This window comes from Cyprinodon tularosa, unplaced genomic scaffold (genome assembly GCF_016077235.1).
Source record: "Cyprinodon tularosa strain WSP-4 unplaced genomic scaffold, ASM1607723v1 ctg86, whole genome shotgun sequence".
In the NCBI taxonomy this organism is placed as follows: Eukaryota; Metazoa; Chordata; class Actinopteri; order Cyprinodontiformes; family Cyprinodontidae; genus Cyprinodon; species Cyprinodon tularosa.
The window spans coordinates 947,984-1,092,162 of NW_024039629.1; the positions used below are offsets into that span (position 1 = coordinate 947,984).

Here is a 144,179-nt window from a genome sequence, read left to right on the forward strand (position 1 = left end):
ACTGCACCCAGTCCATCCTCCTATCCGCTCAAGACTAGGAGGTCGAGAAGACAGCCTGAGCCAGAATGCGTCCAGCCCAGCCAACTAATCCTCTACACCCATTCACAGTCAGTGCTAATCTCCTTCACCACCTCCCTACCGCTATTACCACCAACACTATCGCCTCAACCTCTGCTTCTCACTCAAGAGGTGCACAAAGACCCTGAGCTCTCCTGTCCCACCAACCCACCCCTACTCATATGCCTAACCTGCCCCACCCATTGCCCCCTTACAGCAGGAGGCACCCAGCTTTCTAAACCCATCCCATGGGGCTACGAGTTTGGAGTGAACCCAAATAGTCATTCAGTGCCGGATAACTCTCTCCTGGACACAGACTCCCCGTCCCATTGTTGCTGCTGCTTGAGAAGAGGATAGACACAAATGGAGTTTGAATTTCAATATGCCTCAAAGACTCTGAAAGAGAGAGGGACAGCAGAATATGGACTGGAGGGCATCCAGGCATTAAAAACGATTTAAAGAAGGCTAAGCAGAAGCACATGCAAATATGCTAGCTGGTGCAGGCCACCTCATCCTCACCCTAACGCACTGAAGATACAGCTACATTTGATGCTTCTGGTTCTTTTTGCTTTTTTTTTTTTTTTTTTTTTTAATGAAATAAAAAAAGAATGGTAATTGTGTCAATCCCTGGAGCTACTATATTTCTAGAGCATAATCAAATTAAAGTATTTATGGGAATTATAAGTTTAAATGTAGCATAATTTTCTTTATTAGCTTTTTTTTCCCCTCTTCTCTGTACTTAGTTTATGTTCCGGGATCACATCTATAATCAATTTAGCATTATAGACTTTTTCATGAAATATGTCTTTCATCAAAGCTTGGTTGTGCCCCAACAGCTTTTTTCCATACCTAGCAAAACTTTAAATTAAAATCAAGTCCAGTGAATTTGATGGTTAGCCTGGAATTTTAAATAACTTATTTTTAAATCACACTTTCTGGACTTTGAGAAATGGGGTTGATTGTCCTGTTTGAAATATATAAAGCTGTAGTTTCCTCACAGACAGCATTAAAATCTTGCCCTCAACACCCTGCAGCTTTACTCTGTCCTATTGTGTGACCTAGGAAAATCCACAGACATCAACTGTGATGAAACTGCATATTCTTTGCTCTTTCTCATTTGAGTCACTAGTTTGTCCTATGTATCCAAGGGAAAGAGTTTTAACCCAACTTTAAAAACTGTTTTCCTAATAGACTAATTAACTGTGAAAGGTAATGCAAAAGTTACAATAATAGGGGTGCAAATAACTGTGGCACTTATTTTGTTATCAATCAAATTTTTTTTTTCGTAAAGAGACATTTTGAACATTTTTTTTTTTAAATATCTTTACATTAAACTTTTTATTTTACCATTTACGAATAAAGCATTGTTTAATGAGCAGACTGACACCTACATAAGGTGGAAAAAGTTAAACGAAACTTTGTCAAGTAGGCAGAGCTCGGAGAATGAGCAGAAGGGTGCTGCAGTTGTGTGTTTTGGTCACAGGTGGCAGTATCATTAGAAAAATCCATCATGCCTCTTTAATGTTTGATTGTTTTTACAAATAAGTAGACGTCTTAAATTCAGGAAAGGATAAATAATAAATGTTTATTTTATTGTAAGGATTTTAACACATCACTGCAGAGAGAGCTAATATTGTTGGACAGTATCCTACAAATATTAAATACTTAAAATAGCAGTGCCCTATGATCTGCTATCTCTCTCCATGTTTAATTTTTGTTGGTATGTAAGATCTCTGGCCTAAAGCTTACAATTTTTAAGCCTACAGTGCTTGATTTATAACAGTTCTGTAGATCCTTTTTTTAAAAAAAATTATGATATTAAGGAACATTGTACCTTAACACCTCTGTAAAAATGTAATTGCATCATTAGGTGCAGTAATTTAACTTTTTAAAAATATATTGCAAGTATAATTTCAGGATATCTTTGGACTTTCTTTTAAACTGAAAAAATTATCATAGGCATTTTTTGTACTAATTGCCACAGATCTTTAACCCTGCTCCTTTAGATCCAGTGCCCTGCATGCTTTAGGTGTCCACAAACCTAATTAATTGAAAGGTTGACTGAAAGGCCTCTTCAGCCCTTCATGGTCTCTAAGGAGATAATGTTCATATTTGATTCAGATATGCTGAAGCAAAAGCAAAACATCTAGATGCAAGGCAGTGGCTACTGAGGACCAGGATTGAAGACCCCAGCATTAAACTGTTTACCCACTGGTGAGATTCTAATTCTATTTAGTGATGTATAGTATCACTTAACAAGCTTTGTAAAATAAAAAAATACACCCCTGTCGAAACACATTGTTATGTTTTAAAAAAGCCCCAAAGCACACATACACTTACTTTCATAACCACAATGCATACAGTCTGTGCTCAGCATTTTATTTCTGCCTACGACAGTGTAGGAGAGCTTGACAGACCCCTTACAGCTGCCTCTCCATCCCTTATTTACAGAAGCTATCTTTCCCATAAGTCACCATTCCAGTATTCATAAAGCATCTTGGATGCCATAACTCACTCGTCCCCTTTATGAATAAAGCTCCTAAATCTATGGTGATGGCTCTGAGGACCGGTGGCCTCCATGGTGACAAACTTCCCTCCGTCTGTCATCACTGGCTCGGGCCGCTCAGGGCACTACATCAAAGGCTCCAGGTGGGCGCTCCACTTTATCGCTCCCAGGCTGGTGACATCACCTAGCTGCGCCACACAGAATTGATGATGAAAGCAAACATATCTGTCTTGACTCACATTTACCAAATCAATTTTGTTTTTACGGACCCTTCACGAGGTTATTGGCATATTGACGTGTTGCAGGCGGGACAGGGGCTGAGCAAGTGCCTACGGACGGTGACGGAGTGGGCATGGGAAAAGGGGGCGGCGGGGGGTGTGTGGAGGGGCGGTTTGCTGGGCCTTAATGGCATTTACCATATTTAATGCAGAGGGATGTCATCACTGAATATCCATTCTGAATAATGTGGCATTTCATCATAAATTCTTTACAACTTATTTACTTAATGGAAAGAGTTATTGCTTGCTGTCAGGGTGGTAATTAAACTCTGTGATACAGTGCTGCCTCGCCAGGATCGCATCTTTCCCCTCAACCCCCCACTACACACACCCACTCACGCACACACCAACCTACAGACACACATGCCCCACATCAAATCCTTTTAAACACATATTATTATTCAGGATCCACATAAATTACAATAGGATTAAAATTCATGGGACCCCATTTTCCAATGTTTTTTTTTTTTTCCAGGGGAGAAAAAAAATAACTCAGAGGACTTGTTCAAAAAGAAATAAGTCTATTTGGTAAGAAAGGACGATGTTCTATTTTATTCAGCTGGATAAAATACAACATCAGTGTATACTTTTAATAAGAAATATATATATTGTACTGTAACTATCAGCTGAGAATGATAAAGTAGAAAAAGGTTAGGAAGTACGTGGAAATTAGCAAATTAATTTTCATTTCTACTCGGCCAACTCTTGCATAAACTACCCAGGCACTAAAAACAGCATTAAATAGGACTTAAATTGAGTCATCTCCTAATAGAAATGTTTTACTTCTTAGGTTTTCTCAACATAGTCAGCTATTCTTTACGAGTTTTCAAAAGTGCAAAGCACTGAATGTGAACCAACTCCAAAATTAGGACATATGTATTTAGGGAGACTAAGGCTGATACTCAGCCAGCCACCCTCAAACAACTTAATAAAACCAAGTAAGCTTGACACTGAAAGGGCAAGCTTCTAACCTCTGACCCTGTCGGATGACCCTGCCTTCGATTTCTTTTTTCAGTGCCTGCTGACCAATACATGATTTGGCAATGGTCGCAGTGCGTCCCTAACTGGCTTTATGGCTTTTTATTTTAATTGAGCTAAGAGCACAACCTCAAGTCGCTTTCTTTTAGAGCTAGCATTACCTCACAGGGCAAGAAACGACCACAACAGCCTTGTGGTCACTGGAGTAAATGTGAACATGACGACATGGGAGGAAGTCAAAAGAGAACTTATGTGAATGCTACAACTGTATGCTGTCCAAGGGAAACCCCCTTTGTCAGAAGTACTGTAAGCTACTGCCAATGCAGAAAAAGCTTGTGGCTGCAGTGTCCGTGTTTATATTAGCAGTAAATCCTAAACACTGTATTAAAAATAAGCATTTATTTAAACTTTTATATTTGTTTTTCTGCAGAGCTTCTTCAGAGCTCTGGCTTTTTGCTTGCAATATTTAAACAGGAAATGTATTGTGTTCAAAGAAACGGTCTGGGGTAGGATTCAAATCCGATACCTGGATCACTGGCATGCAGATACCTTTCACTGCATTTAATTCATATCATATATATATATATATATATATATATATATATATATATATATATATATGTAATTAAAAATGCTTTAATACACTTGGTCTGCCAAGTGATAATATCTGGTGATAATAGGCTTTACATAAACATCATTCAAACTAAAAAAACAATCATCTGCTTTGTTAGAGCAACCCCAGCCTTATAATTCTCACAAATACAATTTGTTGTGGCTGTTTTCAAATCTTTAAACAAAGAAAGAAAAAGTGGGCAAAAATTAGGAAAGAAGCTTCTCATTAAACTTCATTATCATCATTTGTCACAAAACAGCCCAGAGGAAAACTTTTTGGCTCAGGATAGTCTTTTCTTGATCTCTCAAGACAGTACGGAGATCTCAATTGAATATCTTTATGAGATTTCTTCAATCTGAATTGTGTATCTTTTTGAGATCACCTCAATCTGAATTATTGCTCCTAAACCCCCCCTTAGGAGCAAAATTGAGATATTGTGAGAATGACTTTTTGAGACTTTTAGGAGAAATGATAGTCATAGATAAGATCTCATCATTGCATCTTTTTTATTTCATTCATGTCTTGCTTATTGCTCCTAAAAAGCCGGTTGGAGCACTAAAGAGTTAAAATACAGATCTCAATTGCCTGTCTTCTTGAGATCACCTCAATCTGAATTATTGCTCCTAAATCACACTTTGGAGAAAATCTGAGATCATAGGAGATCTCAGGATTCCATCTTTATGATCTCATTCATGTCTTACTTATTGCTCCTAAAAAGCCAGGAGGAGCACTAAAGAGTTGTAAGACGGAGCTCAATTGCTTCTCTTCTTAAGATCACCTCAACCTGAATTATTGCTCCTAAACCCCTCCCCTTAGGAGAAAAACTGAGATAATGTCAGAATGACTTTGAGACTAAGGTAAGAGAAAATTGAGATTAAAATGGAAGAAATAAGAAACAACTGTGAATGAACTTTAGCCTCATTTATTTTGCATTAATTCAACATGCATACCAGTGTGCATACCATTTTACAAGAGTGAACCAGGCCATACATTGTAAAAGTGACAGCAATCACATTATCCCAATTGAGAACCACTGGTGTAACAACATTTCAATAAACGGTGAAAAAATTCACAACTGCTGAACAAGAGGGCACACTGGTGAACAAGGGGCTGTTGTAAACATTATGCCTGTAAAGCCAGTCACTGTACTGACCTGTGACGGCATTTATTTATGAGGGCCTTTTTAAGCTTGGCCTCCTCTACTGGTTTCCAGTTCTCCATCGTTGCGCACCGCCTCACATAGGCTGCAAAAAAAAAAAAAAAAAACGGAGAAAAGAGACTTAAATTAGTTTGATATTTTCCTAGCATATTTTAATACATTATTATGTTCATTCAACTATCTGTAAAATGACATTTCTATATAGCAATGGTTCCATCTAAGTGTATAATGTTTTTGATGAAATAAATTGATTTTAAAAGATATGGCAAAGAAACACTCAGCTATGCATGACACAAGTACAGGTAATTTTTGATCCATCTTGTGCATTAGAATGGGTTTGCAGTGCCAGTGTATCAAAGGGTTAAAATAAAGGACTGTTTATATCCATCTTAGCCTTCCTGTGCATCTCTCAACACACCAGGAGCTACATTCAGTATCATTCAATTTCTTATTTGACTTTTACGGTGGCCGACAAGTGTCAAACGGACAGCAACGGCCCAATACGTCTCAGTTTGAGAAAACAGCTTCAAGTACAGAAACGATGCAAAATCACAAACTCAAACACAAGTCTAAACGAGGTACAAAACGAGGAACGTGTTGCAAATGAAAAAACGCATCATCATCAAACGTACTGCAAATGGAGAAATGATCTGTAAACCGAGAAACGATCTGCAAGCGAAAAACGCTGCATGCTCCAAACCTGCAGGGGGATCCCTCAGCGTAACAGCTCAATAGAGAGACACACGGGATGGAGAGAGACAGAACAGCTGACTAAATCACAACGGTGTATGAAAATACAGCAGGAACGGTAATGTGACTTTTACTTGATTTTATATATATATATATATATATATATATATATATATATATATATATATAGATTAGCCTGCTTGATATAAAACACCTGTTTTAATAATACATTAAAAAGCCCTCTTATCACAGTCTCCCATAGCTATATCAAGCAGGCTAATCTACATGCAAACATATATAAACATATACCGTAAATTCTCTAATATAGGCCCGGGCCTTTATTTCACTCAAGTGCATCGCGGTCCAGGCCTTTATTGGATAGAGGCCAGTATTAGAGACAGGCCTCTATTGCTATTTGAGCAAAACAGACTACCAGTGGAATGAATAAAAATGAGATTTTGTGTCTATTTGAACCTATAAAACACTAGGTTCATTTATTGAAAGTACAGTTACCATGTCTCGCTTGGTTTGAAGTAAAAAAAAAAATAAAAATCCTCCAATTCTGTTTAATCCTCCTCCTCAGTTTCCTCCTCCTCTTCATCTCTCCCTTTAATCTCCTCATCACTCGCGCTCCTCCTGTTCTGCTGCGTGTCTGTTCTCTTCCTCGCGCAGACGGGCAGCAGTCGGCCTGTCGTCCAGCTGCGCAGGGCTGTGGTACTTGTATGTTACTTACTACCACAAGTATAATGTTGAGGTATGCCCAGAAAAAACGTTTATAGCCCCGGCCTGTATTAGAGACCGGCCATTATTTACCTCCTCTGACAGCGAGACCGGCCATTATTAGAGACCCGGCCGCTATTGGAATACAGGCCAATATTAGAGAATTTACGGTATATAAAATCAAGTAAAAGTCATATTACCGTTCCTGCTGTACAGTGGAAACTGCTTATAGTGATCACGTTGGTCTGGAGTCAATATGATCACAATAAGCAGTTGATTACTATAACTGAATTTTTATTGTTTCACTTCATTTTTTTATGCAGAACATCATCTAAATGCCATTTGTATCGTTTTTCAATGAGAAAAAATGGAAACAGAAAGCTTCAGCATTGACTGAATTTTATTCTGATTTTAAACTCAGTCGTTTCAAATGCTTCTTTTGAGAAGCATCATGCAAGTTTAATTACTTTTGCCTAACACCAAGTAGGGTTGTCACGATACTAAACTTTTAGAACTCGATACCGATACTAAGGAAAATATTCGATACTCGATACCATTTTCGACACCACAAGGATAAAAACAAAGACTCCAAAAGTCTACAGAAATATTTTCATTAATAAATAAAATACAATAAATAAACACAATAAAGGTTGTATGCTGTGCAAAATATTAAGCAAGCTTGATAAAAAACTTATAAAATTAAAATTAAGTGTTCCTTCCTTGGCTATGCTTTGCAAACGTAACAATGACACTAGCCAAACCGGTTAAGAAACAAAAATAATTCTCAGCAGCCCCAACTGTTACAAAAAAAAAGGTCTGAAACTGAAAAGTGCACAGAATTATTCAATCACACAGTGTTCTGAAAGTGCATTGTCCACTATTCTGCACTTTAGATGAATGACTGTTTAGGTGCCACTGGTGGTAGCACTGTATCGATACTTTTAAAAACGAGTATTGTATCCGGATACAACATTTCAGTATCAATACTTTTTTGAGTTTCGATACTTTTGACAACTCTAACACCAAGTTCACTTCTTTTTCAAAACCATGTAAAAGGTCAAAGTTTTTAAAACCAACATGCAGGAGACCAGTCTTTAAAATGTGAACTGCATTCCTCAGCCCTGGATGGGACAGCTGCGCTGTGTCCTGCTGCGAGTAAAAAATAAAATACACGTAGTTTTAAAATAGTTTTTGCATGTTTTCATTCATAAAATTCCCAAAAATGAAACTATAAGTGGATTTCTTGATCACTATAACCAAATTATTTAAACAGCATTTGTATAGAAATGATTCTGTCCTCTGGATCCTAAAGCAGCTGATTACTATATCTGTGATCACTATAAGCGGTTCCTGCTGTATTTTCATACACCGTTGTGATTTAGTCAGCTGTTCTGTCTCTCTCCATCCCGTGTGTCTCTCTATTGAGCTGTTACGCTGAGGGATCCCCCTGCAGGTTTGGAGCATGCAGCGTTTTTCGTTTGCAGATCGCTTCTCCATTTGCAGTGCGTTTGATGATGATGCATTTTTGATTATGCGTGTTTTCATTTGCAACACGTTCCTCGTTTTGTACCTCGTTTAGACTTGTGTTTGAGTTTGTGATTTTGCATCGTTTCTGTACTTGAAGCTGTTTTCTCAAACTGAGACGTATTGGGCCGTTGCTGTCCGTTTGACCCTTGTCGGCCACTGTAGACCTTCATAATCTAATCATATTAAAAATATATTTACTCAAAAAAACCAACAACAATCAAGTAACTAGTGTACAACAAATCAAGCATGCAAAATACTAGAAAGTAGCTAGAACATTGCAGTCATTACACCAGAAAAACTACTCACTCAGAATTCCATCAACTTTGCTTTGGTCAAGCAGCTGCTTCCCCTCTGGTATCTTGCCATGTCGTCCGAAAGCCACTGCATTGGTGCACTCCTCTGCGGTGAAGAAGTGTTCAAAAAGGAGATGGAAAAGTCGAAGGCTGTCATGGTCACATTGGTGCATTATGGAGGCAAGCTTGAAGGATGACAGGAACAGGCCACTATTGGGAAAGAGCTCCTGAAGAGCCTTCTGTGACGGGTGGATCAAGGCTGCAGGGCTCTCCTGGTACAGAGCAACATTTTTAAGAAATCCTCGAGCCACTCTGATGTCTTCTGGCTCTGAAAAACAAAAAGGATAAAAGAAGTGTTGATGTACAGGTCTTAATGACAGTATACACCCTTGGTTATCAAAAGGTATTATTAACCACAATAGAGTTAACATTATAGACTTACTTATGCTGCAGAGAATGTCCTCCATCCTCTTCTTCTCTTTTTCAAGTTTTCTGAACTCTGGACCACACCTCTGACATGGCTGCCAGGACCTTCTGTCACTCTGTGCTACATCCTCAATGGGTTCTCCATATTCACTTTGAGGGCTTCTGTCAATTATCAGGGTGCTTGCACAAGAAGATGAACTTGTGTTCAGATGTTCATCTGTCACAGGGCAAGATGAACTTGTACTCAGATTTTCATCTGTCTCAGGGCGAGCAGTCTGAACTAGCATCATCTTGGTTGTGGAAGGAATCAGAATATTGGTTGAACTGTGTGCCTGCGACTCACATTGCACTGGCGAATCCACATTGAGGTGGAGTGGCTTAGGCCGTTTCAGAGGGTACAGGGTAGTGTACTGTTTGAGGGTGTGAGGAGATGGCAGAGCGTGGCCTTGGGAAGGAGGCGATGGCAGAGCGTGGCCTTGGGAAGGAGGCGATGGCAGAGCGTGGCCTTGGGAAGGAGGCAATGGCAGAGCGTGGCCTTGGGAAGGAGGCCCCTGGACAGGAGGCAATGGCAGGGCGTGGCCTTGGGAAGGAGGCCCCTGGACAGGAGGCGATGGCAGAGCGTGGCCTTGGGAAGGAGGCCCCTGGACAGGAGGCGATGGCAAAAAGTGGGCGCTGACGTTTGTTGAAGAGTGGACATCAGTCAGCTTGGGGGAGGAGTGCTGGCGATAATATACATCTGCAGGGATATTCTTTCTTATGTCCTTTTTGGGTTTTTTTTGCATGCCTGTATTTGGCCCAATATAATTCACAGTGGCACTGTAAAATCTCCCATCACTCCATCTGGCTAGGACCCTTTCTCCTGGCCTCAAGACATCCAACTGTCCAATGGGGCTGTCATTCGCATCCAGAATGTCACATGTTTTGAAGATTTTGGCAGTGTAGCCATCCTCAAAAGTGACAAATGCAAAGTGACCTAAAATAAACGAAAAACCATGTCACAGTTAACATGTCATATTTCACAAAAATACATTTCAAAAGAACACAAGATATGTCCTATAATATCGATATAAATCCAGCTTTTATATTGAGTTTTCATTTACATAACTTTTTGAAACTTAAAGATTTCAGATTTATTTATGGTTAGCCCTCTGAGATGAGCAGCCAGCTTGTTTCCAATGCACATACTGTACACTGAGAGAAGAAGAGAGGGGAAGAGGAGAGGAAGAGAGGTGTGGAGTGAAGGAGAGGAGAACAGAAGGAGAGAGAAAAAAGATTTAGTGAGTTAAGAGACAGTGGTAAGAGTATACTGTATTACACTATACACGAGTATACTTTAACTATACACTGTGCTACAATTCTCACAGTTACACTCTAGTGAATCCACAAATGTTCTCTGTGGTGGCTATGATTTGTATTGTTTTTTGAGCTTGTTTGGCATTTGTTGATTCATTAAATACAAGTAGTTAAATGTGCTTGTATTTGTTATATGATAAACATTTAGTAATGTGCATTTCACAATATGTAGTGTATTAGCCCGGGAACAGTAAATCTATATCTATTATAGTATTATTTATTTGTTGGTATTTGTTGTGGCCATTGTCCCCCCCCAATAATAATTTTCTGGTGCCGCCGCTGCTTGACAGTGAATTAAGACACATCTTGAGTCTAGCAGCTAAATTTATATTATTATATATTAAATATATATGCTAATTGATTGTGCAATTTTTAAAGTGTGAAAAGGTGTTGATACAATTTTAAGGATTTCTAACAAAACAATTTAATGTTTCTGTGGAAAGAACATAGTGGACTCAAATTATTATTCAAGTAGTTTATACTGTATACAGTTTAGCATGTAGGGGATCTTTAAAAATCAGCTATTCTACTTATACTTTCCTTTAATTACCAATTGATAAGTTAAAAGTAAAAAATAACAGTAAGTAAATTAACAATAACTCACCAGCTGCCTCCTCTTCCTCTTCAGTTCCCAGCTGTACATGATCTTTCATTTTGGTTGAAGGTAACCTCTGTCTTTTTGAGTTGGATCCAGATGTCATTCTGTAAATGGCAGTTTAAAACGCATGATGTTAGCAATCTAATACTTTCATATATCACATACAAGATAAGAAATCCAAGACAAACCAAACCCTCTAGGCTTCATGGCCAAATGATCGCATCTGGATATTGAACCCAAATATCTCAATATCGATATGACTATGATTTCATGCAAAGTGCAGCAACAGTGAAAATTACACACACTCAAACACTACATATACATACATTTACGTATATATAGTCAGTCCATATTGGGCTTATTAAACTAAACATGTCTTCTTCAGATCATGTTTCTTCAAATAACTAAACTGTCTTTACTCATCAATAAAAGACTCTACTTCTAGATGTCTTGTGCTGTTGAACGTAACCGCTGTGAACCAATCATAAACTGACGTCTTATTGATCTGATTCACTGGCTTTCTTACCGTCACCGCTGTTAATGACCATGGTGAAGTTAGTTTCAGGTTGGTTGGTCAGACATAGTCGCGTAGATTCAGCAGTGTCGAATATCAACCTGAAACTAACTTCACCATGGTCACAAGCTTTTATACAGAACAGAGAAATGTATTATATTTCTTTCAGCGTGAAAAATCAAATACATGGCGTGGCGGGAGTGCGTGACAAAAAGATAGAAAACTGGTGACGCAGCAGAGTCTCTACTTTCATATGACACCTTGTTTGTGTGGTTAGCATCATTTTGGTATGCTACGTGTTAGCTTACTAGCTTCTTAATGATCGTCTATACAGCAAGCATCTCACGCAGCCCTTTGTACAGTGGGCGCTCTTACTTAAAAGGTTAATTTATATGGACATTTTCACAAACACAACATTGATACCAACTTCCAAGTGTGCTAAAAATCAAAGGAAGCCATGCTACTTGTAATGTTGGTAGCTAGCTTGATTCGAGACTGCATGGTCGTTCAAAATTCACCGCCCAAAATTAAAATAAATTGACTACTGATATCCGTGCATTTTTATCAAGCATATCAATGTATAATGCTGTCGACGGTTACAAAACTAACTTATATGTAAGAAGTTCAAAACTTACCTTCACTCCAGACAACTTCCACTGCACAATTTCAACAGGTGCCACTTCAGAGACTGCAGACCTAATTGGTCCCGACTGGACTGTCCCGCTCAAAGTGTCAGTTTGAAATTCAAACCTCCAATCAGCTGCTCTGGACGTCCGACCCAGCCCGCTCTCGTCTTTGGCCCAGTGAATATTTTATTTCCATTATTACTACCTTAGTTGCTATTTGGTCTCGTTTTGTTGCGTTATTCTCCAGTTGTCTTCTGAAGAAAAGTGGGGATCTCAACTCTAAACATGTAAGTACAACACATTAATAATAAATAAATAAATAAATAAATTAATTAATTATATATATATATATATATATATATATATATATATATATATATATATATATATATATATACATACATATACACATTTATATATGTATATATATATGTATATATATATATATATATATATATATATATATATATATATATACATATACACATTTATATATGTATATATATACATATACACATTTATATATGTATATATATATATATATATATATATATATATATATATATATATATATATATATATATATATATATATATATATATATATATATACATATACCCATTTATATATGTATATATATATATATATATATATATATACATATACCCATTTATATATGTATATATATATATATATACACATTTATATACGTATGTATATATATATATATATATATATATATACACACACATTTATATATGTATATATATATATATATATACATATATAAATTGTACTATATACATATACATATATATATATACATACACACATTTATATATGTATACATATATATATATATATATACATATATACACATAGACGCAGTCTCAACTTCCAGTGAACAGCTTTGTTTTCTTGTGTATACTGAGGATTACACTATCACAGGAAGTCAAGTGAAGTCAAAAAGAAAGCATTTATAGTGCATTTTCAGATTGAGACGTGTTTATGATTGTTTGACACTTTCTTCAGGATATTCTGGGTGGATGCCCAATTGAACAGGAGCAAAAGTCCGAACCTGAACAGGAAACTGCATCAGATCCTTGTCAGCCATATGTCGCACCCTTTCACTCTAGTTAAGGTACCCCCCCTAACCCTCTGCTGTCAGTCACCTGGTCATCAGAACGTTTTTTTGAATCATCAGAAAGTTTTAAATGCCCAATATGATTTCTCACAGCTCAAGGGGTTGTCTTCACATGTCTTGTGTAGTCCAATCAACAGTCGAAAACACAAAAAAACTCACTTTACTGTCATACATGACTCAGAAGGCAGCAAATCTTTACATTTAAAAAGCTAGAACCAATGATTGTTTGGCAGTTGTGCTTGAAAATTACTGAAAGGATTATTTAAAAATAGAAATGATGGAAATGTTATGTTGCTAAATGTTAGGAATATTTATGGTATATAACATACATTACTGTATCATTCCTCCCCCAGTGAAACATGATCTGTTGAATAGTGCTCTCAAAATGGCTACACGTTGGAGGAAAAAGATCAATGGCCCGCCGCAGAAAAGACACCGGTGGACTAAGTCTGCTGGCAATGTGAGTTAGCCATTGTGAGTTTGATTGATTGCCACTGTTTGTAGCTAAATTATCTGCAAGTGCGAGTCACACAATACAATAGGATATGGGCTTAAATTTGAAAATGTCATCTCAGTTTGTCTCTTTGTGTTACTTACAGATGGAGAAGATTGGTGAGCAAAGCTCAGGTGTGTTGTTGATCTGAGATGTAGGTTGTTCTTGTGTAATTGTTTCTGCCAAAAAATTAACAAGATACTTTACATGTGATGAAAGTTCTCAACAATCTTAAGCCCTTATTTGTTCTCTCCTAGAAGCTGTGCAATTGGAGTTAAACATGTATAACTGCAATCATTACTGTCCAGAAGTAGAATTAAATCCGGACCATTTTGAAGATGCAGTCAATCAAGATCCCATTCATGATAATGAAGACAGGTTAATATTACATTAGAATGGCCAAAATTATGTAATAAATATATGTTTTAAAAAGAATATTCTGAATATTTACACAACATACATTATTGTGTCCCCACATCCCATTTCTTTCTGTATAGTGGGTGGCCAGACTCTCTGGCAGTGGAATTAAATCCTGACCACTTTGAAGATGCTGTTGATAATGATCAAGATCACATTCATGATAATGAAGATGGGTAAATATCACAGCCTAAATAGTATAATAAATAGATGTTTAAAAAGAAAATCCAGAATATTTACATAACATACATTACTGTGCCCCATCCCATTTCTTTCTGTATAGTGGGTGGCCTGACTGTCCAGAGGTGGAATCAAATTCTGACCACTTTGAAGATGCAGTAAATCAAGATGACATTAATGATCATGAAGACAGGTAAATGTCACATTCACATTTAGAGTAGCCCCAAAAGTGTTATAAGTAGATGTTGAAAAAGCAAATACGAAATATTTACATAACTTACAATGTGCTCCCCTATTCATTTCCGCGTAGGGGGTGGCCTGATTTAATGGAGGACTGGACCTTTGATGATGGATTGCAGTTTGATGAGCCTCAGACTGATTCAAGAGAAGTACCCATGCCGAAGGACTACTCATTTGACATGCCCTTGTATGAGAATGCCCCAACATCTGTTGCAGAATGTCTGCTTTTAATTATGACATATATTAATTGTCATAAGGTGACTGGAAAAGCCCTTGGTGATTTGCTGAAATTGATCACATTGCTTTGTCCTAAAAACCTAAACACAGATTGCTTGGGCAGCATCCACAAGTTTAAAGACTTCTTCTCTCACTCAGTTCCATCACCTGTAGTCATGCATAAGTACTGTAGCAATTGTTTGTCAACAGTACACAATGATGATACAATTTGTCAGTTATGTGAGGTCAGTTTGTTAGAAGAGGGTGCAACATCCCATTTCATTGAGGTCTCTATTGAGGCACAACTGCAGACACTATTTGCCAAAAAAGGGTTCCAAGAAAAACTAAAATTCAGGTTCATGAGGCAGAAGAAAGGGAAAGACAATGTTGAAGACATATATGATGGACAGGTGTACAAACAGTATGCAAGTGGTGATGGGCTATTGTGCAATCCACACAACATATCATTCACATGGAACACAGATGGAGTTCCCATTTTCAAATCCTCAAAATTTTCAGTATGGCCTTTTTACTGTGTGATCAATGAACTGAGCTTTGTTGAGCGCACAAAGAGGGAGAACATGATCTTTGCAGGACTTTGGTTTGGAGATTCAAAACCCTCAATGTTGACTTTTCTGAAACCACTGTGTGAAAAGCTTCATGAACTTGAGGAGCATGGTGTTCTGGTCAAACATCCTGAGACACCAGAGTATTTTTTGTGCAAGGTTCTGACTATTGCTGGTACATGTGACCTGCCTGCCAAAGCAATGGTGTTAAATACTGTGCAGTTCAATGGGAAGTATGGATGCATGAAATGTGAACAGCCAGGGACAACTGAGAAGACAGGGGCAAGAGGACATATGCATGCATTTCCATTTCAGCATTCAGATCCGAAAGGGCCACCTCGCACACATGACAAGTTGGTCAATGATGCCAAATCTGCACTTGCAACAAAAGGTCATGTGCACGGTGTTAAAGGCCCAACTTGGCTAACCAAAGTTAATAGCTTTGATGTTATTCTTGGGACCGGAGTTGACTATATGCATTCAGTACTTCTAGGAGTCATGCGTACTCTTATGTTTCTGTGGTTCTCTATGGAGTTCTCTCGTGAGCCTTTCAGCATGGCCAAAGAATCAAAGGAAATTGACAAACGCTTGAGTGAAATCCATCCCCCATCTACTGTGACACGCCATCCTCGTTCAGTGTCTTCACATAGGATGTATTTCAAAGCGTCCGAATACCGTTCTCTCTTACTATTTTTTGGACCAGTTGTTTTCTATGGCATTCTTGGAGCAATATATTACAACCACTTTCTTCTCCTTAGTGAGGCCATTTACATACTCCTGATGGAATCAATAACCAAGGAACAGATTGACCATGCAGAAAAGCTACTCTGGAACTTCTGTTCCCAGATGGGTCCTCTTTATGGTAAGAGGTATGAAACTGCAAACGTGCATCTACTAGTACATTTGGCAGACAGTGTCAGAGCCCTTGGACCATTATGGACTCATTCCTGTTTTCATTTTGAAGACAAAAATGGTTATTTGTTGCGGCTCATTCATGGCACACAAAACATACCAATGCAGATGATCAATGCTGTAAAGCTAGTACAATCTCTGCCTTCAGTTGCACAAACTGTAAAACCAAAACTGGCCATAGCAGATTTTTATGCAAGAATGTCAAATGATTACACTTTCTGTTCAGAAAGCAACAAAATCTCAAAGGAAATGTTAATTGGAGCATGGACTCATCATCAACTTGAAGGAAATCATCTGTCTGCATTGCAGAAATATGCTGGACATCCCATTCAGAATAACTTAGTCAGGGCATTTAACAGAGCTCAAGTTGGAAAAGTCCAACTTACTTCCAGGAACTACAACAAAGGCATAAGACGAAACAACTTCACTGTCATGTTTTGGAATGGGGAGGAAAAAAAGTATGGTCAAGTAGAGTTCTTTTTGACCAGTGAGGAACTTGGTCACAACTCTAAACTGGCCATTGTCACTGAATTTGAAAGTGCAGGTTTCCATTTGTTGCGGGACCATGTGACAAATGGTACATGCTTTCACATTGCAGTTCTTCTGGAAGTCCCTGTCAATGTGACTGTTGTTCCAGTTGATCATATTCTAGGCAAAGTTGTTTACCTAGATTTGTCATCTATGCCAGGCATTGTCTTTGCAGCAAATTTCCCCAATACTCTGGAGAAAGATTAGGAATGGAATCCGATCACAATTGTAAACACTGAACAAATTATTTGAAATATAGTTCATTCTCACTGTATGTGCACTGAGGATTCATGTTTCTTAACCACATTTTTTTTTCTTTTTTCTTTATGATTTCTGTACAGTACTTACATGCATCCTTAATGAATTTGCATTAATCTCTAAAGATAATACTGAAGCGGTTGGTTGTCTAGTTATGTTGACTTTTATTATTTTATTAATAAATTGGAAAACTTGGAATTTAAAAGTGCATTATTTTCTGTCTTGTTTTCTTGTAAGTTACAAGGTAAGGAACTTACAGTAATATAATACAATAATTACAATGCAGAATTTGAAATGTAGTATGTCCAGTAAAATCAAAATACTCCTGCAAGTAACTCTATTTATGAGATTTCATGGAGCTTCTCTTATCCATGTTCGGGAGACTTTAATGAGACTTATTTAATATCATTTAGAGATCTCTTCTTTTGATCAGAGTAAGACACACTCTGGTTGTTTATTCTGAGGTCACTATGAGAAAACTGAGACATATTTGAGAAGAATAATGAGATCTTGGGAGTCATAGCTGAGTTTTCTTTGAGCTCTTTCTTTGATCTCATGGTCTCATGTTTAGGAGGCTGAAATTAGACATATTTCAGATCATATAGAGATCTCTTGTTTTGATCAAACATGAGATTATATGTGATTGTTTCTCCTGAGTTGAATTTGAGAAGCAGGAGAAAAAACCTTTGGTCTCACCTTAGTATCAAAAATAGCTCATTTGTGTCTAGGAGAAATGAAAGAAACAACAATGAGATCTCTTCTTGGATTTTGCTTTCCTATGGGAGAGCTTTCAAAAATATTCACCATGAGAACTATCCTTAAACATCTAATTTGTTTTCCGAAAATAGACAGTGTTCAATACATTGCCACAAAGTTAAAGTGAAATATCCCTCTAAGTTTGGAGTCAGCTTGAGTTGGGATACAGTTTGCTTTCTTAAATAATTAATTTTCTTACTCTTGATTCAAGCTGTGGAGTAACAGCAAAAGAGATGCGTGTTCTTACCTCCCAACCCTGCGTGGGATCTTGGAGACAGGGCGTGTGCTTTCCCTCATATGGTCCAAAGCTTTCCCCTACATTCACCTTCCTGCGGCTCCAGATGCCCAGACTCGCACCTGGAACCGTTGACTCTCTCAATTCAAAGTCCAGAGGAACGCTTAAGTTGCTTTGAGGGAAAAGAATGCCTGCTTGTTGGAGTGATGGAGGTGAAGAGTCATCGTCGGACAGCGGGTCATCTGCCTGGGCTGTAGAATGTGAAGGATCGCCATTTGAGTCACAAACGTCGTCTAAGACGCTGCTTGAATAGACTGCAAAGTCATCATCGCCATCACCTGTGAATGACATAATAGCTATATTACACAGTGATGCTTGATTATATGTTGTTAAATGACTGAAAGATACTGGAAACATATGTTCTCTTCATGATCTCTAATGAAAGCTTCCACAGAAATGTTAAATACTTTGAGTCTCTGCTTAAATATATCTGACAATGCTCAAATTATGAAGTCATTACTAATGCATGATAACATTCTTTTATACGTCTGTGTAAAATCTCAGTCATCCAGGTCATGGCAACAACAGGAAAGGGTTAAATTGGAAGGCAAAATTTGCTCAGTTTTTCTGAAGACGTTTTGATACCTATCCAGGAGCTCTGGACCGAGCTGACAGAATTGACAAAGACTCCTTGATAGGAGTTGAAACGTCTTTAGAAAAGCTGAGGGTAAGTCAGGTTCTCTTTCAATTTAAGTCTTTTAATATACAGTAGTAGCCATTCAAAATTGAGTCCTTGGCTGGTCCCCTACCATTCCTCTTTAAACGTCAATCTTTGTATTAAAATATTCTTTCTTTCATGATTTGTGGACATTAAGACCTAAAGAGAAGCGTCATCTCCTGGTCAGACCCTGTAATTCAGAGAAAGGGTAAGGTCAGAGTAAAACAAAATGCATGCCTAAGACAAGGCCAATTGCTGGAAGTTAGAGGGGATTTTGCAGGGAGCTGCAGGGAAGTGGGCTTCCATTCGGCTGACATTTGACTGGGAAAGGCCATTTTAAATGGCTGCTACTGTAGTAATTCAACTGGTTTATTCAGGCATGATGGACAATGTAAACATCTCACCGAGTCCAACCTGCCAGGTAAGAATGTTTCAGGACACTGACCACATTTGAGACCCCTGATCTGAACTATTTCATTGCATTGCTGACTGTACTTTCGATATCTGTGTTTTGATGGAGGGGGAAGCTTCGTCCCAGTATCACATCATTTAGTTCCATTTATTATACTATCAACTCTGAAAAGCTTCCCAAAGAAAAACAAATCTTATTGCATAAAGTTGTTGACAACTTTCAGGTGGTTTGCTCAAGTTAGGTTAGATTTTGACCAAACTGATCACTTTGCACGTAACCCATAAGGTCTAAATTTGATTTCACCTGAGCATCTTCTCCCAAAATTTGCTTGTATGTCTTGCATGGCGTATAGAATTCTTTCTACATTTACTTACTCGTACAAATATCCCATAAAGGTTAGATATGTACTTTACATTCATTTTCTCCTTTCCATGTATGTTGCATTCTGGAAGGTTTGCAGTTGTATTTCAATTTTCAAATAATGGTTTAAGCTTAGCTTATTTTTCCAATTACAGTTTGTTAATTTTTTTTTTTTTTCCTACACATTCACACATTGCCTGGATCTATACTAAGACTATATTACACACATGTACCCTCTGTTTACAAATACAATTACTTCTGAAAATAGGTGCTTGTACTTAATGTTATTATGTATCAAATACAAATGCATGCCACACTTTATGCATTTTTATTAGTTAAACATTTTCCCTTTACTTCACAATTGTCTATACTTTAATGTTGGTCTATCATGTGGAACGAGCAGAAAGTCAATTGAAGTTTAGGGTTTTAACTTGACCAAATTTTTTTAGTAAAAGCTCTATATTTATATTTTATTTATTATATTATATTTATGATTTTAACTCGTATATTCTATATTCCATAACAGTTTCTTCCCCACTGCCATTCGACTGCTGAATGTTTTGAAAAATTTTATATTTTATTGTATTGTATTTTATTATATTTATTATAATTTTTCATCTTATATATAAAAAACAGAAAAAACCCTGAAATGTTAAAACTGTACATTTACAGCCATATGTTTATATTACTGTTTATATATATATATTTTTTGACACTTGTGTAAGCAAAATGACAAATAAATTTGTCTAAGTCTAAGTCTATATAAATTTATTTTTTAGATCTTACACCAAAAAACCAAAACAAGTTTGCTATTTGTTTGCATTGATGCCATGGTTGAGAAACATGATCTGCTCTACATTGTACTGTGCTGACTGTTTTATATTTCCTTTTCCTGAACTCTTTCTCCAGCATGCAGTGAAAACAGACAGAATCACATGAAGGTTAATTGTGAATAGAATCAAACAGGATGTGGAAGTATGACCCCTCAATCCACTCTGGGCTTCTTCAGAGTGCTTTAGCATGCAGGTGGATATTGGCGGTGGCAAAGAGACTGAATTAATCCCTGCTTTAAAATAAGAAAAAAACAAAACATTATGGAACATGAACTCTGGGTAGAAATGTTTTCTGTAGCAGTTTAAAAAACAGACAAAGATTTGGAATGTGAAGGTAAAAGAACAGGCGGAAACATTAATCCCACATGTAACCGGAGAGATGGCACCAGATCAGCTCAAAGCCATACACACTTGCGGACAAATAGGTGATGAAAGGTGATGAACAAGGGAGTTAACAAGACATACTGCTGGCCAGGTGTCACACAGTGAGCGAGACAGACACTAAAGCCGGAAATGATCTGCAGGAATCTGCTGCTTTGTCTTGAGCTGTGCCTAACGTGGGCTGACAGGTCACGGGGAGAAGGGGCTCTGCTAATGAGGTTCAAAAACCCATCCCTGCTCAAAGGAACATTCCTGAAGGGCTTCCTGTGTGACACTGTACCTCTACGGTGTCAGCCATGGATTCCTTAATCCAAAAAGATAGACACACACACACATACTCAAAATCTGTGCTCACTAGACATTAATTAACAATTACTCTGATTGACTCAATGGGTTAATTTGGCAACAGGTTGTACAGTGAGGCACCAACCCAAGAAATAACCTCAAGATTTTAACCATATACTTTTTTTATTTATGAATACAGGGAGAGAAAACAAAGCCTATAGCAGTTTGTCCTTACACAGTATCAATAAACCGACGGGGTAGTCTCAGTGCACAATGTATGTGACAAGGAATGCAAAGGTGTAAAATGCAGAATAAGTACAACATAAGCTGTTTTCCTCTACCGGAATAATAAGTGCTGTCAAAATATGTTTGCTGTAATGAAAGAAATCTCTACAACAGTGCAAAGTGCTGACTCAGCTTAGTGTAACAAATATATGTCAGAGTTTTTTTATGTTTGTAGAAAGTATTTATGGAAACATACAAGGTTTACTAGTTGAATTTGTCTTAAAGTTATTCCTTCGAGCAACATCTGATTACAGGGTCTGTGCAGCTATTATATTTGGCACAAGCAATGTGTGAGTCCAGCTTTCTTGAAAGGGAAAGTGTTTAAACTAGTTGACTGAGCTGGGCCAGGCATGAATTCAATGTGCTGCAGCCCTGGGAGCCTGTGCAGTGATTTCCAGTGTGCAGACTGTGTAACATGGTTACAAGCCTAGATGAGAAGTTTGCCATATGGTGGAGGGACAAGGGCTTTTAAAGGTAACCGTATCCCTTCATTGCTGTTTCTCCTCTGGACATGTCCCCTTGTGTGCGGGGCTAGAAGTTTATATTTGATTCAGGCCAGATATTCTCCCGCTCCACTGGTTTCAATGAGAGCATTTCATCTCATAAACATATACGTTTCTGTAAGGTAAACGTTCGACGAAAACAAATAGGCTGTGTTCAGGGGTTTAAAAATTTGTGGTTTCACATGCAGATGATTGATAAGTCAAAGACCGTGGCGCTGCTCAGCCTTACGGGGCAACTGGGACAGTTCACACAGATCATCTGATAGCTGTGTGCGTGCATGCTTTTCTGTGTCCTGACCTCTGTAAGGCAAATAGACCTATTTGTTTGCTCAATGATGGACATTACTTGATTAGTACAAGCTGACGCCCCTCATTAGAGAAGGAATCCAGGCTAAAGACGGGGAACTCCAGCAGAGACCAGCATCACATTTGAGAAACATTAAGGACTTCAATGGAACCTGATCATAAAAATAATAATAAAAAAAAGGTTAAAGAAGAAGTATTCACTCTTTCAAATTTCGCCATATTACCAAAAACCTTATTGGGATACACCAGGGACAAAGTAAATACTTAGTCTAATAACTAAGAAAGAGCTATTAAAGCGATATCTAGCTAAAGTGAAAGACAAAGTTAAGAAGAACATGAATCAGAAAAAACAGATATTCAGCACATGGTAACTGTGGACTAGCTACAAATATTAACAGCTTCAGAGAGCAAAATTTTCTGCCTGGAGAAACAAGTGCACGTGCATGTCAGCTTTGTAAATTCACCCTCAGAAGAGGGGTTAGAAGTGAGTCATTGGTGAGGAAATTTTAAGTTTTATTTAAAGGTAACCAAAACCAGATAAACTGGGGAGACAACAGGGATGAAGTAAAGTATGTTCTTGTCAGAGGCCATAAAAATAAAGTTATGAGTCACACATGTAAAGCCATTGCAAGTCACCATGAGAATCTCACTAACATGATAGGACATGGCAGAGACTATGTCATGCTGTGGGGATAGTCCCATTTTGCAGGTACAGAAGCTAGTTAGCAAAATACAGGTCAGATGCTGCAAAGACTTGAGATTGGGGCAAAGATTTACCTTCCAGGAAAAATATAATCACTTTTAAAATTTTATTTATGATTTTATCATTATCAAAATATTAAAAAGCTACTTTCACATTCACACCTTTAAAAGGCACTTTAGAAAATCTGATGTAGATTTTAAAATGATTGAATGTAGAGCAAAAATGTCATGTGAAATAGGGAAACAATTTAGTTTCCCTCACTGAATTAGTCAACAACAGAGAAAGATACATCATGACAGTTTATTTAAACACAGACACTCACTCACATACTTATATATCATGTATTCAAATACTCACACTTGATATCAAATGCATACATTTTTATTAAGGTTACAAAACATTTGTTCCCAGGCTTGCTATCTGCATGGGTGGAATGATTTTCACCTCTGCCACAAGGTGCTGGGCGGACTCATACATCACATGATTACCCCGAGCAGCGAGCAGCGCCGCCATCATCAGGGAGTGAATTAAAGATGATAGAAGGAGCTATTAATCACTGTGACAAAGCCCCTAATGGAGGTGTGACCCAGCCACCGCTGACGGGACGCCAGGGGAATGCACCCACGGGACAAATGGATACATATGTTTACAGAGAATAACCTACCTGTGAACATAGAAAACCCTTCTTTCTCCGTTTGCCGTCTTAACCTCCCTCCCTTGCTTTGTCTTCCTTTATGCTTTAATAATGATAATTACGTTTTCAGTGATTCACTCTAATCTTTAAACAAGTGAAATATTTAGTTGAAATGTTTCAAGAAATCATTAAAATAAGGCTAGTCATTTTTATTGAGGAACAAAGATGCATTGAGGTCGATAATATAAGCTGTTTATTCATTTATATTGATAAAATTGGTATGAAAAGACTTTAGAGGAACTGAGTTAATTTTTGGCAAGCATGGTATTAATATTTAAGACATAAAATCACCACATTCACTGAAGATTTAAAAAAGGCTCACAGCAAAGGAACAATACCATACTATCAGTACCACCATACAGCTTAGCCCAAAATTCCTACGCTTGGCCTTTAAGATCCTCTGATTGAGATCAAGCATAAGACGTTTTATAATATATTGATTTTCAATGCCAGGAGGAAAAATCTGAAGTTTTGGATTAATGTCTCACCACCATCGCTAAGATAAAAAAATATACAGGAGTATATACTCAATTAATATATTACATGTTTGCTTAACTTTTCAATCATCACTAACGACCCATGATTTAAGTGCTGTCTTATTTCTTAAAGGTAAACAGATCCAAACAAGGATCTAAACCACAATTGATTGAAATGAGGTGTAAAACAAGACCAACACTCAATCTAACATGAAGTACACTATGTATGAGTTGATACATTAATAAAAAAAAAAATACAGTTATATGCTATGAAGAAGTGCACGAGTATGAAATTATTTATATACAGCTACAACATGAAAGTAAGAATAATATGAATTGCAATTCAAGGATACAAAATATTGGTGAAAAGGGCTAAAGTGACCAGATGCTAGAATATTTCTACATTCTTCTGTCTAAGTCTTTGGAGAGATTTTTGCTGGGCTATTGGTTTTAATTAAAATAAGAAAAGTAATTCAAGAAGCTTAAAGCCACATAGGCCATAGGCAGTGTTGTGCCTGAACGCGTTCATTGAACGAAAGTTCATGAACTTGTTCATATTTTGCGCGAACGTGAACTGAACGTACTGCATTACTGCCTGATGAACGTTATTGTGAACTCGTTCATTCTGGCGTCTGTGAACGGCACGCTCTCTCAGTTCAACTTCGTTCAATAGGTTGCCAGATTTCTATAGAGCCCTCCAGGCGAAACCCCGGCTAAATCACACCGTAAACCGGCCTTAATATGTAGCGGGGAAAACACCCAATCTGGCAACACCAGCTACCAGTGTCGTAGCCTACAGCCGCGTGCGTCATCAAAACAAAATGCAGCGTGGAAGATACAGCAGCATGGAGGCGACCGTGGAGGCGACAAAGCAGCAGTTTTATGACCAGGTGGTCAGTGAGGATGAAGGCAACAATCTTACATTTCTCTGCAAACTTTGCCCACCGGCTTTCAGTAAAAAAATCCGCACTTAAACCTGCCTGGTATAATTTTCCAGGATTCCTTTTTAGTATGTACTGAAATGAAATTTCAAATGGAAAAAATAATAAAAAAAAAAAAAAAAAACATTTGCACCTTAAAGACTACTTTCCTGTTTTTCTTTTAATAAAATTCTCATAAAAAAGAGCATTTAAGCAGCACATTTTTCCTGATGTTTTTGAGAATATACTGTAGGGGTGAAAGCTGCAGCTGCTACTAGAATGGACAGCAACAAAGCATTAAAGCAACAATGGGGAAATGCTGTCCCCTCAATGCTAATGTAAACCCTGGTTGGATAAGGATTCAAAACTGGATATGAAGATGAAATCTGACGCACAGTTTCAGAGTTACAACTGATAAAATAATTGCTGTCTGTGGTTCTACAGTAGGCTATGGTGTAATTGAGCAATATATGAAAAAAAAAAGAACTATGAACTAGTTCATTTTTTGGAACTGTGAACTTAGTTCAAAATTTTGAATTATGAACTATGAACTGAACTAGTTAATTTTAAAATGTGTGAACTGAACTTTGAACTAGTTCACGTAGAAAGAGAACTTTCCCAACACTGGCCATAGGAGTCAAATACTTGTACTATACACTCAATGTTCTGCAACCGGTTGAACATACCGTGATAAAATGGCTACATTTCCTTTTCTTTGGTGAATGAAATTTCTACTGGGTTCTGCAAACAACCTAAATATTTGATTAAGAAGAGTTTTGAACATAATTTGTATGACATTGTTGTCTGAAGACCAGAATTGAACAGTATATAACAGAATTACTAGACTTTAGAGATGTTTGCCATCGCCTATAGATTTGGCATTTGTTAGTAGGGTTGTCAAAAGTATCGAAACTCAAAAAAGTATCGATACTGAAATGTTGTATCCGGATACAATACTCGTTTTTAAAAGTATTGATACAGTGCCGTCACCAGTGGCATCTAAGCAGTCATTCATCTAAAGTGCAGAATAGAGGACAATGCACTTTCAGAACACTGTGTGATTGAACAATTCTGTGCTCTTTTCAGTTTCAGACTTTTTTTTGTAAAAGGTGCAGCTGCTGAGAATTATTTTTGTTTCTTAACTGGTTTGGCTAGTGTCATTGTTATGTGTGCAAAGCATAGCCAAGGAAGGAACACTTAATTTTAATTTTATAAGTTTTTTTATCAAGCTTGCTTAATATTATGCACAGCATACAACCTTTATTGTGTTTATTTATTGTATTTTATCTATTAATGAAAATATTTCTGTTGAATTTTGGAGTCTTTGTTTTTATCCTTGTGGTATCGAAAATGGTATCGAGTATCGAATATTTTCCTTAGTATCGGTATCGAGTTGAAAAGTTTAGTATCGTGACAACCCTATTTGTTAGTCATCTAATGTGGGTCCAGGAAAATCTGAAAGAATTATATAATTCTCTTAACCCTATAATGCCAAATGTATCGTATTTGATACATACGGTTTCTGAAATGTTTTGCATCAGACACCTTTTGCATAATTTAATGGTAAAAACTTTGCTCAAAATCCTATTGTACACAATCAGATATACCTGATAACAGCCAGTAGAAGACTACAGACAAAATAATCTTGACTTATCGCATAGTAATAAATTATTAATATCAAAAATGTATTTCTGTTTTTTCTTTTTTACATATTTTGTTAAAAGGTCAAATAAGGAATTCAAAAAAAAAAAAGTTATTTTCTGTTTTTTTATTCTTGGATCAGGCTTTAAAGGGTTAAAAATATTTGAGATTTACTGTTATTTTCTCTAAAAGAAAAAAATCACATTTATCTAGAGAACATGTGAATCAATTTTAAAAGCTGTCTGTTTGGTAAATGATCGGAAGTGAGGCTAATGGGGGAATGTGAAATAATGTAGATTTAGTTTAGCCTAAAACAAGACGGCAATATAACGGTAAAACCAGAATACCAAGAGCTCCAAGAATGCTTGAGGACAAAAGTGGTCCTCATTCAGTTTCTCTGATTCTAGTCTTAGTATTTTTGCTTGAAAACCCCTTTGAGACTGGGAATGAAATAAAACAAAATGAAAATGATTATCTTTAACTGACTGCTGTTGATTTGTTAAGTGCTGTTAATTACAGTGTGTCAATGCTCGCCTACATTCCCCCAGCAGGGCGTATAGGAGCCCCGAGGCCTTGGGAGAGGGAATAAGCTTCCTAATTAACTCTGTCTTTGTGCTTAATGGACGCCTTAACACTACTTTTGGGAAGTCTTTTGGTCCATGGGTCCATTGGGGTGACTCTGGAAATGACTGATACAAACCACAAACACCCAAACATGCAGGTAGTTCTTCAAACTAACAGTTTCCAAAGTGGTTTATCCCATCATATTTTTATTTAATTTTAATAAAAATGTTTAATCCTTAAAGATTTCAAAATGGGACTTACTTTATGTTGGAATTTGCAATTATTATTATTAAGAACCACTGTAAGAAATAGCTAAAGAAAAAGCGAAAAGTGCATTTTTATTCAGTTATCTGGTTGTTCACTGCACAGCTGAAAATTAGATTGCTTTTGATAATGTAATTGAAAACAATAGTGTCCAAGTCTGTAATAGACACAGATAATAGAGCCATATGTCCTTGAATTCATACTATTTCAAACAGCTATCCCCAATCACCATAGCATCTAAGCACACATAAACACACACGTATACATGCCAGAGTGCGGTTGTAACTCTAAACACCACCTTAATTAATGAGAGCATTGTCTGTTTTGTCACCCTCCTGTTTGTTGACTACTCTAAACGAAAAACACTTCATTAAGGCCCCTGCACTGAGTTACTAATTAACATCTTGCAACAACTGTAAAGTTTGGGCTGGTCCTTTTGCTTGCACACACACTCAGACACCTACTGTAATTAATTAACATTAGTTGTGATTAATAATGAGCATTCTTTATTGGTATATCTGCAGCTCCAACTGCAGGCTGACACAACAAAGGGGCCTGTGTGCACACAATTTATCTGGGGAGTTGCTCAGGGATTTTAACATGTTTCTCACAGGCCTGACAAATGGCCTATTAATTATCTAATGTTGTCTGACAACAGGCGCTTGATAAAGATGTATGTTTAGACTGGGTGGGGAGAGGGGAACGATACGGCAAAGGCAAAGAGAGGGGTCTGCGGGGGTAATAGAGAGAAATCAGGGGAATATTTGTTTGGCTAACAGAAGAGAAGCAGTTTGTCAGAGTCTGGCTGAGTTACTGAATGAAGAAGCACGTGATTGTGGATCAATTCTTCTTTACTTGATATAATTTGTTGAAAGATTAATTACGACAGGAGAATAATCTATATGACGGATTAATAGACCACATCTATTCTTAATGAAATGCTAATGAATAAAGTCTTGATGAACAAAGAGATGGATGTCCAATACACACACAGATTAAGTCCTAAAACCACAATCAATATCTTCAACAAGGAAGTCTTCACATAAACCAAACCACTTCATACCATTAAGTCTCCAGCAACAACAAGCAGATGGGCATCGCTCCTCCTTTAGCACTGCTCCCTCGTTCAATCAAGGTCCCGACTCTAATTTCCTAAGTTTATCTTCAGTCGGCATGTTGACAGGTGTTCCTAAGTGGGGTTGCCAGTTGCCAAATGATTTTTATGACTGTTTTAGCCCCGCATTTGGCCTAATGAGATAGGATCCCAGTCGGACGCTTACTCAGGCCTGTCAGATCCAAAGAAAACAGAATAATAAGTTGACACTAGCATTGTTTCCGAAAGCCATAGATCAGCTGCAGAAGGAGAGCACTCGCTTATATGCTTAGCCCCCAGATGTTGAAGATGAGAAGAGAGACCGTGCAGACATAGAAAGGAGGGTGGATTGGAAATAGGGAGTATAGAAGAAATGTTGAAATAAAGGTGCAAATCAAAAATACTTTTATTACTATTACTAATATTACTATGATTTTATGTGAATGACAAAGCAAACATAATTTGGATTGATGGATGGATGGATGGATGGATGGATGGATGGATGGATGGATGGATGGATGGATGGATGGATGGATGTTATAAGATTCAAACATCTGCCTATATAATCGATCAATTAAAGAAACAAAAATACAATTAAGTCTTTATTAACTTTGGAGGTGGAGAACGTCAAGAGTCAAGTCTTAAAAAAATATTTTTTTATTGATTGTTTATAGTTGTGTCTTATGCAGAAGTCAAAGAGAAAAAATGGGCTCTGTTTAAATGACACAACAAATGAAATTACTTGCTTTCATGAAAAAAAGGTGTATCAGATGAGTACATCATCCCATATGTAGAATAGTGGCACTGTCATGCTGTGGGAGTATTTTTTATGGGAAGATAAATAAAACTATAAGTGGGAACTCCTAAAGATAAACAAAAAAGAGTCACTCAGACATGAGACATGTTTACCTTCCATTAGTTAAGCTCCCTTGACTCTTTGGCAATACTTAAATCTGAATTGAATATTTACTGAATGAGTCCAGTCTGAATGAGCTTTAATTAATCTTTTTTTTTTTTTTTTTTTTGAGATGGAGGGGGAGGTGGTGGTATATGGAGTGGACAACAAATATTGTTGTTCATTAATGGAACGAAACAAATACTTATGGTCATAAGTGATTTTGCAGTGTTGTTACCCTATACTAAAGGACTGTAGAAGAAACCAGGGAAATTTCAATTCTTTTTAGATATCATTACCTACAGAGAACATGTGTAAAGAAAAGTTATCCATCATATTAACTCAGTGTTCTTGTTCCATTCACTCCCCATCCTGCCTAAATCCATCCACCATATTTAGTCAACCATTGTACACTGGAAATAATTGAAATCTCAATAAGTCATTTTTTCTTGAATTGAGGAGGTAAGTGTGAAACTTTGCCAATGGAACAAAAAAATGTACATTTAAATAAGAAAAAACAAAAAACAAATGCATTGTCTTATTTCAAGTGCATATTATCTAATTATCTTATTTTGAGTGTAAATTTACTCATTAAATTAACAGGGGTATTTAGGGGTAAATACACTTAATTTAAGAAATGTTGACTTATTTCAAAGTCGTTTTTGCAGTGTAATATCATCATCTGTCTTCCTAACATTAACATGAGTAACATGTAGTAGAACAACAATAAAAAAAAAAAACATTTAATATTTTAACAATATAATCTCTAAAATTATGACCCAGACCCAGAATAATGCAAACAATAAATTGAACCTATTCAGGTAATATTCATATAATGCAAATATGAAAGCATTGCATATTTCCCATTTCATCTTTTTTTTCATCCTTTCGTGTCATGGCAAACTGCCACTGGTCTCTAATATAATTATGGCTCTCAGTTGTGTGCGTATTTGAAAAAATCAATTTGTTTGATGAAATGTGAGTGAGTTAGAGCCAGGCAGAGTAGAGAGAGAGAAAGCGCGCAAGAGAGAGAGAGAGAGACGTATATCCAGAGCAGTTGCCGTGAGCTGCCCAAGCCCTGCAGGAAGGCCCCCCGGGTACCAAACCTGCTTCTCAGCCCAGCTCTGCCCAGCCTGGGCTTGTCGTTGAAAAAAAATGATAGCATATGTGCTTTGTTTTAGTTTGATGTCTTAGTAATGCATTACACAATTCGATTGATTTGACAATTTCCATTATACTTGATCAAATATTTATATAGGCCCGAGGATAGTAGTTCTTATCAAACAGAGCTGATCTGCAGTGCAACGGGAGCAGTGCTCTGCAACTGAGGGGGTAAATTAGCGAGTTAAAGTGGGCAAACAGGCCAGCTGACTGCAGTGGCGGGCTCAGCAAAATATATATATATATATATATATATATATATATATATATATATATATATATATATATATATATATATATATATATATATATATATATATATATATATATATATATATATATATAAACATATATTTGTATGCATACATATATATGTATATTTCAATCACTTTAGATATGTAATTTTTTTTGTAATTACGATTTTTTTAATCACCACATTTTCACAATGAGAATTACAATATAAATATAAATCAGGGAAAGGTGGTGTTCATTGGTATAGAGGACATTTTCTCAATTCTAATCAGAGATTATCATGGCAGACATGTTTTACTCTGATTAGATAACTTTAAGGCTTACATCAACATCACTGTGTGCCTTAAGAACAAGCCTGCACATCACCCTTACAAAGCCATGTCTACTGTAACCTCATAGTTTGGAGATGGAGGAAACCAGGTAGTTAGTAAAAAACAGAGGTGTCAAGTAACAAAGTACAAATACTTCATATATATTTGTCTATAATGTAAGTTTGTTCCATAACAGTATCTACAATGCATATTGATATGATATACGTTCTGCTTTTATTTAACTGTAAGCAGAGGTGTCAAGTAATAAAGTACACTTTTTAGTTATCTATACTTTACTCCATTACTTATTTTTCATCCTACTTCTGACTTCGACTCATTATATATTCAAACAAGTATCTGTACTTTCTATTCCTTACATTTTTAAAACAAACGTTACTTGTTACTCTTGGCTTCGGTTTAATGTTTATAAATGTGCTCCATCCAATGCAGATCATTGGCGCCATCCACATCTAGTGAAAACTAGTGTAATTGGATGAGTCATAGAACGCAAACACTCATTGGTTAGCTAAAGGAAATCATCAGAAGCAAGCAGGTGTTCTTGAAACTGCAAATGTGAATTGTCTATGCCATGCTACAATGTCGGATTCAGAAAAAGATGTTGAAATGTCTGAAACACAGGCGAGAGCGTATCGGGAGATGGAGACGGAGTCCAACAAGACCTTCCTCATCCTTGGCCCTATCTCAAATAATTTTTCGAAATAGTCGAAAAATTAAACTTTAAAATTTATATAGCGACATCTGGCCATTTTTTTTTAAAGGTTACTTTATACTTTTATACTTTAAGTAGTTTTTGGAGCACATACTTTTTCACTTTTACTTGAGTAAAGAGGTCAAGTTGATACTTCAACTTCTACCAGTGTTTTTAAACTGCAGTATCTATACTAATACTTAAGTAACAAATATGTGTACTTTTGACACCACTGGTAAAAAGTGATGTGAAGATGGCTAACCTAAAACCAGGGTTGTAAACGAATTCAGCATAGCAGACTTCAACATTTTACAAAGAAGAATCTGCAAAGCCAGTAGATGGATAGAGTTGATACAGAAACATACCAAAAGGTGATTATATTACTGCCAAGGCTGACTGTAACTTGGCAGCACACTTTATAGATTATTAATTAGACACACTGTAAAAGAATAAATGATTTTCCTTCCTTTTTTAGAAATGACTGCTTTAGTGAGATGCAGGGTATTTTGTAAATCACAGGACCAAACTTGCCAATAAAAGGGTTAACATGAATAAAATACCTGACAAAAAACCTAAAAAATGTATCAATTCAAATTTACATCCTTTTATGTTGATGTTCTTTTAGAAATATCAAAAAAACGACAACTTTGCAACCAAGTTTCCAGTTAAGTGAATATACACTCTCATCAGATATTGCACAATTTTACAGATATTGTCAGCCCTGTAGCCAATTTGCCCCGAGTTGCCGATCAATATGCCTACTGCTGTAAAGGCGAACTTAGAGATTTCAATAGATAAATCAATTTACCATGAATTTGTGTCTTAAGTTAAGACCCCGGTTCCCCATTTCCTCCTTACTTTCTTTCTTTTCCTTACTCTCATTCTCTTTCCCCTTTTCTCCCTTTCCTCACCTGTCTTCTGTCTTTCTCTCCACCCTCTACAAACCTCTCAGCATCCACGGCTACCTAACATCCATCACAGCCCAGAAATTTAAGGAGCCAAATTGGCCTCATCTGTCTCAATGCTGGATGCAGATGGAGGTTTTTCTGCTAAGGGAGGTGTAGTTAGTCACCCCTGATGCCCCTGCTGGCGCTATGCACCGCCTTAAAGCCAAACGAGTGTCCGCCAATGCCAATATAGAGTTATATTACGAGACTAGCTGCGAGAATAAAGAGGGCACGGCGGTGAAGTGACCACCTCACTGACCACACGGTTTCTGCCTCATGCAGTTTTCTTTCAATCACATTTCTTCTTTATTTCTTCTTTATCGTGGTTCACTCGCTTTCAGTTTCCCACTCTCTCACTTCTGTTTGCGTCTACTCCTGGTTCATTCTCATGAACACAGTGACACAAACACACAAGCGTTGGTGGCCATTACACAGCCCACAATACAGTGTAAAAGCACCTTGGCTGGCCCTGGCTCGTTAATAAAGGCCCTAAATAGGCAGCATGCATAAAACATGAAGCGCCGCATGCGGCTGTAATGAACTGCTGCTCCATAATTGCATCTCAGAGCCGTAAAATGAAGACAAAATATTTGAAGAGGGATTCTGTCACCTCTCTGCAGAAGCTACACTAATCATAGGCGTTCCCTGGGGCCCCGGGGGGTCTCCTCCTGACAGAGAGCAGGGGGCTAAATGCCTGGGGCGGTGACATTGGCAACACCCTCCAGCTGATGGGACATAATTGAATAATTGCTGATTAGAAAAATAGGGGGAGAGGTAATAGTATAATAGTGTCCAGTGTGGAATCTGAAGTCATCCCACAGGGAAGGACAACGTCAGGAATGGCTTACCAAAATCAACCCTCCAGTCTGCCGTGGAGATGGTGATAGATAATTAAAAATATCTTTATAAATCTGAAACCTGAAATATATTCTTAAAAAGAAAAGGAAGGGGTTGATAAAAAAAAAAAAAAAAAAAAGAAAACTCTTCAACATTGCTGCAAGAAAATAGCGATGAAAAAGAATACTGGACTAACCTGGCCGCCTTTCTTTATCTAAATTCCTGTCCTCTGTGGATTCAACTGTTCAGAGCCTCAGTGGATGGAAGGAAGGAAGGAAGGAAGGAAGGAAGGAAGGAAGGAAGGAAGGAAGGAAGGAAGGAAGGAAGGAAGGAAGGAAGGAAGGAAGGAAGGAAGGAAGGAAGGAAGGAAGGAAGGAAGGAAGGAAGGAAGGAAGGAAGGAAATCTCAAATACCATTTTATGCTGTATTTTATTTCAGTACTTATATTTGACTGAAAAACTGCAATCATAAACCATATTTATCCACCCTGTTCTAAACTGTATAGGAATCCTATATATATACCCAACCTAACATAAATGCAACTATAAGGCTTCTACAAACACACAACAGAGTTGTGCACCACAGATGTGGTGACAAGCTTCAAGACAGGCAGGCCTTCGGATGAGAGATTGGAGTCTCACCCAGGGGTGTCACCCAGACAGTTAGAGAGTTTTTGTAGTGACAGGGTAGCCACAGTGACATAATGAAGGTGCTGTGGCTGTCAGCGGGGTCAGTGGTGATCACCGTGCCCGGCTGCCAAAAAGGTTACGAACGTATGTAATGAATCCCTCCAATGACAAATGGCCCTCAACTCAGGGCTGAGGCATCTGACAAACTCAAGCTCATCACACGGGCTCCCTCACAAGGAGAGAGCACACATTCAGAACACAACAGATAAAGTGGAAAGAGGAACCACGGGGAATCTCTGGGTGTGTTTACACTTCAGTTTCAATGTTTTTTTAAAAACCCTTGCCCATCTTGAATGTAAAAAAAAAAATACTAAATCTATTGTGCAAAATATTGGGTCAGATTTTACCACTAGGGACATTGTTTAGGGTCACCTGAATTAAATAAAACACTTGGCAAATATTTAGGGCATGAGAATACACTAGGGCTGCAACAACGAATCGATAAAATCGATAGAAATCGACTTTTAAAAGCGTTCGCAACGAATTTCATCATTGATTAGTTGTGTCGTGCGATTAATGCGTCATCCGCCGCCGTCGTCATCACTGCCACTCAATTGAAACGGGGGAAGAAGAAAAAAATACGGCAGAGCGAGCCAGCGCCGCAGGTGAGCAAAGGCTGTTTTCAAAAGGCAGTAACGTCAACTCTGTCGTGGGGCGACAGTGGCGTTGGATGTAGGAGTTTGCCCTGAAATCGAAGGGTTGACGGTTCAAGCCCCGACTCCGACTTTCAGTGTTGTTGTGTCCTTGGGCAAGACATTTCACCTGCATTGTCTACTGATGGTGGTCAAAGCCCCGGTGGCGCCAGCGTACGGCAGCCCCGCTTCTGTCAGTGAACCCCAGGGCAGCTGTGGCTACAATGTAGCTTGCCACTATCAGTGTGTGTGTGAATGGGTGAATGATTGTAGTGTCAAGTGCTTTGGTCAAGTCTCCTAACTTGAATAAAGGCGCTATATAAGTATATGCCTCTTCTAATGACCGCAAATGCAAGCTGCGTCTCAATTCGCAGACAGCCTGCGCTTTGTAAAGCGAAAAAAGTCGTAACATGCAACTTTTGTAAAAACAAATTAACATGACACGGAAGCACCACTGTTATGATGCAGCACCTGAAAAGGAAACACGTTGGAGCCTTCGATGGCAGTGAAGAGAGCTCATCAGTTTCGTTTTAAAGCAGGAAAACGTAACGTTAGTTTCTCAGGTAGCTCATCTGATGCTTTCCTTACCTTGTAAGTAGGTTACAGACAGTGAGAAGGTTGGCTACTTATTTTACTTTTAATTTCATTTGAATTAGCTTAAGCAGCGTTTATATTTTCTTTATAAATAAATTAACTTGCAAATTATGAGGGCAAGGCTTTTAAAGTTTACATCTTCTGGCAAAGATAAAGAAAAGAAGATCCTGTATTTTATGGAAGTGAAGTGGTAGGTTAATTCATTTTATACCACATTCCCATGTAAATATCTGTCTTTGGAGGATGTGTTTTTTAGCACCCCTAGTTCTCTCATTTTTATTCCAAAAACAATTTATAATTTGAATCACAGGGCTATTTTATCTCTATGGTTAAGTATTTTCTCAAGTAGCAACTTTAACTGCTATACTTTCCTGTCTTAAAAGGCAGAACTCTTCTAGTCTAAAAAAACCTCATTTGTTGAAATGGAGGGACCTATTGTTTGAACCCCTTAGGGGCTTTTAAAAACAAAAATGCCTATCCTTTTTTGCGCTTTATGAAACAAAGTACCCTATATTTTGTGGATGTACAGCTACATTTCTCATGTAAGTTTGTGTAGTTTTAACACAAACATTTATTTGTCATATTGCACCAGGACAGTTAATGAGCAACCTGTACTTGTGTGCTTTGTTGTTCTGTCTAAAATGTTTATTTTGGAATAAAAAGGTTAATGTAAAAAATATTTTTTGTCCGATTCATTGATTAATCGAAAAAATAATCGACCGATTCATCGATTTTTTAAATAATCGTTAGTTGCAGCCCTAGAATACACAGAACCATATAAAATGCTGATAAGAGTGAAACAGTCTGACCAGATACAAATTTAAAAACCTGAATTCAATCACCTTGACGTCTGTATTCTATAAAGAAAAATAAATAAATTTGAAGCCAGAACCATTTTTAATGTGACATGATGACCACCTACTACCAACCTGACATCGTCTATTTCGTATTTTTGGATATAAATGGACTTTGTCTGGGGCTTGTTTTTTCCCTTCTCAGGCTTTGCTTGCCTCGAGCACCACGTCAGCAGCATGCCAGGTCCACCTTAACTTTGTTACAGGACGTGTTACATGCAATAATGTCTACGGCCGCAGAGGCTTTCCAAACCTTGGTGCGACATGTGGAATAGACCCAGGCATGGAAAGGTCCCGGAGAGGATGTTTGTTTAATGATTGTTGGAAGGTTAACATTCAGTCCAGCACCCGGAGCAACAAAATCCCCCTCAGAGCACAGAAACTGTTTATGTTATTTGTTATGGATGTCAATTTCCCTCCATTTAGGAGGTGATTTAACGGGACAATACAGTGGGATTGCAGCCTAGTATGGGGAATGTTGTCTTCCTGTGTAACACACTATACAGCACTGCATGACAGTCTAGGTGTAAACACTTCGTGGCAGCTGTTAAAACAAACGGCTATATATATATATATATATATATATATATATATATATATATATATATATATATATATATATATATATATATATAAAACTAGCATGAAATGTTAATATACAGGGATTTTGCACAGTTTTAATGTTTCGTTGTCCTTCATAGCTTTTTTTTATTTGGAAAAAAGTGAAAACTGATATTGGATCAAGAAAAAAACTGTGAAATTATTGAATAGAATGAAAACCTTCGGTCTGCCGAGGAATGATATGTGTGAGTGTGTGTTTAAAGACCGTAGCAGGTGGGATATAAATGTATGGTGACAGCTGCCAAATGACAAGCGAGATTAAGGTGGGAATTCAGAAGGGCAATCCGCAACGGAGAGGAACATGACAGTAACAGAAGCGTCTATTAGATTGACGTCCTTAAGGCACGTGCCCAGTGTGTTGGCCGTGCCATTGGGACAGATGAGAAGGATCACAGAAATCAACTGTTTCTTATTCCTAATTCAAACAAACAGCGACTGTAAGCGAAGCCACATGCTCCTCCTTAATGACTGACATGTTGTTTGAGAACCATTTGTAATGCCCTGGTTTGAATTTAAATACTCTGTGTTTATTTCGCAATGAGCTGCCAATATTCACAAATATAAAATTCCAAAGTGCTTGAGTGACTTGAGGCTGTTGACTTCAGGCATTTTTTGGTCCTTTCTTTTCAGGGGTTTTCCTGTTTGGTATATTTGAAGCAGCTTAACCAGAGAATTAATGACAGATTGTCTGAAAATGTACATGAATTTTCAGCATAATGGAGCAGAACTGCAAATTCTAAAAGTTTGGAACACTTAACACAAATTATTACTACAATGCAGTTTTAGAATAAGAACTTAACATTTTTGGACATATATATATATATATATATATATATATATATATATATATATATATATATATATATATATATATATATATATATATATATATATAATAATTCTGTTTTAGATTTTGGAATGCCCAAATTATGTCTGATCCTAGATGAGCCATAATCCTAGAGGAAAACTGAGCTCCTAATAACTGTTGTTTGTATACATGTCTCTCAAATCTGTCAATATGGTCGTGATGTTGTTGAGAAATGTATGTTTCTTTTTTCAGTGCTGTTTATAAATGCTCTAATGAAAGAGAACTACTAGTGGTCCCTCTCTGTTTGCATCATCTGGTATGCTCTCCCATGCTCTTCCCCTCCAGCAGACCCCAGACTAGTTAAGTCCTGCACTTTTTAGATGCGTCTCTGTTTTAAAACACCTAAGTCAAATAATCAGATCATCAGCAGGACCCTGGAGATCTACATGTAGACATTCAGGAGGTAATTCAGCCATTTGAATTAGCTGAGAAAGCAGAGACACATCTAAAAGGTGCAGGACACAAGGCCTTAAAAACAGGAATTGAGGAACCTTGTCTGATGTAAAGCTGAAATAATTGTTAATTTCAGTTTAAAAAATGTATATCAAAGCACTACTTATAATGCTACAGATAGTAATGTGTAAACTAAACATCCCAATGCTTTATAAGAATTTGGATAAAGTCGAGATGATGTCAACGATGCTTGATAATTGTAGGATGATTGTGATATCACAATATTTGTGTTAAATTGTTGCATATCAACAATCAGGAAATATAGCAGGTGACCACTGAGGATTTCTGCAAGTTTGTGTCACTCTTGGATATTATTTCAAAATATCCAAAGTACTTTATTCAAACAGTATGCACAAGAAGGCTATAGCCTGCACTACAGACACTACAATGGGACATCAAGCCTCCAGGTGTGAAGATAAAGGATGCAGCAGATTAAGAAAGAGGTTTGCATGCTAAATAAACATGATACAAATTTGAGCCTTTCAAAATGTAATGCAATTTTACATGGAAGTGCTAAAAGGAACTCAGTATAAGACAATGTAAATAAAGCATTACTCTTTTCAGGGAAGAAACCTTTTGAAGAACTCATGCTGACATGTAAACAAGTTAAAACTCAGAAAAGTACAACTTATCTTGAGTTACTTGATACTTTTAATTTCTTAAACAACCCCCCAAAGACATTAATGTGCAGCTTTAAATTAATAACCACCACCCGTATTTACTCATGCAACCAAAAATCAATCACTGTCTACTTTCTATAGAGATAGACTTAGTGAAAGAATGCAAACTCTAAACTAACAATGCCGCAACCATGTACACAGATGGAGATCAATTGTAATTAAAAGTGAACAAGTGTTATGCTTTGTACACTCAAAGAGTGCATTGGTCATTAAAAACGTTTTCATCAGTTATCAGTTTTAAACAAAGTCCACGGCTTCTGCCTCCTTTGGGATAGCAGTCACTTGCATAGAAAATTTCCTTTGTGATCCAAAGGCAGTCAAATTAGGTATCAAACCATTTAATGTTGTGTGTCACTCTCTAAAACAATCTGTATTAGAGGCATTTAATTAAACTTTCAAATTGAAATGTACTAATCAGTTGGCGGCAGAGTGGGCGCCTGCTTTTTCTACATGAAACGCCACGGCTCGGTAGCCTGGTCTGTTGCCTACTCATTAACATGAAGGTGCGATTTGCATTTCCTGATGGACCGTTTTGTTTTTTAATATCCCTCTTTCCACTCTTGCATCAATCATTGAAGAGGTAGGCCACCATGGGCCACAATTAACCCTCCGAATCTGCCACAAAACAAATATTACAAGAGTTCACTAATTTGGAGATCAAAAAGCCACTTGTCCGTTATATAATTGAAATGAAGGTGGAGTGTTGCACTTCTGAAGAGCTGTATAATTACCAGCTGTTAATTGCACACTTGTGGTGTCTCACTTTTAATTAAAAAGAGCGACTCGTGGCTGGACGATAAGCAACGGTGGAGAGGCTGCAGTCTAATCAACAAAGCATGAGGAATTTGCTTCGGATGTGGCCAGCAGCGGGGCTGAAGAAATCTTCAAATAACCCGCGGAGATTAAAACCTGTCCATTAGGAACAATCAGGTTTTATTCGGGGTGGCAGGAGCAAGAAATATTTGAAGTGTTCCTGCTGTACAGTCGTCAGAGGAGCACGGCTGGGGGTGTGGGTCTAATCAGTCTGCTGCTGGCAGCGAGCACCCAACTGGAGGTGAGCATTGTTTTTGGCCAAATTAAATCTGAACAACGTCTAAACAGATGCATAGGCTATAACTAGGAGGAAAAGTTTGCAAAGTGTCAGTTTAAGAGTTGCAGAGACCTACTGTATTAGAAAACTAAATCTTGACCTGATTATGACGGGATTAAGATGCAAAAATTTGAGATGTTCACCACATATGGAAATGTACGACCTTTCACGTAAACCAAGGATTTTACAGATTTTATTGTTCCTTAAGAGAACTGATTACGTTTTATGCGGGGAGGTGAATCATTAACCCCTTTGAAGACTCCTTGTCTTCATTGTAATACTAAGGAAACAGAGGTACTACTGCTAAGCAGTGGCTGTTTAGCCCTGTAGTCCTTGTCCAATAGATCTGCTTCAATCCACAAAACAGAAGGTAATCAAAGCACCTTTTAACAACATGTATGAGAAAAGCAAGAAAATATATATTAAATAAGAAATCTTGCCTATACACTACGATACCTAAACATATTGTGGTAATTACAACAATAGCTTCTCCAATATGAAATTGGTACATTATTTTTCTAGGTTTGTGACACAGTATTGTACCATGCAAAACACAGATTTGCCTTCACAAAGCCTCAGAAGGGCAAGATTTATGTACAAAAAGTAAACCTGTAGACGAAATTATGGTCAGTGTTTTTATAATGTTTTTTTGTTGTTTGCATTCATATAAACATACTGATGTGATAACTTAGTATATGTTTTATTGGTTTTTGGTATACGTCTATTTTGAATTTATAGCCCCCTCTGGATAAAACTCAGCTGTCACTGCATTCAGAATGTGATTTTAAATTATCCTTTTTTATGTTGATAATAGATATTCCTAATTGCACATTTAATTAATTTGGACTTGATACACTAATAATTTTATACATTGCCCACTTATAAACTTCATTTTTGTCTAGATTTAGACCAAGCAAAACTTCTAAAGTTCTTAAAGCGGTCTAAACTTAGACTTAGAATAGGTAATATCTAACATACATTTTGACAGTGTTGCATAAAGTACTGAAATCTAGGGGTCAAGTAAAAGTATAAGTACCTCTCCAAAATATGACTTAGGTAAAAGTCCAAGTCACTGACTGAAATGTTACTTGAGTAAAAGTCTTAAAGTATCTGAAATTGCTTGTACTTAAGTATAAGAATTACTGTAAAAATAGATGTACTCAAGTGATTTAGTGAAAAGTATAAGTAACAAGTAAGTGCAGATTGAATGACATTTTTTTTACATTTTGGTAAACCTTGAAGCTTAAATTCAGTTAAAATAATATACACAACCAAGTGTAGGATAAATTTAGACTGGCTTTGTGAAACAGGCGTATCCTGAAAAAGCCCAGGCAAGACCTGACTTTGTAGTCAGTAGGTGAGGTCAAAACACTTTTCAAACACGTTTCTCTCTTTCTTTTTTTTTTTTTAATTTAGTATCTAAACCAAACATTGAAAATGTATCAGAGTAAAAGTATGCAATTAAGTTCGTAAATGTAGTGAAGTAAAAGTGAAAGTTCTCAAAAAAATGTATACTCTTGGAAAGGATAAAGTACTCTAAAATATACTTAAGTACAGTAGTGAAGTATTTTTACTTTGTTAATATACAACTCTAAGTTTTATATTTGACTTAAGGTTTTTAATGGTCGTGGCAATTTATTGATACAAAATCAAAATTCCATTTTAAGACCAAATATAGATGTCTTATTCAGTATAAACTCATGCTGAAATGAGGTAAATTTGTATTCTTGATGTTTAAATCAGCCCTACAGCTCATTTTGAAGGAGAGAAGCGATTAAGGATGAAAAGGAAATAACAGGGAACTCTCTTTTTATTATTTGCTCACTTTCTCTTTTCCTGCTTGAACGTGTGCTCCGCTTATGGCTTTTTAGAGGAGTTTGAAGGTTTGCCAACAAACTCTCTAAACTACAGGTCGTGCTTCTCATGTTTACTGTTTTTGCTCCACACATTAGTAATTGAACGACAGCCTGGCAATCCGTCCGAGCGTACCCTATCTCTCCAGGATGTGTCGGTGCCCTCAGACAATACACAAACAACCTCAGCTCCCTCCGACAACAGTTCCACCTATCTCATGACCTGTTGAACCACAAAACAAGAGCCGCTTCTGCACTCGACAGTCCCAAAAGTGTGGCTATAATTCATAATGTTTATATTAAAGAGACAGTTACCTTGGTCAGCAACTCTGGGCTGCTGCCAGGCCCACAAAGGCTTTTGAAGCAGTGGCAGAATATATAATAGTATGTGGCTACATGATTGCGATAACCCAAGTCAACCTTTTTCTGACCCCTTCACTCACTTGCTGATAAAATTGTCTAGCAGGAAGTGTCCTTTACTGTGCTTCCTCCCTCTCATGCTCAATCAACACCTGTCACCTTGCAGAACATCTTTGGGATTTAAATATACTCCCTCTCAAGGGGTTTTTGCTCATCTGGAAGAGATAAACAAACTTCTCCTGATGATACACATTCCGTCCAGTCCTGGATTAAACATGCGAAAATGCACATCTAAGAAGTAATAACAAAATCACTAGGGGTTTCCCAGACCCCCTGAGTGCTGCTACACTTTTAGATAAAGGGCTGCGAGTTTATCTAAGGAAACAGTCGCTGGGGCGAGGATGGTCTGGCCTCACTGACAGATTAGTCCAGCCCAGGCCCACTTCCTGCCTGCTGAGGACACTAATTAGAAGGAAGGACTGACACCACAATAAGAGCTGACAGTTTGAGTGCACTTAGAACAAGCTTTGCACAATTCATAGCTGTATTAGTACAGCAGCCTTGGCGAGCCATAAATTTCATCACATTAGCCCAGTGCTTATCTGATGTGACAAAGTCAACCTGGATGTTGTTTAGACAGAACAGTACAGGGGCGTTTCTATGGTGCTGATTTATCAGTGGAAGTACGCGGAGTGTTTTATTTGAAAGTTTATCAACATCGCCCTCTGCTCCCTGTTTCTCGCTTTTGCTCGCCAGGCCTGCCCCGCCTCTTTTCAATCGACTCCCTACACTTAGACTAAAGAAGACAAAAGTCATTGTGAAGCCGTGCCAGTTCCCAGTGTTAATGACATCCTGTTTACAAACATGCTGAACGGTGTCACCAAGGTCATGGTCACTTACACCCTTGCACTCCGTCTGTCCAAGTCTGATATCTTCCTTTCTATTCAAATGACCTTTGACCTGATGAAAATTTACAATGTGGATCTCCCTGGGAAGAAAAAAATATGCCGACAAAAAAGATCCTTTTCAGACTTCTGCGTGTTGTAGCTCTAGAGAAAAACACAGTGCAAGAATAAGTGTGAAAAACGCTTCCACATTCACAAATCCACACTGGTGCTGCTATTATTCTAATCCCAAAGTCACCAAATAGAGGGGAAAATGTGCTGTTGCCCAAAAGGCAAATTTACTATTTAGTTACGAATGTGTGCAAGTACGTGTAACAGGCTGAGCTGTTTTAAAACACCAGCATGAACTGAGCTATTGTTTTATTTTGAGAGGTGGTGGCTGTTATTGGATTGTTTTACACTAGCTTAGAGAGTTTTGTTTCAACGGCTCTCTGTATGGTGTGATGAGTGTTTGACTGAGTATAAAACAGAGAAGGAGAGAGGGGCTCGAAAAAAAAAGGGGCATACAGATATGTGGTGTTTTCCCTTGGCTGCCTTGACTTAAATTTGTTTTTTTGAAGTGTACCATGGCGTCCGAACTGCATGGAGAAATGAGCAAATAGACTTATCAATAGATTTATCCCTTACAAGACCTGAATAAGGGATCTGCTACCCATTTCTTTTCTGACCACTAATACACTATAGCAAAATGGTTACAGGCTGTGTTTATGAAAGCAGTCTAGATATTATTATAACAAAAATGTTCTGTCAAATATTTTCAGTACCAGTCAATAGGCTCTTTTTTCAAGAAAAACAACATTGTCTTCAGAGGCATGTCAGCCTTAAGAGATGAGATGCCTCATGAATTAACTGCCCCCCTTCAACTTTTAGCACACTGTTAAGTTAAAAACAGAATTGTCTATCTTTATACTTTGACCTGAAAACACTTCATTTAGAGTTTATACTTTAGCAAATTAGAATAATTATAGTTTTTAAAATTGACCTTTGTTTTGTAAAAGTGACTAAGAGGGCTGTAATACTTATAGGTTCAGTTTTCTCCCATAAAAATCAGAACTTTGGAAACACCTTGTTATCATTTCCATTACTCCTTAAAACAATTTAGATGCACAAAGGGGCGCTATCATATCCTGCTGTTAAATTCATAATATTTACTGATCCCAACAGGCCAAATATGTGTTTACATAAAGTTAATAATTGAACAGTTTTGTTTTATCTGATTAAGAATTGTTTTTTACACTAATTTACAGCATTTGTTTAGTTTTTGCATGCTTTTATTTGCACAGTTTCTTAATTTCTAATGCAAATGGCAGGAAAGTTCTTTTTTATCTTCAACATTTTAATTTGATCTTTGTGGCCTCTTAATGATTTCTCAGTTGTTGTTTTTTTTTCGGGGTGGGGGTGTAAGAAGGGAGATTTTCTTTGCTGTACAACATATTTCAACCGTTTTTTCATTTCTTTACATAATTTTCTTTTCTTACCTTAAACAATTAGCCTCTTTGCTTAACCACTGACCCAACTGAATTTACCCAACTGTTAGAAAATAAAGGATGTTTGTAATTCTGATATTACAAAACTAATGAATGGAGATTCTGAGAATTTAAATATCAAATATGTTATAAGTTATTTCAAATTGTTTTTATATGCTGCATCATTATACAAAATATTGCTTATATTTAACAATTCTACACAGTTCAGATAATATTAATACTAAAATAAAATCCATTAAATGATAAATTGATTTCACAGTGTATATGTATGCTTTTTCTAAACCTGGAGAATTCTAATGCATTAGGACATTATCAGTGAAGTACAGATGCACAGTTGTGTAAAAAAATATTTGTTTAAATACACACTATTGTTAATACATTTTTGAAATGGCTAAAAATGGTTCAAAACATTTAAAAAAAATTATGATTGGAAACTGGCCACAAAACCTTTGATCAGTGCAACTTTACTAAGCCAATAAACAAGAATAACAAAATAGAGAATCACCTCACCAATATTCTGATACATTTTTCATCCTTTTCTGTTTCACAATTGCAACATAATGCCTAAAAGACATATCTCACTTCTTTGCGCATGTGCTTCTCTGTTCTTCTCTTCCCTGTTGGATCTGATTGGGAAAATAGAAAAGAGGGCATTTTCTGGCCGTCCATGTGGCTGTGCCAGCCAGCTGAGCAGCGCATCAGCAGTGGGTCGAGTACCACAATGCGCCTGTCAGTTTGTGGGACATCCCAAAGGAGAAGGGGCAAGAGGCAACCCCCGCCAACCTTGCCCATCCATCATCGTGACACCAAGAGTTGCAGTCATGGGAAACCCATCGTTGGCCAGTTATACCGGACCAGGGCTAGGTAGCGAGGGGGAGGTGAGTTGGATGGGAGGAGGATTTGCCATCAAGTAAAAACACATTGTTTTGTTTATTATAACTAGTTAATGAGGTTGAAATGAACCCCCCTCTTTTTTTTCAAACACTTCCAGAGGGGATTTTGAGGCAGAAGGCCCCATTGCCTGGTCTGGGCAGAGCAGCTCATAAGGGCTCGGGTGCTTTATAATTGATGGTCTATAGATTTTATGAGAGAGGAGTTGGCTGTGTTGGGAGCGAGATCCTCAAATCTTGTAAAACCAATAGCTTTTAGTGCTTTTCTCCATATGTTGAGCCCAGTTTAAACTTCTCTGACATTTTCCCATCCGTTCTCGCATGTGTACTGTAAAATGCACTTATGTTATAAATAAAACTACAGAGTTTGTTTCAGACTCCGCAGCCAAAATTAGGAGTATACAAAATTCTTAAAAGCTTGATATAACATATTTAGAAAGGAAATGTCTTATAGTTTGCATTTTGATCTGAAAATGTTGTACTTTTTTGAATACCAAAGATAAAACAGGATGGTTTATCTGAAAGCAAAAGTGGTTTGTGGAGCCAGAGGCCCCCCAATGTCTCCATGTCTGGTGGAGATAGGCGAGAGGGCCCACTCCCTGTCTAACCCCAGCAGGATCCTGTGCCACCTGCTAACATGTCTACTTTAATAGTTGGTATTAAATCCCTTGCACTTTAGCTCCAGATATTATCTGCTGGGGCGTTAAGATCTCTTACAGAAGCGAGTTTGCACTGCATAAATGAGAAACACCCTTTAAAGCGACACATTCCCTGGAACTCTCACACATTCAGACGGTAAGGCATTGGCACTCACGCACGCACGCACACAGGTTGGTTAGTCAGATAAAATAAACATGCAAGCATACAAACACAATGGGCTCCTGTGTTGGCCTGATTGTCGTTTGAGCGGACAGACAGGGAACGGGACTCCACTCCACCCTCACTGCGGGCCACCCGTCAGTCACCGAGCACACCGCTACCATCAGCTTACATCGCCGGCTGTTTACTTTAGGAAGGCGGCTCGAAGCCAATTAAAATACACTTAGAGCTGTGTCCGACTTGTGTTTGCAGAGATAATATGCGTCCAGGAGTCCAGTCAATGTTGTGTGTGCGAGCAAGCAGGAGGGGAGCAGCCTGTTTTGCTGTCTCAGAATGGAGTTTGCCATTTGAGAGCAGGCAGCTTACTTATCAGTCAAAGATAATTCAAAAACATACTTGCCTGTTAGAATTGACAATGATGTTGCTTTAGAAATATCAGCCTAAAACAGGAACTTGCTCTTTACCTGGTTTGACTTAGAGGAAAACACACTTGTTTTTACAAACTTGAAAAACTGTGGTTACATTTATGTAAGAAAATGCATACGGAGGTAAAGGAAACGGAGGTAGTGACACATTCACACACCAGCACACACCCAGTCATACACACATATGCTTGTGGAATAGGGTGCTGATATGAGGGGTGGTGAGTGGCGAGCAGAGACGGGAGCTCCATGTCTGTTCAGTGTGTTTTAAGAGTGTTTAAATGAGTGAAAAGTCTGTTATGGCTTCCAGATGGGGGCCGGTTTGATCCGGATCATTCTGACAGGGCCTGGACTTTGATGTGCTGCTGCCTATTACTGACATTACTTGGTGACTGGCGAATTTCTCCCTAATCACTTCCAACTTCAACTTCTTACTGATCCTGTGTGCATAGCCTGCACCAGATCTACAGCGGGGCTCCCCTGCACGGATGAATTAAAAGTGTGAGCTTCTGTGATTGTAACAGATCTGCCATATATCTGGACCTCTTCTATGGACCTTTTGATAAGTATAGAACAACAAGCATGTAAAAAAAAAAGCTTATTATCTATTATAATATAATATATTTATCATGGCTAAATGTTTCTTAAGAGGAGTTATGATCATATGCTGTCAGTGTGTTTAGTGTAGTTGGTTATCTCAAGAACAATACCTACTTATTCAAAATTGTCATAAAAAGTAACTGTATATATATATTCCAAAAAAGTTTAAAAAAACAAACCACTAAATGTATATATCTACACAGAACACAAAGAATGTAGGTTTGACAACTATAGACTCCTAACCATTACTAAATACACAAAACAAGCATTCTGACAGCTGTTTTGGCATTGAGATCACATGAAAATTAGGCATAAAAAAAGGCCTACACTCCCTAGTCATACCTCAACAGGAATATTCATCACTCTTTGAAAACCCTTTAAAGGATTGCTTCAGCTTTTGGCTCAGATTGTATTTCTTAGTGATCTGAAGGTTCTCCTCGTTTTATCTAAAAGTCCTCATCTCAGAGGTAAATCAAAAAATGAGGAGAGTACAATAACTTCATTTGTGCTGATGCTTTGGGAAGGGGCGGGTGGGGGGTCTTCCCTTAAAAAAAAAACATCCATCTTGTCAGGCAGGTTAAATATAGTCCAGACAGACAGAAGGGAATTATCCCTCCACTTCCCTCTCCACCCACACTCCCCAGTAAACCCAGTGGAAGTCATTTTTCAGTGACCACAGAAGAGGAGGAGCATAGAGGAGAAAAGAAAATACAAAAAAACGAGTACAACTCTACTCCTCACTAATCACCCTGTGACCCTAAGACCACCCTTCCACTACCCCTCGCAAGTGCTTCTCCTCATCTCCCGTTTTCTCTTGAGAGGGATGAAGAGAGGCAGAGTGAATCAGGCCAAAGTTCTGCTTTTTATCTGCCAAAGACAGGGGAATGCCAAGAGGCCGGCACTTTGGAATCCCCCATTTTGTCTGTTTCTTGGGTAGAGCTGGGCTGGGTTCACTTGGAGTGGTGCAGGCAGGTATTCAGACTGAGTCTGGAGGGTCCTTCATTGGACAATGGTGCAGCCAGAGGACAATGCGAGTCATTGATGAGGGATCTTTGGAGAGACGCAGGTGTCTGGGGTGAAGAGCTGTCTCTCAGGCTTGACCCACTCCTCGTCAGAGCCTCTTCTCTCATCTACCATTCTGTTCTCACAAAGATTTCAATTCTTAAAATGTATGTACAAAATGTCCAGACACATACCTTTTCAAACGTGAAATTAATGCACTCAGAGAGCTAGACAGGAAAAGGCCTTTGACTCCTGGAGGCATCACTCAGCGTTTCTGGTAATTGCTCTCCATCAAACTTTGTAGCTGGAAAAAGCAAACATCTAAATAAATGCTGTCAAACCATCCCAGTCGCAGGCAGATAAGATGGAGAAAACAAGCCCGTATGTTCCATAAACACAAACACCAAACATCACAAATCACTGGCCACAGTCATCCGTAGCCTTAAATTAACCTCCGGAATTTTATTTTAGCAATGAAGCTCGGGAGGCAGAGGACAGTGAAATGACCCTCTCTTTAAAATCTCATCACATCCGTCACTGTGGTCACCATGAAACAATGCCAAGACAGCATCTACATGAGTTTGAGGGGAAAAAAGCACAGAAGAGAAGAAGAGGAGAAGAGAAGACGACTTACATGCCAGCTGGCATTTAGACACTGGTTTGTGCTGGAAGGAATAAATTAACAAGCTTCAAAAGCAAAGTTTCACTGCTCTATTCAGATTTCACCTTATTTTACAAATCTATATATTTATTCCTTAAAGACTGGTCTTTATTTCCTGTTATTTCCATATTCAAATGCATGGTTAAACTTGAATAGGGATTCTTAATTTTTAAGCTCTTATATCAAAAATATATTTTCCTCATCCTTGCATGGATGAGATTCAGCAGCAGTCTTTAGTCAGCACCATCCAAACTCTAGTGGTGGATTAAAACAGGAGTTTAAAAGATATTGGAGAGCTTTAGTACTTAGTGTGGGTAATGAGAGAAAGGTCTTTGTCCTTCTCATCACAAACCAGCATTACATTTAATTTAGAAAGAATACCATTAAATAACATTAAAACCTGATAAAGTAATAATTTAGTTAATAAATACCATTAACATGTATGCTATTTGGAAATGCTATAAATGAATTACCCAATAACCTCTTTGTTGTGAGTTCTTGTGCTATAAGAAGATTACAAATCCGAAGCTCACTGCTCCCTTAGGGGAATCTGTTAAATACACAGGTAAATTTCTCCAATGTGAGATCAATAACGTTCAAATATATTATAAAGTTATGTTAAATATTTTGTTTTTTTAAAACGAACTTCAACCAAATGTGTCAAGCACAGGATCCTTGATTTTTGAATAGACTTTTAGTGATTCCCAGCAACTTGCTGTTTCCTCTGTGGTAAGACATAAAAGTTGACAAAAAAGAAAATAAGTCATTGTGAGATTGTTTAACCTTTTTTCCTGTTTTTCTCTCCAAATTACACTATAACTGTTGGACAAGCGTTGAAATGCATTATGCAGGATAACAAATGAATTCTTCAGACATTTCATTCTACACTGTTTTTCCATTCCATTACATGGGTTTGAGGCTCTGGGAAGATATTACCTTTTTGCTGGAGCTCTTGTAACATGAAATGACAAATTGATAAAAGCATCTCACCAAGCTCTCCGAGGGTATGCATATAATGCTCTAATTCTGTTTGTGCAGCCTCTGAAATTTCACTCCCGAATTTACCTTATTTCCCCAACTTCTTTTCATATCTAGCTCTTCTCTTTGTGGATTAGGGATAATATAAAGGCGCACAGGCTCCTGCATAGTCAAATCATCTGGAACTGCCACATTAACAAGAAGAAGAATGCAGTTGAGGTGCAGCCTGAGCCATCCTCCTGGATTTGGGCAAATTCAACTGATGCAAAACAAGGAATTAATTTAAGGGGAGCGGCTTGCGGACGGAGCTTGGCGCTCTGACAAAGATGAATGGCATCATTCCAAGCGAATGGTAATTTCACTTTTTGTGACAGTGCTTTAGAGCAAAAGCGACTCTGAGCGCACAAAGCATTTGCAATCCCATTGAGAGTCCTTGGTACCTGCCTATCAGACACTGCGCATTGTTTACCAATCATCTGATATTGATTGGTTTCAGACCAAAGTTTGAAGATGAATTAGAGGGAGAGAAGGTTAAGTCCTAACCTTGAAAGATTTAGTGTCTATTCAGGCTGCATGTAAGACTCTCCTCAGCTCACTTGGAGAATAGAGAACTTTTAAATTCAATAGGGGGTGTGGGGGACACAAAACGTGTCACATTCAGCGAGTGAATCCACTGGAAGAAACGCAGAAGAACACCCAAAAAGCATAATATTTCTCCCAGTTGATAGAAATGGTAATTGCATGTGTGGGATAATACTTTGAAGCCGAGGCCTCGGTCGGACAGACCGCCTATTTAGGTTAAAAAAGGGGCAACAAAACAGCTCCTTCTTAACGCCTTTGTTCACTTCTCCACTCTTTTAAATGTTTACTGAAAAAGAACCTTCAAATCCACTCTCTGTCTCCTTCTCAATGTGGCACCTATCACTCTTGGGTGCATGGACACATTGTATTATGGAAATCTGTGATATGTAGCGATCATTCCCATGAATCATTTTCTCTTTAATATTCAGACCCTTTAGGAATCCGATTTTCATCCTCTCGAGGTGGACAAAAACATTCTGTGACATAAAGTACATCTTTTGAATGCTGGTACTTTGTTGCAAACTTGAATGCACAGAAGTTTCAAGGATGAGGGGAGATGAAACTGTGCTTCATGTCTCCACCCTCTTCAGAGTTGTTCCGGTTCTGCTTCAGACGGTCTACTGATGCTCTAGAATCAACAAGGAAATTAAGGAATACCACAAAACCTAAGGAGTTTAACAACCAGCACGAGTGATGTTCTGACAGATTGTCCTTCATATTTAGATATTTTTGATAGGGTCAGGAGTCCAGGCAGCCTGTAAGGATGTACCAAGTCCCAGCATGAGCTTGGAGTTTTAATGGACCACTGAGCTACCCATCACAGCTTGGCAACACCACTTAACATCCATCTCCCCATCCCCCCTGTTTGGTGATGACTTCTCTACTCAACTGCAAAGCTCTTCAGCCCACTCGACCTCCCGACACACAGCAGAATAAGCACAGGCGGCTCTAACCCCACAAGATGCCCAGGTCAAAGGTCAAATTTGAAGAGTGCACGCATGGCTCGTGGTCTAGAGGAGGGAAAAGAAACCCAACGTCGTCCTTGTAAAGTGAGTCGTCTGTCACAAATTGCATCTCTCTTTAGCGGAGAGTAAAAAGAAACATTGCGAGGCTGTTTTAATGATAGTTAAATATCCCAGAAACCCAGCATCCATTTTCAAATTAAAGTGTCAGGTGTGATGGTGTAGCTCACAGGAAACAGAACTGAATCTGGGAACAGAGGGGGATGTTAAGGATGCAGGTGTGTCTTTCATGACATGCAGACAGATGAGCAGGAGCTCAGAGGGCAAAGAGTGCAGGACACAGGGCTTCTGTACATCATCATGAAAGTAACCTCTGTAGCCAACGGGGGAGAAAGCATAAAGCATGTCACACTATCACCCCAAACTCAACAGGTTGATTGGAGGGGTAACACACATTAATTTAAACCCAACTAACATGAATAACAAATAAAAGAAACAGAAAAAGAAGCACTTTGGGGTGACTAAAATGTTTCCTTCTTTATCTTTGGTAGTAAGGTATAAGTGTGCTAATATAAATATTATTGATAATTTTAAATGCTTTACCAGATTTTTTAACCCTTTTTTTAATGTGCAAATATATGTGCAAGATTTTCTACGAAGTTGTTTCATGTGGATTTCTCTATTTAACAGATATTCTCATTTTAAAATACAGGTTCTACACACATTTTTTGCAGCCATCAGCGATGTCTTGGCATAAATTTAATTATTATATTATATCACTGTTCTACATAGCATTTGCAGTTTTTATTCAATTTATCTGTTTTTTTTACTACATATTTTGCTTTTAAGGATAGTCCACACATTTCTCTGTGGTTGAGATGAAGACCGTTTCAAAAGAATAAGCTGGCCTGTTTTGAGCTTTGATGTGTGGTTGTAATAACTCCCCTCCTCACGAAGTTGCAAACATCTATTAATTAGTTAGAACTTTTGAGAATTTAAAGTTTTTTTTTTTTTTCATGATACTATTTCTGTGTCACACTGCAAGAAAAAAAAAAATGCCCCGAGCATGACTCTACCATCTTTAAAAGTCTGTACAGTGTTTGTAAGATGTTAAAGTAACTTTTTGACTTCTAAAAAACTTCTTTTTCTTTTTTATAGTAACCAAATATCTCCTACTTCAGTCTTCCTATGAAATCCCTGCAGATCTTTTGTATGATTCAATGTTACCTCTGACAGTAAAAGAGATTCTGGTCATCTAGCTTTTGCCAGGACATTAACAACACAAGGTTTTTAAGTTTTAAAGCATGACTTTGATTTCTCCAGCTAAACCCTGTCATCATGGCCAAATAGCTCCTCTGGAAATGAAACCCTTTTTGTCCTGCTGATTTGGTGTAGCAATATAGGCAAAAGTTTAAGATAGGCTTAGTGTCCAAATGGTCACTTTATTTTTGCTCATCAGATTCATCTTCTATGGAAAAAACAGGCTAATGTCAAGCTTAAGAGCTTAACAGCCAGGGCTAAGGTCAATTTATATTAGCTAATAAGAATACAGTCAAATATTTACCAAAATAATGCCTGGACTGGACTCATAACTACATTACAATTAGAGCATGACAAAAAAAAGTAGTTATAGTGAATATATACAAATTTGAGTCTTTAATATTTTGTATATTCAAAGCTCCTATAAAAAGTTATGATCTTGCCCACTTCTTGTATATGTAAACTTGCCATCAGTGCTATATGCCTTTAAAATTTATCAGAGGGCATAACCACAATGAAATTGTTAGTGAAAAAAGAATCTTCTGTTATTCTGATCTATGATAGCACAAGTGCAGGCTCACACACTCAGAGTGAGGCTTCAGGGCTTAGCTAACCCTTGCAGCTTGACCGTCAGCCCACAGCTCTGAATACGAGCAGCACTTAAACTTTACCCTTTTCAAACAGCAGTGCACAAAGAGAGGACCACATCAGCAGCCTGCTGATCATCCGCACAGATGGCTGAGCACGGACAACAGGCAGGTCCCTAGGCACGTCCCTCTCATAATATTCTCACCTTAAACCTCCCTCTGTCGTCTTGGGCCGGGTTGAGAACTGTATAAGCCGCTCCCACCCTAAGACTAGATAACTGACATTTTTTTTTCCTACCAAAGGCTGTAAGATGGAGAGCTGGGTAGGGGTAAGGGGGACTAACTAGAACTGCAGCTGTTCTACTGGTTGTGACCACCCCCTGAATCCCCAGCCATCCAACACCACCTCCACCACTGCAACCCCCTCACCCCTCAACAGCAGCAGGTTCCTCCTACAGAGTGAAAAAAAACACGCTTCATTACGTCCTCTCTCCCTGGAGCAGCCAGGGGCCTTTCAGTAAGATAAGCCTCTTAGACATGAAGTAGCGCTCAGTGCTGCATTTGAGTGACAGCAGGAAGGTTTAGCCATTCACCGGACAATGCTCAATTCTCTGGCTTTAATCTAGGAGGCGGACAATGATCTGTTTTTTAAAGCCTCATCTCCTCTGCTTTTCCCACAGCAGTAGGTGACTGGCACAAGGAAGAGAAAAAGAGACAGAGAGGGCCGAGGGCCGGCTGGGAGAGCGCAGTGCTATCTCCTAAGGCCCCTGTGTTTCTTTGAGAGTCCAGACTAAGGTGGGACCAGAGAGGGGGCAGTGTGACGAGGTGGAGATGGAATAGGAAGGAGGGCTGAAGCTGACCGAAAGGCAAAGCGCATCAATCACACATAACCACGCACATATACACGCATGGGTATGAACAATCGCTGGTGATGGTTGAGTGAGTCTGTGTGACAGACAGGCAGGTGAGAGGCCTGCTGGTGACGTGGCTTAGGGCGAAGCTTTGTCATTCTTATCTGCTCCCACCACTGACATCCATCCTTCCTCAGCCATTGTGCAAACGTCTATGATCTATTTATGTGCACGTTCATGCACAGGCGGCAATGGAAAAAAGGAGTTAAGATGGTGTGAAAGGAAATTATTTCAGATTTAATGATACATTGTAACCCCTCAACCTCCTGGGAACAAATGTGGTCAGATGACACAAAATGTTATACTGTGTAAATTACATGAAACGTTGCTCGCACTTACAGTTACGCAATATAATAGCTACTTTAGTTTACAAATAATTTACTTGTATGAAAACCAGAAACCTTTTTGTATTAATTAGGGATGTGTGTATCAGTTCGGAAGAGTTTATTCTCCTTAGCAGAGATTATATTCACTGATATAATTCACAAATTTACTATTAGCATTGAAAATCTATTATCCAGACGTCTATGTAATTTTTTTTCCGAATAGACCTTCTTTAGTTTTAGTTTGACACGGTTCAGTACATCAGATCAGATGTACCACGCCTCAGATAAATGAATACATTTTACCTTTAGACAAAGATCACCTGACGCACCGACGATTGTAAAAAAGTTTTGTCTATGAAAGGAAAACATTTTCCAAACCAAACTGATACTGTATAAAACAAAAAAAAAGCCCCTCTATCCCTTATACCTGGTTGTGTTATGCTTGGCAGAATAATTCAATGTTTCATTAAAGCTACAGTGTGTAATTTTCAGCGACATCTAACGTCCAGACTGCAGACCGCAGCAACATGAACATCTCCCCCCCACCGTTCTCCCCCCCAACAGTACGGCGAGCGTTACGGGACAAAATGTCTTCCACAACGTCTGCATCACCTACCTTCTCAAGTGATGAGGTTTGTTTACATAGATAATTTTACAGATAGTATTTCATTAGACTGTGTAGGGTATAGATTTCAGTACCGTCTCAGTTCATCTCTCTCAACTTGCCGTAGTTACTTTCGAGCGTAATGGGCGATCTCGCAATCGCTAGTTTGTTGGCTCTGCGCTGCCGTAGCGCAAAGATGTCTGCCTCCATGGCTGCGAGACCCGCTCCTATGTAATTATAAATAACGAATTCTAAGGCAACGCAAATGTTAAGGTTAAGAGGCTCAGCTCAAAGATGATGATAAATAACATAGTTATGTATAATATATTACATTTCTGACTGTATATCCCTGTAATTATTACACACTGTAGCTTTAATAAGCAAAGAGTCCAGACCCTAAAGAAAATAATTTCCAAAATGTGATGCATCGATTCTTCTGGTTTGTTTTATTTGTTACTTTTTCACTGCATTTTTCTCAGAGATCAAATCATTTTGAAACACTCTCCAGATTATTTAACATTTGGTCAGTTGACTGTTTCTTTAATTTATTTGAACCGACACCAGTGAAAAGCCAACATTATGTTGTAAGTCATGTTCTGTTTAAGATAAAATTGTTAAAAGTGCTGCTGTATAACTGTCTATCTAATGTAAAAGTATACCTTTAAGTATAATTTTGAGGCCAGAATAAATAAATACTACAAGTAGGAAAACACAGTGTCAGTATGCCAAAGAGATGGGTGAATTATTTTAGAGTCACCTCACACTTCAGAACAGTTTGTTTTACTCCCACAAGTGTAAACATCCACACCTCATCTACAATAAACAGACAGCTCGTAATACTGAAAGAGCAAGAGAAGCTAAGCTGAAGCCATTCAACTAGACATTTGTGGTCCTGTGTGTGTGTGTGTTTGCATTAGTGTGTGAATAGGAGGCCAGCATATGGAAACATGCCTTTCAAGAGTCATGCTTTAAAAAGCTCTTCAGTGTCAATCACTGGGCCACTTATTACTCTAATTGGATTAAGGCTACAGTTTGGGCTTCTGTATGCCTCTCTGTTTTCTGGGTGCGGTCATATCAGCAGCTCTGGCAGGTAACCTACTGAAGAAGAGGAATATTCTATGGACCTGATTCTCAGAAGGTCTGAGCATGAAAAAACATGTACATTTGATATGGAGCTCAAAGCTCATTTACTAATCAGGTGAAAAGCAAATTGTGTCTAGTAGGCTAGATGATAATGACAAAAACGTGCTAACTCCTCACTATTCACGATATAAATGAGCAAACCTGAAAAAGGTGATGGGAATGGTCCCTATACTTACCATTTTTGTATACTGTTTTATGAAACTAACTTAGAAAAACTCTTGTTTCTCTTTTTTTTTCCTCGTTTCAATTTGAAAAAAATTATAAATAAAACGTTTTGCATCTATACTTAGTACATTTTAAAGTCAGGTGCAAACTCATACAAGGTGCAATGTCTTCCATCATCTGGCGGAAAGAATATTTGTATGACTAAGAGATAACGAAGGATTTCTCCGCACATGAGAAGACTGAGAATTAACTTTCAGATTTAACTAAAGTGGAATAATATTAGTAGAGAAAAACACAACTGCATGGGACAGATTACTAAGAGACATTAATGTAAAAATTACAAATAGATAAAAAGTCTCATCAAATGTCTAAAAGAGAGCTCCTCTGTCTTTTGTGCAAAAATGCTTTGTTTCTTTACAGGTTCAGCAGAAAGCAGGTAAGTGGTGTCCAGTCCCCATTGTATTTTCTGTTTATAATAATATTTTTTAATATTTTGGGGTAAGTGGATTTATTTGGATTAAGTGAATTATTTTGAAGGAGTAGGTGGATGTAAATCAGTTGTTAGTTATTTTTTTGTGGGTTTGGCAGCTTCTTCTGGTCCAATATCTCTCAGAAAGAGGCAGCTTTTCCAGGTTTAACTATCAATATTACATTTTTCATCTTTATCTTGTATTATTTCTATCTCTCTAATACAAAAAAATAGTAGCACTTTGTAATATATATGTATATACATGTATATGTATATACATTAAAGTGATAATAATCCATCCACCGTGCTGGTGCCTATCTCCATGATATTGATATTTATTAAGATAATGTTTACCACAACCTGTCAGTACCACACTCAACTGTCACATTTAAATAAGGCAGTCCAAAACAACTTGACATTTATCTTTTAAAATCACATGCAAATAATTGCATGTTTATTATTTTATTTTTGCACAACTAGTTTTGCCTTCCTTATTTGGAATCATGCAGCCTTCCTTATGTAGCCATATTGAACTAACTGATAGAAATATTTACAAACCTGGATCATCATCAACCTAGACATGCTCCTCCAGAAACTCTCCCTGCTCAGATGGCCCATCTGCACCCTGACTGACCAACAGCAGGTAAAGCTGGGGAGCATTTTCTCTTGCCTAGGCACTGATGTCGCCTAGGGTTGTGTTTTTCTCTTCTAAAGTTCACGGATTACACCCCTTTTAATTGGTTTGATCCATGAAAATTACAAGTCTTTATAACAACAAGATGAGCATCAACTGATTTCTTGGCGAATAATCAGCTCAAACTGTGGAGATATCAGATATAATCATTTTTATGATTGGGAGCAAAAACCTAGAAAAAACAAAAAAACAGAAGTAAACGGAAGTAAACATGGATGGTAGTGCTGGAGCGCATCTAGCAATCTTTCTCTAACTTAAAAACTATCTCTTCAATATAGTTAAAAAAAACGACTTCTCTCCACATTATGGTCTGCATTGGTTTTTCTTCCTGCCTCTGCGTAGTAAGATTCAGAATGTGACCTTTGTTGAGTATTAACGACATTCAGGTCGGATGAATGCGACCTGGCTGTTCAGACACACGTCACATTTGTAAAGATTAGATTCCTGTCGGATTCAGGACCACATGGCAAAGTGGCCTGGGTTGCACTGGAAAAAATCGGATCTGTGTTGTTCATGCTGCCATTAAAAGATCAGATAGAGGTCGCATATGGGCAAAAAAATTGGATTTGCTTCACTTCAGGCTGCTCTGTGAATGTAGCCTGATTTAGTAGTTTAACAAAAATATGTCACCATCGGACCAACAGTAACAGGCCTCAAAGGCTACTTTGTGTCACAAAGCAAAAAGCATTTGATTAAGATTGAATTGTTACTGCCTGATGAATAAAACTGTTCAAATTTAACTAGATTTTGTTTTTTTTATTGTGTAACATGACTGAATTGGCATCTCGGGCCTAGTTAGAAACTTTAAGTCTTATTTTAACATGAAAACATTACCATTTTTTTTCTTTAAACATTTTTACAGACCACCACACCACACAAAACAAAAATGTCCTAATAGTGTTCAGCCTGTCTTCATCGCCTCACCCTTGCTTTTCCTGCTGCTTTTAAAACCTCATAGCCATCCGTCTCACACACCTCATCACCACCAAAACACTTTTAGAACCCCTGAAAACTCATGTCTTTCACACACGTATTCCTCCTTTGAGGGCTCCGAATCGTGACATCTTTCACCTGTTAGTAAATAACATTAAACACCATGTATCACTCTTCTCTTTCATAAAGCATAACTATGGTGCTCAACTGTATATCCTGAAGATTGACACAGGGAAAGCTGTAACACTCACACACTTTAAAGGCAGACTTGCTGGGGAACAGACATATCCATTCATGAACTGACAGATCATCTTGAAGACATTAGATACAAGAGGGTCTGCTTCATAGCCAAAATGTAAGCCTAAATACACAGAGGGGGGAAAAGGAGGAAAAGAAAGGGGTAGTCAAGAGGTAAGATAGACATATCAGAGGACAGACAGCACAGAGACAGATTGGCCAATTAGACAAACACACAGAGAAAGATCATTCCATTACACAGAGAGACTGACATGGAGGCGATTGGGACAATGGACTGATTCAGTGGACTCCTGAGTGTTTATGTCCCCCGTCAGTCTGCATCACCAGTGTCCCCCTGACTGCTCACAGCTGACACCCAACATACACACACACTTACACTCTATTCATACTATGTCCCGCTATCCATGCAAGGATTTTCCATTGACTTCCAATCATTTCTATGGCCAAAAACAGACCCTTACCCTAAGTCTAAATATTCCAATCATATAGCAGATCCTAAATCTAATCTAAACTCAGTTTAAACCTTAGTCCTAATCCCCCAACATAAAAAGAGAACCTTTTTTTCAAGGGGACCCGACAACTGATCCTAACAGGTATTTGTAAGTCCCCACAATGTAAAATATTCCTGTGAAGCTGACCCCTCCATGTCCCTGCAAAGTAATACATGACCAACCCCGACCCACATAGTCACACACACTCACAAGTCCACCAAAACCCAAACTCTCTGGTCTGAAATTAATGTACAAATACGCTCCTACTTTACTTTGTGTCAGACATCATCCTATCATAACCAATGAAAACAGGAGGCACTGGATGAGAGTGTGTGTAAAGGGAGTAAAAAAACTAAGACTAAGATTTGTGAGTGTTAGAAGAAGTGGATAATTGAATAAATGAATGAATAAACGTTCTTCTGTTCCAATGCTTCGTGTGCTTAATGTAAGGAAAAAACCGTGTATCCTGGTGTATCTTTACTAATGGCTACATCTTAAAACCTTTACCTTTGTGTCTTTTTTTATCTTCTTCCCAAAAGTCGGGGTTCTGTCCCCTAGAGGAAAGCTCAGGGTAATTGCGGGGGGGGGCATGATGAAAGTGAACTGGATAAATTACTCATTTTCAGAGGTAATCAAGAAATAAATGTGCATGAAAATGTTGAATTCAGTTACACATTAAAATGAACAGTTAATTTTGAAATAATTACACTTCAAAGAGGTATTTATTTTATTTAAAAGGGGACTATAATTTATTTTATTGCAGTGAGGTTTGCTGAGGTTGACTTTTCTCTGTTGACTAGATTGGGGGGCACAAAAACTTTCTATACAATCAATGGAAGACCGTCATTTAAAGCTCTGATGATAAAACAGGCATGGTAATAACATTTGCAGGGATGCCTCTTAACCACAGTCACCTTAAGGTGTCAAAATTGGTTCTGGAGTGTAGTTAATACCTTATTTATTCTAATTATTGATGACTGCCTTCACTGTGAGGCAGTGTATATGAGATCCTCTAGAGGGGTTTCTATCCGCTTCCTTTCATATTTTTAAAAAGTGAAATCCTTTAAATCCATTAGGTTGCATTTTGAATGAAATCACTAAACTTTGGTTTTAAACCAAATGGAGTGCAAATGTGCAAAAAGAAAAAAAGAAGAACTGAAGTTTAGTTTAACCTCAATTGAATCATTATCACTGATTTCATGGTAAAAACTGAAAAAGGGAACAATTACATTTTAAATAAAAGTTGTTTTTTGCAAAGTATAACTTTATATTGATCATGTTCTATCATTTATATGTTAGTTATGTTAATACATTTTTGAGAGCCACTGAGTGAGTCATGTTCATTATCTTGCATTTCCACACCCGTCCCCTGCCCCTCCCCATTCTTCCTCCTTCAGCTCTCCTTCTCCATCTTTTTGATGCTGGCATAAAACATGGCAAAAGTTTTAACTGGAACTGGGTAATGAGGGAGACCTTTGACCTTCCCTTGATGACTTCCATATCTGTCCGTGTGCAGGGAAATATGTGCAGATTTGTGCCCGTTTGAGTGCATGTGTGCATGGCTGCAGCTGGGGGCTGACAGCGACATGAGTAATGAAGCCGTGGGACAGAAATAATAGGTGGGAATTATAACACAAAGAGGGTACAAGTGCAGAGGAAGAGGAAGAAAGAATGTTGGAGGAGTGGACAGAATGAGGAATAGATTGTTAAAAAGGGAAAAAAAAGTAAGGGCAGCCTGTTAGGAAACAGACCCTGTTTAAATGTTTTAACTAATAATGACCCAATAGAAAAAGAATTGAGGCACAGGGGTATTTAAAAGAGCTGTATAAGTTTCTCATTTGCTGCACCTAAAACCATCTATCATTTCATGCATCTTTTATCTTTTATTTGTAGCATCCATTTAGTCAGCAAACAGATTAGCCGAGTATTAAACTCACTAACTAAATATTAATATTTATCCAGGTTATGTACAACTAAGCAGAAAAAATGTGCTTGGTTTCTTTCTATTCTAATTGAATTTAAGCTAAGGTGGTTGGTATTTTAAATTATTTTAATTTTGGAATAAAAAGACAAATGTCCTCAGACTTCCAGACACACTTCCCAAATCAATCGGTTTTTGAAAGAAAGACAGATGATCCTTCAACAGAAACCAGACTCTCTGGTGAAGCACAACCTGGGCAGCACATTTGGGCGTCTGGATGCAACCGCCCACAACTGTCACACTCAAGGTCAGGGGTCACCATGTGTAGACAGAGCAGAGCTTTGTAAAATTTGTTAAATAAATGCAATCATCAAGCAGAGGAAGCCTTTCTCTCCACAATTCATAGGCTTAACCTTGTCAGATAGATTAAACTGCTGACAAAAACAGGGTAGAAGCATTTTATTCGCTGGAAATGTGTTGCTTTCAAAGCAACAACACAATATAAAGATGCAGGCTCATTTTAATCTGGGATGCATAATTCTTCCAAGGACAACCTTGTGGTACTGGAAAGAAAAACAGGACCGGAAAGCCTGAAGAATATTTTCCATGAGAAAGAGTGTTGTGATAGTGATGCTATCAGCCTAAAGAGGTTCTTCACTGAACATTTAGCTTCTACTGAATCTGATCAGTGCCCCCAATGGCCCGAATGTAATCCAGAGGGTCTCAGCCCACTGAAATAAAACATGGCGCCAGGACAAAAGCAAGACAGATGGACGAACAGACAGAGGGACCCGAAGACAGACATCCTGTCTCAAACCACAAATAGATACAACAATTAAGCTAGGTCTGGTCATTTTCATTTCTTTGACCTCTGCCCTCACCTCCCACACATACGGAGACAAATTACTGCTGCTGTTGACTTTGACCAACAATTCCACATGCGGCAAACATGCAGTGTGTATGCTGAGATGGGGACATAAATCAGCCCGTATGTGATCTGTAATAATGACATACAACATAGCTAGACATGTTCTGACTATTCTTTTCCAGACCTGGGTGTTTCTGAAGATTTTTTTTCCATTCCCCATTAAGTGTTTTACTAGGAAACGTCTGTTTTTCTTTTACCATGTAACAGCTATGATTGCAAACAACTCTTCTTCCATAGGATGAAACTTCAGCTATTTGTGAAATTAGCTAAAGTTAATTTCATGGTAGTTTCAAGAATAGGATAATTATGTCTTGGCCAAGGGGTGCAGATGACTTATAAATGCATGCTTTCAAAAATTCACAAACACAAAATCCGACTGACAAGCGCAGAAGTTAGACTGCTAAGCTCAAAAATAAGACTTGCAAAAACATTAAAGTCGAAACATGCTGCAACACAAAACCCACTGCATATAGATACATTATGCCGACACACAGAACAAAGCAAAGGAAAATGATGCAAGTAGACTAAAAACAACTGGAAGTGCTCCAAACCACTAGGGGGAGACGATCATCAACTCCTATGGGACCAGAATATAGACATATCCCCAAACATTATCAATGTATGGACCAGACCTTTAGCTAAAAGATAAATGGGATACCCAATCAAATGCCATCTATAGGGGAAAAAATGAAGAAAATTTCTTTTAAATCTCTTTTACACACCTATTCTATGTGAGCATCCCATTTATGGCTTTGCTAAGGGTCTGGTTCACACATGTGTTGATGATTGTCTCCCCCTAATGGTCTGGAGCACTTCTGTTATTTTTGTAGTAGTAGCAGTTAGTAGCTTTTTTCAACTTGCATGTGTTTTCTGTGTTAGTCTAATTTGTGCTTGCTAGTGTATTTCTTTCTGTTTGCAGGACTTTTTGATTTACTGTGAAATTGTGTATTTAGACTCTATCTGCACCCCTTGGCCATTTAGGAGTGCATTGCACAAAAAAGGTATTAGGCTAAAATGTAAGTCATAAAACACCGCAAACAAACAATGTTTAAAATTTCCTTTGTCATGTTTATAGTGATCTTAATGTTAAATACAGTCAAATCGTTTGTAGTGGGTTTTGTTCATCAGTGCTTTATAAGCTGTGCTGAACTAACAAACACCCCCAAAAAACAAATTTCTAGTACAAATGCAGTGTGGAATCTCAATTTGTGTTTTACAATGTTACATCTAACAAATATCCTTCAACGTTTCCACTTTTGTAATCGGATGGCATATATCCAGACTTTGGTTTTCTGCCGCTCAGCACCTGTTTCACTTCCCAAGAGAAGGCTGGTCTTCTGGCTAAGCAAAATCAAATTTACATTAAAATCCAAAGAGCATTTAATCTGAACCACCGGAGATATGTGGCCCTAGACACCCGTAATAGAGTTTTTCTCTATCACAGGTGGAGAAAAAAACATTCAAACACCCTTTTACAAAAAAAAAGGGGAGGGTTTACCTGATCCAGACTGCAAAGAAATTTTTGGCCGCAACTGATCAAATCGAGTCAAACAAATCGCATTTGTCAAGAGAAAGATCAAAAGCAAGCAAGCACAACAAACATATTGGCGGCCAAAGCTGCACAAAATACTCTTGGCAGGTTGATAGGATTAGATAAACGAAGTAACTCTGAATTGGAGAAAAATATGTTTAGAAATCCAACCTGACTGCTCTTCTATAATTTCCCTATGGGAACGTTGCACTGCGGACAGAAGAGTCTGTACAACTACATATGAGAAGATGTGTTGGATTACAGTGAGTTCAGCATGTAGATGCTGCATAACCAATTTCAACACGGTAATTAGGATTTAATAGAGGATAATTAATCTTTTAAAGTATCATACCTTTGGACAACTGACAACTTTTGAGGCATTTCTTAAACTCTTGTAAAAGCCATCTTAGAACAAAAATCAACACTTCTGTCCATTACTCCCATCAGGGGAATAGATGAATTCTATCATGTATAGCTATAATGGGAAAAGGAGTTATTCCGCTGGCTTGTTATTAAAATAAACAGAAGCAGAGATGTCTGCTATGTATTCGTGTGTGAAAGTCAGGGGGGAAAGAGAACGAGAGAGACTAAGGGGCCTGACTGTCTGACAGACAGACAGGCAGATGGACACAAACTTGGCATTAGGGAATATGTTTCTGCCAGAGAGCGATCCATAAAGACTGAAGGAGGCCAAAGGGCAGCCGCTCTGTAATGAGTCATCATCACTCAGTGGTGTCCATGCTGGGATGGTTCAAGTAAATGTGTGTGTGTAGGAGAATTGTGATGGGAGAAAAGGCCAGTGGATCTGCCTGGAGATAGTATAGTAAAAACAACCAGTTTTGCTCTTCCAGTCCTCTGGGAGACAAGGGAGAAGTTCTTGTTGTTTTATCTGGCCAAATATTGACCCCCCTGTCAAGTAACCTTTTTATTTTTATTTTATTTTTATTTTTTTTTTCGTAGTTCCCTGGAAAAACAAGTCATAGGAGGTGAAAATTGAGGTTCTAAGCGGGAAATAGGTTATATTGTCTGTGCTTATGAAATTCCTTTGGTTTGGCACTAATGGTGTTAGACCTCCTGCAGCTTAGAGAACACAGCTGAATTAGCTTGTTCCTGGTGCTCGGTAATATGGGATGTCTGGGGAAATATGATTATTTTTCAAACTTTTTATTTTTAGTTTACCCCCAAAAAAGGCCAAAATACCATTAAAATCGAGCCGCGAACATACTGTTGGTACATTTCAAATTGCACCACTGCTGTCTCGGTCAAACTGCTTTGGCATTCACTGTTTCTGTGAACATTTATGCACATGCAAGAGCAGCATGTTTTCTGTTTCAGCAGCATTGGATGAATATCTCTATTTCTTGGCAGCTGACAGCCTGTTTGTCATCCACTCCACAATCAACAACTGACCTTCAGCTGCATAACAACTATAATCCTGCCATTCTTCTCCTTCTTCCCACCCTTCATCCACAAATTCTCATTGCCTCTCTAACCCTATATTTTTCCCAACTGTACCTCCTTCTACTTCTCTTTCACTTTTTTTGCCCCGCCTTTGTCATTGATCGCTGATGCGACTGGCTGACTTTGCGCCCCGTAATAACCTGCAGTGGTAACCAGCGGGCTGTTCCTTTTTGGCCCCCTTGTAGATTGAACTGTCAGATGGCAGCGATTAATGGCCAGGCAGAGGGGCTCACACCTGCAATGTCCCAGCTTAGGCTGTCCTGCCAATCCTCTATCCGATCTCAGATCCTGCTGGCCAAGATATATCTAGAATGCAATATCTAAATTTCTTTGACATATTTCCCAGTTGCATGACCAAGTGTCATTATTTTCTAAGAGTAAATTAGAAGTACTGTACATATAATTCCTTAAAAATATTAAATGTCCTTAGCTTTATTACATGTATCAATTTAGTCTATCCCTTTTGGGCAGTTTTTATGCAATATCCCTAATCAAGGTTAGGGTAAGCAGATTAGGGTTAAAGGAGATGTCTAAAATCATGGTATGAATTTATTTTCTGCTCCTTAGAGTAAAACACAGATGGATGAATTGATTCTGTGAAAATCAGTTTGTAAGTCTCCATCTCAGTTCTGTTAAAGTCTGGACGTGCCTTCCCTGGTATTACGATTAGGACTTTTGTCCCAACATCTTCTTTCATTTTAAATCCTCTTTAGAACAGTAATTACAGTACCTGCAAAACTAACATATGTTGTGCCATTGCACATTAATGGAACTGGTTTGGTTGGTCTGGTTTTTCCATTAAGATGAGCACCATAGGGCTTATGCGTCTCTCCTGTTGTGCTTGGCTGGCCTTGTGCTAACTGTCAGCGCAGTATCTCCTTACAATGATGAAGAGAAAGTTTCAAAACCTTTCGCAAAGTTTTTGCTGATTGAGGAAAATCTGCAAACAAACTGCTGCAACTCATCATATCTACCAGCATGCAGTGGAGAAAAATCAAAGTGATGGCCACAGAGGATACATTCCAAGAACGGTCTGCCGACTTTATAACCTTATGTTGTGGATTTCATATTTGACTATAAGAAGTCTGTCTAAAATGTTGTTTTCAAAAGGAATGACATGTCGAAGACAACTTGTATTTAGAAAGATACATTTCCAAGTCTTTTCCTAGGGCCACCGAGCTTACATTGTAGGTCATCTGTCAATGGATGACCAGCATACTGACTGAGAGTAGTAGGTAAGGCTGAACAGCATCTTTCTTATACAAGAGATATCTAAACTATTACCCCCCAGGGGTTTGTTCTCTCTCTCTCTCTTTTTTTTTTTTTTGCTATATCCAGGTTTACCTTGCTGCCACCCAGGATTTACACAGACCTTTAAAACTCAGGGGCTAAGCTTGTGTATGAAGGTAAACAATATGGACATGATACGATACTATCCTGCACTTTAGAACCCAGCTTGTTGAGAAAAAAATGCGCTCTCTTCTGCTGTGGAGTAGCCCACATGGGAGAGATAGAGGACTGAAGTGGTTCTACATGTGCCCCCCAGCCATTTTGTCTTGAAAATCACCCTGGTAGATAAGAGGGTCTCGTTTTTTAGCCTTTGGTTAGGGGCCATGTGCCTAGCAGGGGTGCTGGATACCCTTTTTGGGATTCAATCATTCTACTGGAGAACCTTAACACCCATGTTGGAAACAACAGTGACACCTGGAGGGGCATGATTAGGAATGGACCTCCAGCTCTGAACCTAAGTGGTATTTAGTTAGTGGTCTTCTATACAAGTCATGAACTGTCCATAATGAACACTATGTTCAAGGATAAGGATGGCTATCAGTAAACTTGGTACCAGGACACCCTAGGTCCGAGGTCAATAGCTGTCTTTGTAGTCATACCTTCCGACATTCAACCACATATCTTGGACATTCAGTAGAATTTAGGGGTGGAGCTGTCCACTAATCACCACCTAGTGTTTAGTTGGATGCGCTGGAAAAAGATGAAGATGAACTCACCAGGCCAAAGTGCATAGTGGGGGTCTGTGGGAGTGTGTGGCCCTCAAACAGGAATGTGGGCTCCACCTTCAGCAAAGCTTCTTTCAGATTCTGGGGGAGGCTGGGGATATGGAGTCTGAGTGCACCATATTCTATTCTGCCATTGTTGATTGGACAGCCTGTACCTGTTGCTGTAAGGCCTCAGTGCCTGTCTACAAACCGAAAACCAAAGGCGGACGCTGGTAGCAAGCTACAGAAGGAGTATAATTGACCCTGGTTCAGTTAGGGGGCTCCTCAGGCAGCAAGCAGAAACCATTATGCCAAGCATTTTGCTGTCCGGGCGGTTGCAGAGACAAAATCTCAAGCCTGGGAGGAGTTTCAAGCAACCATCAAGAGAGGTCTCAAAGTGGCCTCGGCGAACCATCCAGAGCCTGCAAAGGGGGAAGCTATTTTTAAAGGGAGCATGGAGCTCATAACCTTAACTGAGGACATTGCAGGTCTGTGCAAAGAATATTCTAAGGATCTCATTGACCCGGCCTCTTGGAAGTATAGACTAGGTGCCCAGGGGCAAACTTGTTTATCACTCTGGCTTCCCTTGATTCCCCTTCACAAAAAGAGGGATGGGACGGTGTTCCAACTACGGTCACCACAAGTGATTTTTCTGCTAATTGATTTATCTGTCAATTTCATTTTTTTTTTTTTTTTTGACTAATAATCTGATAGCGATAGGTTCCTAAAACTATATTTTTTACAGAATTAAATCAGGGAAAAACAAAAATTCTCCAGTTGAGGAGTTCTGGACAGAGCATATTGACAGTTCATAAGATTTTTTTAATTTTTCTTACATTTTGGTAAAAACTGCTGTAAGCAGGTTGCTCTGAAGGCTAAAGGCATGTTTTAAAGTCTCTATACTACAGTTAATAAATATTCACCCTAGTTCCAACTACAGGGAGATCAAACTTTTCCTATTCCAGGGTGTTAGAGATATATGTATATATTTCGATTTACAAAATGTATTGACATTCTTGGTTTTAGTAAATTTAGTTGTATTTTATATGTTGTTCTTAAACATTTTTTATATATAGCATATTGGCATTTCATTAGCAGGAAATATTTTAAGTATTTCTATTTAGGTTATACTGGATGTCTTTTAATTTATGCTTTAAATACAAAGGAATATGTACAAAAAAATGGAACATTAACAATTCAATTTTCTTAATTTCACCTTGAACATTTTTTCTATTTTTTCCTCTCCAAGCTGGAATTGTCCAACTAATTTCACCTGTATGCATCTTGAATTACTTTTTGAACTAACCTATAAATAAAACAGGATTGGAGGCTGGACATTGTTTGGCAGTGTTCATGAAAAGTAACCAGGATTGAACTGAAGAGAATGTCAATCCCACAGTGCCCAGTATAGACTGATTTTCATGACAGCTCCCAAGGAGGAGTCACAATTTGGATTCCTGTGATACATTGAGCTACAAAGTTCTAGGCACAGTAGCTGTCTTTTTTGCACCCTGGGGAGTTTTCTTTTAGCTCTTGAGCGTCTTGATCTTGCAGGCTGTGTAAAACACTGAATATTTTGCAGAAACTTTGATCCAAAATAAAGAAAGGTTTGCTGTTTGTATGCAAGACGAATGTACCCTGGTTGAAAATAAGACTAGCAACATATAAAATATAGTACCTAGTCCTGAGCTCTTATAAACAAGAAGTTGCAAGATTGGATATTCCAAAGAGTGAAAACATCTGTAATCATGTCAACAAAGCAGTTTTACTTCACCTGCCCTAAAGAAGACAGCATATAAATTCAAACCTCAAAATGCCTGAGTTTTGCATCAGCCCTTGCAGAAAGGTGTATGCAGAGACAGTCAATCAGAAAAAACGTATATATTCAGAGTATGAAATCAAGACTCCTGCTGTTGAGACAGCTAAATTGTGAATTCATGGTATTTCTAAGCCACAATCGTGGTAATTCATAACTTTTGTGAATCAGTTTATGACTTTTCTTTTTATAGGTTTATCTTCACATATTTGCTTACTACTTTAGTTAGATTTTTTTTTTTTTAGCTAGTTGAAAGAGTTTAATGACTGAAGAGTTTTATATTAAAGTTAATATGGATTTGGAGAAAAGATGTTTTGTTTTCTCTGCAAATGATCATCAACAAACCTGCATTCAGAAGCTGCTGGATCTACCCTAAACATGAATTTTATATCTGTCTTACATTTTTTAAACGCTATTAGCTTGTCTAAAGTTAAATTATAAAAAGGTGAAATTATTTTAAAGGAAAACTCAAAATGCCACTAATCCATTCATGTCAAGTAAATTGTTTGTATTTTAATGCGACTTTTAACTTTTCAACTGGAAAGTAAAACAAAAACAAAAAATGCAGTGGAGGTAGTAAATTAAGAAAATGTCATATAGCCTTATGATTGCAAGACGGTTACAAAAAGACAAAAGCATTAAGAGATGAAAAGTAAAATGAAAAAAGTAAATACAAATATTAAAAAAAACCCAACAACAATCAGGAAGAGTGAGATCAGGAAGTATGGAAATCCTTTGAACAGTGAACATGTGAATATCAGGCCAACAGGGGTTTGGCATGGTGTGTGAAACTGAGATGAAATCGATTAGCTTGTCCACTGACCCGGTGAATATAGGGCCCCCCAACCCCCCCAGTCTTGCCACAGCCTCTGACAGAGACGTCCAGGCCTTAAGGTCTCTTGGGGTCCCATGTGGACACTGAGGTGAACAAAGTGGTGGCCTTCTGTCAAACTAAAATTCTCAAACATGAAACGACAGACCATGATGCAAGGCTTCACTGCTTTCATTCCTAAAGGATACAGTGAAGATGTAGGAGAGACTGCTGAAAGAGCATCACAAGACATGAAATTTGGAATAAAAAACTGCTGGATTTATTGCTCTGTCAAAGAAACAAGTATCTTGACTGTACATCTAATATTTGTCCTTTTGGTATATTGTTTTTTTTTTCATAATACGGATATGTTCTTTGCAAAATAATTTCCTTCTAAATGTTTGTAATTATTATAATGCCACTATTTCATTAATCATAGCCATTAGTAAAAAAAGTGAACACAAAACGTTTAGGCTTTCAGGCTTTTGACTTAAAAAATGAGACTTTAATTAATCATTTCATAACTTTTCCAACACTAATGCAACTTGTCCTGAAAATTGTTCAATAAAAAACGTACAAAGTGCTAAAGATATAGAGAAATAAATGTAACCACACCACTAAACTTTAACTATGATGATCCACCTTTAGAATAATTTTAGCTTTCTTTATACTTGATTTTACATCTTTCATCAATATGGTACATCTTAGTCTGTACTAGTTGCATTTGATGGATTTCCCTGATTTTGCCCATTTACAACCTTCAACTAGAGCCAAAGTTTGTTCAATGACATACTTGTAATATTTTTCTAAGATGACTTTCAAGATCAAAATTATCTCACTGTATACACATTTCAGTAAGCAGTAAGTAATATAATATATATATATATATATATATATATATATATATATATATATATATATATATATATATATATATATATATTCTACTTCTGTTAACACTAATGTTTTTTTTCTAAAATCAAAGAAAAAATGTAAAATGATCAATAAGTTTAAATGACTTAACTTAAAAGAACATCCAAAGACGGCTAATTTGTTTCCAAAACACTTATGAAAAAATGTGTTATGGTCTAACAGAACATAAGGGGATGTTTTTTACATATGAAAAATCTTCAGCAGCAAAATAAGGTAGTGGCAGCATTGTGCTTTGGGCTTGCTTTCCTTATGAAGGAAATAGATATTTTATTAGGCTAAATTAGATATTTTGTTAAGCTAAATGTGTAAACTCCAGCATCACCTTAAAGGAGAAGTTCACTTTTTAACACTTTAAGCCCAGTTTCTGTAGTGTCCAGGATGAAATCGAATGATCGACACCAAAGTTTTGACAATTGGTCCTGTCTCTGCTTTTTGGCTCATTTAGAATCCACCCCTGGCTGCTTCAGAATGGCTTCCATAGAGCATGTCCGATAATGTCCTTAAAACAACCTTAAACGTTCTTTTTTTAAAATATGCTACTCACCGGGTCGTCAGCGCTGTTCAGTGACGTTCCAAAAAAAGTTTCGTAAAGAAAAAACGTTCCTGTAGTGTTTTATTTAGCATTTTGTAAATCCCATTGAGTTCTGTTGGAATAGTCAATATTCCCCTGCCACCGGAAACGGAAATGGGGCCTGTTTACACAGTTGTAGTCTTTTCGCTTCACTCTGTGTACTCCGACGTCGAGGTGCTAACGTCTCTGTTAAACACTTTAAAAAACTCTGAAAATGGAATACGAAAGGTGGATTCTTGATTCTCGACGTCGGAGTACGCAGAGTGAAGCGAAAAGACTACAACTGTGTAAACAGGCCCCATTTCCGTTTCCGGTGGCAGGGGAATATTGACTATACCAACAGAACTCAATGGGATTTACAAAATGCTAAATAAAACACTACAGGAACGTTTTTTCTTCACGAAACTTTTTTTGGAACGTCATTGAACAGCGCTGACGACCCGGTGAGTAGCATATTTAAAAAAAAGAACGTTTAAGGTTGTTTTAAGGACATTATCGGACATGATCTATGGAAGCCATTCTAAAGCAGCCAGGGGTGGATTCTAAATGAGCCAAAAAGCAGAGACAGGACCAATTGTCAAAACTTTGGTGTCGATCATTCGATTTCATCCTGGACACTACAGAAAATGGGCTTAAAGTGTTAAAAAGTGAACTTCTCCTTTAAGTCCAAAACACCAAAAGAGTGGCCTGTACATATCCTCACAAGAGTCAGAGTATCCCAGAAAGACATAGTGAACAAGTGAGATTTTAAAAATGTTACAGATTTCAGGTAACTTAAGAAGAGGGGAGAATATTACCAAGTCAGAATGCCTTTAAACTTAAACCAAAGACTAAGATGTGAAAATAAACACAGGAAAAAAATAATAGCTGAAGTGCACACCATTGTAATCAGGTTATTATCCATATTTTATAATTTTTTAAAAGTATTTTTAAAGAACAAATCTTACATAAAAGATACAAAAAGCAACATTTTTTAACAGGCCTGTGTATACTTTTATCTCCACAATACTTTTTTCAGATATAGATAAATATTTATTAAAATCCTCCCAAAACCTCCTAAAGTATTCTTGACACCTGCTAACAGGCTACATAGTTCCTCCTTATCAATTTATCAACTCCTTTTCCTCGCATGATTTCCGTCATAGAATAACTAAATGAGCAGCAGCTCTTTGATTCTCAGCTCATTGTAGTGTATTTGACCCTGAGGGTCACAGAGTGGAAAGAAGTGTATGTGTCACCATCAAGCTCTTCTCCGTGTTAGAATAATATTCCTATGGTTCTTTTAGGATGCTAGAACTAATCAAAACAGGACATCCTGAGGAGGGCCGTGCTCTCTTCCCCAGCCCGTTCACTGGCCTTCTTTATGTTTTTGTGTTGGTGGAGGAGCGACAATCCCAGGAAGCGGCGAGGAAGGTTCATCAAAGCTCCAGGCGGGGGGCCTCGGCCGCAGGATTGCTGGAATGTGATGGGGAAAGGAATCTCTACTGTCCTATTGTTCCCTTGTTTCCTCGGTCTCATCACATGCCGGCACGTCCAGTTCACTCACAGGTAAGTGCTGCTAATCAGTTTTGCATTCTTTCCTCTGCATACATAAGCATGGAGTCATCAAGCCAGGCAGGGACATGGATGTTCCTTTCCTCACAGAAGAACTTGGATGAATAAGAACAATACATGTACTGAGAGTGTTAATGATAACAAGGTACTTCACAAAATACAAAGAACTTAGATAGTTGAGGTTCACAGTCCAAGAAATGTGTTACTATATTATAACCAACATTTTTTTATGAATATAAGAGGACTGTATGTTATCAGCCAACAGATATAGTGTTGGGAGCTGGAGAAAATCCCATCTTTCTCCAGCAGAGTCCGCCGTGGATCCTCTGAGGGAGCCTCCTGCACAGGTGCAGCTCATCAAGACCATCAGAGGATCCACTACATAAGCTGCCTTCAGACCTTACCTCAACGCTGCAGTGTTGTTCCAGTTGGTCAGCGCTAAAGCCTTGCTCCTTGTGAATCTCCATGACCTTGAATCCAGAAAGGATTCTAACTTCTCTCTCTGTGTTCCCAGGAAACCCGAGTCTCTTCTGTGAAAGCTCTTGGAGAGCTAACCTGCCGAGCCGACCCTCTGAGCCAAACCCTGAAGACTTTCTGAGAAATCCCAAGCAGCTCAGGACTAGAGCTGGAAGAACCAAACTAAGGTCTGTCCAAGCTAGACGTGAGACGCTGAAGCAGCTACGGACTCTGCTGATGAACTCTTCTCCAGAACCAACAGAAACTCCCCCAAGGAGAATTACTCAAGAACCCTCAAGGTACTATCTAAGCTCACTTGAAAACCAAGCCCTGCCAGCAGTTCATAACAGCTCTGTCTCTCACGCAGACTCCAGTGAAACCAGGACCCAGGCCCGAACCAGATCCCAGTTCATATTGTGTTGTGCTTAATAAACTGTTGAACTTTTATCTTCGTGTCCGCCTTGTGGTGTTCTGCATAACTGGGTCTCCATTTGAGAACCCATCATGACAGAACACTGCGGCCAAACACAAGGCCCAGCAGATCACCTCACCCGTCGTTTGGAGGAACAGGATGCCCAACTTCAGGGGCAAACCCAAACGCTCCGTGAGTTATACCATTTAGTTGGGACTCATAACCAAATGCTACAGAGTTGTGCTAACTTCCTGAATAGCGCTAATGCTGCATCAGTTCAGCAACCATTTCCGGGTCCAGTCCCTCCCCCGAGGTCACAACCTGTGGCGTCATCAGAGTTCCGCCCTAGTCTTCCAGAGAAATTCTCCGGTAACATGAAAGATTGCAAAGGATTTTTATTCCAGTGTCGGCTAATTTTTCAGAACTCTCCTGGTAGCTTTTCCACAGATCACAAGAAGATAACGTTCATTCTTTCTCAGTTAACAGGAAGAGCCTTGGAATGGGCTCAGGCAAGGTTTGCCTCTGACGACAGTTTAGATTACCCTTTTTCTGATTTCATCGCTGAATTTACCCAGGTTTTTAACCAGGAAACTGACCAAACTATTGATTCCAGAGCTCTTTTCAGCCTCAAACAAGGAAATTCATCTGTGGCAGATTTTTCGATTAACTTCCGGGTTAAGGCGGCAGCTTCCGGATGGAATCAAAGCGCCTTAAAAGGAGCTTTTTTCATGGCATTAAATGAACAGATTAAAGATGAACTAGCAACCCTCGACGAACCTGCTTCCCTCGAAGATTTAATCCGCCTCTCCATCAGACTTGATAATAGGATTCGAGCCAGAAACAGTTCTAAGAAGCAGAATAATTTCTCTCCTGCCTCTCTTAACGTGACTGTGTGTTCTCCTTCTACAGAGCAGATGCCCACTCAGAGGTCTAAGCCCCAGTCTCTTCCTTTGCCTGTTCAAGCCTCTCATTCGGGAGAAAGGGACTCCGAACCCATGCAGGTGGGACACACTAGGCTCACTCCTGAGGAGAGACAGAGGCGGTTCCTAAGTAAACTATGTATCTACTGCGGTGAGAGTGGACACTTTATCGCCTCCTGCCCGGCAAGATCAAAAGCCGGGGCCCGCCAGTGGATCTGAGGAGTCTGGCGGGCCAATTAAACACAACAAAATCTCCTCGTTTGATGCTTCCAGCCACCCTGTTCTGTGATAACCAGAGTCTTTCTTTCTCCGCCTTCATCGACTCAGGCTGTGAGTGTAATTTAATAGACTCTAACCTCATCCAGCAACTTCACATAAAGACCGTTCCCCTCTTCCAGCCTCTCAGTGTTTCAGCCATCGACGGAAAAAGACTCCATCGTGTAACCCATCAAACCCAGCCCCTCGAGCTACTTCTATCAGGTAACCACCGAGAGACAATAACCTTCTTTGTTTTTCCCTCTGCATGTTCCCCATTAGTCCTCGGGTTTGAGTGGTTGGAGAAGCATAATCCTCACATCAACTGGACTAAACGTCTCCTGGAATCATGGTCCACTACGTGCCACGAAACATGCCTCCGTTCAGCTGCCCCTATGGTGGGGTCTCCTAGTGGTGGGGGGGAGATGGACTCTTCTGACCTTTCTTCAGTTCCCTCTGAGTATCACGACTTAGCCCCTGTCTTCAGTAAGGTCAGTGCTACGTCCCTACCTCCACACAGACCATATGATTGCGCCATTGAGCTTTTACCTGGCGCTCCTCTTCCTAGCAGCAGACTGTATAACATTTCCAAGCCTGAAAGAGAAACTATGGAGAAATACATCAATGAATCATTAGCTGCTGGAATTATTCGTCCTTCTTCCTCTCCGCTGGGTGCAGGGTTCTTCTTCGTGGGCAAGAAGGATGGTTCCCTGAGGCCATGCATTGATTATCGGGGTTTAAACCAGATCACAATTAAAAATAAATACCCTCTGCCTCTTCTTGCTTCTGCTTTTGAACCTGTGCAGGGAGCTACAGTGTTTACTAAGTTGGACTTAAGAAACGCTTATCATCTTCTGAGGATACGAGAGGGCGATGAATGGAAGACTGCCTTTAAGACTCCTTTGGGTCAATTCGAATATCTGGTAATGCCCTTTGGTTTAACCAATGCACCTGCCTGTTTTCAGGCCCTAGTAAACGATGTTCTCAGAGATTTCCTCAACGTGTTTGTTTTTGTGTACATTGATGACATTCTCATTTATTCCAAGGATCTCAATGAACACAAGAGACATGTTCGCCTTGTCTTACAGAGACTACTGGAAAATAAGCTGTTCGTAAAAGCCGAGAAGTGCGAATTCCATCAACCGTCAGTCACCTTTTTGGGGTTTGTGCTCGAGGGCGGTCAGGTAAAACCTTCTGAGGATAAGATCAAAGCTGTTTTAGACTGGCCAGTCCCTGAGAACCGAAAACAGCTACAGAGGTTTCTAGGATTCGCTAACTTCTATCGACGTTTCATAAGAAACTACAGTCAAACCGCCCTTCCATTAACCACTCTCACCTCCATCAAACGAACTTTTCAGTGGACCCCTGAGGCTCAAGCAGCATTTGAAAAACTAAAATCATTGTTTTCCAGAGCTCCTGTTCTCATCCAACCTGATCCAGCAAAACAGTTCATCCTAGAGGTGGATGCTTCTGACTCCGGAGTTGGAGCAGTTCTCTCCCAGAGGCTCGATTCTGATCAAAAGATACACCCCTGTGCTTTCTTCTCCCGTAGGCTTTCCTCAGCTGAACAGAATTATGACGTGGGCGACCGTGAGCTCCTGGCTATTAAGCTGGCGTTGGAGGAATGGAGGCATTGGCTGGAGGGAGCTGAGCATCCAGTTCTTGTGTGGACAGACCACAAGAATCTGGCTCACATCCAGTCAACTAAACAGGCAAATCCTCGCCAATCCAGGTGGTCAATCTTCTTCTCACGTTTCAACCTTATCATTTCCTACAGACCCGGATCCAAGAACGTGAAGCCCGATTCTCTCTCTCGTCTCTACTCTGTGGATCATCCTGAGACACCTGAACCCATCCTCCCAGCTTCATGTACCATTGGAGTGGTCAACTGGGAGATATCGGACCTCATTAACTCGGCCCTAGCCACTGAACCAGACCCAGGTACCGGTCCTCCTAACCGCACATATGTCCCATCTTCAGTCAGGTCCCGTCTCATCCAGTGGATGCACGCCGCCAAATTCACCGCTCATCCAGGAGTGAGTAGGACTATAGCTCTCATCTCCAGGCGCTTCTGGTGGCCCAAACTCAACAGAGACGTTAAGGAGTATGTGTTGGCTTGCCCCACCTGTGCCCGCAACAAAGCCTCACACCAACCTCCTTCTGGCCTGCTTCAACCACTTCCTGTTCCCTCGCGCCCATGGTCTCATATAGCTATAGATTTTGTCACCGGCCTCCCTGTCTCCCGAGGTATGTCCACTATTTTAACCATTGTTGATCGTTTCTCGAAGTCCTGCCATCTGGTTCCCCTCAGGAAACTTCCCACGGCCTTCCAGACTGCTCAGCTATTAATAAAACATGTTTTCCGGCTTCATGGCATCCCCCAGGAGATCCTATCGGACAGAGGTCCACAATTCATCTCGCAGGTATGGAAGGCCTTCTGTTCTGCTCTCGGCTGCAAACCATCTCTCACTTCAGGTTACCATCCTCAATCAAACGGCCAGACAGAACGCATGAACCAGCAACTGGAATCCACCCTCCGCTGTCTCACTTCCAACAACCCTGTGGATTGGAGTCAATACCTCCCGTGGATAGAATATGCCCATAACTCTCTCCGTTCTGCATCCACTGGACAGTCCCCGTTCCAGGTCAGTCTCGGTTACCAACCACCTCTTTTCCCTGCAGATGAGAGAGAGATATCGGTGCTGTCCGTTAACCATCACATCCGTCGCTGCCAGAGGATATGGAGGGAAACAATCGCAACACTCAACCAGTCAACCGAGTCAGTCAAGCGTTTCGCTGACGCTAAGAGACGCCCCGCCCCTGAGTATTCTGTGGGCCAAGAAGTTTGGCTCTCCACTCGAGACATCCCCCTCAAGGGGATGTCTCGAAAACTCTCCCCGAGATTCATTGGGCCTTTCAAGATTTCTCGCATCATCAACCCCTCCTCTGTTCGTTTGCAACTTCCCCAGACCCTCCGTATCCATCCCACTTTCCATGTTTCTCAGATTAAACCTGTTTCCTCGAGCCCTCTGTGCCCACCGTCCGACTCCCCACCACCCGCCCTGGAGGTCGATGGCCATCCGGCCTTCACGGTGCGCAGCATCATGGACTCCCGTCGACGAGGTCGCGGTTGGCAGTACCTCGTCGACTGGGAGGGCTACGGACCCGAAGATCGTCAGTGGCTCCCAGGCTCGTACATCCTCAACCCTGCGCTCATAGAGGAGTACGAGCAGTCCTGTCCTTCCACTTCCTCCGGACCGCCAAGGGGCGGTCGTTGAGGGGGGGGTACTGTTGGGAGCTGGAGAAAATCCCATCTTTCTCCAGCAGAGTCCGCCGTGGATCCTCTGAGGGAGCCTCCTGCACAGGTGCAGCTCATCAAGACCATCAGAGGATCCACTACATAAGCTGCCTTCAGACCTTACCTCAACGCCGCAGTGTTGTTCCAGTTGGTCAGCGCTAAAGCCTTGCTCCTTGTGAATCTCCATGACCTTGAATCCAGAAAGGATTCTAACTTCTCTCTCTGTGTTCCCAGGAAACCCGAGTCTCTTCTGTGAAAGCTCTTGGAGAGCTAACCTGCCGAGCCGACCCTCTGAGCCAAACCCTGAAGACTTTCTGAGAAATCCCAAGCAGCTCAGGACTAGAGCTGGAAGAACTAAACTAAGGTCTGTCCAAGCTAGACGTGAGACGCTGAAGCAGCTACGGACTCTGCTGATGAACTCTTCTCCAGAACCAACAGAAACTCCCCCAAGGAGAATTACTCAAGAACCCTCAAGGTACTATCTAAGCTCACTTGAAAACCAAGCCCTGCCAGCAGTTCATAACAGCTCTGTCTTTCACGCAGACTCCAGTGAAACCAGGACCCAGGCCCGAACCAGATCCCAGTTCATATTGTGTTGTGCTTAATAAACTGTTGAACTTTTATCTTCGTGTCCGCCTTGTGGTGTTCTGCATAACTGGGTCTCCATTTGAGAACCCATCATGACATATAGCACAGAAGAGACAAATAGAATAGAATGAATTTTTGGTCTTTAATCTTTTGAACAAGATAAAGCTTGTATCATGCATATGTTTTTAGTCATCCTTTACTTTTGTGCTCTTAAGTATTATCTAGTGCAGCAAATTTCTTAATCAGCTATTTAGGGGTCAGACTGCATAATCTAATTTGTTGAAACCTAGTCAAATTTGAAAAACTCTGTCTCTAAAAATAGTTTTTACTTTGTTCAGCTTGACCTGAAGTACTACTGTATATCTTTTTCCTTAAGACAATTTTAAGAGTTTGGCTCATCTTTTGAATTCTTAATTCAAAATATAAATTAAAGAAGAGACCAGTTAGTGTGGAAACTGGTCATTTTTCAGACTGTCCCACATACATACTGTATGCACACAGGTGCACATACCCCATATACATGCACAGGACAGAAAAACGCACACGGGGCTTTTAAGGGGAGCTGCCCATTCAAGCATTATATGACAAGCAAGTCATCTGAAAGATATGGGCGAAAGGTGATGCAAAGAAAAACTATGTTTGAAAAATTTAGATCTATATTGAAAAACCTGCCGAATGTGTTCCTGAAAAGATCTAAGGGAAGCATGTGGATCTTCACTGGGCTACCGGTTCTAATAGGACCTAACATTCCATTTCATATACTCCTCTATAATGAGTTAGTTTGAAATTTATAATAAAATTTAGATTTTGTTTTGATGTAGTACAGGGTTTATGAACAATGCAGTCAGCCATTTGAACACACAAACAGGCTTCATATCATATTTATTATATAGGACATTAGTTCTTTGTTCCCTTTTATTTAACTTTTTTTTGCACAATTTTGCAAGAAAACTTATGCAATGTCTAAAATATTTCAGCTTGTAATGCATTGCTTGTGTGGATGGAGGTGAATCCAAGATGAACACAGGAAGAGGGAGCTATTTCTTTAGTTAAGTTCAGCTTGTACAAAACTGGTTACAGAGATTAAGCAGTAAAAGGCAAGATCACTTGTTTCACGAAAGAGTTGGTAAGAGGAACAGGCACAGTCTAGATGCACCAAGGGATGTCAAACATGGAAGAGACCATCATTATCTGCCATAAATGTACAGTACTGTTTATAGTATTTGTAGTAAAAATAATACCTTAAAAGTTTGAGTCAACATACACCACCACATATACAGGCGGGAATTTGCTTCTGTTATGTAACATAGCTGTTAGCTGTTGTCTCAAGTATACAGAAACACTATTCTCAGAATAGTGTAAAACTGGGACCGTTTTCTTTGTACACAGTAATACATTAACAGTCACTTTTGACTAAAAGAACAGTATGTGTTACTTTTCTTGACTAAAACATATGGAAATGTCTTTGAACCAATGAACGATGTTCTACCCAGGGTACCATGTGTAATCAGATTATTGTTTTATACTCATAATAATAAAAAAATTAGGCCAGGGTTCTAAAAAAAAAGTCACAAAAGTTAAAAACTTTTCATATTTACTCAAAGGAGAAAGTCTAACATGTGGCAATAATGTGTGTCAAAACAGTTTTTATAATGAGTTAGAGAAGAGATCCATGATTCTATGAGAGAACACCTCAACAGGGCCAACTTATTGCATGCTTTCCATAAATCTATCCAACATGGAGGATAGATGAGAGGAAAGTTCCTAGAACTTCTAAAAGTAGAACAGGAGGCAGATCTATTAGTTATCAGGCTCCTCCCCTGTGGAACCAACAACCAATTTTAATCTGTGAGGCAGACACCCTTTGTACTTTTAAGACTAAACTTAAAGCATTCCTTTTCAATAAAGCGCATAGTTAAAAACAGAGTGATGTTTGCTTAGTCACTTTGTGAGTATAAAACTAGTAGGCGGTAAAGTGAATTGCCCAATCTGTAGGGGAATAATTAAGTCCAGACAGACGTTTTTTTTCCATGGCTCTACCTTTCTCATACCTTATCCAAAATGACTAGGTTATCCTGAGCTAATTTTTATATTTATGCTGCTATATGTTTAGGCTGCTGGAGGACATAGGGACCACTTTTCCTTATTGTGCTTCATTCTATCTATTCCCGCGTTTTACAGTATTGGTTAGTTCCACTCATAACCTTATGTTCTCTCTTCTTTTTTTCATGATAGTAGCTCCATCTGGTCTTTTCCTGTTTGACCGTGACTCTATCCTGGAAAGAAATATCAGTGGTGCTGCTGCCTCAACACCTTGTTTAAAGATCTTAAAGTTGGTTCAGTTTTTTGGTGTAGTCCTGTTTTTCTTTTAGACATACCATGGACTCGGCTTTTACTGTGAATAAATTTATGTGCCATTTCATCCTCTGACATAAAAATGAGTTCAGAGCTCATCTGCTTAACAGTTTCGTTCCCGGACGGGGCCACCTGTGGGGCTAGTTAACATTTATCTTCTGTATATCTGTTTCTTCTTGTACTTTATATCTGCTTCTGTCTCTTTGAACCCGAGCTGGCCTCAGCAGAAGACCACTCACATTGAACCTGGTTCTATTGGAGGTTTCTTCCTCTAAAAATGAAGTTTTTACTCTCATCTGTCATTTCATGCATCCTCTGTGTGAGGGATTGCAGAAGATTCAATGACAAAATGCAATTTCATATTGTTGCTACAAAGTCATCTAGGAGCATGACCTTTAGTCAATGAGTTATTGCAATTAGCTGGTTTTCCTTGTTAGAAACATTAACAATTATAACAAAATTATATGGTTGTATTGTCTTTGTAAAGTGTGTGTGTTGTGAATTGGAGCTATATGAATTGAATTGAACTGAATTGAATTGAAATGAGAGCCAGGGTAGGTAAAAAAGCCAGTCCAAGTTCTACTCAAAACTTGTTGCGAGCCTTATAGGATATACAGAGGGGTGATTGCGGCAGCATGCTTTGGGAATGTGTTTTATGACTAGGGCCTGCAAAGCTAGATCAAGAAAATCCTAGCAGTCAGGGTAATACATGCAAAAAAATATAAACCTGTGGCAAATGTTCACTATCCAGCAGGGCAACATTTCTAAACATACATTAGAGTAACAATGGAATGTTCTAAATCAAAACATATTAATTCACAAGAAGGTTCCATTAATGAAGCAGACTTAGTCCAATTGAGAATTAGTGGTAAAACAAAACAACTGATGTTCACAAAGACTCTCCAACTGATAAAACTATGCATAATCTATTTTGCAAAGAAAAAAACTAAATGCAGCCTCCTGATGTGTTAAGCTGTGGAGGACAAATCCCAAAAGACCTAACACTGTAGTGGCAGTTATCAAGATTCTACAACAGGCTTATAAAACAAAATATCTGAAAGAAAATCTGATTTCTTTTTACAAATAGTTTATGAAAGATATTAGCTTTTTCTTTTTACTAAACACTAGCGGTATATCACCTCCAATCCTAACAAAATACATTCATATTTGTTGTTAAAATGTGAGAATATATGAACAAGTTCAAGCCCTTTGAATCGAGCTGCAGGGCACTGGAAGTGTGAAAATGTGCTGTTGACCATCACTTGCTTTAAAAATCTATGTTTGTTTCTGATTGCTACTTAACTTCTACAGAGTGTTCATTATCTCCACCACTGCATTACAAAAACTTCTCCAATTAGGTGAAAGTTCTGCAGTCCGCCCTTCATCAGCTTTGATCACATCTCCTGTCCTCTACACTCCCGTCCCACAGAGGTGAAAGGTTGTAAGTTAATGAGTCTCAGGGTGGAGAACAAGTAAGGGAGCATGTTACAGTCAAGATAAAAAGGTGAAGAGAAATGAAATAAATGTGGCCTACAAACACATACATACTTCTTGTTTAACCATCCCATGTGAACTTATTTGTTCTTTGCTAATAATCTAAAATGATGCCTGTCTCAAACCCTCTTTTCATTGGTTCAGCCAGCTCCACCCAGGGAGATCCCCGAGCGGTGCTGGAACACGCTGTTATCACCACATTCACAAAACGATTGTTGGGTAATTCCTGTTTATAGCTATGCACTCGCTCTGGTGTGTAAGCACTGTTTTCCCCATCAGCCCTCCAGGACTGCCATCAAAATGCCGTGTTCACAAGCAAGGAATTCCATTTAATCGCATCTGCCAGCATAAAGCTGTTTCTCCAACTCTTAAAAAGGCTGGTCACATCCAAAACGAGCAGGAGGATCAATAAACCATGTTCAGCTAGAATATGGTAAAAACAAATCAGGTGTCACATGATTAGTTAAAGAACAAAGAGACAGGGAAAACGGCAGACTTTATAAGAAAAGGTTATATTTTGCAAAAAAGGCGTTTTCAAACTTCCATCCAATTTCTTTCTCTTTCTGGTTCCTGTTTTGTGAAACTTAAATCTTTCATATTATCAGAACATTTTTCATATAAAAACATCTTATGTAAATACAAAACATTTAGATGACAGGTTCATGAAGTGAAGCAAGCCATGTAGTCCAATTTGAAAAGCTAATTAGCTCCCTAAACCTAGCTGGCGGTCATAGAGAGAACCATAAACATTTGTGACAACTATAATGAGTCTTTTATGATGCTGGGGAGAAGATTTGGCCAACTCTTCTTTACAGAAATCTTTGAACTTAAACACAATGGAGAACTTTTCAGAATGAACAATATATTTAAGGTAATGCAAAAACAATTTCAGACTTTGACTAGGCCTTCTTTGTTTTTCTTTTAGCCATTCAGATGTGTATAAACTGATACGCTTTATCTCATTTTCATGATTTATCGACCTTTAGGGTTTTCTGGAAGAGCATTTTTTCCATCAATTAAAGCAATTATTTTTGGCACAGACTTTTACATACAACTCCCAACTTTGACTGTTAATCTGATGTTCTTCTTCTGAGAAGGCCCAAGACCTCTACAAAGTTTTAACTTTGTCTTTTGAGTCTACAGAACATTTCCCTTAAAGTTTCTGGGATCAAATAGATTTTTGTGGATAATATAAAATGGGTCTCTGTGTTCTTTCTGGTCTGCAGTGTGTTTAAGCATATGACTTCCCAATGGATGTAATTTTTGCCCATTTTACTTCTAACTGTTGAATCATAGACAATGACTTTTAACGAGTGAGGCTGGTACACCTTTAAATTGTGTTCTGGATTCTTTGAATCATTGATACTCTTTTGAATAAATGTAAGCTAGCCACTCCTGGAAAGGTCCAGCTTGGTTCCATGTTGGTTTTTTTTATGGGATAACCTCACACTGTGGTACACAGACACACAATGCTTCGAAAATGGCAGACTGATAGATATCAATGACCTTTATCCATTTGCTGGTTTTTGTGAGCTTTGAGCCTACCAGGTTGTCAAATAATTTTTAAGAAAGCTTTAAAAAAAACAACACTGTTATTTAAAAGCAGCTTCAGCTATTATCATTTGACCTTTTTATTTGAAATAAAATGTGAATAATCATATATTTTTTTGTATGACAAAAAGAAAATGAATGACAAATCTATACTATTGTTGAGAACATTAAAATGATCATGATGGAAGCTTTTGTCCTATCATGCAAAACTAATATCATAGTTGGCAATGCAATAAATTACAAAGTGCAGTGACTGATAAAAATTATATCAAATCATGTTTTGCTTTCCTCCCAATAAAAAAACTTAAACAGTGTAGTAAAGGTTGTTTGCTGATGTGAGACATGAGGCCATGAGTGTCGGGCCCCATGTCTACCAGCTGCTCCAGGTAATTGATTGGTGCACATAAAATGATTGAGATCTTTTAATTAGCTAACAGAGGTATGTACTCGCTAACTTCACAATCTCACTGTAGCAGCTCTAGAAAAACTGCACCATCAGCAATCTTCAGATATTATATCTCTTTAGACATCATAACGACTCACAAATTTGTTTGATGGAAAGTTTTTTTAACTCAGCAATATGCCATTTATTGTGCCACAATATGTGATGGGAAAATGCTGACATGCTCTACATTTAACAGCCTGTTTGTGCGCTCTGAAGAGTGCTTTTGTTTAGATGTGTATTAATACTTGCATGTTTACGCTCGAAACAACCGAATAAGAGCAGAGAGTTTAGAACACACACACACAATCTATAAAAATATGCTTAGCCTGGGACTGCTCTGTTGATAATGACCTCAGCCTTGGCACCGCACTGGGCCAGACCAGACTGCCGACAGACTGGAGGCTTTTGTGTTGACTCCCTATCTGTAACTCTGTGACCTTTAGGGGGGAAGAAGAAAGCAGAATTGCTTTTTTATTATTTAGAAGGGGTAAGGCTTGCTCATTGTTCTGTATTGGTACAGTTTCCCTGTTGTAAACACACACTGGTTCCCAGGCTTGACATGTTGCAGGACAGCTACAGTCCACCACCCTCTTTGCATCAAGCCCTTAGTGTTCCCACACCGTTCTGTCTGGGTCAGAGCATCAGCACCACCCTCCCAACACAAATACACGTCATCATCAATACCCAAACAGTGCACTTTATGAGTTACAAAATGCCAGCAGTATATAATGGTATATAATATTAGAGAGCGGGACTGCATTTATAAAAAGCGGGAGTAAAGACAGGAAAGAATCCCCAGGGAGGGATCCATGACGTTCCCCAATGGCTCGGGACAGAAGCCATCCTTCAAGTGGGTGACAACAGGGCCCAAACAAACCACTAACCTCATCAGCTTTCTGTTTATAGCCTGAAGCCTGATTCCTGGACGACTCATTACCATCAGAGACCTTTTGAGAGAGCCGTTTTCATACATTGTTGAGAGATTAAAAAGTCCTGGGTCACACAACTACTGACCACCACAGCCCCCACTGCAACACTATGCATAAGCTCATAAAGAACTGATTAAACATATACAAGCAAATGCTTCTTTAACATGTGTTTCATGCTTTTGACACGCATGCAGTGTGTAAAAAATAATATGCGGCTTATTTTTCCAGCTCTTTTTACATCGCAAAACCTGTTAAATAACTAGATATAAGGTATATGTTTGCCTGACATTTTAAACAACTACGGAATGGAAAAGACTTCTAAAAATATATGATATTTTTATTGATTATATGCAGAAATATTGGAATTTTTTTTCTTTTTTTCTTATAAAAAGACTCCAAATGGTTAATTAGTCAGCATGAGAGCTGTTGATGATTTCAGGGGCTGTGTTCCACCTCTTATTTAAAATCAGCAGTATTGGCTGATCTATAAGGGACTGGGCTAACTGCTAAAGATAAAGACACTGAAGAGGTAATCTACTTTCAAAGAGTGTAGCATGCACTACTTACTAAAGAAAATTGTCAAGTATTGTATGTGAAATACTTAATGAAAACACAAAAAGCTATTGCAGCTGTATACATGTTATACACAAGGTAGTAATCTTGGATTTTGAGGTTTAAACTGGTACACATTCTTTACCTTTCCCACTCACAAGTTCCTAAGAGGTAACTATCTCCTACTTAACATTTGGCATCTGTTTACTTCGTTGTAAAAATGAAATACAGGATTGTGGCAGGTTTTCCAATTTATCCTGCAGTCAGTCAATAAAAAAAAAATATTTTGATCTATTTGAGTTTTGATATAACTGGGGATTAAACAAATAAATCAGCCAGGAACTGGAACCAGATATTTTTTTCTATTCTTTCGCTCTGATCAGTGATCAACAGGTAAAATGGTAGAAGGTTGAAAATTCCTTTTCCTCTTAATCAAATGCATTAAAAACACCCATTTTCTGTTTCTAAAACATTTAATCAAGACAGTGTACACATTTCCATTTTTTTGGATAAAATCAATTTACAAGGGTTATCACATAAATGTGGGGATTGTTTTGCATTTGCGTCTTTTCTAAGTAATTGAAAGAATCGATTAAAATCAGAATAGACCCAAGCCGTCATACATACTTTATAAGCGAAACAGATCAATTCCATCTCATCCGATAATGCAGTTTATATGTTGGCAATTGAAAATGTGGCAGCCTATTAGTGAGGTGCTACAACCGTGGTCAGAAAATGTCATTGCAATGTGTGTGCAAAACTTAATTATTGATAATTAATAAAAAAAAAACTAAAATGAAAAAAAAATATTGCAAGCATTGTGTAGTTTAACGAGAAATAAATCTAAAACAAATGCCTAAAAGCTTAAAAAAAATGAAGTTCAAATGACTAAGTCAAAAAAGCAATGGAGGAGGCTCTCACGGCCTTGAATATTTATCCTGAAGGACATGCAGAACATTTGTATTTACGCAGCTTTGGCACCAAACGCAGCACGGGCCAGAGTGCGCTGCTCTGGGACAACAAGCGTCCTTTAGGCCTAATGGGCTCTCCATTTCATTTTCCTGCGCCGGGCCGCTCACCTCACCTCTCAAATGGGCCGATCTATTAAGCGTTTTAATGAGCTCCGCCAGACAAACGCGAGATGCATGGCCCATTGAACAATGCAAAGAGGGGATGAGGCGCTGATGCACGCGACACACGCTCACACAGCCTCATATTGACACACCTTCTGTCCAATCAGAGATGACAGCCCGTTAATATAAAAAATGGACAAGATATTGCTGACAGGAATGTAATGATAGAGACTAATGGGGAAAAAAATGCTGCGTTAAAGTTTTCTGAATGGCTTTATGGAGATTAGTTACCTTTAAATTATTTTTTACAACAAAAAGCTCTTTTTTTTTCTTTTTCTTTTTTTTTTAACACTGGCTAATAATAAAGAGGGGTATTCCTGAGAAACAAATACGCAGACTTTTAATTAGGCCCACCCGGAGTCACCTTAGACCACCTCCCCCCTCCGTCTCCTTCACCGCGGGGTGCGGCCCTGCTCGCCCTGGCATTGCTGCTGGAAGTTTTTCTGCGGCGCACCGCATTACATCTGGACGCGCGGACTAATCAGTCAACCTCCATCTATCACGCTTACGTTTACCACCTCTCCATCACCTTCTCTATTACACTGCACCCCCTCCTTTTTTTTTTCTTTTTTTTTATCACACGACTGTTTTTGTATGGGATAGAAGGCACACACTGAACACATTTACCAGCAGTATACTTCTTATGAGGGGTTTGGGAATTTAAATATTCACCGCTGACACTGTGTAGACCTGGCTGAGGGCCAGGGTGGGCCCGTTTCGTCCTCTTCCTCTTCTTCTGGGCCCAAAACATCCCAGCAGAACTCCTTCTCTTTCTTTAGAAAAAGTTAATCATTACAAATATGAATATCTCCCTACCTTTTTGGCTGTGCATGAATTAAAAACATTTTTAAAAATCAATGCATATTCACATTCAAGAGATCTTCTGTCTTAAATCTGCACTCTGGTCCATCAATATCTAGCAAAAGCCAATAAAGCAGTTTTATTGAAAAAGGAATATTTATAGTAAGAATATTGTATTTGAAATGATAAGATTCTAACCACATGGATTTTTAATACATTCTCTGCTGGCTGCTGCTTTCTGACCTCTGCTTTCTGGATCATTTCAGATAAATGTTGCAGTAAAAACTTTCTTTCAACTATAGAGCTGTAGTGAAATGTTTCCATTTAAGACAAAATAAAAAAAAAGTGCAAGCATGGGTCATCTAAATGTCTGTATTGTCGATGGGGGGAAAGTAATAATTTTTAACAATAAAACGTTTACAAGGTGGATGTTATAGCTGGTTTTGCAACCAGCAACCTTTTGTGGAAAAGAGGTAGAGAAGATGTAGTTTGTGACATGAAAAGGTTATTCAAAGATGATACGAAAACGTTATCTGACTAATTTGTTTAAATCAGATGCACTTGATTGGCAGCAGAACGCATGGACCGCAAAAAAAAAAACATACATTTGAATCTGATTTCTGGGCTAAGACAGAGGCATGTCAACCTGCAATGAAAAAAAATCCCTGTTAGACGCTCGGAGGGCAGAAGTTAAATACCTCACTACAAAAGCAACAGTTCCACACACATGAATGGCAGAGAAACATTTGATTCAGAGAACGTCAGACTGGAATAAAGCACATGCCCATAATTTAGTGTGGCAAATCAATGCATGCGGATCTGCACCGCTCTATGCCCAATATAGTTAATTAGTTGCAAGAACTCAAATCAATTTTAATCTGAAAAAAGCCAGTTTATAACAATTTTCCCGATTAAAAAGTATGATAAGCTTTTTATTTGCTCAGTTATTTTTGTGCATATAAAGTCAAATGAGCTTTACGCGCACACTCAAATCTCTAAATTGGGAATCACTGCCTCCGAACTGAATGATCTTTGTTTCAACTGGAACTTTTTTTTTTTTTTTTTTTCCTTTTTTTTTTGCTTTCCTCCTCAAAATATTTTCCGCTCCTTATTCCTCTCGATTAACCTCCTCTTTCCCAAACTTTCCTCCGGCTAAAGAAAATGTGCGCAGCAGCCAACAGCAGCAGCAGCACTGTGCAGCAGATGCAATAAGCGCTCAGGACCCGGAACTTTTTAACTCTACACTACAGCGCCCACTACATGCAAGCAGCAACTCAAATAGCGGAGCGGACGCCTGGCAGAAAGTTGTTTCATCTCTACTTCAACTTTTTAACTTTTTGCTGCTCTTCTTTTGCAACCTCCCTTTTTTCCCCACTTCGCCACCACATCGTGATGTGTTCTTTCCGACCAGGAGAAAGTCAGGATTACGCGAGTTTTCTTTGGAGATGAAAACGTTACAAAAAGTAGGAATTAATAAGAGCGACAGGTTTTAAGTATATAAAATGTCATGTTTGAGAAGGAAAACAAAAAAGAGAAAGGGATGTTGCACCTACTCGTGGCCAGTTTCCGCGCCCTGCCTTTGGACCTCATGGTGCCAGTCTCTGCGCCGTGGGTTTTGTTTGGATGTTTTCTTGAATCTATTTTTTTTTTCTTTTTTGTCCTCCTTCTTTTTTGATTTTTCTCTGTCTTTCCTTTTCTCTGGGTTTCTCGGTCCAAACGCACTATCTCTCCAGCATTGTCAGTCTGAACACCTTCGCACATGCGCACAGTGCGGAATCTGCCGGGCAGCAAGTGCCAGAAAAAAAAAAAAAGTTTGGGACGATTTACTGCTTTGATGTTGGACTGATGAGATGAAGATGTGGGATGAGAGAATCGTGGACATCCGTTTCTTTTAAAATGTGATTTGGATAGAAAAGGGGCGCATTAAAATAATAAAAAACTGGTTTTGGTTACATCTTTAGTTGCCTGCAGAAACTTTCAATTTGTTCACATCAGCAGTAAAGAGAAAATGATGGATATTGAGGATAATCTTTCAACGCTCCAACCTCAAAATGTTTTTTTTTTATGTTTTAAAGCCATAATAAAGATTTTTAGATTTGTCTCCTAAATTTAACATAGCCCACCCCTTTCCTCTATGAATTCATGTTAATTAAGGCTCCTTTAAAATGACTGATGAAGACTCAATGCTATTAAAAGATTTCATGTATTTTAATTGTGCTCTGCTCACCGAAGCACTAAAAATGAATGAAAACCTTCTACTTCAACTCTTTTTCTTTTCAACTTTACTTTTCCTTCTTTTTCTTCCTCCCTCTCCGTTCTCGCGTTGTGCTGAAAGTTATTGCTGTCTTAAGTGCTTATAGTATTATTGGTCGTTTGAGACCTCTCTGTTGTTCATTACATCTCTTGTCAATTTCCGCTAAACTAAAAAAAAAAAAAAGTTATAAGTTCATGTCAATCAGGAGGGGAACTTTCATTTTAAAAACTCTCGACTCATTTTATTCTTTTTTTATTTTATGAAATAACACATTCAGTAATATTTTACTGTCTTCTTATGCGCTCCCTTCAAAACTCATCTTGATAAAATCAAGGCAGATGTGTTGTTTGTATAAGTTTAAAGAAGGAAATATTTGCAGCCACTGAAAGGATAAAATATGCATCAAAATATGCACAATTTTTTTATGTTTTATTAAATGTAGAGTTGATACGAAATGCGCTATTTTTGTTACCTCTATGGTCCATTATTGATTTGCTTCAGCCTATTTCAATCATAGCTAAATCATTATCTCTTAAAGGTGTGGGCTGGCTAACCAGACGCATCGACTGGAGGTCATTTAGGTAATCGTCAATTATTGGGATCAGCTGGAGATCCTGCTGACGCTGCAGATTCAGCGCGCCTTTAAAAAGTTTCCAAAGGAGTGGCCAGGTGGTAGGGTTTATCCACACATACTTGGGGGGCAATAAAAGCTATAATGTGTATGGATTCCTCTTTAGCATTTAGTCATGAGGGATGCAACTAAACAAATGTGTTAGTTCTTCACAATGTGCCTTGATATACACATAGCAAGTTATGCGTCCTAACCTGGCTGGCCAAATAGGGGTGTTACAATTCCGGGTCACTACCCCCACCCCCACCACTTCCACACGGTTGGCACATCTGGACTAACTTGATTTTAAGTTTTATAAGTAGTTTTCCCTTGGATTGTCTGCATTCTCAGCTTTAATTAAGTTATGATTTAAACCTCTGAATATTGTAAATCTGCATAAATAAAGCATCCATTAAACACTAAATATTCACCCCCAAATCCATCTTTCTTATTTTTAGCTCAGGATCGCTGGATCAGTTTATGCTGCCGTATGTTTGGCTGTAATTGTTTCATTTGCGCCTTTCTGTTCAAAGCCCGCAAAGGTGGCGCACCGGGCACGCGCACAAACTCCGAGCACACACAAGAAAATGAAGGTAGAGCGTTCAACTAGAAACAGTTTTCATTCACCCAAGCAACCCACTCCTTTTTTCTTCTTCTTCTTTTTTTTTTTTGTCTCCAGATAAATAGTTCACTATAAACCGGCGAATAGAACCGGCGCATGTTGGGTATAATTAATAGAAATGAATTAGAGTCTAATCAAATATTGCTTAATAGACCGATTTCACTTCTACTATATAACTATTTTACTGTAGATCCTAGAAGGGGTTAAAAAAAATAACATGATTTGCGCCGTGAAAGCTGCGGAGGAAGACTAAAAGTGAAAAGGGAGCCTCGGGCACAAGGAAATTACCCGGGCCCGCGTGACCTTTGGGTGAGGTAATCAATCAAGCGATCAACAGGGATATTTATCACCGCTATGTCAAACCTTTTCCTGGAAGCAAAAATCAAATATACAAACGAGAAACCAAAAAGATCTATTACTATTATTATTATTATTATTATTATTATTATTATTATTATTATTATTATTATTATTATTATTATTATTTTGTTATATTATTATTTTGTTATATTATATATTGTTTAATAATAATTTGATCAGTAACTTCAAGTCTTCCTTTTCTTACTTATGTGGGTTTAACAGAAATACCGACAGACTCCATTTGCAGTAATGACCAGGCCTGCTGCCGCTGTGTGCAGAAAGAACCTGCTCAAACAAACGCGGCAACTTGCAGTGATCGAATGAGAAACACTAGGCTACCCCCACCGCAAGTCTTAATGAATGGGCCATATTAAGCAAGGAAAAAGATCGTTTGTGATTCCCTCAGTTAAAACCAAATTCTTTCAAAGCAAAGCGACTGGTAGAAATCAGACCAATATTTATAATGGCAACTGGATCTCACATTCATTTAGTTATTTTTTAGATTGAGTTACTTTGGAGATTTTTAACAGCCTACATTATAAATGATTAAAAAGAGCTGAGTTAACTTAACAATCCATTCTAATTATAATTGTTTTATTCAGAGTTATTTATATTGCTAAACAATAAACGAAAATAAGGGTTATAAAATAATCAATTAAAATATGTCTGAGCTGTTCCTTTTATGTTGTCATACATCAGCCTGTGAACAAAGAGAATATCATAAACGCTTTAAGCATCATTTTTTCATTAAAGATGATCACTGAATTCCAAGTGTTCTTGCATCAATTCCCCGAGTAAAACGACATATATGATAAGCATATTAAAGGTTACATATTTGCAAATCAAATAAACCAATTCTGTGAACATTATTTGAAAACCAACACAAAAAACATTAAATAAACAGAATACATGTTTTATTAAAAAAATTATCTGCTTGAAAATAACATTATAAGCTTATATAAATATATATTGTAAGCAGAAAACAAAACAGGTATATTGAATTTACCTTTACAACATAACCCCAACACCCACCCCCAAAACATTCCAGTACATAGTGTTTAAATCGTTTCAGTAAAAATAATAATAATAATAATAATAAAAAAACAGAAAACATTATTTTGATACCGAGTTGAATGATTACATTTTTATTTTCTATTAGTTCCGTAACTGAATTAACGTGTCAAAAAAAGAAAGAAGTCAATAAGAATTCATTATGTTCTACCGCCCCCTTGTGGATATCTTTTGGCGGTGATGGAGCCTTTATTTAGATTGCAGGTCTTGCAAGCGTCATAGGAGTCCAAGAGCTGCAAAAAATCAACAGACATGAGAGATTAACGATTTTCACCATCATATCTACACCAGAGCTGGGAATAGTAAAATCTTTTTTTTTTTTTTTTTTGAATAAAACGTGGTTTTACATTAATAAAAATAATAGGCTTATACCCTTAAAAGAGTATTCGGGAAAAATAAAAATTCTAAAAATGAAGGGAAAATTGGAAGCTACAAAAAGAACAGCTGTGTAAAAAGAAGTTAGCTATTGGGTAAAAAATTATAAAAATCTAGTCACAATATTTGTCACATGTGACCTCCGATTTTTGCAATTTCAATGGAAATATTCAAACATTCACTCATAAAAAGAGGGAATAGAACACGATGACAGGGACAGATTAGTTTGGTGGATTAATGAAAACAATTCAGGACCTTTCCAATCGAACCCCTAAAGCTACAAGAGCCAGTACATTTAATATGGAGAATGTCAAACTGCTGTTATTTCAAAGCCATTTTCTCTCTACAAATTTGAATTTACAGACACAGTGCCAATGTTTGTTGTTCTAAATAGCTTTTGAATGGAATAAGATTTTGGATGATAAGTGAATTGTTAAATTATTTTTTACTTTAAGCACTGTCCTGATATTAAAGGTTTTTATTTATTATTAAAGGTCTAGGTTTTGAGACAAAGTTTTTTTCTTGAAATTTTGAAAATTGTAAAAAAAAAGAAAAGAAAAAAAGAAAAGAAAGAAATGTGTCACCAGTGTCTTCAAAAATCTATTTATGTAAGTTCAGTCTAAATGCATGGGTAAAAATCAGTGGGTTAATAAATGTGGCCTTTTCCAATCAAAGAAGCAAGCCACAGTTTTTACAGCTGTGTCCATAATGGAAAACAGATTGTGATGCGCACCTAAGACAATTTGTGGAAGTAGTATTGATAGGGTCCATGCTTGCTTTTGACATATTTATCTCAGAGGACTGCTTGATGAGATGTTTTTAGAGCCTTTGACCAGTAATTGATGGAGCAGTCGTACTGGGTTATTTACTCCCATTTCCAGTAACAGAAGACAGGCGGATCATGTCAAGTTCCCGGTTGCAAGGCAATTAAAGGGCAATACAAATGGATGGGATGGTTAAGAAACCCTAGTAAAATGCTGGCCAATACCAAAGTGTCTGTGACTGTTTCTTGGCAGTTTGTACTATAATGTACAAACAAGTAGTTATTTTTTGGATATATTTTATTTTTTGTTGTTGATGATTTAGGGTTTGTCGTTTTTACAGATGAATCCGTGACAAACATGTTCAAATAAATATGCTCATTAAACGATCCGATACGAAGTAAATACAGCTTCAGTATCAGCGATACAGATACTATATATTATATTGTATTATATTCAAAATCAATGTATCATGAAACTTTTGAACTTACCTTTGAAATTGAAATTTTGAAATTACTCCATGCAATCAGAGGCTGTTGTGATAACCTCAGGAACTAGGAACAAATATTCAGACAGACCAACCAGAATGAATTTTTACAATTTTTCCTTATTTTTAACAAACGAACACAACGAACGGCTGACGTCATTGGGGCTGATAACCAGATTCTGTGCAGAGATGGAAAACACAGGTCAGTGACTGGAATGTTGGGCTGATAACGAGTTGGTGATAAAGTCACTAACCTGGTTCAAAGTCCAGTCCAATCCCAGAGGAGAGGGAGGAATCCAGGAGAGAGATGGTCCACTGTTTGCAGCCATGACAGCTTCCAGAACCCCGAGTGATGAGCTGAACGCCAGCCGATGCCTAGGGAGCAACAGTGTCCGTGAAGGGAATCCAAGCCGAGGTCAGTGAAACAGTCCATGATTGGATCTAGGAAAAACAGTACAAAAATCACAGCAGAGACAGCAAACAAGGGCAAAGCAAAGTTAGAGTTACTCTCACCACAACTCGAATAATCTGGCGTTGATGGTAGGCAGGAAAAAACCATAAATAGCCGAGGGAACCAGGTGGAAACAATCAACGTTAATCAGACGCCGGTCCAATTAGACAGGTGAGCAGGAGCAAAAAAAAGCCAAACATTAGCGTCAAGATCAAGACAGCTCTGAACGTCTGCCATAACCCCTAACTCCCTCAATCAATACATAGAAAAGGGAATATATAGTGGACTTTATAATGAACACAGTTAAACTGACCGTTCGGACAGATGATCACTACTTTTCATTTCATTGCACCATGTCCGTGCCATCTTTGTTCTCTCTAGCCCCCAAAAACAAATCCCATGCTTTGCGAGAAGAGCAGAGTTGACCCAAATTCAACTCTCCTCCATCTGCTTCTCCACTGTCCTTGCAACCTCCATCTGTCTCCTTTTCTTTTTCTGCTGCTTGGCCCAATCAAAGTAATTCCTTGGACTCTTGCTGCTTTCACAAGGCATCCACAGGTGGTCCAGCAGAAGAGCGCCATGTTGAACCTGGTTCTTGCAGAGATTTCTTCCCAAGGGGGAATTTTTTTCTCTACACTAGTGATTCATGCTTTCTCATCATGGAGGTTGATATGAACCTGCGGCTTGTTCCAGCTGGCATCCATCTTCCTCCCATCTCTGTTCCACTACCAGTTTCAGGCCTGGGGGGGTTAATCCCTGTTCTCACTCAGCAACTCATGCATACAATTTAAGAAAAAATTCATTGTTAATGTTCCCCCAATGAGGCCTGAGCTCGGAAGTCCCAAAATATTGTTTGAATAAAACTCTTCAAATTGCCTTCCTTCTTTTGCGAGTTTGTCAGATTGAATTAAAAGTGAACAGTAGAGCATTTACAAAAAACAACCTTTAAAAGCAATTTAAAACAAACATATAATGTTGCCTGCCTGGTACCATTGAGCCAGTGCAAGACAGTGAGGAGAGAGGAGCGGGAGCAACAAAGTGCTGTGGCATAGACAAGGAGACTTTGGTGAATCTATTGGTGTGCGATGTGCTACAGTAATGCCTGTACAATGTTTGACAGTAACGCATCATATGGTATTGATGACCTGTGATAGCGACCTAGTCGTTAGGGCATAGAGCTTGGAATCCTGAGGTTCTGAGTTTGAGCCCCACTCCCACAGACTGCCACTCTGGGTCTTTAAGCAAGACCCTTAACGACACACTGCTCCCCAGGCGCCCCACGATGGCAGACCCACTGCTCCCCAAGGGGATGGGTTAAATGCAGAGGTAAATTTCTCCAATGTGAGACCAATAAAGTTTAAATATTAGAAGTCAATGGTTCCCATAAACACCAATGGCACATGATTCGTCAGCAGTCACATGATTCGTTTTTCTACAGGCTCATGAAAACTCAAAAACTTTACCACCATGAGACAGCTGAATGAAGCATTAAGGGTTGGTTATACTCCCGCAGCAGTATGTCGCAGTGATCTTTTCGGACTTATGACGCAGATATTTTTGATTTATGCCCAATTTGGAAGCATGGTCTGCGCTATAATATTCCACGCCACAACAGAAGAGGGACAATTACGAACTAGCTGTGGGTCTAGATACGGCCAAGGTGGTGAGGAAGTGGAAAAACGCAAGGGGCAAGTTTGTGCGAAAATGGAGGGTCATGAGGGTGAAAAAGAGCGGGGATCCAGGTGGAAAAAGATTCCCAGCATTCTTGTGCACCTTGCTACTGTAACTGGTCCATCTTCACGAGTCTTTTTTCATAATGGCGGTCATACAAACAAAACAAGCTGGTAAGGTACCAAATATGCATATGTGCGTTAACTGCGACACATGCAGACAACCTGGTTTCTAAGTATAAATCAGGCTTTATTCCTATTTGCATCCTTTAAAGTTTAAACATTAAACGACAGTAATCATTGTTGATTTGACTCAACAAATCAGGAAGTGATTCCACAAGGTTTGACCATGACTCTAGATGTAGTTTAAAAATGATAAGTGTCGATTAATACATTTCTAAATTTTTTTAATTTGTAAATCTAACCTAATATGTGGACAAGGATGTAAAATTCACATCTAAAATGTTTTGTTGAAATAAATGTTTAAAAAAATAACTGAACACCATGTTTTCCTCATCTGTATTTTATATTCATGCAGTCTGCCTGTGTGACCATACCAACACACTGCTCCTGATTAAGTTATGTTAATTTTAATAGTGGCCCACACTAACTGTTGGGAATCAGCTGTTCAAAAAGACAGTTTGCAAAAAAAGTACTGATTTGGTTAGTGAGAAAATAGGTGTGATCCATGTGGAGGGACTCAGGAATAGGGAATAGTTAACAGAAATTGCTTATTTGTCTCTCACTAGTCTGTGGGCCGGCGTTCCTTCTTGAGATCAAATAACAGAAATGATATGACATTGAGTAAATACTACAAATGAATTTTTGGGTAAACTACATAGACCGGTCTTACGTGTCATTGTTTCTGGGCAGCATTAAAAAAAAGGTGCGAGTATACCCACTTCTCCATTACACTTCTGGCAAAGGGGACTTTGGGTACTGAATATTTGGCTGAATATTTTTCACATTTTGTTACTGAAATATCTATTTTATTATACGTTCCTAAATGTTTACTAAAATATTACTAAAATACTTTCTAAAAATGATAATTTTTTAATGAACTGTAGTATGACTGATGCAAGACCATGATTTTGATGACAATACTCATTTCCTTCCGATTTCTGTAATGTTGCAATTTTCAGACGGTCCCTACGCATCTGAGGGGCAGTTAACTCAGCAAAAAGGACAATGAATATGGCAAGCCAAGAATGCCACTATTCACATCTAATTATCACATTAAGATTGAAATTCACTCGCTAAGAGCACCCGTTTTTCCGAAATTTCAGCGCTTTTTTCGCCATCTTTTACCAAAAAGAATACGCATATTGTGTTACCATCATGACGGACGTAAAAAGCGGTGCTTGTTGGTAAAAGATGGCGAAAAAAGCGGCAAAATTTCGGAAAAACGGGTGCTTTTAGTGAGTGAATGTCAATATTAAGGTGATAATTAGATGAGAATAGTGGCATTCTTGGCTTGCCATAGCGGAAGCCTTCTAAAGCGTTGGTTTGGAGAAGAATAGCCTACAAATGACCGTTGCAGAGAGGTGTGGGTTTAGTTTAGCCAATCTACCTTCTCTAACACTGTGCTCCCTTGTCGGCACATTAAGCTCCATTCTTGAAATGAAAACGTGGAGATATTTAGCATTTTTATCCGTAGTGTTCAGTGTCAGAAAGAAATGTGTTCGCCGCGGTGACTTATACTGGTGAGCCAGAGTAAACAAACACAGTAGCTGCCCGTCTCTTGAGAGATAGGATTACAAAACCACGGGGTGGTAGTGAAAGAATAATGTTAACAAACTGTATTAAAAACTGAAAACAACGCGAGCAAACGGGCCATACATGCAGGAAGCGCGTTTTATTTTCGGAGTTGCTCAATGAGGGTCTCGACCAGTTCCCGTAGTGTAGTGGTTATCACGTTCGCCTAACACGCGAAAGGTCCCCGGTTCGAAACCGGGCGGGAACACATTTTTTTTTGTGTGTGTTTGTTTTTAACTTCGACAGTTATGTCAGTGTTAATTACTGGATTGTGATCTTTATAAAGAAAAATCAATCAATAATACATTTTTTCCAAGGATTTGAACTGCAATGAATTTGAATCCGTGTAGGGAATGATGTAAATGATCCAGACAAATCTGAACAAGAAAATAAGATGTGATGTTAAATAGAGATTGACTGATACATTTCTTTTTCAAGCAAATTCATTTTATGTCCATCTAACTGATCCCTGAAATGATCTTCCTACATTTATAGGAAAAAAAGGCAATGAGAACAAATATTACACAAATCTTAATTTCAATTTTTAAAAAATGAAGATCAATTCAAACATACACAATAGATAGCAAATGGAGGGAGCAGTAATGCATTCACTGTGTAGCATTTTATGATTCTCTGATCTCAAAGAACAGTATATTGAACCTAACCAACAAATTAGGTTTATTATGCTGAATTTTAAGAAATATTAAGAATCAAAAATAATTTAGGTTAAATTATTTTTTTAACTTACAGAAACCACTGGATGAAAGTCTGTATCTGCATTTGAACTCTTACTATGAAATTTCATATAGATTGTAAAAGTTTACTAAATGAATTCTGTACATGTTAAGTACTCAAGGTGAAAAGCATCTTTACTGATTGAAGTGCATGATTTCAATACGACTCGTTTTTGCACAATTTAAATATTTATGGTGGACATTTTGATCAATTTGCTCCAATTTTTTATCTAATTTAAAATTCTTCAGCGAGTTTTCGCTACTTATTCATGTTATATATATATATACCTTTATGGGTGTGAAAATTACCATCTGATTTTTAGCTTCGATAAGCAATCTTTTTTTTTTATTTAAATCAGCGATCAAACTGCTTGACTTGTTCCAGGTTTTGTCATGATACAATCACATACTTAAATGTATTTTGTTAGGGTTTTATTTGATAGAATAAAAAATGTATTGCAAGATTCTGAAAAATTAAAAAGAAAATTATGCAACATTTTTATGATAGTTTAAATAAAACTGTGAAAGGTGTCGCATAAATTAGGAAATTACCCACGGATACTTTGATTTTTTTAAATAAGATAGTTACCCAAATAGGTAATATTCATCTGGGTATAATTCAGTCTCATAAAAATCCAACTGCTCTGCAAGTGCCTGAAAGGGGTGTAGGGGAAATTTAGTGAGCAATTAGCATCAGGAAGACTAAGAAACCCACTGCAAATTTTATCCATAATGTTCATAAAAACACTGCAGATTGACCTGAACTTAGCATCCTACTTAATAATCAAGTAAATGGTAGCATACAGTAATGTTTTTTTTTTGTTTTTTTAATCAAGCAGCTAACCTAAACATAAAGCAATGGTGAAATACACCTCATACAGGATGCAAAAGATTTGCATTCCAGGTTTACATTTCGACAGCAGAGTACCTTTAACATACACCCAATAGCGGATTTAAATGAAAGCATATATATGCATTTGCTGAAATCGCCCTGTCAAAGTTCATACAAGTTTTTGGCATATCTAAAAACAGAAAAACCATCGAATCAGAGTTTGTGGTATTTTGCAAAGAAGAACAAGTTAAAACTATTATTTAAAAGTGGGCAAATATAAGAATATAAGGATCCTACATAATATATTCATTTAAAAAATGTTTAGAAAATAAGTAAAAAAAACAAAACAAAAAACAATAAGTGAAAGGAACATGTATAATTCCTTGGGATGGGATGGGCAGTCGCCGCGTGCCACAGATCCAACAGCTCCACCTTAGTTACTGTTTGTTCATGTTTGTTTTAATAAATGCTTTGAACTTTTCTGACTGTCTCACCTTGAATACTGGGTCCATCTGTCCGGTTTTATGACAATTAAGCATATTTTCGTTCTGAAGAAGCTTTGTAAATCCTTTGTACATGAGCATGCCCATATATACATACCACAGGAGTTTGGTTCCATGTGTTCATGGATACACTCTGCAGTAATACTAAATACTTAGCTGCAGCTACAGTTGTATATCACCATGAATAATATTGAGTAATCACCTATGGTGATTACTGTTGACTTCAATAAACATGAATATGTAAAGGATAACTACTGCTCTTGAAGCTTATTTTGATGATTACTTTTGTTGTAACTGATTTTCAAAAAAATTTAATATACAAGTACTGTACCAAGCTGAACCTTATGGCAACAGTCATAATGGTCTGCTAGTGAAAGCAAAGCAGTTGGGCTATCATCTAGCTCTGGGGCATTGTTTCCCAGAGCCATATTGGCAAAACAGGACACACACACACACCAGTTGGACTTTGTCAGACGGCTCATTGGCACTGATTGTATGGCAGCGTGATCAGGTTAGCTGTTGCAACAATATAGCTTGTGTGTTAATTTGTACTGTGAAATACTCTGACTTTTACCCTAATTTCATCAGAGATTAAAACCGCCATCTCCGTCTAAAACATCTTCTGTATAATTACTGACAGCAGGTTATGTCTTACCTTCTATTACCTTCTGTTTATTGGTGCAATTTTTTTCTCAGCCAGCTCAACAGACTTTATTGTAGTTGACCTGTAAGGCATATTTGTATGCTCACCAATTATCTGTATTATAGGTCCACAGATCTTGTACCACTAGTCTGTCAGGGTCACAGAGGGCTGATGCCTTTCACCAGGAGTCTCTAGGTAAAAGGCAGGGTTCATACTGAACAGGTCACCAGATTAATAGAGTAATACACACAAATGTATAGTTGCCAGTTAACTTTAACAGTCATGTTACTGGATTGTGGGAAGAAGCCTAATTATCTGGAGTAAACCCCCACATGCACAGGGAGAACATGAAAACTTCTTGCAGAAAGATCCAAGCCTGGGATTAGAACCCTTAGAATCATTGATCAGTTGGGACAGTTCTAGAAAACTTCAACATGCAGCCCTATTCTTCTTTTTTTCTATTATTATTAAAGTATTATTATTATTATTATTATGAATACTGTTCTTATAATTGTCATCATTATTTATTATTCATAATCACCCTTTTATGTAGTTTTTATAATAGTTCAAGAGCTTTTTTACATGTATTGCTGCAAACCTCTAAGCATCACCTCAAACAGCTAGAACGAGAGAAAAATACAATACTTGAAGTGATTTCTAAAATAAAAAGTAGCTTCCTCTATCTTAAGAAATAGTTCTTGATAATTTAGGCTGTATATATATTATATGTGGTTTTAAATTCATTTTTGTGATCTGTTATCAAACCTAGAATATTATTATTTTTTGCCTCTAAATTTATTTCCATTTTTAAAACCTTTTTCACTTTCATTGTGTACACTTTTTAAAATGATGACCTTTCAGCTCAGATTATTGCACATTTTACCATACATGGATAATATAATGAATATACATTACTGTATATTTATTATATATACTGCCCACAAAGGGTGGGACTAGGACCTTGCTCAGGCCAAGAATGACGGTTTGAGTTTTGAAGTGACGATCTTGCAGACTCTCCTTGCTCTGCCCTCTAACCACTAGGTTACCACTCCTGCATGTATTATGTACACCTTTAAGCAATTTGGAATATTTTATTTTCCTTCTTTTTCTATACCTAGTTAGGGGAAAATATGCTGGATTGAAATAACCACAATTCTTGAATCTTGTATAACAGATTTATTAATGCTAAAAGCAAATTTCTATCCCATATTTAAACATTTATTTTTACAGTTATGAGATAGAGAGCTTTGTCAAGGATATTGCTGTTTAAACAATTTTAAGATTTTATTTCAGAACACATATGATTTACCAACTCTTTTCCACTGTGGAAGATTTCACCTTTACAAACTTAATAGCGCTTAGTTGCTTGTAAATATAATTACCATACCATTGCTTTTTGTTGCCATATTTCAAAAATTCTGATTTGGTTTCATATCAGCAAGAAGCAAACAAACAATAATTGAGTTTGTGCTTCAAATCTCCTACTTAATAACCTTGAGAAGAAAAACCATGAGGAGAGACAGACACAAACACACAAAAATGAGGCCACTCTGTAATAACTAAATGTTTGTTATTATAATCAGGTTTTTATTATCATTTTGAGTTTGTACCATTTTAATTCAAAAGGCTGAGGTGCATAGTCATGCACAACATGAGTCATGAGCAACATGATCACAAAGACAAACAGCTGGACATTTACAGAAAGGTTGACCCAGGAGTACAGGGTTGCAGATTTGCTTTGCTTATGTGTGTTAAATCGACAATGAGCAAATTTTAAGCTACACACCAAAGTTCTATAATTTCTACAAAGTGTTTGGTCTCATGGTGCTGCCTAAGGTATACAGTGACATAATAAAACTCTAGTCTTTATTGAATTAGATGGAAGTTCTGAAGTAGAGCTTCTGTGAGAAAAGATGGAATAGTTGAGTCTGTGCTTCTTTTTTACATTGAGCTAGCTTGTCTCTTTAATTTCCTTATTACAAAGATGAAGATGCTATTTCTTTTTAGTTTATTCCTTTAAGAGAAAGAGTTAGATACATTGTTTTTATGCTTTAAAACTTTATTAAATCAGGGATTTCATCATTTGATCTCAGCTGTAGGCGCTATTTACTGTATTTATCTGGCAGTTGCCTTAGTCAGATTTTTGTTCTTTCAAAAATCCCAAAAAATAGGCTAATCTGCCCATTGCAGTTTATCAAAACAAAACTAACATTACCAAATCTTTTTGTGCCTAGTATATTAAATGCATCTTTGTGAAAAACATTACAAATAAAGCTGACATTGCTTAACTGTTAAAAGGAATTCATTTTCAGAACTTTCTAAACCTTTTTAAAGACAAATTAAAATGTTTGGCAGTTTCTCTTTTGTCACCATTAATGAATGGATTAACTGACTAATCTTTGCAGCTCTAAAGTGGAATGTGGGAGGCAGAGAATAGATGTCAGACTTTTGGCTTGGCAGTGAGACTTTCACCTGCTCAAACTGCAGCAGTTTGTACTGGACAATGCGTGTAATACAATACAGAAGCTGACAGAATTACAGTGAGTTTTCGACCGAGTAAGACAAGTTTTTAGAGTTGTGTTCTAGTAGTAGCGATGTAACAATAGCAGACGTGAGACTCTTGGACTGGCAGTATGAGTTTCAGCTGCTCTGGCAGTAAGAGCGATACTAACTCTATGGAATTACAGTGGTCACTCAGAACTCATGTCACTTGGTTTATGCAGTGACTCCCAAGCTGTTTATAAATCCACATTTCTCACTCTTAGCTGTCAAATGGCAGCAATTTGCCAATGGTCCAACATTTGTAGAAACTGATGCATTTTACTCTCTTATAGATTTGCTGTAAACTTAAACATTTTGCCTTTTTAAAAATATGAATATCACTTTAATTTGGCAAAGAAAAAAAGTGATGTTTTTTTGTCTTTTGCTCTAACTTGAGTCATTACACAAAGCAATAGCAATAAATGCAACACTGTATATAGCTGTGCACTGTGGTGGAAGTAGTTAGTGATCTTATTACATAGATAATTATTAAACATAAATTTCTGCTTACACTATAAATGACAGCTTTTTTCCTACATGCTGCAATCGTAATTTTGCTAATTAAGATACATTAAATGCATCTTGCTCATTAAGATACATTAAATGTGTATTACATTGACTTGCCAAAGATGGAGTTAGATTATGCATTTATCTGCCACTAGGTGGCAATCATATTTTTGTTGGGCTCTATTACACCACTGCAGAAGTCGAGTTTAGGGCACATGCTGTACCAGATCAGTCAGTATCAGCAGGTAGCTGACCTCTGCAGAATTCTACTATCCTATCAGGAGGTGTGAAAACATCTCAAAAACACAAATAATAATACAAAAATACACAAGTGAAGATAAAAAAGCTGATTGAACTGAGGAGATTGACACAAATTACAGATATAAACAGAGTTCCTCATAAATCAGAACTAGTTTTAAAGCAGGAAGTGTGATTTTGTCTTGCTTAATCAGAGCAACTCTAAAACCACTTCATGCACATGAACAAACAAAGCTTGGTTTGTTGGAGTTGACAATGTTCATTTGGGAAAAGAAACAAGGTTAAAGGTTACAGGGTTTCTGCAGTTTACAAAATTACTTCAATTTAATCCTCTGTATTTTGAACCTTAATACATTTTACAGATCGTTATTCATAGGTTCCAAATATAAAAGCAATGTTTCTTCCACTTGGTCTCTTTTTTTCTTTATTGTCTAGATTTTTTTCCATTTTTTGTTTTAGTTTTGATAAAAAGTTAGGGCATTATTATTCTAGCCCTATTCTATTATTATAGCTAGCCCTGAAAAATGAAAAACTGTAAGAGAAATCTGATTGTGAAAGAGTTTATATTGATGGCGTCCATCTAACAAAAAAAATAAAATAAAAATAAAAAACAGAAGAAAAAAAAACAAATCAAAAACAGATTGGCTAAAACTTGTAAAAAAAAAAAGAAAAAAAAAAGAAACGAGTTTTCCTATTAACTGAAATTAACATCAAAGAGATCCTAAAACCCTTAAATTGTTATATTTAATATTAAAACTTGCAGAAACCCTGAATTACATAACATCTAGAACAACAGTCTTTTTGTGAGAAACACATATTCTAACCATAATTCTAATGAGAGGTCCGGACATTACATTAACAAACACATCAAGTCCCAGTATTGCTTTCACTCACAGGAAGACGTTGGATGTAAATGTGCACCTTTTTTGTTTAGGGATCTGTAAAGGAAGAGTTTTACATTTGTGCCTGGATGTTCGTATGTGTGTCAGCAGAGCATCCCTAATATTCACATTTCTGAGCGTATTAAAGACAATGTCACTTACAACACTGTCATTGCATTATTACCTGTTCCTACAGGCTTATACCCAGCTTCACTTTAGCTCTAAGAATATAAATCCTTTCGCTATCCATTTACACTAAGCAAAATAAATCCACTGTAAAGACAGAAGGTACTTAAAATTGTCAAGGGAGTAACCACTTGAACCATTTCTGTTCCACTCTTTTTCATTTCATGTGTTTGAAGCATCTGTGTTGCATTCATTTTCTGAATGAAATCTAATTGTCTGACCTCATTTAGAAAAGTAAGAGACACATTTATCCAGATGGTATTCAAGTTAACACATCTGTGTCCTCGAGACATTCACGACAACCAAAAGTCCTCTTAATTTACAGCATTGCACATTGCCAAACAGGATCCTCTCGACAGCTTAAATGGCATATTACAAGACTGAGTTGGATAGTAGGAATGCTAACTGCATCAATGAGAGGAGTTGCTGGTAAATGAAACAAATTCATTTATAACATCAAGAGCAGGGCATTGGTTGCTTTGTGTGGTGTTACAGTATGTAGGAACAAAAATGCAATCAGATTTCAGTTAGCTCTTTTTAAGCCATTTACTCTGCAGCTGTACATGTAACACAGTCCAATTAGATTTTAATTCATATCAATTCCAAGTCTAAAAAAAACAATAAGAGTTTTTTTATTACATTACTTGGTCACAAGGCTGATTATAGATTTTGAATCTGCACAGTTAATTTTTCATGCCAAGTGTAAATGGAACGCAGCTTCTGATATCAAGCACAGATAGCTCAACTTGGTTCAGCTATTAAATGCTAATATCAGTACATTAGGTCACAAAGCATTTGTGGTATATATATATATATATATATATATATATATATATATATATATATATATATATATATATATATATATATATATATATATATATATATATATATATATATATACATTTGTATGATGAGATGTGCCTTGGACAGACGGAGCTGCCTCCCAATCGAGACACATCAGTAAAGTGCCTTACAACAGGTTATTGCATAATCTGATGTCTGCCTTATTGCTTCCATTGAAAGCAAGAGGGGCACTCTCATTGAAGAGAGTAAAAGACTGGTACAATAAAGAATTTGAAAACAATTCAGATAACATTTTTGGGGAAAAAACTATGAGTATCATTTATGACTTTTTACAAAGTTGTTTTTAACTTTAATAAAGTGCTCTGTTGTTTCTTTGAAAGGCCAGTCTACAATTTTTTAGTATCAAAGTGGCTGTGATCATGTCTTTTTTAGGGATGGATTTCTATATGCATGCGGCTTTCGGTTGTTGAAATTGTGACTGTTTGTCCAGCGGCCTTTTTCTGTTATGTTTTTGACAATACAGTGGGAATTCTTCATGTTATTTGATGCAAGCATGCTTTAACATGCATGTTTTTTGTTTCTCTTTGTTTTTTATGTTCAAATTTTATACAAAATCCACTCCTAAAAGGTTGCTGTACTCTTACTGCTCTCAATAAAATAACAATTCTAAACTGAAAGCAAACTTCTTAGCATGTCTAATATCTAAGCATGTAAGCTAATGGCCAAGGACATTTATTGGCACTAATCTACACTAAATTAGACAGTGGGCATTAAGCAAGGACTGATTTCTAGTATCAGATTCTTTTAATAGCTACATTTCAAAATAATGAAAATATTCGATCATATGTTCTTATGGTTTAAAGTCCTTAAAATGGCTATGTAGGACATAAGATATCACAGCATTGTTGCTGTGCTCTGACACCTTGCTAAAATATAGCTTCTACATTTTTCTGTAGTCTACTAGAAAGCATAATTTGTTGTTTTTAATACTTGTTTTTGCAAAAGTGAAGGACACTCATGGTAAGAAAGAAAAAGTACCACCTATCTCCCACCCATTGCTGTTCCAAAACTACAGCTGGCATCTAAAAGTCTTCTTTATGTTAAGCAGCACACTGCAGGCTTAAAAGCCTATCTAAGATTACTTAAGTAACTGACATCGTTAATGAACAGAACTGCAAAAAAAGTATAACGTTTTAAGCAATATGACCTTGAAAAAAACTAATGCATGTGCTGAAATATTTATATCAAAATCAAATTACAATTTTTGTATTAAATTTGAGAAAAGTCAATCATTGTTTTTGTTCTGGTATTTCAAAAAAGGGATACAAAGTAATGTCAAATGAATGCGTGCATACTCTAAAATAGAAAATTTACACGACATACAGTAAACTAGCTTGGAGCAATCACTCTATAATGTCAATTTTGACAAACATGATACTATATTATGATCTGGCCTCCTCTGGAGAAGCCACAGCTGTTTCGAACATTCTGAACACAGCATGTTGTGTTCTTTGGTCACTGCCTTCTCATTATATCTTTATGTCAGATACAATTTTAACACAATTATAAAAAGAAATCAATTATAAAGCCTAACAGTAACATAAAATAATTACATAAAACTCCTTTTGGGTCATTTCGCTGAACAGGGTGCCTCTTCCAAAACCTTGGCCCTTTGAGTGTTTTGTTCAGATCTAAGTAACATTTTCTTCACGATAAACAGGCCATAGGCCTTATTTTATATTAAAACAGTTATTTCAGAACGAGAATTGAGTTTATGTATCTTCCAATGAAATTAAAAAATAATTAAATATGTTTTAACTTAATTTCTTTCCAATTCTAGTCTTTTACAGGGAATTTTTTTCTTGATGGAATTCCATCGCTTCTACTATTCGCTGTGTTTCCCATTTGTTTGAGTTCTCTTTTTGAGGATAAATTAAAGCTAAAAGATGAATCTTCTAAATAATTTCTAACTTTTTACTTAAGTCTCCTCTAATAGATTTATTTAGTTTTTTACAGGAAACCAGAAGTTAGTAATTTCTGCACAATTAAGTGTAAATTGATTAATTCAGCAATTTAACTTGTTCTGTTGTTGTATGTAAGTGCAGCGTATGCTCATATGAGGTTATACAAAATGCACACATGCTAAAATTGCATTGAGTATTGTTAAGAAGCAGCAGCATTTAGGTTTATCCCTCTCTATGAGGACCATGGTACTGAGAGGACTGTCTGTGAGGGTCGGGGCATTTATGATGTTTATGAGTTTTATCCTCCCGTCAGCAGAGGGAGCCGAAGCAGAACAGGCACCAGTGTTTAACCAAAGCAAGACTGTGAAACCTGTGGCTGTGTTGAACTGGATCAGTCTGTTGCACAGAAAATGCTGTTCACAGTGGTTAGCCAGGTGTACCGTCACAATCTTTGTGTTGGCATCAGTGAACCAAAAAATGTCTACCTTGCTTGAACTGGACTGTAAACATAAAAACTAAAGCTGAAATCACAGAGGTTTAATCCAAAGCCACTTTAAGGAAAAATGTATGGTTTTCTAATTACTCACATGCAAGCTAATTTGCAAAGCGTCAAGTATTTTTTGCTAATATAGTAGTTATGTCAGTTACTTTATTTACTTGGAATGACTGATCATGACTTGATTTCTTACTAATTTTGTTTAATAATTTTTTGTAAAGATTATTCGATTAAACCTCTGCAGGTCTATGCTTTTTCATAAAATTATTTGTGTAGGAATTTTGTCTGGGTCCTAATTTTGACAAAAGCTAAAATAATAATAAATAATAATAATTGGCAGACATACAGTAGAACCAAACATGCATTTGAATAATAAAAGCTTTGATGTGCATCTGTGGTTTAAAATTATTCACATAAATGATAGTGATGGCATTTATGAAAAAGCATTAATTCAAGCTGCAATGCATTAAAAAAAGAACTTTGGGAAGGTGATTATTCAATAACAGACTAACTGAAACTTCAGCAATTTGGGGTTTAGTTAGGTACAGATGAGAGTCGTAGAACAGGCTGCACACTGTGTGACTAATGGGCTTTGGCATTAGATACAGAGTGATCCAGATTCCTGCACAGTCCACACCTCCCAAATCTTAAGCATGATTTAAAATAGATATTTAGAAGTTGCATTATTTAGACTCTAATAAGATAAAACAGTCCACTGATAAGAGCTTGTTCTTTGAGCGTGTATAACTCTGTAACATATTTACAAACATACAATCTTTGTATTTCACTTATGCCTTTGGTGTCCCTTTGTTGTCAGCTTTGGCTCCTGAAAGTCCATTTTCTGTATTGTCGTTCCCTGAGGAGCTCACCAGGCACTCTTTACTACAGAAGAAAGAAAGAAAGAAGCAAAGGTTTAGATGAAGGGAAAGCCAAACATGTTAGTAAGGCTTTCTTGTTTATTTTCCCCCTTTGTAAAAAATAAAACTATTCTTTGTGCTTGAAACAAGCTGTCCTGTGGATGAAGTCTATTCCTGATACATTTGCAGTTTTTTGCAAATAATAGAAGGCCAAATTCAATGTCCCCATTACATGTGCATCAGTATCTTTGCTGGCTTTAAATCACACAGGTAATAACATGAGTGCACAGATTTATATTTTATATTTTCTTAAATATAAAACATAATTGCCAAATGTTTTATATTGGTTGTCATAATCTCTGATCCCATGCAGACAATGAGGTGATGAGATAACATTTTTGTTCCTGATGATTATTATTACCATGTCATATAGATTTAAACATGAAATGTAATTTTTTCCAAAAATGTAAAGATAATTGCAACAAATTCTGAACTAGAGAATGTCATGGATGACATGACTGACAACTTAAACATCAACATTGCTAGGTGATCTGGCACAGGGTATATAAGTGGTCACATGTGGCGCCAGCTACTTAAAGAGGTGCTGCTGCAAGCCCTAAAAAAAGGATAAAATCAACAACAGGAAAATCTGTGCAGCCGTTATTGAAACCCTTTAAATATGCTCTATATTAAAAAGAAAGGATGAGTAAACACATCTGTGGACAAAGGCCCAGTTGTTCTTTGTGGAAGCCAGATGGGAAACATTTTTGATACAAGCATCCGGTAGAGGTTCCTATTGACAAAGAATGCTTATGTTTGACCTATCCATATTTTTGTAAAGAAAAGGGAACCCACGAGTGCTTTTTTTAGTAATGGAAAAAAGAAAGATAAAAAAATATATATATATTACAAAGAGGTTGTTGTACTATCAGTAAAGCAGGCTGTTGGGCATTTCACTTTGAGTGATTAAGAATTTTTGATGATTTGCTGTTTATTTTGTTGATTGATGTTTTTAATAATGAAAAGCACTTTGAATTGCCTTGCCCCTGAAATGTGCTTTAGAAATACATTTGACCTAGTTTCTAGTTGGAGGAATGTCTTGTAAGATAAAGATGAATAATTTCCTAATAGTAATAATAATAATAATACATTTTATTTCAAGCGCCTTTCAAAACACTCAAGGTCACTGTACATGTAAAAACAATAAATGGTAAAAGCAGTCGTCATAATTAAAAGAAACAACACAAATTACACAGAGGAAAGTAATATAAAATCATAATGAAAAGGCAATCTTGAACATGTGGGTTTTGAGTTTGGATTTGAATACGGGTAAAGACTCGGTATTGCAGATGTCAGAGGGGAGAGAATTCCAGAGTGTGGGCGCAGAACGTGAAAAAGCTCTGCTCCCCATGGTTTTAAGACGGGCTGAAGGAACAACTAAGTGAGTGGTAGAAGAAGATCTAAGAGTGCGGGAGGGAGTAGAAATTTGAAGTAAATCAGAAAGGTATGGAGGGGAGAGATTGTGAATAACTTTAAAAGTAAGTAGGAGGATTTTGAACTGAATTCTATACTTCACAGGTAGCCAGTGGAGCTGCTGCAGGACTGGGGTGATGTGATGAAAAGAAGGGGTTCTAGAAATGATGCGAGCTGCTGAGTTTTGTACTGACTGAAGCCTGTGAATGGATTTTTGAGGAAGACCGAAAAGAAGAGAATTACAGTAATCAATGCGGGAAGTGACCAGACTATGAACAAGAGTGCAGGTGGAGCTAGTGGAGAGAGAGGGGCGAAGGCGATTGATATTGCGTAAGTGAAAGTAAGCGGAACGGGTAAGGTTGTTAATGTGAGAGGAGAAGGACAAGGTACTATCAAGGATGACACCCAGACTCTTGACCTGAGGTGAGGGGGAAATTATGGAGTTGTCAAATGAAAGGGAGAAACTGTCAGCTTTGGATAAAGTAGATTTTGTTCCCACTAAGAGGATTTCGGTCTTGTCATTATTCAGTTTAAGAAAGTTGGAGGTGAACCAGGATTTTATTTCGGTTAAGCAGGAGATTAATGAAGGAGGTGGGAGTGAAGAGTTTGGTTTACAAGAAAGATAGAGCTGGGTGTCATCCGCATAACAGTGAAAATTGATGTTGAATTTCCTAAAGATATTGCCAAGGGGGAGAATGTAGATGATAAAAAGTAGGGGTCCTAGAACAGAGCCTTGGGGAACACCGGTGGTAACTGGAGAGGAGTTGGAACGATATGACTTAATCTGAACAAACTGAGTGCGGCCAGAAAGATAGGATTGAAACCAGGCTAGGGGAGTGTGAGTGATGCCAATTGTATAAAGTCGATGGAGTAGGGTAGAGTGTGAAACTGTGTCGAAGGCTGCACTTAGATCAAGAAGAACGAGGATGGAAATTAGACCAGAGTCAGCTGCTATTAAAAGATCATTGATTATTTTTAAGAGGGCGGTTTCAGTGCTATGACGGGGACGGAAGCCAGACTGGAACTGTTCATAAAGGTTGTTGTGAGTTAAGTGAGAATGAAGTTGAGAAGCGACTGTTTTTTCCAATATTTTTGAAATAAAGGGTAAATTTGAAATTGGCCTGAGATTATTGTAATTGTTGGGATCTAGTCCAGGTTTCTTCACAATAGGAGTGATAATAGCAGTTTTGAAAAGAGATGGAACAATTCCAGAACCAAGAGAGGAGTGGATGATGGCAGTTATGAAGGGGAGGAGAGCGTGAAGGCAGGATTTAACCAGGGCAGACGGGATGGGATCAAGTGGGCAGGTGGAAGATTTAGATTTGTTGATAAAATCAGAAATATCGGAGAGGGTAGGGAGATAAAAGCTGCAAAAAGGCTGGCAGGGTGAAGGGGTTATAGGGGAAGGGGGTGACAGGATGGGAGGCAGGCACTGGTGAATTATTTTGATTTTATCATTGAAAAACTGCATAATCGAATTGCAGGCGTCAGTTGAGCATAGGTGGGGAGGAAGAGAAGCTGGGGATTTGAAAATATTGTTAAACACCAAAAACAGAGTCCGAGAATTACTTTCGTGTGAGGAGATCAGGTTGGAATAGTAAGTGGATTTAGTTTTAGTGATTAGTTCTTTATATTGAGTTATCTGAGTTATATACATTTCACTGTGAATTGTTAAACCGGTTTTCTTTTTAAGTCTTTCAAGTTGACGGCACTTAGCCTTCATGGTCCGGAGTTCAGGGGTAAACCAGGGGGCGGAGTGGGAAAAGGTGACAGTCCGGGATTTTGTTGGGGCAAGGAGGTTCAAAATATCATTTAAGCAGTTATTGTATTGAGATGTCAGTTCATCCGGTGAGGAAGAAGAATCCAGGATTAAAGTTCTTAGGATGTGTGAAGAGAGAGTGTCCAAGTTAATGTTCTTAATGTTCCGGAATGAAAGGAGCCGTGGGGTCTTTGCTGTGAAGAGACGAGGGGAAATGCTGAATAAAAGGAGGAAATGATCAGATATGTGAAGATCCTCAGCTGAACAGTTAGAGGGGGTAAGACCAGAGCAACAAATTAGGTCAAGAGTATGACCTTTAGAGTGAGTTGGAAAATTGGAAAACTGATCAAAACCAAAATTGTCCAGACAAGATAGGAAATCTCTGGCGAGGGGAAGGTTAAAATTGTCCATGTGAATATTAAAATCCCCCACCAATATTACATTGGGTGAGAGAGAGGAGAGGAGGGTTAGAAGATCTGTTAGTTCATTTAAAAAGTCACTATGTGGCTTGGGGGGGCGATAGACGGCCGCAACAATGGTAGGTGTAGGGCCAGAGAGTGTACAGGACAGGCATTCAAATGAGTTGTAGGAAGGCACAGTGACGGGAACCACCTTCCATTTCTCGTTGTAGAGTACCGCGAGACCGCCTCCTCGGCGCGTCACGCGGGGCTGGCAAAGGTAAACAAACCCGGGTGGAGTGGAGTCATTTAGTTGTGAATAGTTATTAGGCTGTTGCCAAGTTTCCGTTAGAATCAGAAAGTCCAGTTCACGGTCAACAAGGATGTCTTGGACGAGATGACCCTTGTTTGTAAGCGAGCGGATATTGAGGAGACCGAAGTTGAGGGTGATGTTTTGGAGTTTGACTGGAGGCTTAGCCGACCTAGCTGGGCTGGCTAGCACGCTGTGGTTCACAGTCCGATGGGATTTACGTTGAGAGCGGCGAGTTGAGGACCAGTAGGATTTAACAGGTTTGGAGTCGCTGGGATGGAAGAGTCGGCGAGATCCGCGGTGTGTGTATTTCCGGCGGGGTAGGAGAGCAATATCAGGGTAGAAGTTTAAAGATGCTGGCGGAGGTTCAGTCAGAAGTGAGCGGATGCGGAGGAGCTCTGCTGCGGTGTACTGGATTAGACCAAATCCAGGACGGAGAAGAGGCAACATGAAGATCAGGATTATTACGGTCCAGGTGAAAATCTGTGGAGGCCACATCATTTGTAGCAGCAGCTGGTCCGGAGGGTCGAAGGGCTGGATAGAGAGGCAGGTAAGATTACACTTTTGCCGAAACTTGACGAAGCATGAAGAGTATCCGTAACAAAGTTTCAGAGTAGCTCCAAGCGTTGGGTTGTGGAGGATTGTTCATTTAGTCCATGAAATTATTCGCAAAAATTGTAGAGCACAGCTGTCGGAGAGTAGCGGCGCCAGAAATCACGCCAGCGTCCACTCAACCGGAAATGTCTGAAGAGATGATAATAATAATGATAATAGTGCAACAAAACCCTTGCCTAAACCTTTTTCTTAAAGTATTTCTAATCACAGCTACAGTACGTAGTCTATTTTAGGGTGAAAACACCAAGTGGTTTTTCTGTTAGAGCTGCATGCTTTGTCTGTTTCTGTACAGAAAACACTCTTAATCTTCCCTAAACAGATGAACTAAACTTAAAGAATATTTGCAAAGGCATCCTGCAGATGGATATCAGCTCACATTTTCACCATTTGCTGAACAATGTACATACTCACAGAGATGGCAAAAGTACTCACTTTCCGTACTTGAGTAAAAGTACAGATACTTGTGTTAAAAAATACTCTGGTAAAAGGGGAAGTACTGATTAAACTTCTTTACTCAAGTAAAAGTAACAAAGTACAGGCTTGTAAATTTACTTAAAGTATAAAAGTAAAAGTAGAAACCACTTTTTTCATGCCGTTGCCTACATTTTAAATGGATGTCTGCCAATAGGACTAGATCTCCGTTGTGTTCATTTTCAATCATCTCGTCGTCCATGCTACTATGCTAACGCCACCGCCACCAAGCTGCAATGATTTGCCGCGAATGAATACCGCCGAATCTGTCGATTCATCTTGTAGTGGTGCGTCAAATGCAACGTAGATTCCCATCCAATTAGATTGAATTTGGTATTGATGACGTGAAAAATAATAACGGTAACTCCATTGAAATGATTCAAAACTAAAGTAACGAGCCAATTTTTTAAAATGTAAGGAGTAGAAAGTACAGATATTTGTGTAAAAATGTAAGGAGTAGAAGTAAAAAGTCGCCATAAAAATAAGTAGTAAAGTAAAGTAAAAATATCAGAAAAATCTACTTGAGTACAGTAACGAAGTATTTGTACTTCGTTACTTCCCATCTCTGCATACTCACCATTTATTCCTGTTTACATATATCACGGGTATTAAGGCAGTCATTGTTGATTTTTATTATGATATTGCCGTCAATACTGGATATAAATAATTTCAATCTAATACAGTTTCTTTAAACACTATTTTATACAAACCACAGTCAAACAACTAATGTGAGGTAATAGAGTAACAATCTGGATGTATTATGTTTGAATTCAGCTGCTAGCAAGCAGTACAGTAAATGAGACAAAGCTTAAAGATGTCGAGTTCTTAGCAATGTTTTAACCTTTCTGATGTCAAAAAAAATTTATGGACTCATCCTGGCATGTTTATTTGTCATTTTAATTTTTTGAATTTTTAAAAGGAGATAGATTTTTAAATTCAATGTATATATGGAACACAGGCTGCAACAGTCTCTTTCTTATCTAACTGCCTTCCAGATATATAAAAGTCAAAAGAGTTTAAATCTGAGAATTAATGATTGGAGTAATTTTTGTCTGATCAGGGTTTGGAGTGTGAGGAATCAAACCATAATCTCATCAAGGCCACAAAATATCTAGTTGGGTGAGTGAAATGGGATGAGGACTGAGCAAAAGCTGATTGTTTTCACTGTTTGTTCATCTTCCTTTGGATCTGCACTGTTTGATCATTAGGGACATACAATGAAAGGACCTGAATGACTAAACTGATTTAAGACAATCATACTCAGGTAAATGACATGCTTTTTTTAATTTGAACTTTCAGTCAGGTTATGGAAAATTATTATATTTTTATATTTTAGGTTTTTCGTTATTTTTTTCAGTTTCATATTCAGTTAATTAAATCATTTATGCAAAAAATAAAATCAGGTGAAGTTAAAAACAGTCATTTTATGAAAAATGATTTATTCACACATAAAAAAAAAGCTGATAATGCTTATATTTAGCTGTAAATGTCTATCATAAATGAAGTTTAGTTATATATTTCTATTCTACATCAATTTCTATAAAGGCAGCTTTGAAAATGTAAAAATAATTTAAATAATGCCCCAACATTATTTAAGGTATATATCTTATCCAGGTTTTTTTAAATAAGAGAACAGAAGACTTTTTTCTTTTAGAGAGTTAAAACTAGCAGTAACTTTTTTATAATCATCCAATTTACCATCAATATTCAGTTAAGAAGGATATTAGTAATGAATCAACAAAGTGCTTAACATGATGCCTTGGATACGGATGTACAGCCCTGACCTGTTTCTTATTTTACCATGTTACATTCCAGCATTCAGTGTAGTTAGGATGTCATGTGACAGACCAAAACAAAGAGGTTAATCATTGTGAAGTGGAAGGGAAATTATGCACTTGATGAAAAATAATGATGTATTCAGTTTTGTAAAGCATAAGTTGCAAATTTCTCCAATCTTCTAAAGCAGTAAACATAGTACTGGTGGTTTGCAAGCGCCCCCTGGTGGTAGACAAGGAGCCTAAGACATTTTGATAAAAGTATTATTTTGAAACTCTCTACACACTACAGTAATTTGTAGAACGTGTTGGTCTAATTTTGCTTTTTTTTTTTTTATTATGTTTTCATTTATTTTGATTTTATTTATTTGTTTTGGGATCAGCTACAAGAACAGTTACCAACTAAATGACCTTTTGATTATATTTTGCTACTTTTTATTTACAGTGATAACTAAAAAATCTAAGTTTATGTCTTTTTTCTGTCTTGTTGGAAACTTTGACAATACCAATCGCTCTGGAGCTTCTCTGGAGCTTGCTGTAAGCTTTCCAAGCTAACAGCAGCGCTTACTGTGAGCTGTGAGAAGAAACACTTGGCCTTTTGGATAAAAAAAACTCTTCCATTTCTACAAAAGCTGTTTGCTTTCTGTTTCCTTTTACAAAACGTAGTGTGCAGGAAAGTTTCTCCTACTATCAGCCCAGTTCAACGTAAAAACAGAAGCTGGCCAGATGTAGAGCATCATCTCAAACTAAAGCTTTCTTCTACTGAGCCACACATGTTAAAATTATGTTTACAGAGTCAAGCACATCCATCTAATTACCTTCTTATGAATAAATTTATGTCAATCTTGAACATTACCAACATGATGGTTCTAAGGAGCTGCTACTATTGTACTTATAGTTGTTGACTCCAGTTTTCTTTCTTAATGCAGGGAAGTTCATGTTACTACATGTCATAATAGTCTGTCCACTAAACTCATTTTCAGAAGTGCCATTCCTTAATGCAGATTGCATGCGCAGTATGTTTGATGTGTGATGGTCTGGTGTGTTGCACAACAATAAGAGCTAATTTGTTTGTCAGACACAAAAAACAAAGGAAAATGAACTGAAACCTCAAGTTTGAGGTTGTAATGGGAAAATATGCAAGGTGTTGCACTCCAGTCATTGTTATACTCACGTCTTCTCATTACCCTTGCGTAGAAAATGAAGAACCACTGCCTTTATCACCATAATGATGATTACCAAGCCAATGACTCCTCCCACAACTGAGACAATAATGACCGTCAATGTATTGTCAACCTCCTTCACTGTAAAGAGTGAGTAAAAGAATTGCATTATGAATAGCTTTAAACATTTTTTTTAATATGAGGTACAACTTCATTTATATGTATAGATATAATTACTTGTGTGACATACTTTGATCGACCACCCTAAGTGTGAAGACAGCGCTGTGGTTGCGGTTCTTCTCTTTTGGATTTCTGGCAAAACAGATGTAGTCCCCTTCATCTTCAAACGTTATGTTCCACAACAAGATGGAGATGTTGTTTGTCTTAGAGGAGCCAACAAACTCTACACGTTCATGGTAAATGTGGACTTTTGGCTCCACTCTCTCCATAGGAATCTCTGCTTCACACAGCTGTACACACAAGCATCTACTTAGACACAAAGCATAGGTTATCCTGTTTAATTCCAAGTACCCTCAAATAAACTGTGTCTCTTGATATGTTGCATTGGCCCTTTTTCTTGCACATTACAACTTAGACATGCTCAAATGTGTAGGGACCTCTTTGAAAATGCCAGATTTTTTTGGAGTAAAAAAAAAGGAAATGATGAACAAATTTGAAAAAAATTCCATGTATAACATGACATCTTTTCTTTACACTTAAATTAAAAAAAATAATAAGACTGAAAAAAATTAATAAGGAAAAAAGCAGTTTAGTTTAGCATCCATACGCATTCACTCAAACCTTTTTAACCACTCCCTGTCTTCTCCACAGTTTGATGATAAAATCCTTTGTTTTATTGTAAATCCACTGTTTTCTTTTTTTTGTCCTGTTAATTTTCCTGCATGCTACATGAATCCCAAGGAACTTTATTGCCAGCTTACTATGATATCTTTCTGAGCTATTGTAACCTGTCTGCAAATTATGGCTTTAGGTAAGAGTGACAAAATGTAAAACTGTCAGTAGGACAACTGAACTTTATCTTGGGCTAAATAGATTTAATATTGATGTAGTGGCTATACCCCACCTCTCAGCAAATAGCCACTGGAGATAAGCTCCAACTGCCCTGCAACCCTGCAAAGGTAGGTGAGTTAAGATAATGGATGGATTTAACATACAATATATAACTGATGGCTGATGCAAATGAAGTAAATGGTTAAAAAATTATCAGAATCTGTTTTTTTAGTATAACTTTGAGTTTTGATTTAAGCAATAAGATGACCAAATATTCCAAATCCCAACAAACACATTATTTTTAAGTTGGATCCTACACAATAAATGTCACGTTATATGCTGAAGAGGGTTTTAAATGATTTACAGTGACTTTCTGGCATTTTCACAGAGATGTCTACAAAAACGGCAGCTCCTGTTATAAATCGAGCCCAAAATAAACTTTCTTCTACGAAAATAGCTCTGATGGTATACACCTTTTCCCTTATGAGGAAATTAAATTTTACGAATTCTCGTTTGTTCACTGAGACAATGCATTGTTCAATTTAAAATTATGAAAGTTACATTAGAATTTGACATGTTTGAGTTGTAGATATACACAAATTCTTAAATAAAATGTTTTTAGCAGAATTTCTTATGGCTAAAAAACAAAAGAACAAAAACAAAGCATGGTTTAAGGGATTGGTCTTGTCAAAGCCAAGTTCAGTTATAAATCTAAACGTAAGGCGACAACATGGAGAAGTGGAAACATTTTCAAGGCTACTATTTTGCCAAAAATATTTCTGTAGCTGCAATTCAATTAAAACTTGAAGGCTGTTCTAATGATAATTTGTACATATGATTTTTATCTTTACCTTTAATAAAGTCCCATTGTCATTATACTTCCAGTTGAAGTACAGGTTTTTAATGCCAATGCAAGATGAGTAAGTGCAGGGCAGCAGAACTGTGGAGCCATTCATTGCTTCAATTGAGGAAACTTTACCCGTGGAAACTTCTAATCCACCAACACTCCATGCACCTGAATGACAAAGAAGAGAAATATATGTAGAAAATATATTTTGATTGAGCATTTAACTCAACCATAATAACAACACAACACAAAACAAAATTTTTAATGCAAAAACAAAAACACGGAAATTCACTAAATAGGATGACATAAAAAAAGACACAATTGGTTTCAGGTCAGTTTTGATACAGTCTAATGTCCTGAAAGACATTAGGACTAAAAAGTCGAAGTACACCCTACAAATTGACAGTTTTCTGTGCTACAAACAATTGCCTCATAAGTAACAGTTAAATTAAAGCAGAACGTATATCATGTCAATATGCATTGCAAATATTGTTATAGAACAAACTTACAGAATAGACACATACAGTGTATCACCCTTTTTGTTTTCTTGTATATATTCTTATTAATGCCATTATCTCATTATTTCATATCATGAACAGACACACATTGTCCATATGCTGTACATTGTGAACTATATGTTGACCTTAACTGACTTTCATTAATTTTCATTTTCAAGCCTTTCAGTGCTTTAACCATGAGAATAAACCTAACCATTACTAGTGTACACCTCGCTCTAAACTAAACTCATTTCACACCATATACACACCTTGTATCCTTGAGGAGACTTTCATTGCCTTCCATTCCTTCCTAAACCATTTCTAAAGCCTATCCGAGACCCTTACCCTAAATCCCTTACCTTATCCCCCCATTGGTGTTTTTATTGATGTGGACTTGTCATTCAAATCGCATGTCAAACAGGTTCCTAGAATATCCTTCTTTCATCTTTGTAATATTGCAAAACATTAAAATATCCTGCCAAGGTGTGATGCTGAGAAACTAGTTCATGCATTTGTTACTATAAGGTTGGACTATTATAATTTACTATCAGGAAGTCCACAAACTATAGTTGAAAGCCTTTAGTTTATCCAAAATGCTGCAGCCAGAGTTCTGATGAAAAGTAAAAAAGAGAGATCACATTTCCCCTATCTTAGATTCCCTCCATTGTAAAATCCAGAATATAATTTAATGCCGAAGGTTTAGTCACAGAGTGAGTAGAAAAAGGAAGTCGGTAAAATGAACAGCCCAATCGGGTGAAGGTAGAGTTTATTTCTGACAGATGTTTCTCCTTAGTTAAATAGTTTGGTCATCCTGAGCTATTTTCTATATTTATGCTGCTATATGCTTAGGCTGCTGGAGGAATAGGGGCCACTTCTCATCATTGTGCTTCATTTAATCTTTATTCTCCCATTATGCAGTATTTTTAAGTTCCATCTCTAACGATGTTATATCTGCTTTTTCTTGTCATAGTAGCTTCATCTAGTCTGCTCCTTTTAGCCTGAGACTTCATCCTGGATTGAAATATTAGCTTTGCCGATGCCATCAATATCTCTGATAATAGATGATGGAGCCTGGGGCTGTTTTTCAGTGCGGTTATGTTACTTTTAGTATGACTAAGCTCTTTTTCAACCCATGAGAAGTGGCCCAAATCTCATCTGCCTGGCTGTGTCTTTCCTGGACTGTGCCACCTGTGTAGCTAGTTAACAGTTGTCTTTGTAATGACTATAAAAAGGAAAACCCAGAATTCAACCAGAAACAACGAGAGACATTTTTGCAGTTTATTGGAAATTAAACTGCCACAGGTTGGAAGGATTCACCAGAGTCAGCAACTGGATCTTCAGGAAGGAGCCTGGACAGTTGAGTGACCAGACAGAAACAGAGTGAAATGCATCTAGCGTTGGACTCTGGTTTGGAGGAATCTTTCTTGACAGTTAATTGTTGGTCCAGAGGAATATACAGGGTCAAATCCATGACAGCAGAGACATGCAGACAAAGACAAAAAAAGAGTTTGTAATCTGAGTGCCGGTCCAGAGTCAAAGCCAGGGTATCAAAGGTTCAGAAATAATCCAGGGGAGAATCTGAGAGCAAAGTCATGGCACACTTACTATTCTGAGAGCTAATAATATAGTCAGGTAAGCAAGTGAATCTGATGGAGGCTGACTGGAAACAGGGCAGAGCTGGCAACTGTGTTGAATCTTGAATCGGACCAACACTAGTGCCAGGAATCATGACAATTAATTTGTTTATTTACTTCTTTTGTATGTCTTTTTCAATCTCCTTGGACCCAGTTAGTCTTGGCAGAAGGTCAATCACCCTGAACCCAGTTCTACTTGAGGTTTCTTCCCATTGAAAGGAAGTGTTTCCTGTCCACTCTTGCTGCATGTGTTCTTAGTGTGAGGGACTGCTGAGAAGTCAACGAAAATGCCAGTGACAATCGTCGCCGCAAGCTCATCCAAGAGGAACTTGTAAAGTGCATTGAGATGATATGTGTTATTAATTGGTGCAACATTATTAAACTGAATTGAATTAAACTGAGGGTGGGTCTCATTTTTTAGCTGTTGGGTCATTTGTGCTGCTACAATAGTAGCCATTCAAAATTTCCCCACTTTCCTTGATGGGTCCTTGGATGGTCCTTGGCTGGTCCCCCAGAATTCCGTTTTAAACATAAATTTTTGTACTAAAATATAAATTTTGTCATGAATTGTGTACATTAAGATTTAAAGGGAAGCACCATCTCCTGGTCAGACCCTGTAATTCAGTCAGAGAATGGAGTCAGAGGAAAGAAATATGCATATCCAGGAGAAGGAGGGGGTTACTCCAGTGGCTGGAAGTTGGAGGGGATTTTGCTCGGAGTTGAAGGAGAGTGGGTTACCATTTGGCTGGCATTTGAGTGGGAAGGGCAATTTTTTATGTCTGCTACTGTAGGGGTTGATGGAGATAAGTCAGCTTCTTTAGCCAGTAGGTGTGGATCATGATCACGATCACCTTGATACCATGTTGGAACACCAAATTACTAAGTGTTTAGTTGTTAGTTCAGACTCTGGGTACTGATGCATCCATATTTCCCACAGTATTTTCAGAAAGCCATCTGGTTAGGAATACTGGAGTAGCAGTATTCCATTAGTGCCATATTAAATTCCTGTTTCCATTGTCTTCTTGTTCTAGTAGCCCACTTATCATCATAGTGTCCTGGTTCCTCAACATTTGACACAGACCTTATTTGACTCACCCATGTTTAAGCCAGTATGGTTCTATGTTTATTTGCTCTCATATCATGAGATAGGCAGACATCCTTAATTGTCTTGCCCAAGGACCAACACTGGATGATGTTATAAGCTTATACATATCAATGATATACCTATATGCTTCTAGCATATGAACTCAGGCAGCCTTGCCTCTGTCAAGGATCATCAGGGCAGCTGTGGCTGCAATGCAGCTTGCCCCAGTAGTGTGTGAAAGAGTGGGTTAATGACTGAATGTAGTGTAAAGAACTCTGGGGTTCTCTGTTTTTTTTTTAAGGCCTTTCTTCACAGACACCCAGTTGGTGGCAGCTGGGATCATTAATGACCAATGTCCAAGCTGATATTAACTTTGATTATTGGTGTAGGAGGAAAAAGGTTTTCTCTACTGTTGGACCCTCCTGTCCAAACTTCTGCAAACCCCCCTCTCACAAGACACTACCACAGGGAGATACAGTCCTGCCATTCACTGTGCTTGGGGACAAAGCAGCAGCTTCATGCCTGTCTCATCCTCTTGTGTGGATCAAAGAAAGTCCATGCCTTGAATGAATGCAATGGATGCCACAGGAATCAGAACCTTCTGAATGCCAAAGTTAAGTTGGTCCTTTGGTGATTTCTGAACCCGGTTGCTGCAAAGACAACCATTCTGTAACATGTTCATGTGCATTTACAGGAAACATCAAGATGTCAGAGACTTGGAAAGTGGAGCATCCGAGAAGAAATGACACAGCTTACCTGCTGCATACCTGATGTGATAAGCTTCTGAATACTGGAGACAACTCAGCCTTTTCCAAAATGAAGATCAACAGAGGTTTCATATCATATTTCTCTTAATACTGATTGCCTTTATTGGATTCCTGTTAGATCCATAATATAATTTAAAACAACATATAAAGACTTAATAAACTAAGATACATCTTAAAACCGAGATGTGACACTTCCTTATGTTCCCAACAGACCACTTCACTCTCAATCAGCAGCTTTTCATGTGGTTCCTAGAATATCTAAAAGTAATGGGAGGTGATTTTTTTTAGTTATCAGGCTCCTCTCATGCAGAACCAACTAAAAGTTTTAGCACAGGAGGTGCACACCCTGTCAGCTAGGTGTGAAACTTTCCTATTTGATAAAGCATATAGAGTTGCACAGGTTGTCCTAAGTCTATAATCATGCTGTTAAAAGTGTAGGCTGCTGGAGGACATAGGGGCAACTTTACATCATTCTGTCACATTCTATCTCTATACTCCCATCTGACAGTATATTTTAGTTCAACCCCTACCTTTATGTTCTGTATGTTCTGAGAAAAAAATCAATAGGGTTTCTGGAATAGACACCTTTGGTTATAGATAATAGAATTTAGTCATGCTTCTGTCCTAGACATAGCTATGGGCAGGGCTTTTTTATCCTTATGTACTCTTCGTCATCCCTTATATAAAAACTGTCTCTGAACTTGTCTGCTTAACGGTTGCTTTCCTAGAAAGATCCAAGTGTGTGTATCTAGTTATCCGTTACATTTGTAAGATGAAAACATTTATAGATCTGTGCTTCTATGTACCTTTTCTATACCTGCTTATCTGTTCTTTAATCCCCTCAGCAGATGGCCGCTCACACTGAGTCTGGTTCTGCTGGAGGTTTCTTCCTGTTTAAAGGGAGCTTTTCCTCTCCACCTTTAAGCAAACATCTAATCTTGCTAGATGCTCTTCCAGGAGGTTCCCCGCAATGCCAATGACTCAATGAAATCATCTGATTTTCATGAGAAGCATTTTATCAATCAGACTGTGTGGTCTGATCTGTGGTCTCTGTAAACTGCCTTGAGATAACATGTGATGTGATTTACGGCATATAAATAAACTGAGTTGAATCTATTTAAATTATGTATATTTATTCATTTTATATTAGTCGTCAACTCTTTTTTAGGGCCCAGGTTGTATGTTTTGAATATGACTGGTACAGTGAGTGACAATGGGTCAGTAGATTCACCCCAATTTAAAATTCCAAAACATTTCCACAAAAGTAAAATTATTAATTCCACTTATGATGATGTCCTATGACACTGTGATATTTGGTTCTTATGTACTTAATTTCCAAAAGCCCATTTTTATCTGAGCCTTGCTAGATTTTTTGTTTTGGTTTTGTAATGACAGATTCTTTCTCTGATATCTGTACTACACTCTGGGATCTATTTATAAATACTGTCCTTCACACTGAACTGCCAAAGATCACATTGCACTTGGACATGGTTAGAGTACATGTTCTCTGTATTTCTGGACACCCTGTTCATAAACTTATGTGACATATTTTGAATTATTACACTTATTAGAGTTGAACCCCACGATTCCTCAACTATCCATTGGTAAAATGTATCTAACTTAAGATTGTAGTACTGCAAGCTCTTTGGACCCTCTACGGCTACATATATTAACATTAGATATAGTGCAGGCTGACTTTTTGCTTTTTTTGAACCCATACAGATAGTTTCATTATTTCAAACGCCTGTTTGAAAATACAAAATCCAACTGAAAATAGCTTTTTCTCCACTGCAGTGACTTTCAGCAGTATTCGAGTTTTTAAAAGCTCTGCATGTTTAAACTCAATTTTACCTTTATTAACTTACATTTTCTCCTGTCGTTGCAATCCTGAACAAAACAAGTTAGTCTGATGGTAGAGCTTTCATGGGGTTGTGTTAGGTGTGCAGCGATGATTGGTAGATCATTTATTGCAATAAAGCTGTAAAGCAGATTAGATTAGCTTGAGATTATTTTATGCATCTATAGAGTATTTATTTACAAAGTACTTAAAGTCAAAAAACTTCACGAAAACTAAAAATGAAAAAAGCTTGCCAGAATACTATGCTTTTAAAGTAGTTGTTTATCATCAAGTGCAAGTATTATCTTTACATATGTAAAAGGTGTGCCACCCTTCCTACCCTGAAATAGACATCATGTCCCTCATGCTTAACAGCTCTTGAAACCACTATCATTTATCTCCTTGTCCCCTTGTTGTTTGTGGTACTCTTCTACTTCATTCAGAGTTTATGCGTATGACAGCTAAACAACATTACTAGCCCAGAATGTCAGATGGTACTTGTATGTGTGTAAATGTGCATGAACTGGCTGTACATATATTCACACTTATGAGTTTGTGCACATTAGTAATACACTGGCATGCATGATATTTTTAGCGCCACTATCAAGTATCTACTTGTCCCAGTTGGGAAACATCAATATGTGAATCACTGGTGGTAGGAAATACAACTGACTCTGTGTGTGTGTGCATGTGTCCTTGACTGAATATCAAGGTGAGTTTTTTCTTTTCTTCAAGTAGGTCAAAGACGTAAGGGTTAATGTATTTCTGTGTGAACCCATTGAGAACTGACTAAAGACACTATTACCACCATGAGAGGAAGATAGAAGACAGGAGTGATAGGAATGTTGGAAAAGGGCTGGAAGGGAACAAAAGCAAGAAAGAAACAGGGAATAAAAGGTATTGGATGTGGTACAGTATGTGGAGGCCTTTGAAGGGGTCACACAGAAAGACAGGAATGGGTATGAAGGATGAATGTTTAACAAGGTGACTAGGTGTCAGCATTATATCACTGGAAAAGTAACTCACTTCATTGGAGCTACTGGTGTTGGACAAGGTATGTTTTCAGTTACTCATATCATCAACAAGGTTCAAGTGAGCAATGAGCCACAAAAACATCAACCATCATCTCGTATGTTCAAATATTAAACATATTCAATAACTGGTAAATTCTACATTAGAACGCTACTATATTTAGTGCAGCCTTTTTCTATATTTCTTCCAAAAAAAATATTTGGTATATTTTAATTCTAATTTATTTATATACAAATTTGTTTATAGAGGTAAATATATTAAATTCATCAATAATATGTACTTTCTTTTAGTGTTCCAAGAATTGAAAATGAATGCAAACAATATACTACAGGTGTGAAAAGGTCTGGAAAAAGAGGGAGAATGATGCCCTGTGGTTGTAGATCAGCTTTCGTAAGTTCCACATATTGTAGCCTTACTCAGTCACCAGAAGAATAGAATGGGAAATAAGCAAATAGTCTTGGGGAAAATTATCTTGTTCCATTACCTGTGGTCTCGGATGTTTTGTGAGCTGCTTTAACAAAGCCTAAGAAAAAGGCTGAGCAATGTTGATCACCTGCAGGGAGCCCAACGTAGAGTATCTGCTTGTTCCCTTTAAAATTAATTTGTTATATTGGTTCAACTAATTGCCTACTGGATGCCTCCTTTTTGACATATTTTTTTTTCTGGCACATCATACCAACAGGAGACTATGGGACAGACCCACAACTAGAAGAAAATATATGTTCCCTCTAACCTGGGAAAGCATTGTGAAACCAAAGAGCAAGTTGGAGTGTGTAATTGGGATTTGTTACTTGCAGTGAGCAGATCTTAGATGAGTGGAAAAAGAGGGATGGATGGATGGATGGATGGATGGATGGATGGATGGATGGATGGATGGATGGATGGATGGATGGATGGATGGATGGATGGATGCTGAAAGGACCTGTTTATCAGACTATAACTTTAAATAAAGAATTTTCTTGTTCTCAAAAAGGTTGTTTTGTTGTTTCCCTTAGAAAACTGAAAGTATAGATAATTACATTTTTTTTTACCAGTATGCATTCTTGGATTCCATGTAAACTTAGAAATTCTGAACCAAATTAATCACGCTTCTGTCAATTTTTGTCATACCTCTTTTAAGATCTTGTCTCACTAAAATCCAAATTTCAAAAAGGAAAAAAAAAACATTAAAGAAAAACTCAAAGTGTAAAAAACCAACAGAGGGAATTGTCTTACATACAAGTCTATATGGTTGAGTTAGTCGCATTACTACTTCCTACACTGATGTTATATATATAAACAAACCATTTCCACACATTTACTTAATTATTCTAGACCCTTCTATTTTTCTCTGCAGCTAACCATTTTTATACCTTTGGAATAAACTAAGCAAAAAAAAAAAATAGCTTTCATGTATATATTGAATTATTGGGTGTTCTTTTCTGTATTATACCCTAATATATTTTATTCTGGATTTTGACCACAGCTCTTGGCTCTAATAATCTGTGTCCAATAACCCAGATTGTGCTTGTGCTGCTGAAACGATCATTTGTTGTAACAAAACCATAATTCATTATGATAGAAGGAGTACAATGCAGAAAGTAATGTCAAATTGGACATTTTTCTAAAGTAAACACAAACAATCATCCCCGTGGGTTTGGCACATGGATAGTACAGAACATTCCAGGAAGACAGCTCAATTTCATGCCCAAATCTAACATGGTACAAACGTTCAACTGGCAAAATGATTCACATCCCTCTCCAGTTACTACTGCAAGTTTCCAAGTGAAACTGTGTTAAAAAAGAGAATTCATTTAGATCATTTATATATGAACCACATTTATTGTTGAAAACAAACGGAAGGAATATGATATCAAGAATAAATTTGAATAAGAAAATAGAGAAGGCTTAATTTCTTTGAGAATTATTGATAAATCACAAACAAATTAATGGCTAGTTTTAAGAATCAAAATATGATAGCCCAATTTTCTACTACTAGTTTTTCCTCAGAGGGTCATCGTCAAGTATTTTATACTCTAGAGTTGTAAATTGCTCTCTAGAGATAGATTTCTGTTTGTATTTTGTATGTCTGCATTTTTTTATTTAACTGTTTCTTTCATACAAACTCACTGAAGTTTGTATATGACATGAACATTACCAGAGTAAAAGTTTCCCAATAGGGAGAACCACCGATTACATCGAACAAAATCAGTGAGGGGGTGATCAAAAACTCAGATCATCACTGCATCACTACGTCACTAACAGTAACATAATTTCACTTAGTCATCCACTAGATGCATACATAGGTATTCAAACTTTGGTTTCTCCTTCTTACATTAACCAAGCAATAGTCAGATTGTAAGAGACACACAGTTTGCCATTTAGTCAGTTAATAATACAGTTCAGCAACTGATTTCCAGGATGTACAAGTTAAGATAAGATTCAAAGTTCGTTGTTCTTGATCTCACTGTCCTCGTCATCTTTGACAGAATTATATTACAGAAGGATCAAGAATGATTGAAAAAAAAGTGAATCTGCTCTTCCAATTAACCAGGACCAAAACAGTAAAAGAAAACTAAAGTAGGAGACATTGAAAAGGGATAAGTACAGTTTAATTTGATTGACTTAGGAATTTTCGACCATTTGAGTTAGTTGTTCTGAACCCACCAAAAAGCCCACCATAAAAGTGTGCAGGGGGGAAGGAAAGAACACAATGTCACTAAATGTATGAAGCGAGTAGCGTCCAACTCACCGAGCAGCAGCACAGCTGCCAGACCAGCATGGATCAAATCCCCTGATCTCAGCCGACCAGAGACACTCGAACCAGTGCTGTCCACTGGCGCCATGACACCAACACCTCCTGTCCTTCTATTCCTCTGTAAGCCCGCAGGGTATGTCCTTGACAAACTGTCTTCCTGTCCACCAGAGACAGGTTGGACTAATTTGCCTCCAGAAGAAGGTGAGACACTGAGCTGTGCAGCTAAGAGCAAGAATCTGAAGTCCTGCTTGCAGTCCCTCCCTCTTTTCTCCTCCCCTGCACCCTGTCCCGGCAATGAGCAGGGATGTGAAGCACTGGAGAAGAGCTCTCCTCTGCCCAGTTGTTCTCCAGAAAGCAAGGTTTGAAAAAAGAAAAGACAGACAGGGCAATGCAGTATCGAAACAAGGAGACTCTGTCTGTTCCCCTCCCTTCTTTCTGTCCTCTACTGCTGCTTGGGTAGAATGAATATCAAGAAAAAACACTCTGAGGGAAAAGGAAAAGAAGAGACGCGAGGCAGAGCTGCAGTGGCGGCTTCACAGTGAAGTATCAAGCCCCTTTGGTCCATCAGCAGCAACAGCTAGAGAAGCAGCCTGACCAGTAAACCTCACTGGGTGAGACTTGGCTGTAGGAGGACTGGAGGAGAACAGGCATGAGGCACAGAGGGATGCTGGGCTAGAGCCAGCAGCGAGGCAGGAAAGCAGAAAGTGCGCGGAAAGCCGGCACAGGGAGAAATGAGCGAGAGAGAGAGAGAGAGAGCTACTGCAGAGGTGGAGGAGAAAGCAAGACAGAGAGAGAGAGAGAGAGAGAGAGAGGAGGGGGACACAGTAAGGGGGGAGGTTACGTCTGTTACTACGCATCCTGCAGAGTAAGGCTGAATCAGTCTTATTTAAAATGGTGTCAGATTGGGACGTGACCTGGGTGCCTTTCGCTTACAAAACACTGGTCTTACTTTCATTGCTTCTCCCCTTTTACGTTTCTACCATACTCCTATGTTGGCAGGGTGATGCATTGGCAAGCTCTGATTTTGTCCACTGGCATTTTCCCAAACAATAAATCAAGTTTCATCACCAGTTTCTCTGTTCTCTCTTCAGTTATATTGTATGCTTTGATTATTGCTGGTCACCATTACAATGCTGATATTTTCAATATCAGCAGGTAGTTTTTAATTAATCTTCATCAAATTTTAAAGTTATATTATCACCTAGGTAAGAAGGCATCAAAAGTCTTCCACTTTGACTGACATTTCAGCCCATGTAGTAGAGGATTTGTTCCTCTATTTACAATATTACATGTTCAAACAATCTCTGAGTCTTCTGAATGGGATGAATGTTGTAGATTGTCAGGCTGGTTATACTTCAATATACATGTCAGAGCAAATGAGCATCCATTTGTGAAAGGATAAATGGCACTTTTTACGACCGGAAATTCTCTTCCTGATATCTTTGCAGATATTGTAATGATGTCACACAAGGAATTAGAACTTCAGTGGGCGCCCCTCAACTTAATGTATTTATTATCCCTTGATGTTATTTACATACATACTGTATATAAAAAAAAAAAAAAACTCACCCCTCGTGGGGTGGTATGTGTCATCCTCAAGCTCAGTATCTTAGCTGTTCCTAGGACTGCGCTCTTCTGGACAGAATATATATATATATATATATGACATTTCAGCCCATATATATATATTTATATATATATATATATATATATATATATATAGAGAGAGAGAGAGAGAGAGAGAGAGAGAGAGAAAGAGAGAGAGAGAAAGAGAGTAGGGGGAGCTCAATTTAGCAAGAAACCAAGTTAAGACAAGGCCAATCCTCTACTTCATTGAGCCCATAAAGCAATAAAATATATTCCACTCACCAGAGATCCTGATTATTTATAAACAAAATCCATTCTTCTGTCTTTATGCAGAAAGTCTAAGTATCTCCAGCCATTTGACCAGAAAAACTATTAATAAAAATTGTCGCTAGCTTTCACTTGGCTATAAACAGATTGCTCTAACTGACCGTTTGAGAAGGTGCTCTGGCTGGCCATGTGGGGCAAATCTGAAATCTGATTGGTTGAAGAAAGCGTTCCACACTAATATTGTTAAAGGGGTCATAGAATGCAAAACCGAGTTTACGTTGTCATAGGTGAATAACGATAGTTCAGTAGATGAAATTGATGTACAGAGAAGTTCAAACCCAAAGGACACCTCCTTTCTCTGCAAATCTCACATTTCTAAACTTCAACCGTAAAACAGTCAAATTCAAACGCAGCACAGAATTGACGTCAATTCAGGGATGTTGCCTTATTTGGTTCTGGCCTGTACTTTTGTCATGCCCTGAAATTGACATACAGGTCACTGGCCCAAGAACATGAATAGAGGTAGATGTAAGACACCAGTGTAGCTGTTTGCCCTAAAGTTGGGTTTACTTCTACAAGAATTAAAAAGCAGACAGTTTCTCTATTGAAAATTAGCCAGGTCGCTCAGTCCCCCGCTGGCTCCCTCTCCCCATCCACCGGAGTTCCCAGACCAGCTCTGGAGCTCACGGCTCGGTTCTGCTGCACTGTAGTCTACCAAAATCCTGCACATTTTGAAATGTAGAAAAAAATTTTAGGTATGAAAAGTAGAACATGTCCGAGTAAAGGAGGACGTCTGGTCACCCTATCATATCAGTAATGTGGTGTTTCAGTGAGTGAGTGCTTGTTGCTGTGATGCGTCCTTTGTTCAGCAGCTTCGCTCGTTGTAAACCAACTATTCACCTCACAGCACATCTAAATATTCATGAGCATACCATAAAAGGAAGAAAACCTGTTGTTTCATGCTGGGGCTCTTAACCATGCTTGCATTAGGGTTCATAGAACAGCAAATATGTAATTTTCAGCCCAACCCATGTTACACACCCTATTCAGAGAACTTAAGGACCAGTACCAAATACCATATATAATCCTTCTATGACCCCTTTAAGGTTAGATTAGTAAGCGCTGCTGATTCTGAAGGCCCTGAGCAGATTTGATTGACCTAACAACACAAAGAAGCTGAAATCTGATTGGACAAGAAATCGCAGCCCAGAGAAATGCCGCAAAATTAGAGTATTTGGATTTTTTAGGACAATTTACAGTTGGAAAGAAGAAAATTACAGTTTAGTTTATGGATGTAGGTTAGTGTTTCTCATTGATTTTAGGCCAGCAGTGAAGGCCTTGAAGGCCCTGACCACCCACAACTGCTAAATTCATGTTTAAAACTAAACTATGAGAAACAAAGAAAACCATGACATCATGGTCTGGGCTTTCCAAAATATGTTCAAAGACTTGTTTGTCTTTACATACCTGCCTACTTGCCTGCCTGCCTGCCTGCCAGACCATATAACAGGAATAGTTTATTATGGTTTAATTCCAATCAATAAAAAAAGGGTTTAATGTCAAATTGTACCGCCTGAGTAAATATTTGGTTTCAATCCTTTAATTTGCTTCCCACACATACACATTTTAAGTTCTCTGATAACAGTGTTGTAGTACTCGGGATCGGTCTTGGTCTCAAGACCGGTCTCGAGACCATTTTTTGATGGTCTTGGTCTCGTCTCGGACTTGACCGCATTTGGTCTCGGTCTTGTCTCGGTCTCGGGCGCTGAGGACTCAGCATTTTATTGCAAGACCAGTCAAGTACACAACTGTGGAAATAATGCTAATCATCAGAATATTATCAGTTTCTTTAAGATCCTTCTTTTTATTGGATGCTTGGATTCAAATCCAAGCAATAACCTGTCTCATTGGTAAATGCAGTGAAGGAGATCAATCTATTTTTTCAACAAATTATCTGTCTCATAACATATTTCACAACTTGGTGACAGATATAGATTTATTTAAGAAAAGTTATATAATATAGCTTTAATCTGTATATGAGAGAGAAACAAGAGAAATGATTGGCTTTTTTTTCAGTTTTACACATTTTACAGAATTTTGCACATTGTTTTGAAATAGCACATTTAAAAACAACATAAATGTATGTACTGTTCATGAACAGCAGAGAAAATACAATTTTGATCGACTTTGATTAATTGTTTGAAATTCTATGATTACTACACAGAAGTACTAAATAAAGATGTTAATGTTTAGTCCAGTTCTGTGTGTTAAATATCTAGGTGTTTTTATGTGAATGTGGGTCTTTTAGATACATTTTTGTGATTTTGATGTGTTTGACATTTTATTGTCACATACTGGCGCTGGTCTTGGTCTTGACTCTGTCTCAGACCCTAAAAGTCTTGGTCTTGAATCGGTCTCGGACCCTAAAAGTCTTGGTCTTGTCTCGGTATTGATACACTCTGGTCTTGGTCTTGTCTTGGTCTCGGGTTAGGTGGTCTTGACCACAACACTGTCTGATACATTGTGAACCAAGTAGACTTGAACCAAGTTCATTTAAGACTTCTTCAGTTTTTGTATAAATATTGCAAAATAGGGCTTGGGGATGAGTTTTGTGACATTAGGTTTTATCTATTAGTGTTGTAGCTTTAGGTTTAGGTATTATTCTGGTGAGGACAACTCACAATAGCACCAACTTTGGTCACAATACATGATAGATCACAGAATATGGTGAAACACTCCTTTCAAAAACATAATTATATATATATTTAGTTAGTTAATTATTTCTATTACAGAAATGACATTAATTTTTAACCTAAACCTACTAGGGTTATGAATAATTTCGGGGTTACCAGTAATTCAGTTTGCGTTGCTCAGATTGGAGCATTATCCCAGCATCTTATGTTTCTAACATGGCCTGGATAAACTCCATGAAGAAAGTGTACAGTATATGTACCTTGCAAGGCGCAGAGAAGCAGAATTGCGTCCTTCATCCCATGATCGAAAACCAGCAACCAGGACATTAGACTTTGTTTGCCTTTCATCAATCTCACCTCAGCCTTCAAACCAACTCAGAGACAGTGAAGGATTACCAAAGTACCCCCACCTGTATTGGGGGATGCATGGCCTGAGGTCAAAGATTTCATGATTTAATCACGCATCAACAAGGCCATGCAATCTAAGATACAGTATGGCACATTGTTACGGCTGCAGTGGGTTTCTGCCATTTTTCTTGTGGGGTTCTGGAGGCAGGCCTTCTGCAGGTGTTCTGTTTTGCCCTAATTGGTGCTCGTCTGCATTAAAAGCTGTCATACAAGCGGCGGACAGGAGACTCTCCGTCTTTCCTCCTCAGAACCCCATTTGGTTTGGTTTGTATCCTATGGTTGGGTTTTGTTAGGTTTGTTTGCATTTGCTTATTTATCTTTAGTTATAGGTTTTGCATTAATCCATTTTCGATTTCCCATTTAATTTATCCCTTTTTTCAGTTTTTTTTCTTAAGTGTAATTTAATAAATACAATTTTTAGTTAATAAGAAAATCCTTGTGGTCTCTTTTAATGTTACCCCCACCAAACAAGCTTGGTGGACAAAACTAGCCTGACATAGTCCGACTCAATTCTAGTCAGAATATGAGTCTAATACTGCTCCATAGAGCTGTGATTATGGGGCGTGTTTTGAACGAACCAGGAAAAAAAATGCCTCTGCACTCAACTGGATAGACCTACAACCAATAAGAGCAACGGAGTGCGTGACGTCTGTTAAACGACGCATAGTTGTTGTCAACAAAACTCAAAGCGTGCAGTTGCACACCTAGAATAAGAAGTTGAGACTTGATCGCGTTTCTCTGTTCCTCTTTTAAAATTAATTTGCTGTCGATATCTTCTAGAACAGACCTAATAGCAGAATCTACTCACCTCAACTCTCCGGCGGCAGCCATTGTTGTTGTCACCCAAGCGTGCTTTGGTCACATGGTTGATTACGTTACTGTTGATCATCTGTCCATCATCGTATAAAGCCCGCCCTGACAATTTGATTGGATCGCCAGAGAGTGGGCGATCATACTCGCGCTACTATGGAGCAATGCCAGACCGAACTTCCCGACCTCAAACCTTGTGGGCGGGACTAAGTTAGGAATGGCACCCAGGCTAGGACAAAACAACATCAAGAACAGAAATCAGTATTTACCGTTGTAAAATCTAGACATACACATTTTAGATCTGCAATTTCCTGAATCCATACAGGTGACATTTGTATTCGTTAAATATAGTCTAAAAGGAGTAGATGAGACCGTATTTCCGTTCCCTGAATTCCATGGCAACATGTATTAGATTCAAGTACAAAAAAATCTGATTTTCATATACACTTTTCTATTTAGACTATATGTTAAACTAAAACCACAAATATTATTGCGTTTCATTCTAAGTTTTTGTTAAGTTGCTTTATGATTTTTTCTACATTTTCTGTTTTATTTTATTTTCGTTAGCATGCTACATTATTTAAGTTCAGTCATTGCTTTTTTCTTTTTTCTTTTTACTTCATATAGAGTTGCCTCCCACTGCTTTAATCTGTGCTGGCCTGCCAGATGTCTTTTCTTTTGAATATCCTTCTTAAATTGTTTTTTTTTCTGACAGCTCAAATTATGTTTACATGTGCTACCATTGCAGCAGTGCCTCCTTTGTGGCCACAATGACATTTTTGGTGTGCAAGTTTGCATCTGACTTTCTAACAAACTTAATATTGACCAAGAACTGTGTCAGGCTTGATAAGTGGAAGTTATTAAAATTTGCATGTCCTACACCATACATATTCATGAAGGCACAGAGGCAAAAGAGATTGTATGCTGCTCTGCAAAATTTACATATGCAGTACGATTTACACCTGCTTTGTAGGTTATGCATGCTAACAGTTTTGCACATGTTTTGATCTGGCAAACTTTTTGAAGATCAGACCCTTTGTGTATGATACTTTAATGTTTGGGTTGTGAAGTTACAAATCAAGCAATATTAACATTTTGAAAAGGCACTGTTTTGCCTTCCAGTGAGTCATGGCCACATCGTTTATTTAAAGTTTTTTTTTTCAGCTAATTTTAAGGTTGAATGGCTTCCAAATTGCTAATCACAAGTTGTTTCGCAACCCATTTTCCTTGGTGTTTGATGTAATTTCAAAGTTAAACTGTATATGGTTGTAGTGATAGTGAAACACATGCCCTCTACCTTTGGCAGCATACAGGCAATTTTGAAGACACAAACTGAAAATCAGTACATGGCATTAAACATACACTGGCATATTAAAGATAAAGAGAATGGAATACTTGAAAATAATCATGAAAGAACATATTTGTCTTTGAATATTCGTACTAAAACAGACTCAGCTGCCTGTGAACACCTGTCCCTTGACAGGGTGACCTTGGAGTCTATGTATAGAGGAATGTTAAAGTGATGGGAGAAAATTGTTAGGGGATCAGACATGGAGGACATGGTAATAGGAGTAAAAAAAGAGCTCAAGGAAAGACAGAATGGGTACAGGAGGGTGGACAGGACAGCATGATGGGGGAAGGGGGGTTGTAGCCAAGAGAGGAGAGATGGCAGGAGGGAAAGGAGGGAGGCGAGTTTAGAGGCTGAGAGATGTAGTCGAGGATCTGTTTCTGGGACGGCCAGAGCAACATAATGCCGCAATGATGTTGATAGGATGAGCTGGCCCAAGCACAGCTACTTGTTTAGAGTTCCTGCACTTTCCATTTCCTCCATATCCTTAACTCTTACCATCTCCAACTCCTTGATTAACCTTCACAACACCAAACACTCCGACCCTCGGCATCCCCTCCTCCCTTTTGCTCTGTCTCTTTTTCATTGCACCAGTCGGTGAGTGAGCACATTTCAGAACGCATCTGAGGATGAGTCGGGTGGGCCTCTCTCTGTCCCTCTTTTGCCTTCGTTCTTCTTTTCCCTCATTCAGGAGGGTCACTCTGTCGTTTCATGTATTTCCTTATACATTATTTTCTTTTAACTTATTCTATTTTTTTTTTTAACGTCACTGGTCATTTTGTGTTCTGGTATACTTCTGTGTGATTTTTGTTTTTGTTTCGGTCCATTTTTGTGTCTGCCAAGGGGAAACTGTGATCGGTAAAGGTGAGTCCTGTCTAAAATTAATAGCAGCTCCGCAGTTTAAGATTTAAACACATCTTAATCCACTTTGGAAGTCAGAGTTTTAAAGTACTCAATGCTGTGCTGATGTGAAACAATCTACACACAGAGATTTGTTTTGGATGTTTGTTTTAAAAATTCCTGCAATTTTCCTTATAGCTGAGAGCTCCTAGCAAGAATATGTAAATGTATGATATTGTGCTTAGATACATGAAAATAAAAAAAAAATTGTTATGGGATATACAAACTTTCTGACTGTTCTCTCTCACTGCACACTTAAGTTAAAATGCTTTGGAATAAAGGATGTGCTTATGTTTGCTATTTAATGTTGATTATAAAATATTAACTGGTGGAATATTTTTTCCTTAGATTGTGGAAATCAATCATGTTGGTCTGGTTCAAAAATAAGGTTATCTGTTTTTTTTTATGGAACACTCTTTATCAAACTGATCCCGGTGGACTGTCCTAGTTTTCTTGTGCACCTGTTCTTCAGTTCAGTCTGTGGCACTGAGACAAATGCAATATGAAAGTTAAAGCTAACTTTTTATTTTATATATATATATATATATATATATATATATATATATATATATATATATATATATATATATATATATATATATATATATATATATATATATATACACTATATTGCCAAAAGTATTTGCTCACCCATCCAAATTATTGGAATCAGGTGTTCCAATCACTTCCATGGCCACAGGTGTATAAATTCAAGCACCTAGGCATGCAGACTGTTTTTACAAACATTTGTGAAAGAATGGGTCGCTCTCAGGAGCTCAGTGAATTCCAGCGTGGAACTGTGATAGGATGCCACCTGTGCAACAAATCCAGTCGTGAAATTTCCTCGCTCCTAAATATTCCACAGTCAACTGTCAGCTGTATTATAAGAAAATGGAAGTGTTTGGGAACGACAGCAACTCAGCCACGAAGTGGTAGGCCACGTAAACTGACGGAGCGGGGTCAGCGGATGCTGACGCGCATAGTGCGAAGAGGTCGCCAACTTTCTGCAGAGTCAATCACTACAGACCTCCAAACTTCATGTGGCCTTCAGATTAGCTCAAGAACAGTGCGCAGAGAGCTTCATGGAATGGGTTTCCATGGTCGAGCAGCTGCATCCAAGCCATACATCACCAAGTGCAATGCAAAGCGTCGGATGCGGTGGTGTAAAGCACGCCGCCACTGGACTCTAGAGCAGTGGAGACGCGTTCTCTGGAGTGACGAATCGCGCTTCTCCATCTGGCAATCTGATGGACGGGTCTGGGTTTGGCGGTTGCCAGGAGAACGGTACTTGTCTGACTGCATTGTGCCAAGTGTAAAGTTTGGTGGAGGGGGGATTATGGTGTGGGGTTGTTCTTCAGGAGCTGGGCTTGGCCCCTTAGTTCCAGTGAAAGGAACTCTGAATGCTTCAGCATACCAAGACATTTTGGACAATTCCATGCTCCCAACTTTGTGGGAACAGTTTGGAGCTGGCCCCTTCCTCTTCCAACATGACTGTGCACCAGTGCACAAAGCAAGGTCCATAAAGACATGGATGACAGAGTCTGGTGTGGATGAACTTGACTGGCCTGCACAGAGTCCTGACCTCAACCCGATAGAACACCTTTGGGATGAATTAGAGCGGAGACTGAGAGCCAGGCCTTCTCGTCCAACATCAGTGTGCGACCTCACAAATGCGCTTCTGGAAGAATGGTCAAAAATTCCCATAAACACACTCCTAAACCTTGTGGACAGCCTTCCCAGAAAAGTTGAACCTGTTCTAGCTGCAAAGGGTGGACCGACGTCATATTGAACCCTATGGATTAGGAACGGGATGTCACTTAAGCTCATATGTGAGTCAAGGCAGGTGAGCAAATACTTTTGGCAATATAGTGTATATATATATATGTATTACCTATTGGCTCATTCAGCAGAAACAGGATTTTCTTTTCTCCATTATCCTAAATTTAGCTATTTTAACATAAAGGAAATGATTCCCTTGCTCAGGCTTAAAAAAATTAGGGTTGCCTATGACATCTCTTTGTGCTTTTGCCCTTGAGCATTGCTGTCAACATAACCAGGTCATGTATAACAGTGACCTAAAAAGAAATCTGCATCCGATAGATTTCGATTTTACTATTTGCATTTTATGCTTTCAAGTTTCAGATCCTTAAACTAATTTAAGGATCTGAAATATTTAGATTAAACATCATTACTTTTTAAATGAGTATTTCTTTAATAAAAGCACTGACTTTAACCAAGGCCATACAAAAATCTGAATTTTATTTTACTTTTAACTCTTTATCTGAAGTTCCCCAATTGCTTGGATAATTTCCCTATTGCCCTTTTTCTTTTTTAATCTTTAATAGAGGGTTGATTGAACGGTTTTAATAAATAATGTAATTTGTTTCTGTTCATAAAGCAGGTCATCAGTTCTGACCATAACACTATCACTACCATTTTTGACTGTTAATACAGTGTTTCTTTTATGCAATTATGTGTTAGTTCGAAAGTCTTTGTAAACATGAAGTGAAATGGATCTCCAATTAATTATCTGGTATAATTTGGTGTGTCTAAGCTTCTTTTCTTTTTGTTCTTTTTTCCTCTTTCTTATTATAAAGGCTCCCAACTAATGCCTTTGCTTTTCACATTTTTTTTAGCAACTTGTTTGATAACTTGCCTGATGTTGAATCTCATGTTTATGCTGATGATAAACAGATTTACTGTTTATCTCCTGCCCTTTCACAATAATTTAGACATCACACATCTGCTTTTGACATTGTTCATTCCTGTCTGGCAGGGGTGGAGCAAGTTTTGAATATAGAGTAATCAAAGATTATCAGTCCTACCCCATAGGTTTTCTTTATTCATAGGAGCTCTGGTGGCATTCGACCCTCCATGAGTTGTAGCATATGTTCCTGCAGACCATCTGAGGTGAGGAACCACTGGAGTTTTAAGCTTGGTAGCAAAGGCAAGAGGGTAACACAGTCGTTGGAGGTTGGTAGGAGTTTTACCAGACTTTAAAACTGTGCCCATTTAAAAACATAAACAGAGTAAAAAAACATACATTTTTTTATATGTTGCTTAAAACTCAAATTTGCAGTTTTATTTGCATTTATTTTTACTTTATCAAACAAGGAAAACTGCAGAAATTTTATTTCTATTTTCTAGAAACACACACAAAAAAAAAACACATTCTCAGATTACGGTGAATTCTACTGCTCCTTAAAGAAGGCTAAAATAAATGCGAATATATGGTATAAGCATTGGTTGTGACTCAAAAGTAGAAAGTTGAGGTCCATTTGCATTCACCTACTGTAAACTGAACAATGCATTGGGTCTTTAATTTAATTATATGCTTACTACAAAGTTTTCCTCCTATTTTGGAATACAAATACTATAGATTTTATATCACAATACAAAAACGTATGTCAGTTTATTAAGACCAGATTGTAATTCTATCAGGTCTTAATCAGTGTCTGTGCGCATTATTTTTTCATCTAACACACAAGACGATCATACACTCACACAGTGCCAGGTTGGTTGAGCAGCTTCTTCTGCTTAAAGGTATAGAGGACGATCTTCTATTTTCGGGTGGATCATCTAAGTAAGTGGTCCTCCTAAATGTCAATCATTCCGGTGAAATGTTTAAGTAAGGCCGTCCTACATGCTCGTCCTAATAGCTATCTTTTTCTGCGCATGCACACTTTCAACCCATTTATCTGTGGTGAGCTATGGTTTCAGACAGCCATTGAAGCTCATCTTTCTCACCACGGTTCTTTGAAAACGGCTGATAGTCGTAAGAGAAAAAGTGTCTACGAAGTGTATGAGAAGAAAAAAAGGCCTCAGAAGAGGCAGATATATTTGGTGTCATAGCGCCCCACTGTCGCCATAGGCTGTCGCTACCCAACAGCGGCGACTAATAACGATGGTGCAGGCACCACGCATTGGACCAAAAGGGAATTGATCATCTGTTCGAACAATAAATTGACTGAGTTCACTATAAATTCCTCGCCCTATATAGTGATTGAGGGATATAGGGGTTGGGGCGGACATTCCAGCACAGTAAGCTTGTATGAGCTTTTTAAACAGGGCGTGAAATGAGCAGAGAGGAGAAATGGGCTTGTGCATGCTCTCGCACATTTTTTTTTTAAAGTGGAGAGGGTGATAAAGTCGAATATTTAATAGGTTAAATATTCACTGAAAGTTTTCTTTTTGTATTAAGTCAGGTTCTGCGTTTCAGATGAAAAAGGAAATTTGAAGCTTGATAGGATTTAGCTTAGTCAAACAAAGAAACAAAGAATTATCTGTATTAAGGCAGATGTTTTTATTATTAGCTGCTCTTTGGCCTTTTTCAAGCAGGGACACATTTAATTAACCTAGTATTCATTCTGGTATTCCTGCAATAGGATGATTTGAAGATATTTTTTCCACACATAGCTTTTTTTAAACAGTTTTCTTTTGCTAGTCAGTGTTTAGTTTATAGAGACAGATTGATTGAGGGGTTAACATTGCCCTTGGTTTATTCCTGTATACTGGTGAGGAAAAAATAGCAAGTATGTCTCCAGGCTGAGTGTACTTCCAGTTAAATTTATATTAAGTTCATTTAATTTTTTTTAGTACAATTTCCTTTTTTCAAAAAAAAAAAAAAAATAATAAGTTATTGTGAAAGAAGAGGACATTATATTAAGTCATGATAACACTTGCTAGCACATGTAGCCAATATCAAGATCTGTCACTTAATACTAGTTAGCCTTATACCGAACCTTATAAATCCAATAGGAAATTGTTGGCATGATAATGTTCCATGATCATAGGAATGATTTATCTTTATTCCAATATATAAGACTGGATGACAGTAGCTTGTTTAAAGGTAGGTTAAATTCATAGCTGGAGGTCATTAACAGTAAAAAGAAAGGAAATCATTTATATTTTTTTATTGTATCTTTTATGTTTATTTCTTTCTGCATGAATACATGACAACCAGTCATAAACAGCACAGTGTATGACATCATACAGCCAATACAAACATTCTTTTGCCCCAAATAATATTCTGCCATCTCTCTTGGATCTATAAAACATGCATAAATACACAGAGTCCCCAAACAAATATGATTTTCCTCCTGGTAAAACAACTCTGCAGCAAATATGTCAATAAATCACAGTTTGTAATGATTATTAAGAGGCCAGTTTAACAACATTTTCTAATGTTGTTCTGTGTAAAAATAGAAAACAGGGTAAAATAGATCAGTGATCTTTAATTTTGGCTTTTCGATTTTACTTTTTCTAATAGTACCGCTGAATTTTCTCTTTCTGGAGAGTTGGTCCTCCTCCCTGTGAGCAAAAACGGACTGCTTCTACGTAAATTAATTATTATTGAGTCCCAAAAATACTGATGTCACCATAGCTCTAGCTATAGTAACATAGAAAAGAGACTGTATCCTTACAAGGTGGTGGGGAAGGGACAATAGTCAGAATTACTTAATTGCAAGTACATGTTCTTAAAGAACATCTTGATTTTATTTCTAAGGATAAAATTAAGGGTGGTTTGGTACTGAAAACATCATACAGGTTCAGATCCAGAAGGTAAGAATTGTTTTGGTCTAAGCTACTAAATTCATTAAACTTTTCTCTGCAGATTGCGATAATTTTTTTTAAAATTTATTTATCCAGGGGTAGTTTACAAAAAAAAAAAAAAAAAGAAAGAAAACAGTCTGTTTTGCAAATTCAATCTCAATCAATCAACACCCTTTGACTTCCAAGCTATTTCGTGTATATCTAGGTTTGTGCAATTAATCCTTTAATATTTTCAGTTTCTAAAAATAAAGCCTCACTTTGGAATAAATAATATAGCTCATAAGTTTTTTTTTACATTTTAAAATATATTCACTTTCAGGTTTACAGGAGGCTAAACAGTGACAATAAAGTGCACAGAAATAACTTATACACTAAATTATTTGTGCAGCTAATGCATGTCTAAAAATCAGAGAAGAAATTTACTGAGTAAAACAACATCACTGACTGCTGAAGAAAATGTAAGCTTAAGCATGCTTTCACTCATATTCTTTTTTGTATATAAAAAAAAATATTTTCAACATTGTTTTATTTTCATATTACATATTTATGATATGTTATGAGTGACATGCATTTATGGCAGTGTAGTAAAATGTGCATGCTTCAGCTGCCAAAACCATATATTTTACTAGCTTTGGTGGATAATCACACCTCCCACATAAACAGGCTTATCAGGACGACACTTTGTGCTCTTCTCAGTCAATTCATGACTGTAAAACATTCTGTTGTTGTTCATTTGGTATTGTTTATTAATTAAATGGTTAATTGCGAGTACTGAGCGCTTATGGGTGCATGATATGCAATGTTATTCTGAAATTACTGTTGTTTATGTAGATCTTTTAATTCAGTTACTTTTATAAAGGTGTTATCACATTTTCTACACTAATATGAAATATATAATTATGGTTGGAATGTACATGTTTTATCAGTTAATTCAGTTTGATATGTTTCTAAAAAGCATAAAATATTTTTACAGTTCACATTATCTTCTTTACTTCATTCTCACAGTATACTAGATGAATATTTTGAGTCAAATGTTGATATGAATATACAATGCGATGCACCTACAGATAATTCAACTATTGAAAATTCTCTAATTGTAAAATCTGTCTTTGACTCCAGATACTTTAAGATACTTAAGTGTTTGTTTTTTGTAAAGGTTTGTAAAAAGGATTAAAATAAACTCATCTTTTAAG

General features: G+C 37.9%; 2 protein-coding genes and 1 non-coding gene across 3 annotated transcripts; 1 reads left to right on the forward strand and 2 right to left on the reverse strand.

The window, feature by feature from the left end:
- Positions 1 to 18,103: 18,103 nt before the first annotated feature.
- LOC119775273 (histone-lysine N-methyltransferase MECOM-like) lies at positions 18,104 to 90,170 on the reverse strand. The gene is made up of 2 exons (XM_038273200.1): positions 89,939 to 90,170; positions 18,104 to 18,621 (listed from the first exon to the last, which is right to left on the reverse strand). Exons 1-2 carry the CDS (start codon positions 90,144 to 90,146, stop codon positions 18,227 to 18,229), a joined length of 603 nt encoding a protein of 200 aa, XP_038129128.1. The 5' UTR covers positions 90,147 to 90,170; the 3' UTR covers positions 18,104 to 18,226.
- Positions 90,171 to 98,936: 8,766 nt separating this feature from the next.
- trnav-aac lies at positions 98,937 to 99,009 on the forward strand. Its single transcript has one exon. It is a non-coding gene; the product is annotated as a tRNA-Val (tRNA).
- Positions 99,010 to 109,526: 10,517 nt separating this feature from the next.
- Positions 109,527 to 130,154, reverse strand: LOC119775255 (sodium channel subunit beta-4-like). Its single transcript, XM_038273167.1, has 5 exons — positions 129,415 to 130,154; positions 119,837 to 120,000; positions 118,225 to 118,444; positions 117,986 to 118,115; positions 109,527 to 110,035 (listed from the first exon to the last, which is right to left on the reverse strand). Exons 1-5 carry the CDS (start codon positions 129,506 to 129,508, stop codon positions 109,942 to 109,944), a joined length of 702 nt encoding a protein of 233 aa, XP_038129095.1. The 5' UTR covers positions 129,509 to 130,154; the 3' UTR covers positions 109,527 to 109,941.
- Positions 130,155 to 144,179: the final 14,025 nt, after the last annotated feature.

Bases quoted from the DNA above. Each gene is read 5' to 3' on its own strand.
- LOC119775255 (XM_038273167.1), bottom strand. From the start codon at position 129,508: ATGGCGCCAGTGGACAGCACTGGTTCGAGTGTCTCTGGTCGGCTGAGA. The intron at 118,116-118,224 runs GTATGTCACACA...CACTCTTTACAG, and splicing joins ACTTAGGGTGGTCGATCAAA to TGAAGGAGGTTGACAATACA. The intron at 110,036-117,985 runs GTGAGTATAACA...TTTCTTCTGTAG, and splicing joins CGCAAGGGTAATGAGAAGAC to TAAAGAGTGCCTGGTGAGCT.
- LOC119775273 (XM_038273200.1), bottom strand. From the start codon at position 90,146: ATGTGCGAAGGTGTTCAGACTGACAATGCTGGAGAGATAGTGCGTTTG. The intron at 18,622-89,938 runs GTAGGTGCAACA...TGTCATTCACAG, and splicing joins GGCGCGGAAACTGGCCACGA to GTGATGGCGATGATGACTTT.